This window comes from Biomphalaria glabrata, chromosome 1 (assembly GCF_947242115.1).
Source record: "Biomphalaria glabrata chromosome 1, xgBioGlab47.1, whole genome shotgun sequence".
In the NCBI taxonomy this organism is placed as follows: Eukaryota; Metazoa; Mollusca; class Gastropoda; family Planorbidae; genus Biomphalaria; species Biomphalaria glabrata.
This window is the reverse complement of record NC_074711.1, coordinates 77,707,803-77,838,026: the sequence shown is the minus strand read 5'-3', so window position 1 is coordinate 77,838,026 and position 130,224 is coordinate 77,707,803. Positions and strand designations below refer to the sequence as shown.

Below are 130,224 nucleotides of genomic sequence, written 5' to 3'. Positions count from 1 at the left end.
AATATATAAGGCTTGTCTTCGAGTCCGAAGATTAGTGTGGAATACAGTATTTCCCGTGGCTGCGCAGCCCCATCTGTGACCTACATATTTTGCCACATCCAGGGCAAGCATAACAATTGTCCGCAGGTGGTCGATTTAGATTTTCTTTTCGTCGTCTGCGTTTGTCCTCGGCAGCAGATTTTCTTTTGGTCTCAAATGTGTATCCCGCGGCCTTCGTGAGTGACCTCCAGCTGTCTCGTTCCGACGCCGCATGCAGCCAGGTGCTCTCTTCTATGTCAGCCAAGGAAAGTTGACGCCTAAGCTAGTCTTTGAAGCGTTTCCGTGGGGCGCCTCTGTTACGTCGACCATCTTTTAGCTCACCAAAAAAAAGACTGCCTTTGGCATACGTTCGTCTCCCATACGGGATACGTGCCCTGCCCGACGTAGCTGTCGGACCATAAGAAGTCCCTCTATACTGTCCATACCGGCATTCGCAAGGACATCGCTGTTTGTAGTGCAGTCCTGCCACCGTATGTCCATGATGGAGCGCAAGCATCTTTGGTGAAAGCGCTCAAGTAGTCTTAGTTGTTTTTTATATAGTGTCCATGTCTCAGAGCCATATAGAAGGGTTGAGAGAACCACCGCCTGGTAGACATTGATTTTTATAGACAGGCGGAGCTATTTGTTCTTCCAAACTCTCGCCTGAAGGCGTCCAAAAGCGCTACTAGCCCTGGCCAGACGGTTATCAACTTCCCTTTAAAGTGAGGCGTCATTTGACACTATACTACCTAGATATGTAAAGTGGTCTACTACGTTAAGGGGCTGTCGTTTACTGTGATCCTTGGGTCTGAGTATGTTTCATTGGGTGACTTCTGGAACATGACTTGTGTTTTCCCGAGGTTTATAGATAGACCATTCGACAGCTGCGCTGGGACGGACACCTATCCCGCATGGGAAACGACCGCATGTCAAAGGCAACCTTCTTTGGCGAGTTTAGAGTAGGATGGCATAACAGATGTGCCCCCCCCCCCCCCCCCCCGTAAGCGCTATGCAAATCTATTCAGGCGCGGCATTTAGTGAGCGTCCACGCCTTGACATAAGTCACTGTTGAGAGAGCGCACTTGTCTTGACACATATCATTGGGAAGTTTGTAGACTTCATACAAAATCGTAAGAAGTGATTTTTAAACATGACTTTCTGAATATCCAAAAAGGACTCGTTCAAAGACATGCTTTAAAATGTATTAGAATGTAAGTTTGCTATCGGGTCTTTATATCTAGAATCACTGCATTCGATTTCTCAATAACATTTTAGAAAGCCCTACATCTTCGACCAGTGCTATATAGGGAGGGGGAGGGGGAGACTTTTTTTTTTTAATATATAGGCCTATATATAAATATCTGTTGATAGTGCAACTTGCCCAAAAATAATAAATTATCAACTCATGTAATTTTTTATTTTTTACAATTTATTTTAATTGCTATTGTTAAATATTTTATTTAATGTGACGGGCCTGATTGAGCTATTCAGTGGGTAGGAGTTGGCCCGCAGGCAGTTGTTCGCTCATCAACGATGTACAACATTTGGCACCTTGTAGATTTGATCAGGCAGACCACTCTTCTGCCGTTATGTATCAGGCAGACCACTCTTCTGTCGTTATGTATCAGGCAGACCACTTTTCTGCCGTTATGTATCAGGCAGACCACTCTTCTGTCGTTATGTATAAGGCAGACCACTTTTCTGCCGTTATGTATCAGGCAGACCACTCTTCTGCCGTTATGTATCAGGCAGACCACTCTTCTGCCGTTATGTATCAGGCAGACCACTCTTCTGCCGTTATGTATCAGGCAGACCACTCTTCTGCCGTTATGTATCAGGCAGACCACTCTTCTGCCGTTAAGTATCAGGCAGACCACTCTTCTGCCGTTATGTATCAGGCAGACCACTCTTCTGCCGTTATGTATCAGGCAGACCACTCTTCTGCCGTTATGTATCAGGCAGACCACTCTTCTGCCGTTATGTATCAGGCAGACCACTCTTCTGCCGTTATGTATCAGGCAGACCACTCTTCTGCAGTTATGTATCAGGCAGACCACTCTTCTGCCGTTATGTATCAGGCAGACCACTCTTCTGCCGTTATGTATCAGGCAGACCACTCTTCTGCCGTTATGTATCAGGCAGACCACTCTTCTGCAGTTATGTATCAGGCAGACCACTCTTCTGCCGTTATGTATCAGGCAGACCACTCTTCTGCCGTTATGTATCAGGCAGACCACTCTTCTGCCGTTATGTATCAGGCAGACCACTCTTCTGCCGTTATGTATCAGGCAGACCAATCTTCTGCAGTTATGTATCAGGCAGACCACTCTTCTGCCGTTATGTATCAGGCAGACCACTCTTCTGCCGTTATGTATCAGGCAGACCACTCTTCTGCCGTTATGTATCAGGCAGACCACTCTTCTGCCGTTATGTATCAGGCAGACCACTCTTCTGTCGTTATGTATCAGGCAGACCACTCTTCTGCCGTTATGTATCAGGCAGACCACTCTTCTGCCGTTATGTATCAGGCAGACCACTCTTCTGCCGTTATGTATCAGGTAAACAAACTCTTCTGCCGTTATGTATCAGGTAAACAAACTCTTCTGCCGTTATGTATCAGGTAAACAAACTCTTCTGCAGTTATGTATCAGGTAAACAAACTCTTCTGCCGTTATGTATCAGGTAAACAACTCTTCTGCAGTTATATATCAGGTAAACAACTCTTCTGCAGTTATAAATCATGTACACAACTCTTCTGCAGTTATTTATCAGGTAAACAACTCTTCTGCAGTTATATATCATGTAAACAACTCTTCTGCAGTTATTTATCAGGTAAACAACTCTTCTGCCGTTATGTATCAGGTAAACAAACTCTTCTGCAGTTATGTATCAGGTAAACAACTCTTCTGCCGTTATGTATCAGGTAAACAACTCTTCTGCCGTTATGTATCAGGTAAACAACTCTTCTGCCGTTATGTATCAGGTAAACAAACTCTTCTGCAGTTATGTATCAGGCAGACCACTCTTCTGCCGTTATGTATCAGGTAAACAAACTCTTCTGCAGTTATGTATCAGGTAAACAACTCTTCTGCCGTTATGTATCAGGTAAACAACTCTTCTGCAGTTATGTATCAGGTAAACAACTCTTCTGCAGTTATGTATCAGGTAAACAAACTCTTCTGCCGTTATGTATCAGGTAAACAAACTCTTCTGCCGTTATGTATCAGGTAAACAAACTCTTCTGCCGTTATGTATCAGGTAGACCACTCTTCTGCCGTTATGTATCAGGTAAACAAACTCTTCTGCCGTTATGTATCAGGTAAACAAACTCTTCTGCCGTTATATATCAGGTAAACAAACTCTTCTGCCGTTATGTATCAGGTAAACAAACTCTTCTGCCGTTATGTATCAGGTAAACAAACTCTTCTGCAGTTATGTATCAGGTAAACAAACTCTTCTGCCGTTATGTATCAGGTAAACAAACTCTTCTGCAGTTATGTATCAGGTAAACAACTCTTCTGCAGTTATGTATCAGGTAAACAACTCTTCTGCAGTTATGTATCAGGTAAACAACTCTTCTGCAGTTATATATCATGTAAACAACTCTTCTGCAGTTATGTATCAGGTAAACAACTCTTCTGCCGTTATGTATCAGGTAAACAACTCTTCTGCAGTTATATATCATGTAAACAACTCTTCTGCAGTTATGTATCATGTAAACAACTCTTCTGCAGTTATGTATCAGGTAAACAACTCTTCTGCAGTTATGTATCAGGTAAACAACTCTTCTGCAGTTATGTATCAGGTAAACAACTCTTCTGCAGTTATGTATCAGGTAAACAACTCTTCTGCAGTTATATATCATGTAAACAACTCTTCTGCAGTTATGTATCAGGTAAACAACTCTTCTGCAGTTATGTATCAGGTAAACAACTCTTCTGCAGTTATATATCATGTAAACAACTCTTCTGCAGTTATGTATCAGGTAAACAACTCTTCTGCAGTTATGTATCAGGTAAACCACTCTTCTGCAGTTATATATCATGTAAACAACTCTTCTGCAGTTATGTATCAGGTAAACAACTCTTCTGCAGTTATGTATCAGGTAAACCACTCTTCTGCAGTTATATATCATGTAAACAACTCTTCTGCAGTTATGTATCAGGTAAACAACTCTTCTGCAGTTATGTATCATGTAAACAACTCTTCTGCAGTTATGTATCAGGCAGACAACTCTTCTGCAGTTATATATCAGGTAAACAACTCTTCTGCAGTTATGTATCATGTAAACAACTCTTCTGCAGTTATGTATCAGGTAAACAACTCTTCTGCAGTTATATATCATGTAAACAACTCTTCTGCAGTTATGTATCAGGTAAACAACTCTTCTGCAGTTATATATCAGGTAAACAAACTCTTCTGCCGTTATGTATCAGGTAAACAACTCTTCTGCAGTTATATATCATGTAAACAACTCTTCTGCAGTTATGTATCAGGTAAACAAACTCTTCTGCAGTTATATATCAGGTAAACAAACTCTTCTGCCGTTATGTATCAGGTAAACAACTCTTCTGCAGTTATGTATCAGGTAAACAACTCTTCTGCAGTTATGTATCAGGTAAACAACTCTTCTGCCGTTATGTATCAGGTAAACAACTCTTCTGCAGTTATATATCAGGTAAACAACTCTTCTGCAGTTATGTATCAGGTAAACAACTCTTCTGCAGTTATGTATCAGGTAAACAACTCTTCTGCAGTTATGTATCAGGTAAACAACTCTTCTGCAGTTATATATCAGGTAAACAAACTCTTCTGCCGTTATGTATCAGGTAAACAACTCTTCTGCAGTTATGTATCAGGTAAACAACTCTTCTGCTGTTTTGCTCGACTTTGCCCTTGAACTTAACCAAAGTAATATGTAGGAACAACTATTGGACAGATTAGATTGCTTGGATTCAATTATATTTTTGTAATGGAAAATGCACAAAACACCATGATTCACATTCTAATATTCTTCAGCTCGCATCTATCAGGCACTTATATTGTCGGCGCTTAGGAAGAGCCACATATTTCAGAAGACGCCTTTTGCCCCAATAAAAATCAGTTGTGGTGCGAATTGGTGTGTGCTTGAACTTTTGTTCACTAGTGCTAGATATTATTATCCAAAGGCAGGTAACTCCACTGAACAATTTACAAAAAGTGTTTTTCCTTTTAAATCCGATAGTGGTACTATGTTGCCGGTACAACAAGCTCACACGAATTTACTAAATAAATCTCGGTGTAACTTTAAGTATTAAAACTCCTTACATTGGATCAAACTAGAGAGGCCATATACAGTCATGGCAGTAAGTAGATTTTCCAGCAAAAGGAAAGTCCACGTTCCTCTTGATATGTCGGAGAAAAACAAAGAAACGTGCGGATTTTACAGGTAGTGTTTCATCATAGTTCATACTCTTGCATCATACTGTAACTGTAATGGGTATTTATTGTCGAGGTAGTGTTTCATCATAGTTCATACTCTTGCATCATACTGTAACTGTAATGGGTATTTATTGTCGAGGTAGTGTTTCATCATAGTTCATACTCTTGCATCATACTGTAACTGTAATGGGTATTTATTGTCGAGGTAGTGTTTCATCATAGTTCATAGCCTACTCTTGTGTTGTTGAGGTAGTGTTTCAATCATAGTTCATTCTCTTGCATCATACTGTAACCGTAATGGGTATTTGTTGTTGAGGTAGTGTTTCATCATAGTTCATACTCTTGCATCATAATGTAACTGTAATGGGTATTTGTTGTTGAGGTAGTGTTTCATCATAGTTCATTCTCTTGCATCATACTGTAACTGTAATGGGTATTTATTGTCGAGGTAGTGTTTCATCATAGTTCATACTCTTGCATCATACTGTAACTGTAATGGGTATTTGTTGTTGAGGTAGTGTTTCATCATAGTTCATTCTTTTGCATCATACTGTAACTGTAATGGGTATTTGTTGTTAGTATAAAGGGAAACTCCTGCACTCAATTGGTTTAATGATCATTTTCTAAATTCATATCTCGTTTAGAAACTGCATGAAGGCCAAAAAGGCCAAATCAGGCACATTGGTGACCTGCCAGCTCTTGACAACATTTTCAATTTCGTGGCGCCCTTTCTCCCAAACAAAATGACATAGATCATTTTTATATAGATCATTTTTACATAGATCATTTTTACAAAGCTTCTCTATACAGATCATTGCGCCTTTCTTGCTACACAATGAGCAGGAGCTTGAACTTGCTGTTTACGAATTTGCTGAAGATGCTTCGCCGTTTAGTCTGGCACCTCCTAGGGGACTGAAAAAAAACAAAACATCTACAATGTGTCATTTTATTGCATCTTAGTATTGCTTAACGGCATCTCCGAATCCCGAATCCGCATGTCTGTCTCTTCAAATAACATCGTGACACTGGCTATCAAACTCGAGAAAAAGGAGGTCATGTTCCTGTAGTCTCTCTACTGAACTAACTCAGTTCCACAAAACAATGTGAATGTCCAACCCCTTAATCATCAGTTAATGTGGCTGACCACTGTGTACTTTGGCAACACAGAGTCCGAGGCCCGTCACTGACTAGAGAAATAGCGCTTTTAGTCGCCTATAAATGCGAGTATGGCAGAGGAATATGTCTCTCAGTAACCCAAAAATCAGTGTCTATATGCTAGCAATGGTTCTGTATTGCTCAGAGACCTAGTTCTCTATAGAAGGCATCTAAGGCTTCTCGAAAGCTTCCATCAAAAGTGTGCCAATATTAGAAGATATTACGTCATTGTTTGTTGTTTATGTTTTATGCGAAAGCAAAGAATCAGACGGAAATAAAAAGTTAGTTACATATGTCTACCTTGATAAAGACAGTCTCGTTATTATCATTATTAATTAGTAACGTCTACAGTAATTTATTATTAATCTGTGACAACAGAACATGGTGTCAGAAGTGGTTTCAGATCTTGTGTCAGATCTGGTGTTAGATTAGGTGTCAAATCTAGTGTCACATTGCTTTAAAGTGCTGGTAACAGGTAGATTTAGATCTAGAGGTTTCTAAATTGCTAAAAGTACATTTTATTTGTGGTGTCGTTAGTTCATGTTGTTAGATCTAGATCTAGACATAGAATCTAGAATCTGTACGAATAATGGAATTATTCGATCCTCCTAAACCGTTGTCACTAGACGGTAATTTATCTGAAAGATGGAAAAAATGGAGACAAAGTTTTGAACTGTTTATGGTCGCCACTGAAAAGAATACGAAGCCCGAGCCAGTGAAGAAAGCTTTATTGTTACACCTGATCGGTGAACCCGCTCGAGACATCTACAATACTTTTCAAGTATGTGAAGATGAGACTGTAGACAAAGTAATTGAAAGGTTTCATAATCATTTTTTGCCTAAGTCCAACACTGTGTATGACAGATTTAAATTCTTCTCAATAAAGCAGAAAGACGGAGAAACGTTTGAACAGTTTTATACTGATTTAAAGAATTTGGTAAAAGAATGCAAGTTTGACAACCTTCGAGATGAACTCATCAGAGATCGATTGGCATGTGGCATACAGTCGGATCGAGTGAGAGAGAGACTTCTGAGAGATGTAGACTTAACTTTAGAGAAGGCAGCAATCATAATTCGTGCTGACGAGCATACCCAGAACCAAATGATAGATATGAAAGGACTACATGTGGATGCTACTAATAAATTAAATAAGACAGAAGATAGAAAGCCAGTCAAAACCTCACAGGAAAATATGGCAAAGAATCATGTCACAAGTTTCATTAGAGATTGCAGATCTTGTGGTGGATCTCATGGAAAATACAATTGCCCAGCATTCGGACAGACATGCCGCAAATGTAAAAAACGAAATCATTTCGCTGTAAAATGTCGTTCGAAACACTTCAAAGCTGTTGATTTACTGGAAGATGAAAGTCAGTCAAGCCAAGTAAATGAGTTGTGGTTTGAGGCAATTGGTACTGACAACAATGTCAAAGTTTGGATGGTTGATGTCAATATTATGGGGAAAATAGTCAAAATGAAGATTGACACAGGAGCACAAGCTAATGTGATATCAGAGTCAACGTGGAACAATTTAGAAACTGATACTCAGTTGAAGAATTCAAATACTACCATACGAGCATTGGGGGATGAAGTATTAGAACTGAAGGGAGTTGCATCGGTCACATTTAAAGTCGGCGATGTAGAAGTTAAAGATGATCTGTACGTGATCAAGAAAAGTATAAATCCTATATTAGGTCTGAAGACATCTATTGCTTTAAAACTAATTGAGGCAAAGAGAAATGTCGAAGTACACGATGTCAAGCAACAAAATGAAGTTCCACGAGTGTTGATGAAAAAATATAATCAAGTATTTGAAGGACTCGGTACATACAAAATGAAGTATGACATTAAACTGACGTCAGATGCAAAACCAGTTATTCAATGTGCGCGCAGAGTTGCACCATCACTCTATGAAGAATTAAAAAGAAAACTCACACAAATGCAACAAGATGGAGTGATCACAGAAGTTGATGAACCAACAGAATGGGTTCATAACTTGGTTATAGCAAAGAAGAAAGATAATTCTTTGAGGTTGTGTTTAGATCCCCGAGAACTGAACAAATATATAATGAGAGAACATTTCACTATACCAACATTTGATCAAATCAATAGTTCACTGGGAGCAGCAAAAGTGTTTAGTATACTTGATCAAAAGGATGCATATTGGCAAGTTGAGTGGGATGAACCAAGCTCTTATTTATGTACATTCAATACTCCGTTTGGAAGATACAGATTCTTGAGAATGCCTTTTGGTATATCCTCAGCTAGTGAAGTATTACAGAAACGTGCTTATCAAGTATTCGGAGACATCCCAGGTGTACATATCATGTCAGATGACATGCTGATTGCAGCAAAAGATGAAAAAGAACATGATCAAATTTTTGAAAAGGTTCTGGAGAGAGCTAGAAAGAACAATGTAAAGTTCAACAAGAACAAGATACAATATAAACTTTCTGGTGTTAATTATCTTGGAAGACAAATTGCAGCAGATGGTATTCGTCCAGATCCAGCTAAAATCAAAGCAATAATGGAGATGCCAGCACCAACAGATCCAACAGGAATTCAAAGACTGCTAGGGATGTTGAACTTTCTGTCAAGTTTCATTCCAAACATGTCAACAATTACCAGTCCATTGCGTGAATTGCTAAAGAAAGATGTATTGTGGCAGTGGAATGCAGAGCAAGAAAATGCTTTCCAACTAATAAAGAAAACACTTAGTGGAGCTCCAGTTCTGCAATTGTTTAACCCTGAAAAGCCAGTTACTATTCAGTGTGACGCTTCTTCTAAAGGGCTGGGAGGATGTTTAATGCAAGAAGACAAACCAGTTGCGTATACGTCAAGATCATTGACAGAAACAGAGTGTAGATATGCACAAATAGAAAAGGAAATGTTAGCTATAGTGTTTGCAGCCGAAAATTTTCACCATTATATTTTTGGAAGAACTGTGACGGTACAATCAGATCACAAACCTTTGCAAACTATTGTGACTAAGCCTTTACATAAGATTTCACCAAGACTTCAGTTGATGATGTTAAGACTGTTGAGATATCAATTAACAGTAACTTACACTCCAGGTTCAAAAATGCAAATAGCTGATATGTTATCGCGTGCGTACATCAATGGTCAAGAACAATCAAATTCAAATGATGACATGGTTATGAGAATTCATAGCGCAACAGCACAGTTTCCGGGAAGTGATCAGAAGATTATTGAAATTAGAAGGAAAACTGAATCTGATGCTAAATTAAAACTTGTAATTAATTATGTCAGAGAAGGTTGGCCAAAGATAAAAACTCAAGTTCATGAAACAGTGAAAGTGTATTGGTCATTTAAAGACAGTATTCATGAAGAGAATGGAATATTGTTTTATGAGAACATAATTATAATTCCTTCAAGTATGAGAAATGAAATTCTCAACAAGTTGCACATAGATCATTTTGGTCTTGAGAAAACCAGATCCAAGGCAAAACAGAGTGTGTTTTGGCCAGGATTGTCCAAAGATATTTTTTCGACAATAATGAAATGCGCAACATGTGCAACGTTCAAAAGAAATAATGTGAAGGAAAAATTGCTACCTCATGTTGTACCAGACAGACCATGGAAAAAGGTTGTGACAGATTTGTTTGAATGGCGAAACAATGACTATTTTCTTGTTGTGGACTATTTCTCTAAAGACCCTGAAATAAAACGACTGGAGAACAAAACAGCAGAATGTGTTATCATGGCAATGAAAGGTATTTTTGCTAGACATGGCATACCAGAAGAAATAGTGAGCGACAATATGCCATTCAATAGCTATCAATATAGAGAGTGCTTCTGAATGGGGTTTCAAGATAACAACATCAAGTCCCAGGTACCCTCAATCAAATGGACAAAGTGAGGTGTATGTTGGTATCGTAAAGCAGATATTTAACAAAGCATACAAACGTGGGAAAGATCCATATCTCGCTATGCTCGGGTATAGAATTACCCCGATAAGCGGACTGCTTTATTCACCATCACAACTGCTGATGAGTAGAAGACTCAGGGACATCATTCCAACTGATCCCAAACTATTGAAACCATCGGTAGCTGAAAATGCAGAGACATTACTCAACGAACGACAGAGGAAAAGCAAAGTAAAATACGATTCAAAAGCAAAGGTTACATAAAGACTACACTGTCGGGGAGAAGGTGAGAGTTCGTCTAGGACAAACATGGCAGAAAGCAGTCGTCATTAAGAAACATCCATCACCCAGATCTTACATCATAAAGACAAATGATGGGAAAACATACAGACGAAATCAACGGTTTTTAAACAAGAGCTACGAATAAGACATCTCTGGGTACTACGACACCGACGAAGACAATGAACAGCAAACTGTTAGAACAAACGGAACAGACAATTATAAACCAACATCTAGAGAACTTGATGTGCCGGTCAAGACAACCAGAAGTGGTCGAGTTGTCAAAATTCCTTGTAAATATAAGTATTAAGAACTTTAAAAGGAAGGATGTAATAATAGCTTCAAAAGGAAGGATGTGCTAATATTAGAAGATATTACGTCATTGTTGTTTATGTTTTATGCGAAAGCAAAGAATCGGACGAAAATAAAAAGTTAGTTACATATGTCTACCTTGATAAAGACAGTCTCGTTATTATCATTATTAATTAGTAACGTCTACAGTAATTTATTATTAATCTGTGACAACAGAACAAAAAGTGTCTGCGCTTATCGCTCGGCTGAAGCGCTGGCTCGTATCATGGGTGTAAAAAATAAGCAGAGAAGCACACGGCAAGGCTCAATCAAATTTCATCTTTAATCAAGTTAATCAAGTGACACATTACAAGACAAAATATCTAGATTTTGTGTGTCCGAAATCTGCTTTCAATTCCCGACTTTTCGTTGTTCTAGTGTGCGTTTCTATTCTATGGTATTTCCTTGACGTCTTGCGGGAGGTTTGGGCAAGAAGTAGGCTTAAATAATACTGAAGGAAAGTCAAACTTTGTACTTCACTATATTTTTTAAGGCTGGTGTTAAACTGTTATTTCATGGAAACATTTTCAAAATGTAAACATTTTTATTCTACTTTCTGCAAAGGTCTGTGATGTGGACAGGTCCACCTAACTATCTACCTGTGTACCCAGATTGGCAACAATATCGTCACGTGGCTTTCTTCCGTGACAATGGTTGTGGATGGTAAGGTGAAACTTAATAGCCCTGGAAATATTTCGCATCGAAAGCTAAAGTCGCATAATTCCCCTTTCAGACCATGCGATCTATAGGGCAGATGATGTTAAGGTCATCTGTTTCTGTTGCCCACGGTTTACTGAGAGTGCCATGTGGACAGCATAACCTACGGTTCGGAAGCCAAGCGCTTTACCACTCGGCCTACGCGCCTCCAAGTCACTTAGGCGGCTAATTTATTCGAAATGAAGTTCAATTTTCCCTTAACAAGGTTTTAGCAAATATTTTATTTAGACTATGAAACCATGAACACATTTTAAAAATATATATATATGAGCCGTTTGTTTCATTTAATGAAACTCCATCTTTTTTCCTTACCAATAAACTATTAAAACAATAACTAAGTTTTACTTAGATCAAGTCTTCTTTGGACTCATTATTTAGTCTATTTAAATTATTAGTATTGGTTTAAATATCCAATATTTTACATTTTGCGAATCTTTTTTAAGTTGTAAGCGTAGGAGTAACTTGAATAGCGTGTGTCTAAATCTACATTGTGGTTTCAGGATGGAATCTGAAGATGTGTGGACAGACTATGTGCGTCCCAAACACCAGGTCCAGTCGTTCATTGGTCACCCGGTCGGCACACAGCCTTCTGGCAAACCAGTGTTAATGCGCCAAGGCCATCAGAGAAATATTGAGGAAGTATGCTAAAAGTGATTTTACGAATTTTAAATGGATGTAACAGATTTAAAATTAATCTAACAAATTCTGGAGTGGTTTGGCGTATTTAAAAGGGATTTAACATATTTAAAAGTGGTTTAACATTGTATAGTGAGATAACAGCTTTTAACTAATTAACGTACATGTGCTGACACAGTAATCATAAAGTAAACATTGCCATATGTAATGACAGCGGGTGGGGCGATGAAGTTCTCTACAAACTTTTTTCTCTCTCGGCTTTCTTCCACACCATTCCTTATAGAAGGCCTGAACACTGACCTGCAACGTCACAACCTGTGGGCACTTTAGAGCAATAGCTCGTTGCCACGTCAAACAGACCTATGTCGTTGCAGGTCAGTGTTCAGGCCTAAAACGGTTGGTCTCGCTTTATTCCCATAGTTGAGCTTATTAAAATATTTTTTTTTCAAATCAAATAAGAAAATAAAACTAAAATGTTATTTAACCTTGGTTAGGCCAAGTATAGAATATGCAACCTTGGTTTGGGACACTTCAAATAAAAAACCATTAAGAAACTGGAACAGACACAAAATAGAACAGTGAGATTCATAACAAACGAATATTCACATTTGATTGGAGTAACATCTTTAGTAAAATCACTAAATTTAGAAAGCCTTCAGGACAGAAGGCTCAAAAGTAAAATAGCAATTAATTATACATAAAACACTGAACCCTAATCTTCAAACACAAAATCTAATAAAATACTCAGAAAGACACAAGGATACGGACACATTCCTCATTCTATACGCTAGGACAAATACTCCTTCTTACCTAGTGCTATTAGAGCATGGAATGGGTTGCCTGAGTCAGCCAGGAAAACCAATGATTTGGCAAAATTTAAATCATTGGTTAACATGCATGACTAGATTGATCTAGGAACACGCGTAGGACGTAATCATCTTCCTTTTTGAAGTAACGTCTGTATTTTATAAGATAAGATATTCGTTTTACTAGGACACCAAACTTTCAAATTTTATGTGAAGCTAATAGTGGACACTTTTATGTGAAATTACAACTACATGCATTATGTAAGCCTATTAAACTTCCATTAGGTATATATTAAAATGAATAAATGCTGCTTAAGTCCTGATTTGTAGTCTGAGCCTAAAACAAGGTTTCTATTGGTACATTTAGGATCCACCAATGTCTATGTATCTACATCCTTACAATGCACCTTGGCCAAAGAAAGACGCCAACATGACACCGGCTCGTTTTCCAAGGGGACAGTACTACACCTACTACCACGATGCATTCGAATCCAAGCGCAAACTAAACCAGAGACTGCAGCCTATCCACCATAGAATTCTTCCTTTGGACGTGCCTAATTCATGAGAGCCACACAACAAACACGTGAGAACCAATACACTCTATAAACCAATAGACATTGTTAAGTAAGGGCTGAAATTGGACCAGTATTGCTTTTGATCAGAATATAATATTAGCAATTCATTGGAACATAGGAAATAATACATATTGTGTTGTACACCAGAACTAAGGCCACGGGGAGTCAGGTTATAGTCAAATTTTAAGTCACGACTAGTAGTGGCTGTTAATAATTTAATATTTAGTATTCTAACCGGGATATAAGTAAAAGATGCGGTTTTTTTTTTAGCCTCAAAGTTGGCATCTCGATTAAAACACAGAAAGTCTAGTGGAGAAATGAAGCTTCGCCATAAAAGTTACCACTTAGTTAGTCAACGTGATATGGGAATGAGATGAAGACGCCAATAAGGCACCATAACTCTTTGTAATAGTGAATAGTCTATATCAACATGAATTAAATCATAGGAACAAAAGATCTAAACTTCCTCCTGACTTCGTCGGAGCCTCTCGGAGGGAAGTGAGACGTTGTAGAACTAACTCCCCAAAGTCCGTTTGTGTGTGTGTGTTGTGTGTGTGACCCTATGTGGTTTTAAAGTCTTTGTAGGTGTACGGAGAGCCACTTCCTCAGTCTCGGGCTGCGGAACAAATCATTTCATGAGTTCTTATATCCGTACTTTATGTTCTGTGAAAGTTAACGCTTACAGATATCTAAGAATAGAGCGAAACATATTTTAAACGATATTATTTTAAAGCTCATTTCTTTCATATTTAGAATAGGCCTACTTTTACTTTTTAAATGCCTACATTGAGTGTTTTTGTTCAAATATTATATTTGTATACTTTCAGAAGGAACTTCGTTTGTTATTAGCTGCCAACGCTCATAGCCATCACATCGAAATCAACGTGAAATAAAATATTACGCGTAATTATGAAAACAAAGTCAGCTTATATAAACCAATAAAGTTATTTAAAAAAATCAACTTTTGATTTAGGCCTATATAATATTTGAATTAATAATAATTGGTAATAAAACATGTAGGCCTACACATCTACCTGTTTATGTATATCTACAGTTTAAAAAAGTAAATCTAGTGTACCAATACCGGAATGTTGTTTAATTGTTTTTATTTTCTGTTTGGGACAACAGTTCATAGAACATTTAGCCTAGATCTATTTCCTATACTTTAAGAATTAAAATCTTGAAACTACATAAGATCCTGAATAATTTTTAATGTGCGACAATGCAAAATCTGCAAAACATATGGAATAACTTGTTGGCAAGGCAACATTTCATCTAAACTGTTGCGCCGCATCAAAAACCACACGCACAACACTACCACATACTTTTAACGAACATTTTGAACAAAAATGTCTCAGCACAATCGGGAAAATCTCAGAACACACCCGCTCTATCATAACTACGTCAAGTCGTTGCGTTGGACGTAATCATCTTTCTTGAAGTAACTTGCGTATTTTATAAGATAAGTGGGCGACTTCTGTCAATAAAGACTAGAACCAAACGGTACAAAAACTCGTTCATTCCTTACACGGTCAGACTGTGTCAGCGCTACACTGACCTGTATCAAGACTGGTGCCCTCATTCAAACAAAAACAGTAACCCACCACTAAAACCTTACAAAATAAATTACCAGACAAAAAAAACAACCCTGATGCGACCCCATAATCGAATCAGTAGCTTGAATCAGCCAGAAAATTAATAAGCAACGAGTCTAAATCTTGAATTGATTATAAAGACAATTCTAAAGGTAAGTCACGAGACTTCAAGACTGGTTGGTGCTAAAAAGACACACACACAAAATATGAATATAAATGCCAGTAGATAAATCAGCCCATATAGAAAACTTGTTCAAGGCCAAGAAAAAAGTCAATGGACGGCACTTCAAGTCTAATACTTCACCTGGCCTCAAACATAGCATCGTCCTCGCCCAAGACAAATACACAGCAGATGGTAGGTTTAAGTAATTTAAAGTGGTTTATATTAATGGTAAGGTCCGAAGATTAAGGATGAGTGCAGTGTTTCACATGGCAAACCCAGTTGCGACCTGCATACTTATTTCCACCACTGATGCAGACAACGCCGTTGTCCGGAGGGGGTCTATTAAGTTTTCCTTTCTTCTTCTGCACATGTCTTCTACACAGACACATATTTTAAAGAAAGAAAAAGTTTGCAACTTATCAAAAAAGAATGTTTAATACATAATATTGTCAACTATTTATTTAACATGAATATCATATACTGAACATTAAAAAAAATAGATGTATGCAATACTCTGACAGTCATACAGAGTATATATCTACGTTACCTAGCTGTAGTAACCATTATCAATATTAGTATTAAAAAAATGAATAACTATTTGTATATAAACACTCTTTATTAAAAAGGATAACGAATAGCCTACACTATATCACTATGATTTTTGGAAATAATGTTTCTCACTTACCTATATACCAAATGCATTAAATTGAATATTAAATTTTTGAAAAATTTCATTTAATCGCTTAACTAAGTCAGACATGCTAGATAGTCTTAATAAGAGTACATTTTATGTTGTAGGCCACTAACTAATGTGAACACAACATTTTTTTTTTAAGTTTTGAAATCACTATTTATAAAGAGTTTTATTGTTATTAGCAAATTTAGTAGAGTTTATTACTATTCTTGACTGTTGCTCAATATTTGTTTCATATAAAGAAAGCCTACTTTTTTAAAGCTCATCAAATTAGCTGTTTTTGAATTGAGATAAGACAATGGTGTGACTGAAATCAATCTAGGGATTTGTGCACATAAATAAATTCAAAAAGTCATCCATTTTTAAGAAAACTTAGCAGGATTTATAACAATCATTATTAAATTATATACAAGTAAAAAACTATTTATAAAAAAATTCTGAGAAAAATATATAAATACATGAAAGTAAATATTATTTATGCATGATCAGGCTGAGATTCTACTTGCCCACTGCCATCAAAATACAAAAGTTTTTGAAATGAGCAGATCTGAGTGTATATTTACATTTAAAATATAAGCATTACATGACTAGAAATCATCGAATATCACACATTAGTAGATAAAAACTCAATGTAAACATTATACATGTATGTAAAGCTTAAAAATATCATTGTTTTAAATAATACATAGACTATTATGTCAGTAAGAATAAAATACATACAAAATAATATAAAGTTTTTACTCTGAACACATCTTTCTGGATGATGCTGTTGTTAAATGAATTGTACCCCACAAATGAAATTGAATGAAATGTATCTGACCAAATTTGTATTAATGGACACTGTTAAAGTACCTCCCTTAAGACCATGTGATCTAGGGGGCAGATAATGTAAATGTCACCTGTTTCTATTGGCATACGTTTAACGACCAACCATCTTTACTTTCCCAACTAATGTTAGGTACTCGTTAGAGTTGGTGGACTCGGGGGGCGTCCTAAAAATCCTAAAATCCCAGTCTTCACAGAGATTCGAACCCATGACACCTCAGTTTGGAAGCCAAGCACTTTACTACTCAGCCATCAAGTACAGTGATCACTGTTAAGAATGTAAAAAAAATTATTGATGAAATGCTTGATTATCTTCAACATGGTTATGTTCAAACATCACCTTCACCTATTCCTTAGTCTGTTGGACTGTTGGGGCAACATACAAGAAGTGTCAACCATCATTCTCCTTTGTTCAAACATCAAGTATCTTATATCTTGTACAATCTATACAATTAGGATTAAATAGTTACTAGTACTAGTAGTGTGTCCTAATATTTTTTGTTTAAATATATACACCCAATGTGTACATTATTTTACATTATTATTATAATATACAATTAAACATCAAATTGAAAGCACCAATTAATTGGAAGAAAACCTATTTTGAGTAATGCATTTATTCTTAATAGAAGACTTTTACCAATGACTTGACTAAAGTGTGAGTCTAGTCTACTGTCGTCTTTTAAAGTAGACTATAATTGACATCATTTTACTTTGTAATGAGCAGTTTGAAGTATTTAATGATGTCTACATGGCCAAGAATGTGAGAACAATTTGAAATATTAAACATTGTTTCAGAATATACAAATCCATTTTAGTTATTTAGTATTTTAATATCAGACAATGGTAATAACATTTTAATATTATACAATAAAATATATGTCTTAACAGCTGACACAATTTTTTCTTGGCAGACACTTTTTTGTTTTTATCACATAACAATTAGTTATAAGAAATTCACAAACTTTGAGTTTTTACAATGATGGAGATATTAATCTTGTAACTCTTACAGGTTTTCATAACATTATGCCTTAAATTTGTCTTTGTGAGGTTATAAATTGTGTAGTTATAAAAATGATTCCTTTTTAAACTACTTAAAGTTCTGAATGATATGTAGATTTTACAATAATACATTAGGAAAAGGTTATTTTTAGGCATGATGAGAATTTTCAGGAAAAGCAGTTTGTGGAAGAAGTTGAAATGAAGAGAGCTGTTGGTCTTGGTGAAATCTATGAAATCCACCATGGAATGTGTTTCGTGAGTTCAAGCTATTCACATTGGCAGTCATGTAGGTTTTATTATATGGAAATGCATATCCTGACATTTCATGTTTGTAGTCATGAAGAGGGCTTAATTGTACACTAGATGCCAAGTGATGATCTGGACGATGCATAGCCAGACTTGAGGAAATACGATCGCTTTGACTAATTTGCATATCAGGAGAAGAATATGCCTCACTGGGCATATGAGTGTGGTGCAAATGAATACTGTTATTCAATGATATTTGGTTGGAAGTTAACGGTGACATACTATAGTGATTTCTTGTGATGCCATATGGCTGCATTAAATGGTCACTGTTTGAAATTGTAGACTGACTTTTTATTAGGGTGGAATTTTCATCAGAGAAACCCTTCCTGCTCTCAACCAAGTTTTTATTGGAAAACACAGTGGCTGAGCTTTCTAAATACTGTTTCTCTTCCAAAGATGTGTTGGGGCTCTGGGAGAAGGATTTTTTGTTGTAAGCATTACCAGGACTGACCATTGCACCCAGTGCATTGTTCATAAAATTCTTATTTTCATTAAACAAGTTTGCTTGGCTAACAGAGTAGTGTTTATCAGGGAACCCACTATGACTGGTCCTCTGATAATGTTTCTCTTGATACAAAAGGTTTGGAGTATCTACATATAATTTATCTGCATAAGAATTTGTAGAAATATTAGCGAAGTTTTTATCTTGATAGGTGCCTGTTTGCTGCTTTAAATATGAGTCATCTTTAAATGTGTTGTTTTGCACAGGCAATGAATGACTGGGATAGACTCGTGTTTCATACTTAGAGGTTGCTGTGTGAGGTTTAGTTTGGATATTATCACTGCCTTCATGATCAGTTTCAGTGTCTGAACCGCTGTCACTGTCTTGAAAACTGCTACCAGCGGGTTTAAGATTGTCAGAGTTCTCACTAGCAACATTTGTAATTTCGTGATTAACTGTATACATCATGAGACCATTACGCTTGTGTTCACTGATGTGTTCCAAAAGTGATTTGCGCAAGGTGAAGCTCTGAGCACACAAAATGCAGGTATATGGCCGCTCACCAGTATGTTCTCGCCTGTGCACAGCCAAATGATGCTTCTTACCGAAGGCTTTGCCACAGTCAGCGCACACAAACTCTCCACCATCTACTTCCTCAACATCCTCATCAGGTATCTGGTTTCTCCCTCGTGAATCCAATCCTCCACGCTCATGCCTTTTCATATGATTGTTTAGAAATACTTGGCCTTTAAACATCTTCCCACATAAGCCACAAAAAAGTGGTCCTTTAGTACCTGACAACTGAGTGCTTCCTGGTGATTCTCCTCCTACGTGGCTGGCAAAGTGAGTGGTCAGTGCCTCTTCATTTGGAAACACTTTCCCACAAATTTTACAAAGAAGAGGCAGCTGATTCGAGTGACATATCATATGCGCCTCAAGATGTGACACCCTGCCAAACTCTTTGCCACAGATGTGACAAATTCTTCCAGCCCTGTCCCTGTGTGCTGCCATGTGGCGATTTTTATTGTTTATGCTCTCAAACATTTTCCCACACTCTTCACACTGAAGATTTCCTTCTTCAAGATGCCCCATGTGATGCTTAAAAAATTCCATGACCTCTAGAAATACCTTGCCACACCGTTTACAGTCATACTTACCCTCTTTCCTGTGTGTCCTCATATGAACTTTCAATACAGAAGCCTGTGAAAAGTCCCTTTCACACAAGCCACATTTATAAGGTCTCTCCCCTGTATGAATCCTCAAATGCACAGACAAAACCGATGCAGAGCGAAAAAACCTCTCACAGAACTCACACTGAACCTGTTTGTGGACACGTTTATGTTTCTCCTTCTCATACTGTGTTGGGAAAATTTTCTCACACAGCCCACAGGGATACTGCACACCTTCAGCACCATGTGTTTTCATGTGCTGTTTGAAGGCTATCCATTCGCTGTACTGGCGACCACAGTCTGAACACTGCAAATTTTGGTCGTGTTTACTGGTCAGATTATGAACCATGACGTGGGTGTCCAATTTCTTTTTACTCTCAAACAACTTGCCACAAATATTACAGCAATGATTTTTGCCGATTTCATGGCTAGCCATGTGGTTTCTTAAACGTTGTCCTGTATGAAACTGCCTGCCACATAACTGAAAAAAAAACAACATTTAGTTAGAAATTATGTTAGCATTTGATCAATGAGACTGGTAAATAAAAAAAAAGCTAAATAGAATGTCATTTTCAAGAAATAAATTCCTACAGAACAAAAATGGTCACAGTTAAAGGAAAGGGAAGTGATTGGAGGAAGATGAGCAAGTTTTTCAGAGATAGCATCAGCTCATTTACACTGAGTCAAGAATACTGGCTAAATAAGGCCAATTTTCAAGGAAAGTTAAGGGATTAAAAGTAAATGAGAGTGATTGCAGAAGCAAAGTAGGGTATATAATTAAAATTCATAACAAAAAAAGAGCACATCCCTTAGAAACATCAGACAATGAACAATTATTACAACACTATGTCCCTGACTTACTAATCCTTTCCTTTTTATTAAACTAGAAATGAAATTAAGCCATTCAATGATATGTTGGAATAAATTACTAGGCACAGACATATTACTAATCTAAGAGTTGGTAAAAGTTACTTGTTAAAGCTAGTTATTGTTTTAACAAAGTAATTGTGTTTGTAACTTGTAATGAAAAACTTATCTTAGTATATATGTATTGATCTGTTAAGATGGCTATTACATATATAAAAGTCATGACTATAAGTCCAGCTGAGTTTTACTGACATAGAGGAGAACACTTGGTCACTAATGGCTTCATAAACCTAAAAAGGCAGCTGGAGAACTCTTACCAAGACAGATGACAAAGAAAAGATGACTTTTTAAACTAACCCCAGACAGACAAAGCTTGAGAAATCAAACATGGTGGCTATGGTAATGGAGATTAAGTGGAAAAAGTCCTTATATTTATGTTTTCAAATATTCATCAGAAATCTCTGAATATCTAGAATGTAGAATTAGAATCTCTGTGTGCATGAAAATGAATGTTTACTTGTTTACTCATTTTTTAATATTCAAATTTTCAAAGCCACACAGCACATGATGTCATTTTTTTATGCTAGAATTCATTGGTTTGAAAGGTAACCATTTAAACTGAAAATAATTTCCAAGTTAAGTGGGAGATTTATTTCTTAGTTTCTAAATCTAAACAATTATAAAAATGGTCATGTATTATACAAATGAAATCAAACTTTTTGCATTGGTTAGTTTATATTAGTAAGAATGATTCCTTCACAAGATGTTTGCCAGTTTGACATAACTTTTCATAGCCTATCATTTTAAACATCATTAAATCATTATAAAAATTTTACAAAAGAGTAATAGCTGAAAAGCTTTAAATTATTTATCTCACTTTATGTACATTACCTTTTCATTTTAAATATGTCCTTGAAAAGTCAGTTTTTTAACCTCTAGACCACAATTCGCAGAATTCATGCAAAAATATTTTTTCCCAGTGTTATGGAAATGAAACCACTTACATTGCAAGAAAATCTTTTCCCACCAGATTCGGTGTGTTTAGCTTTCAAATGATAAAGGTATGCACGCCAGTTAACACACATCTGAAATTTGAAAAATATATTACTTCAAAACATTCTAATTATAGAATCAAAAACAGAGCTCCATAAAGCAGAGCATCTCAAAGAAAGATAAAAATGTACAAAAGCAATGACAAGTTAGCCCAGGCTTCTATGAGTTAAATTACAACTAACATTAATACACATATATAATACTCAAACTTTTGCCAATTGTTAACTGAAGAATGTTAATAAAACTTAATGGTCAGAAAGTTTGAGATAGAAAACCTTAAATGGGCAATGAGCTGATCAATCCTTTAATACAATTAAGGTACAAACTTATTCCATAAAAATGTTAGAACAAAAGTGTACAGGTTCTTCTTCCCTAGTACTTTTAGATTATGAGACAGGTTGCCTGAATCAGCCAAGAATACAGATGACCTGGCAGAGTTTAAGTGACAGATTAACATGCTTTTTAAAGAACATCTGTAATTTGTAACAAATTTTTTTAAAAAGTGGATAACGAAACTTGTGGAGAATACACAAATTAATTCAAGCATTTAGTCATGCATTTCAAATCTGAGAAATATATAATATGGTTTTCATTCAAATAAATACTTAATATTAAGGAGAGATTAATGCAATTATAATCAAAGAAAGACATTAGTACACTTTTTAAATTGTCATGGATAAGTATTACCTTGCCACAACTTTCACAAGTAAAAGAAGCTTTGCGATCAGTATTGTGCACTGGCAGATGATGCTCAAGTTTGTCTTCTGTTGAGAACATTTTGCCACAAGTGTTACAGCAGAAAGGTTTTCCTTTGCTATGACCCAGCATGTGACTGTCATAACGACTTGGAACACGAAACACTTTACCACATATACCACAGGGATAACTTGGAGGAGGACGTGACAGTGACGCTCTGATGCTTGCTGCTGATCCTGCAGACAACCTTCTGTTACGTTTTGGAGTTGCCTGAGGCGTGGAGCAATTGTAGGAAGCACAACTAGATGCAAGGGATTCAGAATTTAAAGGTTGTGAAGAGCAAAGTTGTAAGTGTGCTCCTCGATATAGGCCTTGGGTGACATCGTTGAACAAGTCATCAATGTTTTGTGCACCATATTTAGATGTGTCACAATTTTCCTCTTTGGGGGCTATATGTTTGATCTGAGTTTTTGAGGGTTTTCTTTTTGATCTGTTCTTGCATCCATTGGGATCTTGAGAAGTCTGTGTATCAGTTGTGTCACCATCAGCAGAGTCTGGAGATCCTTCATCTACATCTACAGTCTCTTCCATAGCATCCATTGAAAAGAAACTCTGCTAACTGATTTGAAAATAAATGTTACATTGAAAAAGTAATATTATATAAGGCTTTAGATAATAGATTATAATTATTCACATTTCTATAGTAAAAATGCATATATCTAAGTTACGAAACAAGTTTTTAATTTAAAAAATGCATTATTTGAAATTCTATTTAAGAAAAAAAAGCCCAACTTTTTTATGGGACCTTATGAAGAGCATTATAATTATTGGTCGCTCTAAAATTGAGATAACTATTCAAATATATTACAACAAAAAAATAAAGTGAAGAATATTATAATATTATTACATATATCATATATATATTGATCTATATCTAGGACTAGATCTATACCCAACAGCTCTAAGGCTGGTAATTTCTCTGGCTATTTGGTGGTTTCTTAAGTTTTTACATGTTTGTTTGTTGTTTTTTTTTTTTTGTTGTTTTTACGTTTCTTCAGAAATAAAAATTGTTTTCAAGCCCAAACCTCCGTTACGATGGAAAGGCATGGAAGCGATTTGGTTTCGAACCTACATCGTAATAACATGCACTGTGATGCAGGTTTGGGGCTAACGCACATCGTCACATAATCTACTCATCTAGATTCTAAATCTTAGATTCTAGATGCTGGAACCACATGACCACGACCAGGCAGCCTGCATTTCTCTGGCTCTGGTCTGCCTATTTGAAATGTCTGAAGAATGAATGCACATCAAGACTAGATTTATGTAGTAGATCTATAATCTATGTTATATAATAGATTTAATAGATCTATATAGATTACTAAGTAAATATATTTGCAAGACATTTATTATTTGAGTACGATTTTGATCTAGTTTTTGGAGTATATATAGTCAAATTTATTTATACTCTAGAATCTAAATGTAAATTTTAAGATGATAAGATGCGCGTTAAATTATTAAAGTAATCGATAATAAACTAATACCATTTTTCACTGATTACGATTACTTGCATCACCAAACATCGCGCCAAGAACGATAAACCATGAAAAAAAAAAAAAGGAAGGAAGAAATCATATTCATCCAAGACTAGGGTAAGAGTTGCTTCACTCCAAATCTAGACTTAGGCTAAGACTAGAAATAGATTTTTTTTGAGTAAATTACAATTATGCATTAGAACAATTTAGATCTATCTAGATCTATGCAGTCTTTACTTCCACATGGCATCTTACCTTTATAATATTATATCCATTTCTTTCATGTTCTATTTTCCGTTTGGAAATCAAACATTTATTCATTTATATTATTGTTACTTATAATTTAGATTTAGCGTCCACCATATCCGTTTGCAAGTATGCGTTGGCGCGAGGGGGCGCTCCTGTGTGTACCAAAGTGTGTCAGTCTGCGTGTACCCATACAAGAGAAGAGTTGACTGTTATACCCATGCCCATAGCCATAAGAAAACAAAAACTAGGTCTAGATCTATATTTAGCTTCAATTTGAAACACATATAAATAAAAATAGTCTAATAGATTCTAGATCTAAATGGGTAAAAAAAAAATCTGCTTGCAATACTCTAGAATCTAGAGGTATAAATACTCAAATAGATCTAATAATAAACAAAATGAATACATGTACTATACTATACTACTATACTATAGATCTAGTAGCTATTTTTAACTATTCTTGAATTCACTATACTTATAGTTAACTTATACTATACACATTATTGTTGTAATCATACAAGTATACACTAAACTGAATGACTGTATTACATTTATCATTTACTCACCACTTAGATTAGTATCATTTTATAATTTTAGCAGACTAGGTCTATGTAGACTAGACTCAGATTTCAGATACTATGGTTAAGATCACTCATAGTACTCATACTACTGCAAGTGTTGTTTTATAATAATATAATATATCTATAGTATTCTATATCTGATTTTGTTCATATGTTGTTGTTTTTTAGGCTTTTGCAAGGATTTCTGAAAAAAAATGACTTCTGGTTTTTCATATGAAGAAATTAATGAACCCTATTACTTTGAGTCTGATCATGTTGCATTGAAGGAGAATCCAGATTACCACAATCTTCTTCATACAATAGCACTTCTGGAGGCACAAAGGCAGCAAGCAGCTCAAGACATTGAAGTCCTCTACAAAGTCCAGGAAGAGGCTTTAACTGACCCTCTGGCTTTTGTTCAACAGCTTCAGAAAGGCACAGAGTTGAATTGGCCTAAGATGCAACAAATTGCTTCTTTACCTGAGATACATTGGGATAAATATACATCCAGTGCCAATTTTTCTTCATTTGGTGCACGCCATATGACAAGAAATAAAAAAAATGCACCTGAAAATAATGGAGCTAGTAAGAAAAAATTTCCTAAACATTGTTAAACTTTGATATTTATGTATATAATTTGTTTAATTTTTTTTTTTTTAACCCTGCATCACCAGTCTGTGTATTGCCACATATTTCATCATCATCACTCCTTTGAGTTCCTCATGGAATATAGGGCCTCGACAAAAACACGCCACTCTCCACGGTCTCTTGCTAGTTTTTTTATGGTTTCCCAGCTCTTCTCAGTCTTCTCTGCTTCTTCAAGTACACTGCATCGCCATGTTCTATTTGGTCTTCCTCTGTGTCTCGTTCCCTGGGGGTTCCACTCTAAGGTCTGCCTAGCTCTGTTGCTGGTATCTTTTCTAAGGGTGTGACCAATCCATCTCCACTTCCTCTCTAGGATCTGCACTTCTATATTTTTCTGTCCACTCATCTCCCACAGTTTGGTGTTTTCCACATATTTACTACCAGTATATCTTGTCATTTACTAACACAATAAAAAAAGCTAGTTATTTCTATGCAAAAAAATTGAGAATCACAAAGGTAGTAGTACTTTAACTCAGTTTTATGGTTACTATAGGTTCAAATCCTGTTTTGGTTTACTTTTTTTTATTATCATTAATGACTTGAAATGTAAAATTCATGATTGAGTATAAACTTACAAATCTAAACTATTTATTAGATAAATGCAATTTTTAGGTTTATATACACATCTCATCTAATTAAAAAAATAGTATGATATGGAATATAGAACAGCATAAGAAGTACTCTTATGCTGTTCTATATTCCATATCATACTATTTTCAGATTAAGTCATCCCCCCCCCCCTTTTTTTTTTAGTGCACTAAATTAAAAATGTTGTTTCTTTCTCAACAAAAGTTATTTTAAATTTTACTCTGCTCAAATCTTGAATTTTCATAGCTGATCAAATGCAAAGTCTAAAGTCAAGGCTCATTCAGGGTATAACTGCCACAGCAACAAACAGTAATGATCGATCTGGGTCAGACAGTGAACTGGTTGTGGTAAGAGGCAGAACAAAAGACAGTTCTAAACCACAAACTTTCAATCAACTTTGGACTGAGGAAGAACAACAAAGGTAATGCATTTAAGTGCTTATTTTTTAACATTTGAAACACAATAATTAAAATAGATTTGCTAGTATTTTCCTGTTGTTGTTTTTTTATTAAATGCTTTTCAGACTAGAAAGTTTATTGATACAGTTCCCTCCTGAGGAAATTGAGTCTCGGCGGTGGGCAAAAATTGCTGAAGCTCTTGGTAATAGAACTCCTGTTCAAGTAGGCTGTTTTTACTATTTATAGATGTTTGTTTTAATGCACATTTTTCTCCATAAGAATTTTTTGCTTGATACTTTATGTTTTCATTATATTCAAAAGGTAGCAAGCAGAGTTCAAAAATATTTTGTAAGACTAGCTAAAGAAGGCTTGCCAGTACCTGGAAGGATGCCAAATCTAACAGCCTATAGTAAAAAAGTAAGTTATTACTGAATTCTTTTCAACATTAAAACATCATAAAATTATTACTAACACTGATATGTTTTCAAAAGTTTAATTTTCATTGTTATTTATCATACCTTGTTGGTTCAACTTTTATAATTAGGGGTCACATAGACATCATCGCTATAATCGAATGTACTACCCCAGCTCCACATTGATGAATTCACACATTCCACCTGTCTGGATGAAAGAAGATGGTGAAGATTGCAGTATATCAGTGTTTAACAGTTATAGTTTTGTGTCCAGCACCACTGAGAATTCTCAAACTTCTGAGACAAACAGCCAAAAAGATGATTCATCAGTGAGTATTAAACTTTACATTGTTTGAAAAAAAAAAAATTGAAATGAATTTGAAGCAGCTACAACTTATTTATACTCAATTTCATAATTATAACATCTTTGATTACCCTTAAAACTTGGGTAAGCTGATGATAATTTATAATGAACTTAAAAACAGCTTTGTGTGTAAATAGTAGAGCTTTTAAATAGGTCAGATATTTAGGGACATTTTAAGTTTTTTTTTTCCTCTACACAATCTTGTATGTTTAGACAGTAGGACAGTGCTAGTTCAGTAAATTAAACGTTTTACAATATCAAAAGCAGATATATTTGAAATTGGGTTTTAAGTATAAATTAAAAAAGAAAAGTTTAAATGAAGATGATAGCTATCTTACAAGCTGCATATGTTCATTGTGTATATATTTGATTTTATAAATAGGATGAAGAAATGTATCCAGGAGAAATTATCAACAGTCCTGAATATCAAGAGCTTCAAAGACTGAAACAGTTAAGGAAAGAAAAGTTGTTACTGATGAATTCTTCTGTGGCAAGACATATTGGTTTCAAAGTAGGATATTCATTAATTTTGTATATGAAGAATAGGGTTTCACTTTATTATTTTCTGTGAATAAAAGCTACCAGTTTTTAGAAACTGTTAACTTAGTTTGGGTGAGGTGAGTATAAATATATGACTGACAAATTAAGTGTTGTTATCCTGGGGAAACTGACATTGATTGGGGAAAATAATATGCTAGATGACATGAGATACATGATACATTCATATGGCTGAATTAGAAAGAAATTCTATTTTTTAATGAGAAAACAGTTAATATGGTCTGAACCCTTCAACTCAACAACTTAACCTAGCAGCAATAAAGCACAAAGTGAATGCAGTTCATGAGCATCTGGATTCTATGAAACAAATCTTTCTGATTGGTTGTACTCACCAATCCTGCACTTTGCTACCCAGAGGTCAACAGTCACAAGAACCATCTACACCCTGCCCACACACTTTAACCAACAATCTTAACAGAGCAGACACAAATGTAATGCAGCTGAGCTTTTCATTAGACAAAGGTCATGTTTTTAATTGTATAACTTTCAACGGAATAAAAAATGGACTAATATATAGGAGATTCACAAATTAAAAATTAATAGTGAATGGCTCTATCAGAAAAAAAAAACAAAATATATTTTATTCATGTTCAGTGAAAGTTATTTTATAGTTAAAATTGAAAACCTTAATGAAACTCAATTTATTTTATCTACTACAGTGCGACAATTGTGGCTGTGAACCTATTGTAGGCACCAGGTGGCATTGCATTGATTGCCCATCAGATCTTTCACTGGACTTTTGTGAAGATTGTAGTGGTGTGTAAGTACACTTTGTTAGACAATGCTATTAAGGCTTGGTTTCTCAAACTTGTGAGACCATATTGATAACCTCTATTTTGTAGTCTAGGTTATGTCCAAGAAATTGTTTCAGTAGACAAAGGCAATCACCCTTTTTTTTTTTAAATACTTCATTCACTTTTGTTCACAGATCCATTCAACAAGGCAAGCATGACTCTACTCATCGCTTACATCCTTTCAAACATGCTGTGTTAGACTCAGACTATATGAGTTACTCCAAGGCCCATTATAATTATTTAGATCCTAATTATATGCCAGCTAGTTAATGTTTATTTTGCCACTTTTTTAGTTATATGTTAAACTTGTACAATGTATGCTTATTAAATTGTCTTTGTTTTAGAAAGACCATGTAAATAAATGAAATATTTCTCGATTTACAAAGAAAAATCATTCTTTTGTTGTCTTTTAATTTTAAGAAAGTTGCGTATTGACTGTGTTCTAATAGCACACGAAAACTTTCAGTAACTAAGAAGCTACTGGGTCACAATGTGGATTTAGCCAACTGTTTTCCAAAACAAAAATGTCACCATAGTAAATATATATATATATATAGGGTTTCATGTCATCTGCTTGGTATGTAATTCCACTATTTGCTCCTCCAAATTCATTTTCCCAGGAACCCACCAGCCTGTTTCTATCCCACTGCAGGGAAAGAGAAAACATCTACACCCTAAACCTGACTTGTGGAATTCCTTAATGGCCATGAGTCTGGAAGCATTTTGCTCTTTTTCATTTTGAACATAATCCCAGGAATTTTGAAATGAATGCTAAACCTTTCACACCCTCAATACCTTATATAATAATCTTTATTGTCCGTAAGGAAATTTGTCTTACAATTTGTGCACGAAACAAAACATTGTAACTAGAAAAAAAAACAAAATGTACATTCACACCTGACTCACTCATAATTTACGTGTGAAAAGTTTATATCAAATTGTTTCTATTTAATGATTTGATTGTCAGGGGGAACAAAAGAGTGTTTGTCTTTGCTATCAGTGTCTTGTATCTCTTTTGTGATGATAAAATCACAAAATCCTGACCCAAAGGGTGATTTTTTATTTCTAGAATCTTTTTAGCTTTTTTAAGGATGTTTGTCTCAAACAGCTGCCCAAATGGGATTTGTTTTTTGCCAATTACTTTACCAGCAGCATTTAGGATTTGTTTAATTTCAGTTACCATCACTAATGATATACATCCAACTATACCAATCTGGCAGATATTAGAAAATCATATTTTTCCTGCCATTTAGAAGCACACAAAAAATAGAGACTATATACTTGTACATTCAAGATGCTAGAAAATATGACACTGTAGAAACTTTTTATCAGGAAAGAAAATAAATTCATAGAACTGCTATTACTGGAGCCATATGTGAATTTTTAATAAAGAGTAAGGATGAGAATTACTCAAACGAAACAAAACAAAAAAGTAAACACTTCTGAGTGCTTCAGTACCAATAGAAATAGTACCGGTAACTACAAAAGCCTGCAGTCAAAGAAATGCTTGATTGAATTGGCTGAACAAAAAAAAATCTTCATATTTGGGCTTGAAAGCAATTGTAAAAAAAAACACTATTCATACCAGTACTGGTACTTCAAGATTTATATTAAATGTAAAGTAGTTCAAGACACTTTTCCTACATATAAGACATTAACCAACCAGTCAATGACCTCTGGAATTTCATTAAAAACCATCTTAAAAGCATTATAGAAAATCATATACCAACTAAATACACATCAAACAAAATAAATAAATGCTGGTTTAATAATAGACTAAAGAAGCTTTGTAAACAGAAGAAAAACCTATATAGAAAATTTAAAGAAACTAATGCAGAAAGAGTTTATAAAAAGTATATAAAAATTAAACACTTAACCCAAAAAGTAAGCAGACAGCTGCAGAGTGAATACATAAACAATGTAATATCTAAAGATAACAATAAAAACCTATGGTCATACATTAAGTCTAAGAAAATGGAAACAACAAGCATAGCGCCATTAAAAGATGAACAAAACATAATACATAATGATAATGAAACTAAAGCAAACATCCTAAACAAATACTTTGCATCAGCATTCTCAGCCCCACGAGACAAAGACATATTACTTAATTTGAACCAAGTAAACAACATAGAAGATATAGTAGAACAAGAAAATGGAATTCAAAAACTATTAGCCAACACCAAACCAAATAAAGCTTCTGGACCTGATGGTATTCCAGCTAGATTACTCAAAGAACTAAGCTATGAGCTAGCCCCAGTGTTCAAAATACTCTTTCTGGCTTCACTTAAGCAGGGCAGAGTACCAAAGGAATGGAAAGAAGCTAATGTCACCCCCCTATTTAAAAAAGGAGAAAAATCTGACCCAGGAAACTACAGACCAGTATCACTTACCAGCATCACATGTAAAATCCTAGAACACATAATATGTAGCTGATTTTTTTTTTTTTTTATTTGAGGCACATCGGAACAATTTAGGCCATGTCGTGCCCATAAAATGTAGCAACATCATAAACCACTTAGACAAACATAATGTCCTCACACCATACCAACATGGCTTTAGGAAATATAGATCATGTGAAACACTACTAATAGGACTAATTGATGATTTTTCAAAAGGTTTAGATAATAGTGAGCAAATAGATGCTATCTTACTAGATTTTTCCAAGGCTTTTGACAAAGTTCACCACCATGGTTTGCTTAAAAAATTAAAATATTTTGGCATTGATGGTCCATTGCATCAGTGGATTAAAAATGTTCTGATATGGAGAGAACAAACTGTAATAATAAATGGCTTTAAATCAACACCAATAACAGTAAACTCAGGTGTACCTCAAGGAACAGTCTTGGGTCCACTACTATTTTTAATTTACATAAATGATTTACCAAATTGCATTACTTCAGGAACAAAAGTCAGATTATTTGCAGACGATTGCATAATATATAGAACAATAAAAACAACACAAGACACAGATATTTTACAAAGAGAATTAGATGAATTACAGAAATGGGAATCAAATTGGAGCATGTCTTTCCACCCAGAAAAATGTCAGTTGTTAAGAGTAACAAAAAAACTAAAACAAATTAATTCCACTTATCTTATTCATGGCAAACCAGTAACACAGACTAAAAACGCAAAATACCTAGGTGTTATAATAAATGAAAAACTGTCATGGAATCCACATATTGATGAAACTACAAAAAAATCAAACAAAGCATTAGGATTTATTAAAAAGAAATTTCTATAAATCAAATAAGAACATAAAACTAAAATGTTATTTAACCTTGGTTAGGCCAATAATAGAATATGCATCCTCCGTTTGGGACCCCTCAACTCAAGAAAACATTAAAAAACTGGAACAGACACAAAATAGAGCAGTGAGATTCATAACAAACGAATATTCCCATTTGACTAGAGTAACACCTTTAGTAAAATCACTAAATTTAGAAAGCCTTCAGGACAGAAGGCTCAAAAGTAAAGTAGCCATCATACATAAAACACTGAACCATAATCTTCAAATACAAAATTTAATAAAATACTCTGAAAGACACGAAGATAAAGGCACATTTCTTGTCCCATATGCTAGGACAAATTTGTACAAACACTCCTTCTTCCCTAGTGCTATTAGAGCATGGAATGGGTTGCCTGAGCTAGCCAGGAAAACCAGTGACTTGGCTGAATTTAAGTCATTGGTTAATATGCATGACTAAATGCATAATCATCTTCTTTTTTGAAGTAACGTCTGTATTATATAAGATAAGTACTGGTAATAAAATATTTGTATTAAATTGAAGGTATTTAAAAGAACTATTCATATATACCTTTACTTAAAGATCTGTGTGTAATTTAAGTACCCTTATTCCTTCTAATATGTATGCAAATTCAAACTTATATTTCTAAACTGATGAACAGGACACAATAATTTTTTATTGAATTTATTGATATCTACTAGCAATCAATGCCAATGAAAACATGGCTAGTTTTTAGCAACTGAGTGTAAGCTACTTCTAATTAGCAATAAGAAATAGACACAATTTACAATGAATTCATTAAAAACATTGTAGGCTTATTTTAATTTTTTGAGTGACAAAAATAGATTAAGACAAACACACAGAAAACTTTATTTTATTTAATTTACAAAGCTTCTGTTTTTTTTATTATTTAATGCAATAGTAAAATTTGAGTAAAATATTTTTTTTTTTTAAACTGTAACACAGTCCAATCAATTAAGCATTCACATATCATGCACAGTGGAAAGAAATATGGTTCAGATATATCTCATACATAATTTAATAACAATCAAGTACCTGTACTAAGTACAAATACCTGGAGATAGATCTAGATGCCATTAGACAAAGACTCTGAGTATTGAACATTGTCATGATAAAAAAAATAATTCAAGTTTAGGTGCATGCAGATCTTTAGAAATACAATAAATACAATTATTTATTAATCTTTTTAAAAAAAATAATTTAATGAATTGAAATAATATACTTTAAATATGATGTAATAAGTTGGCAACAAATATCTAAAAAAAAAGTTAAAAACCTTCTATCACAAGACTATAAAAACATATAAACAAATATAGCTTTTGATGTTTATACTTCAACAGCAATAACAGATGCATAGCATAAAAAAACATTTTTTGTTCTTTAATTCAACAATACAAAAACAATATTGTAATTATGAATACCAGTATACAGTATCAAAGGAAACAAAGGCAAATCACTAACATGCAATATATTTATTTATTAAACAATAATAACCAATTCTAGGCTTTAGCTGCAGCAGCTTGCTTTGTACCCTTCTTCAATAGCTCATCCAAGGCATCTTGCTGGTTTTGAAAGAACTCTTTGGCAGGGCCACAGGTTAGATTCACACAAGATGGACAACGCAATGCCAGCTGAGGTGAACAGGCCACACCTGTATCAATATGCTGCTTAACAATATCAGCTAATGCCTGGATAAAAATTTTGTTGTCATTTAGACTGGATGCTCTTCGAATATTTTTTACTCCCACTTGTGAAGCCAGCACTTGGGCATATTCATGATCTAGCTCAAACAATGTTTCAATGTGGTCAGAAGTGAATGCAATGGGTACAAGAAGAATATTTTTTCTTCCTCTTTCTACCAATCCTTTTATAGCTTCATCTGTTTGTGGGCTTAACCAGGGCAGGGGGCCTACTTTGGACTGCCAAACAAGACGATAAGCATGGCTGTGGCCAAGACCTTCCATTACTTTGTGTACTGTGGCAGCAACTTCTGCAGGATAAGGATCCCCTCTGTTTACTACTTTCATTGGAAGAGAATGGGCAGAAAAAAGGATGACAATGTCATCTTGATCTTCTGCTGGGAAACGTTTGATTTCTGCTTTAATATTGTCTACAAATGCTTGAACCAATCCAGAATGTATAGGCCATCGATCAATAACACTCCAGACCATATTTCCTGGATTGCCTTTCTTGTTGTAGTACCTAAAAATGGAATTAAGACTGCTACCTGTTGTTGAACAACTGTATTGTGGGTATTGTGTAAATGCTATGGCATGCTGAATTCCATCTTCAGCCATTTGTGCAATTGTATCTTCTGTTAAAGGGTGAGTATAGCGGAAACCAATGTAAAATTTATGTGGTGCAGACGATGGGCTAATTTTGTCCAAAATTTCAACCATACCCTGGCCTTGTAGTTCAGTCCATCGTTTTATGGGAGAACCACCACCAATCTTTGCATACTGAGCTTGGATTTTTGGAGTCCTTCGTTTTGCTATTAGTGGTGCTAACTTCCCCTGAGCTGGCAATGGAATGAGATCTTTATCTGAGAAGAGTCTCAGCAAGAAGTCATGAACTTCTTCTTGATTTTCAGGACCCCCTAAGTTCATCATCATGATTCCAGTTTTAGGAGGAGGTCCAGATGTGTTTGTCTTATAGCGTTGAGAAAAATTAGAAGCGCCAAGAACTTTCAAGGAGTTCAAATTTGATACCGACCCTGAAATAACACATAAAAAGGAAATTATAGGATGAAAAAAATTGATACTATGAATCTCCAGAGATGGTTAAAAGAAATAAGTAAAGTTCCCATTTCAGACTTTGCAATCTATTGGGCATCTGTTTCTGTAGCCCACGGTTACGATGGTGTTTTGCGGCAGCACAAAGACCAACCGCTTTTACTTTTTCCTAACTAATAACAGGTACTCATTAGAGCTTGGTGGACTCAGAGGCATCCTGAGGTTCCCAAAATTAAAATTACCAGGATTCAAACCTAGGACCCCCGTTCAGAAGCCAATTGTTTTACCACACAGTCACAGTGCCTCCAATTAAAAGGAATAGATTCTAGTAATTTTTAAGATGTTTCAATGAAATTCTGAAATTTCATGCATATAACATAAAAGATCTTTAAAAAGAAATTCTTTAGGTACAAAACTAGATCTAGATTTATTCTATATTAGGTATAGAATTAACATAATTAACTAGATCTACACCACAATACAATATTCGTATTCTGAAAAAATAAATTTTGTCATATATAATATATTATAATATAGATAGATCTAGACTACTCTAGAATATTAAATAACTAGATCTAGACTATAGAGAAGAATTATTTACAGACTACAATGATAAATATTCTCTTATGGTAGTAAAAGTGGTTAAAGTACAAAATTCATCTAATTATAGATCTAAAAAAAAATATCTCGATTTGATTTTTATCATTATCTCATTATGATTGATTATGAATGGATTTATGCCTGTCCTTACACTTATGCCTAAGACTATCATATCTAGATTCTAGACTTAGACTAGATCTATAAAAAATATTATAAAATTAAAATATAGAATCTAGAACAGAATGTTACACTAGTGAGTGACTAGTTACAGATTAAGATTCTAGAGTAGTAGTCTAGATTAGTAGTCAAGTAGATATAGAATATAGAGTATAGACATAGATCTAGACTACATCTAAATTAAATTTTATTATAAAAAAAATATTATTAATATAATTATAATAAATTCTATTTCATTATTATTAATTAGTCTAATAATTAGATGTAGAATAGATCTATAATAATAAATTATAATTTAATGAACAGCATAAGACATGGATAAGATTAAGAACTAAGATGCTCAGCATATTTGCTAAATCTACATTTCTAGATTTATCTAGGACAATCTAGGTCTAGTGACAGTCTAGTCCTAGATCTACCTAGATTAGTAAAATACTAAAATCAAAAATGCCACGTCCAAGCTCTTTCAGAGTGAGCAACACAAGGACGCAGCTGTGAGCAAGCTGCAAAGCTAAAACTTGTGAATATCTTTAGTCTAATTTATTTTTGTTTGTAAACTCTAGATCTAATCCTATAGAATGTAATATACACTTACGAAAAACTCTAATTAACGAGAGAGACATTTTTTATTTGAAAAAATAAAATAATAAGATGCAATCTAAGTCTACTCTACGTCTCTAGTCTGCTGTGTCAACAGCAGTCTTCTATCAGCCAGTTACACAAGAGCTGCCAACTACATAAGAGTTGTTTTTTTTTAATCCACGGATTAGTCATTTTAAAATAGTTTTTAATAGATCGAACAGCAAGCTAATTAAAATAGGGCCTATCTATCTATCCACGTTAATTAAATATTTTTTTTTAATTTGACATCTTCTTTTACGTTCTACATTCTAAAATATATCCAACAATCTAGGTCTATGTATCAGCGAATGTCATAGATATATATAGGCTATATAGGTCTATATATATATATATATATATATATATATATATATATATATATATATATATATATATATATATATATATATATATATACGCCGTTAATCAAATCATATAGATCTATACAGTATCTCATCAAGTTAATGGACTCGACGCCTCCAATGCTATACTAAATGCCTTATTGTTACAAAATATAGTACCTTACGTGGGTACTGGCAATAAAACTGGCAATCCGGTTTGTCAAAACCCAAAATGTCATGTTATAGAGCTTTTATGGAAATGGAGAGACTATTGAAATAGTGCAAACTTTTAAATACCTTGGCACTATCCTAGACAATAAACTAAATTTTACTGCAAATACTGATTATATCAGCAAAAAAATGGCAGCAAAGATTACGATTGCTGAGAAAACTGTCCTCTTTTAATGTGAGCGAAAAGGCCTTGGCTATGTTTTATCACGCTCACATCGGCAATATTTTAATATCACTGCCTGGTATGGCAATCTGAGCACTAAAAATAAAAATAAACTCCAGAGAATCCTAAATGCTGCGGGTAAAGAGATTGGCAAAAAACAAACCCCATTTGGGCAGCTGTTTGAGACAAACATCCTTTAAAAAGCTAAAAAGATTCTAGAAATAACAAATCACCATTTGGGTCAGGATTTTGTGACTTTACCATCACAAAAGAGATACAAGACACCGATAGCAAAGACAAACAGACACAAAAACTATTTTGTTCCCCTGGCAATCAAATCATTAAATAAGAACAATCTGGTATAAACTTTTCAAATGTAAATTATGAGTGAGTCTGGTGTGAATTTACACTTTGGTTTCTTATAGTTATAATGTTTTTTGTTTGGTGTAATGCACAAATTGTAAGACAAATTTCCATACGGACAATAAAGATTATTATTATTATTATTACATCAAGGTGTGTGGATAGCTATATGATACAAAAGAAAGCCAGTAATAATGAATACCGCTGAGAGCATGTAACATCAATTACTCAGACTTCCACACAAATGGGGAAAAAATGTAGATAATGTGTGTGGGACATGTATGTAGGCCTATGTAATGTATGTAACAGTATGTAGCCTATCATGTAATATGTTTATTGTGTTTTTGTTTGACTTTTTAGAAAATACAGAAAGTTGCACTTTTAATGGGAAACTACTCTATTTAAAAGAAGGGGGGGAACTCTTGCCAACCTTGTCAAACTCTTTACGTTTCTGAGTAAGTTACTGTAGCAGCTAAAGTCTGCTAAAGTAAGTTATAATATATCTACTATCTAAATCTAGATCTACACAGATCAAGATTTACACACGCGGTTTTAAATCTCGATCTATTTAATTAGATCTAGATAAATTTATATATCCCGAAAGCTGCAATGATTTTTTGAAGGTACTAGAATAGATCTTTGGTAGAGTCCGAGAGTCTAGAACTAGAAAACTCTAGATCAGTAGATATTATCTAGAATTTTTTAATCTAGAATGACAATAGTAGATTCTTATATTAGGCACACCGTATTCGGGAACTAGGTCAAATTTTTATTTTATTTTTTTATTTTGTGACGGTTTAACTTACTAAAAAACTGAAGCAGATTCTTATTCTGCAACTAAAGGACTATAAAAATAGCTGTGTTTCTTTGAATTACCACTCATAGTCAAGATATTTTATTTTAAAATAAATCAGGTCACTTCATGCTCCTATAATAAACGCAGTTTTTGTGCTTTCTCCTTTAGCGCACATCGAGCACCATTCAGAAACACCACTATGTTATTGCTAATAAATTATATCTGTGTTAATTAAAAATTATTTAGATTGTATTAAAAGAAGTAGATTCACTTCTGCAATATGTATTTATAGTATATTGCCTCTCTCTCTCTCTCTAGATATATATATATATATTATATATATATATATTATATATATATATATATAATCTATATTATAATCTATGTGTAGAAACAGAAATAAATCTATATAATTATAGATCTATAAATTAATTATTATAATTTAATAAACATGATATTTTCAACTAGGCTACATGTATTCTCTGTCTCTTTCTTTTAATTCCCATCCAAGAACCCTCTTCTTTTCATAATTTGGATGTTTGTTTTGTTCTTTTCATGACTCTCTCCCCCTTCCCTCCACTGCCTGTTGGATAGTTTGTGACACTACAAGCTTATTAGTGTATACCTCTTTTTACCACCAGCACTCGCCTGGCGTGATCACCTGCAGTGGGCATGGTCTCTGGCTTCAAATTAGCAGCCCACACTTTTTCTTCATTCATAAATTATATATTCTAGATATCTCGATCTAGGTCACATTTATTTATTGAAAAAAATCATAGATTTATTAATCTCAATAATATTTCTTATTACGATTTTGCCTTGTGCACTATAGGAGAATGTGTTTAATTCATTATTATTCATTGAAACACCTCCTTTTTTAATTTTATTTAACAGCTAACAGAATGAATGTGATTAGAATGTCTTTCTAAAGATGTTTGGAAGCTTATTTTGATAGATCCACCAGCCTACGATCAAACAGGCTCATAATATAGCCTTCATCCCTTATATGGGTATGAATTGCCGGGGGAGGTTAAAACAATAGCTTTACATACTTGGTTACCGAGAATCTAAAAAACTGCCATCTGCTTTGGAAAAGCGGAACAAAAATACAGGAACTTATCTAAAATTGGACATGCACTGTCCCGAAACGTCGTTTTTAGCTCCAAACATAAAAACAAATTAATTATAAACAAAAAAAGCGACATGTTTCTTAAAGGAGAATTCTATGAGCTGTGCCTAATATAAGAAGCTACTATATATCTAGATCTATGACTGTCTAGTACTAGTAGTAGATCGATGTATATAGATCTACTCATCTAGATCTATTCTATTCTTAAATGACTTAAGACTTAAGTTTTAATATTCTTATTTTATGGTCTAGTCTAGTCTAGAACTATGATTATGATGTACGATAATTATGAGTAATATGACTATGTCAATGTGACTATATAATTAGAAGAGTAGAATTTAACTTAATTAAGTTAACTGCAAAACCCTCTCTGGGCTGGTAGAGGGTTTTAATTCAAAACCCCTTTGGCCTTGGCTGTGCTGAGTCAAGTAATGGTTTAGTATTAAAATCTCAAATAAAAAAATAAAATCTAGCCTATATTAGTTTATATTGTTTGCATATGTGATATGATGACTAGACTCTGTATCTACTATTTCAGTTAGAACTTAAAGTAAAGTTAAAGATCTAGTAGCTGACTCCATTGAATATTCCATTCATGCTCACCAATTCAATTTAATTAAGTCACAAAGTGCTCTACTTACTTCTACATTAATAAATAGCCATAATCATAACATTAGACTCACTAGTTTTTTTTCTTCTTAATTTCAAACTACATCTAGAATCCTGTTGGCTGAGTCTTGTCCAAACATACTATAACATAGCTAAATTTAAGTAAGGTGCCACACCCTTTGGATACAGTGGCACCTTAGGTAATTCTGAATGAGTTCATGGGTCAGCCATCTTTGTTACTATTTGTTATTGTTTATGTTCCAAAGAAATCCCAAGATAGTGTCTTAAAAAATACCAACACACATTTCTTCTGTGTTTTCAAAGCAATGCTATTATCTTTTAATTTTTACTTGGTGTCAATACAATATATGTTTCTTGTCTATAATTAGAGCAATTACCAGCCAAATGTGTAGGCTACACCCCTCCAGGCCCTCCCTCACCTAAAATCTTTTTTGTTGTAACACTAAGAGTGACTACGCGTGGAAAGTCAGTAAATCATCTAGCTAGTGAGCCTAGTGACAGTGTCTAGATTTAGATCTAAGATAGATCTAGAGAGAAGATAATTCGCACCTAACCTGAAAACTCTGTGAACTTTAGTCAATTTATTGATCTAGATACATTTAATGTCTAGATTACTCTAGAAATAGAGTAAATCACTAGATCTAGAATCTAGAGAAGATAATTCTCTCACAGCCATGAAAAGTCCGCAAATTTTAGTGACATAGAATCTAGATTTACTGTAGATTTAATGAAAATATTTTGCACACAGCAGTGAAAAGTCCGTAAAAGTTATTTCGGTCGTAAAAGCCAAGGAAACTAGTTGAAAAAGAAATTGTGCTTAAAAAAAAACACTTGTAGGTCTAATAGCCCGCGCCCCCCCCCCCCCCCCCCCCATCCAAAAGCCATTATTTAGTAATCAAAAGTCAACTTACAGGCTCTGTTTATGAGGAGGATTTAAGCAAAGCTAATTAAAAAAGAACAACCCAAATCTGAGAGAAAACCCAAGATTTAAGATTACAGTCAAAACAATAACAAAGATGGCTGACCCGTGAACTCATTCAGAATTACCGCACCTCTTAGTCTTGGAGTTCTGTTTAACACTACTTTTTATTTTTTTTTATTTTGATAGAACAATCTTCAGGTGAAGACAACCTTGATTTTTTTCAATAAGCTATGGGTCCTTACTGGTGATATAAAAAAGACAGCAGATATAGGGTAGGAATGTCTTAAATATTTAATTCAACACATCAATTTTCATTTTAACTAAAAATTTCAAGTTGAATTTTATAAGTATGTATATATTAATCTTCTTTAATTCTTTCTTATTAAGGAACATTGGAACTCAACCTCAAACTCCAGCTTTGAATCTGTGTGTCTTCCCCAGATTGGACCAGGTCCTACACACAGTCACTCCAAAATACTATTGAATTGATATGCTTAAAAAAATTCAAAGCATAATTTACAAATTCAACCAGAGCCTCTTGAGAATGGCAGAAAATACACTAAACCTTACTTCTGTGAGATGAATTAAAACATTTTATTCATAACTTTTAACATAAGTATTGCAGACTCTGCAGAAAATCTTTTTATCATAAGTATAATTTTTGTAAAAAATGCAGATATCCAGACAACTGATATTCCTTAGTTTTGCCAGATAAGCAAATTTTTTGCTTTGTTCAATATATACATTCCAAATAATTTTTATGTGATATTTTAATTATACATTTCTTTGCTAGCACTCTTCCCCTCCAACTCATATATAAACTTTTGTATTCTCAGAAAAGGGCAACAGATCAAGCAGAAAACAACATTCCTAAGAAAAAAACTAAAAAGCAAATTGTAAGTACAATACAATAAACTGTCAAAACTTTATCTGCTTTGATAGTTAAATTAGTTATATGAGTTTTGTCTAATTTTCGGTCACTCTATATTTACCCATTAGTAGCTAATCCAAACCTGGTTGTTTGTATTTCTATTGTTAAAACATCAATTTTTGCCTGGGCTCAAAGCTCTTTCTTTAATGGGATATGTAGCTGAGTGACATATAAACTCATAAGCAATCTAGGAAGGCTCAAGCTCAAAACCTGACTTGAGGTGAAATGTGTCTGCTGAGCACTTAAAAGCAGCATGGAAATCTTCTCCAAGGTACACTCTCCCCCACTTGCCTGCAAAAGAAATAGATGCCAATTCTGAGCGTGCTTTGTGAAAACATTTAATAAAAAAAATAAAAAAAAAGCTGCAGCCCAATCAGTTTTGTTTGTGTCAATTTCTTATAAAATAAGATTGCTTTCTTGCTCCTAATTGGAAATTTGTTGTGATTACAAGAACTGTTTTCTCAAATTGTCTAAAAAATAAATCTGACTTGTGATTGATAAATCAGAAAATAAATTCTGTGGATCAAATCCTGTCTTACTTACTTGATAGCCCAAACTTTTTTTATTTCTAACATACTTTTATTTTCAATTGATTACTTCTATATCTGGTTCATGTAAATTTATTTTCCTTTTAGTGCTCTTTTCCTCTCTAAGATTTGAATTTTTTAAATCACTTCTTTAAAAAGCTGGTTATTTATAAATTTAAAAAATGTAACTATTTTTATAATTTTATGATTTTTAAGTGGCTAAATTATCTGTTTCATTGAAAAAAGGGCTCACTTGGACAATCTGAAGGATGTAGAAGAAAAATTGCTATGGTTGTAGCCTACAATGGCAAAGGTTATTTTGGCGTCCAGGTGTAAGTTTATAATTAAATGTTTTTAAAAAATTTAAATACCTATTAAGTTTTGGAATTACTTTCAACAATGAAATAAATGTACTACTTTATCTTTCAGCTTTAGCCAGAGAGAGCTATTTAAGTATCAATATGTGTTTTAATATGTGTATATTTTTTGATGTGACATTTTCTTTGCAGCAATCCTGGCTTTCAAACTATTGAAAGTGATATCTTACCAGCTTTATCTAAAATTGGGGCCATAACACAGGCAGAAGCAGAATGTCCTGCAAAAATGTGGTTCCAGCGGGGATCCCGTACAGATAAAAATGTCTCAGCAGCTGGTCAAATATTTAGCTTAAAGATAAGTTTATGTTTATAACTTATGTTTGCTAAGTTCAGTTGGTGTTCCTGGGTCACTGAATGTTCCAAAATATTATTGTCCTACAGTTTGTGGCAGATATTTTTTTATTTTATTAACAATATTACAGAATGTTGCAAGAGATAAAAATTTAATGGTTCACTTTCAACATTTATGTCTGTTCCAAGATAGTTTTAATATGAAATGAAAATACAAATCAGATTTCTAATTATTATTATTTTTTTTTTGCATGTACACAACTGCACCGAAGTTTAATATGGTGAATAAAATTCAACTAATAACTTAAAAAGTGTAAACTAAACTGTCTGACTCACACACTACTTTGTAATTTGCAATTTAATAATTAAGAAATTAATGGTATACTAGTAATTAAAATAAAGTAGGCAATACCATTATACTTGTGATTTCATTAAACATAAAAAAAAGGTGTTTTTGTAGTCCTATTGGAAATGGTAACCAAAACAGAGTTCTAGAATGCATTCCTCTAGTCGTGTTGAAATGTCATCAATAATTTCTTTTGAACTAGCTTAATTAAATTTAGTCATCACAAGAAATGTATTATTTGAATTTCTTTTTTTTTTAAGCTGTGCTGGTTCCAGATTTAATAATAAAATTAAATGAAGAACTGCCACCTCAGATTAGAGCTTTTGGTAAGTTTAAATAACAGTTTGTATCAGTTAGTTGTGACTGGGCTTGGGTAAGACAATTATTTAATATTAATTGTGACTGGGCTTGGAAAAAACTGATTCTATTTTTGAATGTAAATATTTAAAAAGTATTTAGAACTAAGTGGCAATAAAATTCATTCACCAAATGATTTTGTCAAGGTTTTGTTCGAACAACTAATGGTTTTGACTCCAAGAACTGGTGTGATAGTCGAACATACATGTATATGACACCAACTTTTGCTTTTGCACCTATAGAAAAGGTTAGTGTCTTAATGCAGTTTATAGTGTGAAGTGTCTGTTAACTTTGTGAGGAAACTTGTATTTTGAAGCTGTGGTAGTTGATAGTGGTAAAATTCAGCTTCTAAATAACAATCTTGAGTCTGAATTCTGTGTAAGATTGAAATTTTTTTTTTTTTCAGTGTTGGGGGAAAAGGGTATTTTCAATTCAATGCTTAAAAATGATTATTCATTATTTTAATGAGCACCTGACATTAGTTGGTATAGTTAAGGTGATCATTTTTTAGCCATATGATTTTACCGTTGTTTTCCATAAAAAGATTTCTTTTTTTTTTTTAAATGTATAAAATCATTGATATATATTTACTGTTTAACTGAATATAGTGACCTGAGCAAAAAAAAGTTACAAAATGAGAAGAAAATAAATTTGTAGATTGTCAAGTAGCATCAAATTTATTGAGAAATCATTTTTTATGCAACATTAATTGCAGTTAAAATTAGAGATGGGAAACGAACCGAACCCGAACCGAACGAACCGAACTCGAACCTCACTTATGACCGAACCAAACCGAACCCGAACTTTAAAACTGCTTGGTACGAACCGAACGAACCCTCCTTTTCTTAACCGAACTAATTTTGCAATTTTTGCATCCCTTTTTTATATTTTGTGTTTAAAAAAAATTATTACTTAAATATTTTATTTAAATTCTAATGATTAAATTATACTTTGAAAACTTGGGAGGGGGTGATGGTATTTTGAGAAAAAAAAAAGCGTCGCGCTTTGATTCCCATGGGTTTTTCCGTACGTGCCGACTCTCCCCCTAACCTTGAATTTTCGCGGGCTGTTTGCAATATTGGTTTTGAGTCGAATAGTCGCCCTCTAATTAGATCTAGATTCAAGATCCTAGTAAGTAGAAAGTCAACATTAAAATATTGTCACTTTTATTTGAGATGACTGTTAGTTGAGAGTAGAATATTTTTTGCCGATTAGAGAGTGTAGATATAAATAGGTTCATTTGTGTTCTAGTTTAAAATAAATTTTAATTATCTTCTATTAAGTGATTTATTTTTACAAAATTGTGAAGTATTCCATATTGGAATATTATCAGTGGCGTAGAAAGGGTGGGGGAGGAGGGGGAGAAATGTAAAATCCCCCCGAGCCCCCACTTGAGGGAGGCCCCAAATTAGTGTTTTTGTACAATAAATATTCAATATTACGCAAAATGCAGGGGCCCCCAAAGATGTCCAGCCCCTCCCGGGCCCCCAAATGTTGAAAAATTCCTATCTACGCCCCTGAATATTTTTATTATTATTCTGTTTTGCATTATTGATCATCAGTATTTTTAATGCAGAGTTTCTCAAACTTTGGGTCCTCTCCCGTGGGTGGGGATGGTTAGTACCTTGAATAGGGGGATGGGGAGACGCAACTTCTTGACAAAAAGGGGTGTCATAGAGTGTGTGTGTGTGTTTTCTGGTGGCGGTAAGAAGAGGTTAAGCGATTGATTGGTGTTTATGCATTAAAGATGTTGAAATTAGCGTAATGCAAATGTGAAACGGCTAACAATCTTGAGACATGAAAGAGTAAAGACGTTGTTTTGTGGTGACCTAGATTTTGTTTAAATATCAGTATATTTCATTAATATTACATCTCTATCTCAAATTAAATATGTGAATATTGTAATAACAGTTAGTGAGTTAGGCTATATTGAGTTGTTCACATAAGAACTTTATTTTAAAGTTTATTAAGTTTATATATTATTATAAGGCTTGTCTTCGAGTCGAAGATTAGTGAGGAATGCAGTTTTTCCCATGGCTGCGCTTGCCCAGCTGTGACCTACATATTTTGCCACATCCAGGGCAAGCATAACCACTGTTCGCAGGTGGTCGATTTAGATTTTCTTTTCGCGTCTGCGTTTGTCCTCGGCAGCGGATTTTCTTTTGGTCTAAAATGTGTATCCCGCGGCCTTCGGGAGTGAACTCCAACTGACTCGTTCTAAGGCCGCATGCAACCAGGTGCTCTCTTCTATGTCAGCTAAGCAAAGTTGACGCCTAAGCTGGTCTTTGAAGCGTTTTCGTGGGGCGCCTCTGTAACGTCGACCACCTTTTAGCTCACCAAAACAAAAAGACTGCCTTTGGCATACGTTTGTCTCCCATACGGGATACGTGCCCTGCCCAGCATAACTGTCGGACCATAAGAAGTCCATCTATACTGAGCTTACCGGTAAAAATATAAAACGCCTATATTGGTTCAATTGTACTAGCTGTTTGTAAGCGACAAACCAACAACCAACTAACAAAGAGAGAGGGCATCGAAAAAAAAGTTTTATTTTTAGTGTAACTTATCTGAATATTAGTATAATTACATGTTTAAAAATTAAAATATATTAAGTGGAGATGTCATTTTATCTTCTAATAAGTCCTTGTCAACTGAAGACTGCTTTTTGCTAGGCGCGTATATGGGTCAAAACGTTTTGAAGAAAACTTTTTAAAACATCTCCGCTAGTGTGATTCTTCTGCATTTTTTGTCTCAGAATAGTCGAATTTCTTCCGTATATTGCAATTTATAATAGTGACGACTTATGTGTGAAAAAAAAATCCTCGATAGAGACGTCTTTACGCGAAGAATATTTGTTTAAAAAGATCACGCCCATTATAGAAGTACGTGCGCAATATGTAGGCCTACCTAGAATGTCCCTTGCATAATTCTATTGGCCAGGTCTGCCTCTTTATTATTAGATTTAATATGGCCCTCGACTTTTTTTTATTATGATGAATAGTGCTTTCTGAAAGAAAGCACATCGATATTAGCCTTTTTAAAAAATTCGCTTAGCGCCGAGTCACGCCCTGAATTAAACCACTTGCCGACTTGAGCGAAAACCTGCCGCATTTTCATTTCTATCTCCATTAAGAAATTTTTACAACGCTTTAAATGTATTTAGGCAACATTATTTTGGAAAAAGTATTGCCCATAGGCCTATTATATATCGCAAAGTATTTGTTTCATGTAAAAATTCAAATAAAAAAGTTTTAACTAATAAATTGCATTAAACCTTATAACTTAATTTTGCTATTACATAATTTCATAGCTTCGAACCGAACCGAACCCGAACTTTAGACCTGACCGAACCGAACCGAACCCGAACTATACTCGTCATCGAACCGAACCGAACTCGAACTTAAATCTGACCGAACCGAACCCGAACTTTAAAAGTTGGGTTCGATTCCCATCTCTAGTTAAAATCTTGGGGGAAAAAAATATGCCATAATATTTAAACATCCATAGCATTTTCTTCTCTTTATGATACTCATTTTATTCATTTTAAAAGACATTTTATGATATTCTGTAGATTTAAGATTATTGAAAGGCTTTTCAATTTTGCAAGTTAAGATAAAATAAGATAATATTATTGGTCCAAACAAATAGAAATTCCATTTGACTACAATTGTCCACCTCAGCATAATAACAATATAGATGCAAATACAAACAACATCTACACACGAAACACATCAGCATTCTCAGCCCCAGGAGACAAAGACATATTACTTAAGGAAATCCAAAAACTATTAGCCAACATCAAACTGAATAAAGCATTTGACCTGATGGTATTCCAGCTAGATTACTCAAAGAACTAAGCTATAAGCTAGCACCAGTGTTCAAAATACTTTTTCAGACATCTCTTAACCAGGGTAGAGTACCAAGGGACTGGAAAGAAGCAATGTCACTTCCCTATTTAAAAAAGGAGAAAAATCTGACCCAGGAAACTACAGACCAGTATTACTTACCAGCATCACATGTAAAATCCTAGAACACATAATATGTAGCAACATCATAAACCACTTAGACAAACATAATGTCCTTACTCCATACCAACATGGCTTTAGGAAATATGATCATGTGAAACACAACTAATAGGACTAATTGATGATTTTTCAAAAGGTTTAGATAATAGTGAGCAAATAGATGCTATCTTACTAGATTTTTCCAAGGCTTTTGACAAAGTTCACCACCATGGTTTGCTTAAAAAATTAAAATATTTTGGCATTGATGGTCCATTGCATCAGTGGATTAAAAATGTTCTGATATGGAGAGAACAAACTGTAATAATAAATGGCTTTAAATCAACACCAATAACAGTAAACTCAGGTGTACCTCAAGGAACAGTCCACTACTAATTTTTATTTACATAAATGATTTACCAAATTGCATTAGTTCAGGTACAAAAGTCAGATTATTTGCAGAAGATTGCATAATATAAAGAACATTAAAAACAACACAAGGTACAGAAATTTTACAAAGAGAATTAGATGAATTACAGAAAGGGGAATCGAATTGGAGCATGTCTTTCCACCAAGAAAAATGTCAGTTATTAAGAGTAACAAAAAAACTAAAACAGATTAATTCCACTTATCTTATTCATGGTAAATCAGTCCAATAATAAATGAAAAACTGTCAAGGAATCCCCATATTGATGAAATTATAAAAAAATCAAACAAAGCATTAGGGTTTATTAAAAGAAATTTCTATAAATCAAATAAGAACATAAAACTAAAATGTTATTTCACCTTGGTAAGGCCAATAATAGAATATGCATCCTCTGTTTGGGACCCCTCAACTCAAGAAAACATTAAGAAACTGGAACAGACACAAAATAGAGCAGTGAGATTCATAACAAACGAATATTCACATTTGACTAGAGTAACACCTTTAGTAAAATCACTAATTTCAGGATAGAAGACTTAAAAGTAAAGTAGCAATTATACATAAAACACTGAACCATAATCTTCAAATACAAAACAAAATTTAATAAAATACTCAGAAAGACACAAAGATGAAGGCACATTCCTCGTTTCATATGCTAGGACAAATTTGTACAAATGCTCTTTCTTCCCTAGCGCTATTAGAGCATGGAATGGTTTGCCTGAGCTAGCCAGGAAGAGCAATGACTTGGTAGAATTTAGGTCATTGGTTAATATGCATGACTAAATGCATGACGCGTAGGACGTAATCATCATCTTTTTTGAAGTAACGTCTGTATCATATATGACAAGATACACACTTACACAAGTTGCGCTTTATGAAGAATCATAAGTTTCTCTGCTAGGGTCACTATATGACTATCATATCACATTGTATTCAAGATCTAATACTTGTTATGTTTACACCTATTTAATTAATGTATTTTTTAGAATTATACTATTGTTTTATTTGATTTCTTAAATATTTTTATTATTTATTTGTATAGTATAGTAGAATTGTAGTAATAGTATTGTAGTTTAACATAAATACTGTCACAATTACAATACTAGTATTTTTTTTTTAGTTTATAACAGATGATTACAGAACAACATGTAAGTATAAAAGCAATAGTTTCTCAATTTTAACTAGCACATTAGGAATATTTTGGCATGAATCTTATACCTTATAGAATATTTCTTTTAAAGAGCTTATAGATTTTGTCATTTAAAAGATAGCCATCATCATTTGTTTAACTCTTTCTCTTCTTTCTCAACAGCGGACATTCTAGAAAGAATAAGAGCAATTTTGAAAAAATTTGTCGGAACACACAAATTTCATAATTTTACTTCTGGAGTGTAAGTCAAATGTGTTTGTTTTTTAAAACATTTCTCTATCAGTGCACTATCATGATGTATAAAGTAAAATAGTCTTAGATCAATAGTCTTAAATCACCTTTTACTTAACTATAACACAATGACTGTGATTCAACCAATATAATTATTTTATTTTTTAGAAAATATGAGGAAGCTTGTGCCAAACGTTATATTATCAATTTTGAGGTAGGCTTTTACAATTTTATTCTGTATAAATTTATTATTCATTTTTTTTTTCTCTGTTATGTATTTTTGCTTAAGCAGTTAATAATATTTCACAATTGTATTGCTATCTATATGTTGTGAATCAATAGATCCTACATTTTACAATATATTTAGATAAATTAGTAGCTTTATACCAGCTATTCAGATAAGAGCTTTTTAAAATTGAAAAAGTTACTAGGTTTTAGAAATTATGGAACAATAACATAAATATTCAGTTTGCTACTTATCTCATTTTAACCTGAAGAGCAAGATTTCATTACAAAAAAATATTTAAAAATAGATCCTATTGACTATTTCATATTCCTTTCTTTTTCTAAGTGTTCAGATCCATATGTGAGGGATGGGATTGAGTTTATCACCATAAGAGTTAAAGGTCAAAGTTTTATGATGCACCAAATACGAAAAATGATTGGTAAGACCTTTTATCGTCAATGGTATTTACTAACATTACATTTTATTTAACGAAATGGTTTGTTAGAGGCATTGCTTGACAAATATATGTTTAAACACACCAAAAATCATTTTCTTCTGTCTTATTCTTCATACAGTTTTTTCACACTTAAAAGTCAAAGTAATTTAGCAAATTCTGAATTCTTAAGATATTATTTTGGATATTCTTATTTTTTGTCATAATTTGTAAAAAAATGTGCATTTTCACTCACATAAATTTTCAGTTTTAGAGGTTGTGTTTTCAAATTGGCTTCACTTTTTAAATTTTGTTTGACTATTAAATGTCAGTAGATATTAACAATACTAAATGCATACAGTAGACATTCTCTCTTAAAGTTTTCTCTATATATATTTCTATAGGTTTAACAATGGCTATTGTTAGAGGATACTGTCCTGAGTCAACTATTGAAGCTTCATGGGGCCCTGAAAAGGTATAGATATGTAAAATTTACCACATTGGCGAATATAGATTTACATATTCTTGTAATGTTTCTTTTGAAATTATTTACTTCAAATATTCATTTTAGTGCTATTGATAATGTTTTTTTAGCACGGTTGCCACAGGAATGCAAAACCAGGAGAAGTCTAGAAATTTAGATTAGGTAGAAAAAATCCAAGAAATAAAAAAAAAAATTTTTTTCTGAAAAAAAAAAAGATAACTGGAAATCAAAAATGAAAAATAATAATAATTTAAAAAAAGCTTATATTTAGTGTAATTGTATCAATTAATTTAGATCAGTCATGTAATGATATGTATTAGTGACCTAGACTAATAGATCTGTGTGATTAGAAATATTTTTACCAATAGTTTTTGTTTAGCTTTCTCAATACTTTATGATCTCATCTGGACCAGTTATGAAAGGAGGAGGGAAGAAGGGGGTATCTTGATGAATGTTTACATGATCGTTTTTTAAATGCTCAAGTGTCCTCAAGGAGACTAAGTCAACTTATACCACCATATCTGTCAAGTATAATTTTTTTCCCTTGCTCAAGATACCAAACAAAATAATTAATTTCCATTAGTTAATAAACTAAATGGTTAATTTTTTAAATTGCTTCCTGTGTTGTCAAGTAAAAGAAATAATTATGCAAAATTTCAGCTTAATCCGAGATTGGGTATGGGAGAAATTACGTGTACAAACTTTTTATCACACAGGCAGAGTTAGTTGATATAAGCTTTTTAAAAAGAATAATAGGAATGTCACATTTTTTGGAAGATAAAAACATTGTTTAATAACAATCATTAATTAGCAATCATAATTTCTACATCTTATTTTGTCCCACTTTCCCATTCATACTATACTTTTCAAGATTTATTTCCCTCTTCAGTTGACCAGCTTGTTCATTGCATCTTTTTTTTTTCTTCGGCGATCCCCTACCTTACCCATCTCTGCCTTCTCTATGATGCTTGCTGTCATTCTCCCCCCCCCCCCCCCAAACATGCAGGCTTTTAGCCTACATCCTCTTCTTCTGCATAGTTTGAATCACACAATTAGTTCTATTTCACTCCATCTCACCCCCCCCCCCTTTCCTATTTACATTTACATCTTCAAAACAAGTCAATACGTTTTTGCTAGTTCAGTGTGTTGGGCCTAATCTAAATCTATCATTTTGTTTTGAAATGTGATTGTTTAATCAACTTGATTAAAGATTAAAGATATTGTTTTTCATTTATTTCAAATAAAACTATTATAAGTGTGCTATACATTTCCACTTTAGACACAACATTATTATCTGTCTTGCTAATGAATATTTATAAAGAAAACTTTAAGTAAGTAAATCTAATTGAATTCTGGACAATGACAAAAACAACAAAAATCTGCTAAATACTTGGGAAAGGAAAATCTTCAGAAAAATGTATGGTGCCATATGGGATAAAACTGGGTGAAGGACGCATACCAACCAAGAGATACCAATATACCAGTTGTATTAAGATCCTCCCCCCTCATAGTGACAGAGATAGATAACAGATTACTTTGGGCAGGTCACCTCGAAAGAATGTCATAAAATAGTATACTGGCAAAAAACAAAAGGCACACATCCCAACCAGACCAGGAATATGATAGCTTGATGTAGAGGCAGATCTACAGCAGCTAAGAGTTGGGAGATGAAAAGCCCTCCATGGGCTGGATGGATGGAAATCTAATTTAATTAACATTACTCATGGGTTGCAGGGTATAATTACAATGTCATTTTCCCACATAGTAAAATGAATTCATTGTTTTTCCTTATATAAAATTTAAAAAATGGATTTTAGAAAAAGTAACCTTAAACCTTTAGTGTGGCAATCCTTTTTTTATGATCAGACATAAATTAATAATTCATTTTGACAGGTTGATGTACCGAAAGCATCTGGCCTTGGTTTGGTTCTGGAAGAGGCAAGTATTTTAGTTAAGAAATTTCTTCAACATTAACCTATGACAAAAATCTTATGATTTCTTAAAACAAAACATTGCCTAACTTGAAATATTTGTTACATATTTCAGTATATTAAAAATTATCTAGGTTTACACATTTTATATTTTTTAACTACTTCTAATATAATATTAGATCCAATGCTTAACCTTATGCATTATTAACATTATCAGCAAAACAAACAAAATCTGATGAAATCAATGTTTGTTTTCATATTTTTCAGCTCCACTTTTTGGGATATAACAAAAAGTTTGGTTGTGATGGCATCCATGAGCCTATTGATTGGTCAAAGCACAAAGTAGGTTTGATGTTGACATATGGAATGTTTGATTTTTGTCTACTTAATTTTAACAGCTGGGTGTATACAGTTTTTTAGTTGTCAAGTCTCCATAAATTCTAGGTTCTTGAAGAAGGGAAAGATTCTTCTGTTCTTATTACCCTCTTCTTTCTACACCCCTCCTCCCCCACTTCCCCTTGTGCCTTTTGTTTAATCATTTATATTTAAAAATAAAAAGCTTCAAAAATAATCAAAGTTAGCAAGGTGATTGTGTTCTTAGTAATACCTTACATACATTCTTTCTTGTTTTATTTACTCATATTCCATTGCTGATTAAAAGCTAAAAAAAAATAATAATTTTAAACATTCAAACGGTAATTACTGGAATTAACTTTTCAACTTGATGTGATTGAAAAGTTTTAAATTAAAAATGAGAGATTATTGGGTGGCTTTTCTTTTTCTATAGTTCATGATATTTTTGTGAATCAACCAAAAGTACTAAAACCTAAATTTTCAGTACATTAAAATGATACATATTGTAAGGACTTGGTACTGCACACTGCTATTGAAAGTGCATAAGGTGCACTTCATTTTCCCCACTATCCTGTACAGTACTAAAACACAATGATTTCAGTCCTAGAGGGCAAGAAATATGTTTAGTTTGTTGAGTGTCATCTCATCACTCTCATCCCCATTAGCTCCCTTTGCTTGCTCTCCTTGAACTTGGATTGCAAACTTGCAATAAAAATACATACTAAAAATCTTTGAATTATTAAGCTCCATATTGTTAGCAGGTCTGGCTTAGGAAAGCCAGTTGGTCATTGTGTGTGAGGGATACATATATATGGTATTGAAGATAAACTTTACTATTGAGCTGCAGATATTGAAATGAATTGAATTCATTTACATTAAAACATAAGATACTTATAAAATCCAATTAACTTCTTTGTTCTTCAGGAAGACATGGACAAGTTTAAAGAGGAACATATAATATCCAGCATAGTAGCTCAGGAGAAAGAAGAAAGAGTGTATCCTTCAAACTAGTTTTTTTTTTAAGTTTGTAACATAATTTTTTTACTATAATAACAGAACATAATTAGTGAAATAAATTGGACTTTGATTATCCTTCACCATTACTCAGCACATTCAATTGGTTAAGGACTTTACAGAATCATAATTTTGACCAAAATAGGCTGTATGGCCCAGAGCATCCTTGGTATTTTATGCACAAGAAATTGAAAAAAATGGTAAAGTTTTATTTCATTTTAATACATATTGGTCAATAAAATACTTATAATGGCATGTTAAATAAGTTTTTAAACAAAGGAAAGACAGCAGTTAAATTCTGATAATGTTTTGCTGTTTAATGTTACGCGATTACCAAGTTTATAGTCAGATTATTTTTTTTTGTTGAAAAGTAAACAAGTATTTTTTCCATTATGACCATATTATTTTTCCCATACATAGAACTAAGCCGTGTTTACTACCAAACTGTTTAGTGGGCCATCATTACACAATCAATGTTTCTTTCAGGCTTTGTTAAACATATTTCTACATATCTTTAATTATAATAATTTAAACATTTCTGCATGTGTCCTTTACCAAATAATGTTGACTTACATGTGACTATTAAAGAAGACCAAAACATTTCCTTTGGCCACATGGCAACCTGCATGCTTGAAACATAACTTAACTAGGACAAATTGAATAAAGCCTTGTGGGAAAGGTTCATCAATGTAGTCCTCCAAAGAATTTTTCAACTGTTCTAGGGACAAGATGTAATTTTGACTTGTTTTTCTATTGGGAACAAAAAAAAAGTCTTCATCTGGAGTGAATGCAATTAATATAAGCTAAATCATGCTTCAATTTCTACTGCTTATGTCTTTTCGTTCTTTGAAATCTGAATCAGTAGGGGCCATTTATCTTTAATGTCTTCCCATTGTTTTTTTCTCTTCCTACTTCCTGTATTACACACAATTCATTTTTGCAAGCTCCAAAGCAATGCCTTACCCAACCACACACTTTTTGGTCCTGGCATGGGCCACATTATAACATCTCCCATTATCCTTATTTTGCATTTTCTAATGTGGCAGCAGTCCTCCTACATGTACACACAAACCACACACACTTGTTCGCCCTTGAATTCTAGAAGTGCTTAAAGATGTATATTTAAAAGTATACTTCTATAATATGTTATAAAAACTATAATTTCAACTAGATCTACCTTACAATTAAATTGTATTGGATAGAACACAAGAGTAGTACTCTGTTATGGAGGAAGTAAAGTGGAAAACTTTCCTATAAATAATTGTATGGAATCAGTGAAGTCTTAACTTAATTAGTGAAGTTCAACTTTACTTAAGGGCATACATAAGATAAAAGTTGCTTTAGTTACTGGTGTTTGTTTTTTTTATGTATATATTTTATTTTACAAAACTATGAAATATTTCAGTCTCCAAAAGGAACAAATGAAAATGAAGCAGCATCAGTTGTACAACATTCTCAGGAGCCAGATCTTGAAAATCAACAAACAGACACATCTAGCCTGGTAGACCACAGTGAGAAATCTATAACTCTAGAACCTATTCTATGCTCTGAAAGAACATTTAATGTCTGTTCTAAAATGACAGACCCATCTAGTTCAGCATTTGATTGCCAGACATCACAAAGTTTAGAGTCAACTCAAAATTCTGAAAGAACTATAGAGATTTTCTCCAATGACACCGAAAATCATTTCAATAATGTCCATGATAAGGTTAAATTAGAGTCAGAGGAAACAAAGAACAACAGGCAAAGTCAAATAACCTCCAATTAATGTTATGTTAATGTAAATTGATTTTTATGTAATCCACCTGCTGTTTTAATTTTCTTTTAAATCAATGATCAGATCAATAAATTATACAGTAACTGCAGCGTCTGTATTTATTGTTTAAATATCTTTCTTGACTAAAATACAATAAAATAGATGCAATGATAAAAATGACCAAAATGGTGTCATTTATTAACTATTGGTTAATATCATTGATTTTTAGTCAATGTTCAGTAAAAGAGGACAACAGATTTTTACAAAACTGATGTTAATATGAAGTTAGTGTAAAAAGTGAAGTTTTGATAATTTTCCTATCATAATTTGATGGACTGGTCTGTTTTAGTGTTTGTTTACCTAAGTAGGTCTTACATTTATTGGTTTACTTATATTTTTTTTTTCACTTAATTCATTCCCAACTCTTAAAGAAAATTTACATTTGTGAGCTTAAGGCAGATGGTTCACCAACAATAGATTCAAAGACAACTGGCTCACTGACAAAAGTAAGCCGTAGTGACCCAGTCAACTTATAGGCTTTTCCCTTTGCTTAATTCAGTCCCTAAAATGCTCTCTTAAAGAAAGTTACATTTGTAAGCTAAAGGCAGATGGCAGTAGTAGATAGATAAGATAATGGAAATGGAAATTCATTTTGACTACAATTGGTAAAAGTATTTTCAATGTTTATTTTAGTCTATAAAGTCTTCATTAGCACAACAAACCTTATATGTAGCTTAATTGAAAAAAAATTACATTTATTACAGTACAGGGCACCTATTGGTGTATGTGTTTGTAATTGACTAATTTAAATACAGGAGGTACCATTCTAGCTCTTACTATTCTCATGTGTTGGTTCACTTTCAGCTATACACAACTATGGCTCACCTCATAGAGCTTGGATGACAGCCTGGGTATTGCCTAGGGTCAGAATGTTACTGTTTACACAGAAGCATCCCCCTTTTTTCATGTTACCCAAATGAATGACAAATAATTGATGGGTTAAGGGTTCAGCTACATAACAGGATCTGCCAATGTTGAACTTGTGCTGGATGCAAGCTGCCCAAAGGCTCCTTATTTTTCATAAGCCTTTCCCAAAAATGTTTAGCCACAGACAGCAGAGGTTTGTACAAAAATAGTTGTATGAATTATTTACATCATCATCACTTATCAGTGGGAATCTAATTAGTTATTACCAGAATGCTCTTTTGAAAATGCAAGTTAAAGACTAATTCTAAAACTTACACAGTAGTTCAGGTGTCACCATGTTAAGCAAAGGTTATAGACTGAGAAAAAAAGGCTTAGTGAAGGTGAACAATTTCCTGATCCATTGCATGCAGTAGTTTTTATTGTCAAGCATTTTCAACTCACATTTCTCAGAATATAGGAAAAGACCATGGTTAGAACAATTTATTAACTTTCAGATCTACCTTATTATACCCTGTACAAGTTTTGCAACAACCTGCATTAACTGATTAGATTGAAATGCAAGAAAATGAACTGTCAGAGGACTTGAATTCAACTGAAACTACCACCATAGTGGTAACAGTATTTTAATTTTACTTACCAGGTAACTAAAACTTTAGAAATGCTCTAAAAATGTGTAATTTACACTAAAACTAAGGTTCAATTTCATTTTAGTACCAGTATTGTGAGTTTCTGAGGGTTTTAACAATAATAGGCCTAATAAAAAAAAATGTCAGCTATATTTCTTTTCTCTCATGAGTGGTACTAGTACCAGGGTTAGTAGCACTTTTCCATGACAAAATTTTAGGAGGTTTTTTAAGGATGAAATGTATGATATGTGTGTGTGTTTCCTATCCGTTTGTGTGATACATAGTAAAACATACACAAATCTAAGCATTTATCAAATCAATTGTTGTTTGATTTTTAAAATAATAAATATCTTGCCAATATGCCACAGAAACAATGTTATCAGCTGTGGTATGTCCACAGAAAATGTAATGAAAGTTATCTTTTAATCTAGTAACAACTTGACTGTCATCCCAAAACCTCATACAACCATTTTTTTTCAAAGATTTATTTAAAAACATTACAAATGGTTACTTTTCAATTTTTTTTTAAAATAAGAAACATTCTTAGAGATGCCTTATTCATGATGTATATTCTCTGTGATGGAAATGTACATTTTTAGTTCCTATGTGTATCTTATAGATACTAGAGTCATGGTGTGCATTTGAGGTAATGTTTTATTCTTCTATTAGTTAACTTAAATCCTTTTCATAAACAGAGCCAGTAATATATAGGGCAATATTGGCCTATTTGAATGTTTAGTTGACATTTGCTTACTAAAAAATGGCTTTTGGATTGGGAAAGGGGGGGGGGGGGATTTAGACCTATTCGCGTTTTTTTTCCTAGCAGAATCATTTTCAACCATATAGTTTCCCTGGCTTTTTACGAGTGAAATAATTTTTACGGACTTTTCACAGCTGTATGAGAAATATTTTCGTTAAATCTACAGTAGATCTAGACTCTTGATCTAAGTCGCTAAAATTCGCGGACTTTTCACGGCTGTGAGAAAATTATCTTCACTGAATTTACAGTAGATCTAGACTCTTGATGTAAGTCACTAAAATTCGCGGACTTTTCAGGGATGTGAGAGAAATATCTTCACTATATATATTCTAGTGATTTAGCGTAAATCTAGAGTCTAGATCAAAGTCACGAAAAATTCGCGGACTTTTCACTGCTGTGTGAATATTATCTTCACTAAATTTACAGATCTAGACTCTAAAGCTAATTCGCTAAAATTCGCGGACTTTAACTAAATTTCACTAAATTTTGCGGACTTTTCATGGCTGTGTGAAAATTATCTTCACTAGATTCTAGTGATTTAGAGTAAATCTAGAGTCTAGATCTAAGTCACTAAAATTTGCGGACTTTTCGCGGCAGTATGCGAATTATCTTCACTGGATATACCGTAGATCTAGTCTAAATTTGCGGGCTTTTCACTTCTTTGTGCTAATTATCTTCACTAGACTCTGATTTAGCGTAAATCTAAAATCTAGCGTATTTCTAGAGTAATCTAGACATTAGATGTATCGAGATCATTAAATTGACAAAAATTCACGGAGTTTTCAGGTTAGGTGCGAATTATCTTCACTAGATCTAAATCTAAATCTAGATACTATTACAGTTACTAGATACTAGCTAGATCTAGAAGATTTACGGACTTTCCACGCGAAGTCTTACACTTACAAGAAGATTTTAGGTGAGGGAGGGCCCGGAGGAGTGTAGCCTACAAATTAGTCTTGTAATTGCTCTAATTATATGCAGTAGTCACTACAGACTAGAACTAGCGCGTCTTTAGTGGTAACAATAAATGACTTCAGAAAAATACTGCCAGGTGAAATGCTTGCTTGAGCCAAGGCCATCTTCAATCACGAGTTCGCGCTTCACAAGTGGGTGAAAGGCTGTGTAGACGCGTCACTGGTCAGCTCATTAACACAGCCAGCCCGTAAGGTCATGCGATCAGAATGCCTAGTTACGCTGTTGTTTTTCCCCTTACATTTTTAGCAGGAAATAAGCAAAATTATATTTTTAAAAAAAATATTGGGTAAAAATTTTAGGAGAGTGGACAAAATTTTAGGAGACTTTCGGCAATTTTTAGGAGAATTTTCATTTTTTAGGAGTTTTTAGGAGCGCTACGAACCCTGTTAAGTACATGCTATTTTGTAAATTAAAAAAAAGAAGCTATTAGTCAAATGTCTTAGAGTTAAAAGTAGAAAGACAAGTTAAGCACTTGTCTTAATTTAATAAATCACATTTACTGCATTTAAATTTCAACTATATATTTTTTAAGTTGTCACCCAAGATTCCATGTGCCACATTTCATTTGAGAGAAATCCAAAAGCCTTAGTCTTGTCTATGTTGACGCATCAGACATGACCGTGTAAAGATCTATTGCTCAATTGTGTTTTTAAAAACAGCTAGTCAACCTTAGTCATTTCATTAAAAAAACCACAAAGCAATTGTTTACAAAAAGTCATGTAATTTTATTAACAATTTTCTTGTGGAAGATAAAAGCAGAACAACTGACAATTCCCCACATTAAAAGCACATATTCAAAATGATTATGTTTCCCCTTTGCTTCTGTTACATGATGCCAATAAAATAAGAACAATTACAACAAAATTCTCTATTATGAATGGTATGAAGAGAAACAAAAAGTTTTAGTTCTGGGACATCTATAAAACACAAGAAAAAAAAAAGTCAGTACAAGTACAATAAAATAAGATGTTAAGAAACAAACTGTTGGGCATATGTGTGCAAAGAATTACTTAGATACTAGTAGGGTTTCTTCCACATTAGCTAAGTACTAACTAAAATCAACACTAAGTGAACCAGCACCCTCCCAGTATAAGGTTTGGTCTATGGTTACTCTTGAATTATGACAGCATACAATTTGACTCAAAGTCCCATGAAGATGCATAGTTTAACATTACACCTTTAAAGAACCATGCAATCAGGTATGCATAGGATAGTTTTCCCCTTTCAATGTGAGCATGGTTTGAACATTTTATTTTACAGAAAAAAAAATTAAACTTACTTTAACATGATACATTTGAGCATTTTTACCATCCTAATATTTATCTTGATAACTGAAAACTTAAAAAAAAAATCTTTTACAATAAAACAGTAACAATTTGTAGCAATAATAGTTTTTTATTTGTACGACTGTTCAATTTGAACATGTTTCCTCTGACTTTCTAAACTTGCATATTTGAGCTAAAAGCAATTCAATGATATAATGTGACAAAATCTTGATACTGTATGTATAATTTTGATAGTATGGGTAGCACACACACACAAATGGTGACATTACACTGAAATATATACAGTATGTACAACTGGACTGAATGAGCCAATAGAAACCCAATCACTATGTTCCACAAACCTGGTGTGTGCTAAAGGAGATTTCAAGGTAAGTCTAGACTGAAAAAGCAAATAGTGCACAATTTCTTAATTTGCACAACTTTTCTAACTTGCAGAGTAATATCAATCATCAATTCTAATTTACAGTACTACAACATGTGTTCAACAGAGGATCTTAAGACAACTAAGATGTTGGAAACAAAAAAGCCTCTTTTACTAATGACTAAGAATAGTACAACTAAATCTTTGTGGTCCAATCATACAATTAGCAATCATGAAACAGTTCCTTTTTAGATTTCAGTGCAGGGCATAGAAAAATGGCAATTTCAGTAATATAAAAATGTGGAGCCATATATAGATAGCTATATTTATTGTCAAAGATTGTTTCAACAGTCAACAAGAACACTAAATACTTGTCATTTGAACAACTCAGTTCACACTCCCACTATGTTTCCGTTTACACTTGGCTCAGGCACACACAACCTAAGCTGCAACACATTTGATCCTCATTTTAAGGGGGAAAAAATGGGACCATTATGATCAGTAAAACATGATTTATGTATTACAAACTATGTAATTGATTTTTTGGTAAAAATTAAAAAAAAACAAAAAAAACTGCAAGACCTGCTAACCCAAAAAAAGACAAAAGTTAACAGCTTATTTATATCTTGTGATAACAAAAGACATGAACAGTTTAACCTAATTAGTTTGATAGAGAAAAAGTTATTAAGTGAATAAACTACTGCTGATGAATTCAGATCTAAAAATCATGGCAGCATAAGATTTTTTAACATGAGTGATACTGAAAATCAGCACCTATCTTTATTTGAATAGCCAATTAAAATTCTTGAAGAAAAAAAGTTGCAATCTAAAAGCAAGTTACACATCCACACTTAAAAAAAAATGATACTGTTCTAACTTTCTAAAGCTGACAAGGTTCGAAGATTTTAACTCTGCCCATTGATGTTCACGAGTACTTGCTGCCTTCCACCCTTTTGTAGGTCCTGCCCTAGTGAACAGGACTTGGGTTCTCTGGTTTGGGCACAAGGTTTCCTGAATCTGGAGCAGTATGGGCAGTAGTCAAAATCGCGCCACCATGAGAAACAGCTGGATGGTCCGTTGTTGAGTGTATTGCAACTGCTGCAACCGAAGAGTATCCTGGATAACTAGCTGCACCGTTTATACTGTCAAATGGGCCTGCAGGGGGGAACGGATAACGCACAGAACCTGGGGATAATCCTTTAATCTTTATTCTTTACAATTTAGTTAAGTAAATGTTATTATGAAGCAGCTAAAGCTGCTATTTCTATTTCACAAGGACAAACTTGACCAGTCAGTAATTGTAAAAATTAATACCAACATTAACAGAATAAATTATGTAATTCATTGCTATTTTATATAGTTACCTTACAACTAGCCAAGTTAGTCTTGAGATAAAATCATGCATTTTTTTAATTCTTAACTTAAAAATGCTCATTTAAATGTAGGATGTAAAAAATGAAATTCAAAGGCTCTTACTTTACTTACTAGTGGTGGGAGTGAAATACTCTTTATTCACACAATTTCTTAAGCTATCAGGAATGCGCCCCAAGATTGCTCGCCGAACTTCTCCGGCCGCCATTTCTCTAAGTTCTGTTACACTTTGCTCACTATAGAATGCTGAATGCGGAGTGCAAATCAAGTTAGGACAATCTTTTAAGGGACCTGAAACATTCAAGTATATTTTACAAAATCAAAATGCCATTAAAATAGATATTCATGAAATCTCACTATTACTTTAAAACATTTATCCTAATTAACAGTCAAAAAATGAATGCTTCAAAATATGTTTTGGTCACTATCCAGACAAATCCTAATTTATTATTTGAATTACATCCTATTGTACTCCATGGATTTAATAACTAGTCCAGAGTCTGTGGTTACATAACTATCTTAAATACATTTACAGCTAGTGCAGAAAAGGTTTTTAAACGAAGACATTCATTCCTATCAGCCATATCCAGCTGCCACCAATTCAAGCTTATTATGCAGATGAGTAACAGTAAACTTATTGCTATCCAGCAACTTATATATAGCCAAAAACATGCTGGATTCATAGCTAAAAGGAGGCAAATGCAGCTTCCTCTAATAAGTCATTTTTAAATTTCATCATAAAACCGAGACAGTTTTACAAAACAAAGTCAAATTTTCTTCAAAATCACAAATGACTGTGCTGAAACTTTAAATTTAAACTTAAAACATTTTTTAATTTATTTTTAAGACCAAGATGATTTAGAAATTCTGTAGTCTGTAAAATGCATCTATCAAAGACTTGTACAAGATTTTTCTTTGGAGTCCAAAGATTAAGGAGTGCAAAATTTCACTTAAACTTTCACAATTTCAAGTAAACTAACAGAGTTATTAGTAATAGTACTAAGTTAATAGTTAAAAGAAAAATAGATTATTGGGTCATGGGTCATTAATAAATTTAAAAGATTTATGGGAAATGATCTAAAAGTGATATAGTCATCTGCTGAGATCAACATTAAATTAATTGTAGAAGAGCATATTTAAAATCAATCGTAATCTAGCATTATATATCATGCATAGTTGCATATCTTAATATAAACATCTAACCTGCAAAGGAATAATATTGATATGAATAAATTTCAATGTCAGATTTTTGTGGTGTTTATTCATTCTATTTCAAAAGCAGACATATGCATTGAATGCAAGTTAGAGACTCACAAGTAATATTTGTACATTAAAATCAAACAGTCACACTAATAATTATAAAGTTACATTAACTATTTCAGTATAATTCGTGTAAATAATAGATTTAAAAATTATTATTTTTTTTTGTTGATATTAAACTTGTATTAAAAAAATAAATTTTGTAACATACTGTTAGCAAATACAAGAGGTTCATTTTCTTGAACGTCAAGGGCTGCTGCTCTAATTCGCCCATCTTTCAAAGCTGCTGCTAAAGCATGTTCATCCACCAACCCTCCTCTAGCAGTATTGATAAGAAAAGCACCTGTAAATGTGAGGTTTTGAGTTAATATTGTACTAAACAAGTAAAAAAAAATGTTTAAATGTATAGCATCATAATTTGTACCTGGCCTCATCTGTTTGATTGTATAATCGTTTATTAAATGATGATTATGCTCGTTCAGGTTACAATGAAGCGAAACACAATCACTTTGAAACAAAAGCTCTTGCAAGGTGTATACTCTTGTAATACCTAATAAAACAAAAAACAAATTTTAGTAGATTTATTTTAAAACTAAGAAAAAGTTTTTAAAAACTATCATGCTGCAATGGATGGGAAGTTAAACAAATGTTACAGGGATGACAATTTTATAATTGCCTACAAGTTTCAAACAACCTTACCTAAAGATTTTTCAATGCCATCAGCCAGGTATGGATCATAAAAAATTACATTGAAACCAAATACTTTTGCTCTAATGGCCACCGCTGTTCCCACTCGACCTAAACAAAAAGTAATTATTTTTTAAGTCATATTTTAAGACATCTTTTAAAATTTTTAAGAATGATGGAATTTGAAATGTGCTAAGAATAATATAATTTGAAAATGTGCTAACTACCTAATCCAACAATGCCAAGAGTATCTCCACGAATTCTTGCTGAGCCTTGAGCAGCATCTCTGAGTTGTTCTGGACCATTGATTTTCTTCCCTTCTCTTACCATATTTGCCAACCAGTATGTGCGACGATATAAATTCAGAATGAGGCACAACGTTGAATCAGCAACTTCTTCCACACCATAGCCAGGAACATTACACACAGCAATTCCTGTTAACATTTTAAGAACACAAATCAGTTATAAAATTTAGCCAACAATCTATATTAAAAAAAAAAAAAAAAAAAAACTAACCCATCTCTCCAGCAGCTTTCACATCAACGTTGTCATAACCGCTACCTATCCTTATGATAACCCTCAAACTTTTAAACTTGTCCAGATCCTCTTTAGTTAATGTGATAGTATGCCACATAAGAGCTCCTACTGCTTCATTTAATACCTGCAATAAGTGTTTATAAACATACTTAAAAATAAGTTGGTGGAAATGAGTTTTAAAAAAGGCATCCTGTTTGTAAAAGTCAATGGAATGGAATGTACTTTTGCATGTACATAAACAGTTAAACCGAAATCACTAAAACAGTACTTTTCTTGACTTTGCTATCAGACATGCCATTGCATGCCCTTAAACATTTTTAATGCAAGTAAAACTAGGTTAAAATCGAAATATTCCTTCCATGGTCAGCTGGTCAAACACACCATCAGGTTTAATGATTAATGTTAAAGTTAGATCTATAATGTTTATTTTTAAAACCTACCTTTTCATGAATTTCTTGTGTAGACTGTGCATCACAAAATGCTACTGTTGCAACATCTTTCAAAATGGGCATTTCAATAGAACAATCTCGCCCATCAAGCAATGCAACTAAGGGACGAGGATGCATTGGACCATTTGGGATTGGACCACGTATAGACACTGTTGAGAAAAAGACATGGATTAATGCTACAAGCCTCAACAAATTATGCTTAAATGTAAACTTTAACTATTGGACTACTGGTAATGATATAAATAGACTACTGGTAATGATATAAATAGACTATCTTACTTGTGCTAGGCTCCAATCTAGCCTTCTTGGGAGCCGCCTGCATAAGAAAAGACAACTTAAACTATTTTAAAAATATACTGGATAGAACAATCCTCTGTTGCACACTTGACAATTCAAGAGCATAAGGGACAACAAGCCTGAAAATTAACACCAATTACAGTAGTAAGTCTAAACCATATATTCACATAACAAATGACAATACAGCATGCCTTGTATGTAAATTTGTATTAGAATCAAATCTATAAATGAAAATGAATTTATTAAAAACTTACAAGACTGGAATAGTTTGTATCCAAGATGGGTAAGTGAAACCCTGAAATGTTTAGCCTGTAGTCATAATGTTCTTTTCTTTATTTAACCAGCTTAATGCAATGAAGACAAATATATTTAATTAAAAAAAACTAATGTATGGTTTCAAATAAAGGGTACTTACTAAAAACAAAAGTTAAAAAAAAAATATTTAAAAAATTAGCTTGTAACTACTTTTGAAATGGTACTATTTAGTAACAAAGGAAAACATACCAACTACCAATTTTTATTTACACAAAAGCAGTTTCATTAACAATTATTCTCACCAAAGGTTTGACCAATTTAAGCAAAATTTAAAGTATCCCAAGTAGTAGAGTCATAAGTTGCTTTAAATTATAAACACAAAATGTTTTAGCTATTGAATAGCAGGATAGACATTTTAAGTATAAAAATAAGTTAACTGATAAATTTCATGCTTATTCTCAATGAATTTCTATTTTAAAAAAGGCTTGCAGTTAGGTTGAGATTTAAATGATTTCTTTGCTTTGATTAACAAAAATTCATGACATCGTTTTAACATATTTTAGACCAAAATAACACATGGCAGTTAAAATGTGCTGGAGAAAGAAAAAAAATGCCCATGCTCCCTCTTTTATATATTATTTGAAACAGTGATGTTCATCAATGATTCACAACATTATTAACTAACTAACCAAGTTCATTTAACCATTATCATGTAGTAATGATGAATGATGTGATGTAGATCTAGACCTAGTGATTCTAGATCTAGTGTGACTGACTCTTCAATAAGAATTTCATCTAAGAGACTAGAGACTGTCTAGATTAGTAGCATTAGTCAGATCTAGATCTATATAGATAGATTCTATCATCTAGAATGAAACTAGTCACCTAACTTCAGGGGTGCCACCCATGAGACCAAGTAAACCCTGAAACCCGAATTTCCAAATTTTACAAACCCTGAAATCATAAACCCCAAACTTTACCAACCCTGAAACATACCGCGTATACAATTTAAGCACCAAAATTTTACGAAAGAAGAACAGTATTAAATTACTACCTAGATCTATATCATAATATGCCCCCCATGTTTGAAATATGTAATTAGTAAGCCTATCATTATAATAAATAGAGTTTGTGTGTATTTATTGATAAAGTTTGTAATACAAGTTAAGAGGATTTAGTACAATTTTATATTAACAATGTTTGTACACCCCCCCCCAAACACACAGTTATTTTAAATGATGTTTCTCTCTTAACATTTTTTCCCTCATTATTCATTTGAAGCAGCCTACTTTAATCAACATTGATAAAACTGATTCGATCAATGTACATGCATGGACCTGTAAATCTATTGCAACAAGATAAAATTGATTCTGAGATTTAGTCCAGATCTACTCCAAAATGAACATTTAGATTTAGTTTCTAATATTTAAATGTAGACCTAGATGGCTAGAATGTGCTGGACTGCTTATACATAATTATAATTTATTTGTATAAATCTATTGACCAATCGATCTATTTTTTCTAGCCTCTAACTTCTAAGTCTTCTGGCGAAAGCAAACTTACTAATTTAATTCTTCAATCATTGATTCTAGTTCTGATCTAAAAATGATGTAAATATCCTAAATCTAGATCCTACTTCTAGAATACTCTAGACCAATATAGCTCTAGACTAGTCTAGACATAGGCTAAGGCTCTATGTCTATATGGAACCTATACAAATATTAAAATATAAAACACGGAAAGAAAAAAAAAATTTCTCACTCGTGAATTTTTTTTTTCTTTCTATTTCTAGATCTAGGACTAGCCGCTAGGTACGCGAGAAGATCTAGACTATATCTATACTAAATACAAGACTTTACAGTCTAGATCAGATCTAGATTGATCATAGAAATAGATCTGACTCCAAATCAAGTCGATTTGAGGCGCGTTCCGTAGATCTAAAAATTCTCTATAGATATCTAGATCGAGAATGTTTACACTTTTTTGTCACTTAAAAAATAATACTGTACCGGTAAATAAAGCTTAGTGCGCATGCAAAGTGAAAGTCTCGCGAATCGCGAGATATGAGACTGGTAGAATTTGTTTAAAAATGGCGGCTCGCGCGATCGGAACTAGCAAACTAAAATTAACGGGGGAAAATGACCAGAAATTTCGAAAAAATCTAAATCAACTAAAACCCTGGATTTTAACAAAATTGTAGAAGGCAAACCCGGTGGGGGGAAAATCGGACCCCTCAAAACCCGGATTTCCGGGTTATTCTGGAAAAGTGGCACCCCTGCCTAACTTTACTAAGTCACAGAGAAGTCTACTACTGTAGACTACACTGTGACTGTAGTACTGTACTGTCAGTACTTAAGTTTCAGTCACTGACTGACTGTATTTCTAGATTCTAGAGATAGGTCAATCTAGAATAGAATCTTAGTGAATCTAGAGGAGGTTCTTATATTTTAAACACTTCAACAAATTCTCCTCCTTTGAACGCGTCACTTTTTTGGTTTGTAATTCATTTGTTTTTATGTTTGGAGCAAAAAAAACACGATTCGGGACTGCACACGTCCAATTTTAGATAAGTTCCGCTAATTTTGTTCCATTTTTCCAAAGCAGATGGCAGTTTTTTAGATTCTTAGTAACCATGTATGTAAAGCTATTGTTTTAACCTCCCCCGGCAATTCATACCCATACAAGGGATGAAGGCTATATTATGAGCCTGTTTGATCGTAGGCTGATGGGCATATCAAAATAAGCTTCCAAACATCTTTAGAAAGAGATTCCAATCACATTTATACTGTTAGCTGTTATATAAAATTTAAAAAAGGGGGTGTCCAAACAAATAATAATGAATTCAGCTCACTCTCCTTCATTTGAACAAGCAAAATCGTAATAAGAAATATTATTGGGATTAATAAATACACGATTTTTTCAATGAATAAACATGACCTAGATCGAGATATTTAGTCTAGAATATGAGTGTTTCTCCAGTACTGGTTACAACTAGGTGTTGGTTCACTAAAAAGTCCGTATTTCATAAGATTGTTATTCAAATGTGACAATTTGCATTACATTGCATTAAGAAATGGTTAATCTATAAATTTTGATATTTTGAGCTCATAAGGTGCTAGGGAAATATTGAAATTGTAAAAAATGTGTGAAATTACTACCCAAAATGGCGGCTTTTGATGTAACACGGAACACCATAGTATGATTGAATTAATATCGTACTAAAACCAAGGGGCATAAAACTTCCATCTTTGTTGGGATATGTTAACAAGATCCTCATATTTCAATGTCATTATTTAGTTTTTCTCAAGGTTATCAAAATATTGATTAAACACGGCCACAAAAAGGCGTTTGAGGCGCATCGCGATGTGTCCCACTTTATACGGAATTACAATCCTCTATGAATTGTAAACAAGAAATAAATAATATGCTCAACATTGCATTTCTGTTACAACAAGCATTAAAGATTTCTTTTAAAGTATTTTTTTTTGTTAAAAGCTTTCTAAACATGCATAACGAGCTTAAAATAGGTCGAGGCGTCCCAGATGAAGCGCCTGTGCTGCGTGTGTTAAGAATGGGATTATTTTTCCCACGACACTACTTTTTATGAATGAGAGTTCTTTTGAGCATCACAGGTATTGTGTAGAACAAAAAAAGTGCCGCTTCCGCTGGAAATACTAGCGTAGTAATTAACAGGAGTACTTAAACAATAGCGTGTCCCACAATTAACCATTGATGCGCCCCAAGCGTCGACACGATCAATCGCCGGCAATCTTGTACAAACATCTCATTTAAACTGTTTTTTGTGATCTTTTGTGGAACAACAACCCATCAGGTACGTAGATATTTCATTATTCTACTGAAATTTAAGCTTATTACGAATTAGTTTGATTGCAATATCCTAATCGAAGTGCTTTTTTTAGAACGAGGTTACTAGATTTAGCCATTCAATCATGACGTCACGTGAAGCGTCTTGAATACAATTTAGTCTTAAATCGTAAAGTTAATCAATTTTAAAGCCTGTTACTAAACAAAAAGTTTATATTTCCTAAACAATTATGTTGATGTAATAGTAGACGTGTGAAAGAATTAAAAATAATCTACATTTTTTTATTTTGAGAAGTAAATTGGGTTAGGCATTGAGGCGTTCCATGGGACCCCGTGTTGGTGTTTTCCATGCATAAATTATGACGTCACGTGTAGCGTCTAGTACGAGTTCAGGGTATATTAAGTTTTCTTTATTCATGGAAAGTTTCAATCAAGATTAAATGATTTTTATGTATGTAATAAAATATTTTCATAATTAATAATTTTAAATGAACATTTTTTGATATATTTCAATATATATTTTTTTGAAATTTTACTTATCATCGTTTGGGGCGTTTCAGTGGACAACACTTCGTTTGTTTACAAATGGTGTCCTAGTTTGCGTCTGTTAAGTCCAAATAGATTTTAGTGATATTTTGTTAAAGATTTTACAGTATCAGATAATATTAGCTACATTAAATAAATAAAACGATAGTGTTTAAGAAATATTAAATAATTAAAAATTTGTACTTAATACTGTAAAGAATATTTAGATCTAATTGATTTTCCGTTTGAGGCGCATCTCGGACACTTGTCTTTAAAACTTAATCTAGTCTAGATCTAGACCTAATGATCTAGACCTAATTATGTAATTCATCATCTAGATTTACTCTAGACTAGACCTAGATCTAATTATGTAATTCATCATATAGATTTACTCTAGACTAGACCTAGATCTAATTATGTAATTCATCATCTAGATTTACTCTAGACTAGACCTAGATCTAATTATGTAATTCATCATCTAGATTTACTCTAGACTAGACCTAGATCTAATTATGTAATTCATTATCTAGATTATTCTAGATTTACTCTAGACCTAGATCTAATTATGTAATTCATTATCTAGATTATTCTAGATTTACTCTAAACCTAGATCTAATTATGTCTAATTATGTAATTCATTATCAAGATTTAGACTTTAGATCTAGACTAGATAGTGGAAATAAGTAGATTATTAGGGAATTAGATTAGATCTTATAATGAATCTAGACTCGTGACTCTAGACTAGGTCATTAATGACTAGATTTAGAATCTAATTATAGATAATAAATAATAGATTCTTTCTTTCAATAGACAAGTATCTCTAGAATAATCTAGATCTATAATTCTATATTATAGTATTTTTTATAGACCTATATTGAAATGTAGATTGTATCTAGAAAATTTTGGTTTAACCTTAACTTAATTTCCATTGTATTTTTTATACAGAATATTGTATTCAGTTCTTTTAGTCTACCACTGAATGATTGTAACTTAAGTTATATAATATGAATTAACTGTACTAGTCCTACACCATTGAGTCTATCCCTATAAAGCAATTATGGGCATTACTAGACTCGATTTAAATAATGCACCAATATATATTATAATATGTTTACGAGTGCTATTAGTACATAATAGATCTAATTATTTTGATACTAATAAATTTTTATCAATTACAGATTTCAGTAATGGAGCTATCTGTTAGAGTTTCAAAGCGTTTACAAGCCAAGAAAGACTCTCTAAATATACAAGCATCAGAGCCTGAGTCATTTCTAAATGTACTAGTACCAGAGCCTGTGTCGCTAAAAAATGTCACTCAAAATAATGTTTCTGGGTTGACACCTAGTGCTATAAGGTATAGAAGACACAGGGAAAAACTACAAGCTGATCCAGAAAAATTTGCTGCTTTCAAGGAAAAGGATAGAAAACGAAGTGTGCTTTACAGACAAAATATTACACCAGAAAAGAGAGAAAGAGCTCGACTTTTAAGTAATTTAAGAACACAAAAATGCAGACAAAAAAAGAAAGAACTAGGTCTCCCTCTTAATGAAAAAAAAGTAAAACCTGAAACACGTGCTGCTGTTTTAGAGCGAAGAGAAAAAGAGAGGTTGAGAAAAGCTGCATACAGGGCCAAGTTAAGCCCACATGAAAAAGCCTGGATAAACAGAAAACGCAAAGAAAGAAAACAGCAAGCTAATAGTCCCCTTTGTGTCAACTCTGCAGAGGTTGGCGAATCACTTGGTACTGGATTCCAGACTCCAGTGGCAAAAAGAATGGCTGTTTCAAGGGCTTTGATGAAATTACCTAGATCACCTAAGAAATATGCTGCAGTTGTTGAAGGTCTCTCACAAATACGCTCCCCAAGAAGAAGTAAAGCTCTCCAAGACATAGGCTTTCTGCGTCTACCTGAGAGAAGAAAGCTCATCTTTCTAAACAACATTAATGAAAGCATCAAAACCTATCTACACTCTACCAGCAAAAAAAGGAGTCAGATGTCTAATGCTCGCAGACAAGTACTCTGCAACATCCTTACTAAGTATAACAAATTCAGAGGTTGTGCTACTCATTTCAAACATTTTGGTTTTTCAAGAAGTTTTATGTCCAAGTGCAAATCACAAAACATAGCAAGAAAAAAACGAAGTGATTGCATTACACAAAATGCCTTGGAAACAATTCACAACTTTTACAGCAGAGAGGATGTCTCAAGAACTGATCCATCTCAATCATCTGTGAGTGCACGAACTGGAAAACCTAAACGCTTCATGCAGAAAACGCTGAAGGAGGCATATACTCAATTGAGTACTCATGCACCCACATTAAAGGTATCGTTCTCAAAGTTTGCTAAATTGAAACCATTTATGACAAAAGCTACTCAACATAATAAGATGCAGTCTTGCTTATGTGAGTTCTGTATGAAGATTTTTCTTTATATGGAGGGCATTAATAAGTTTCTAATCAAAAAAGGACACAGAGAGCTGACATTAAAAAATCCAGCTTCATCACTTGACTTAACTCTATGCCCAAGAACTAATGCCAATTGTTTTCATAAGCTGCAGTGCATTGAAAGATCATGTAGCAACTGTGGTGTGGATTTAATTAACAAGTATTTTGAGCCTTTAAAAAATTGCATGGATGAATTAGCAGAATGGAGCATCTGGTCAAAGATGACAGATGAGTATGTTCAGAGTGATGGTACACTGCGAAAGGTAATAAAGTGGCGACCAGTAAATAAAGAAGGCCCTTTCAATGACCTAGTAACATCAATGCAGAAAGATTTGGAAAAATTCAGCCTTCATCTTTTTACAGCTAACTGGCAACAGCAGCAGTTTGCAGATTTGAAACAAGATTTACCATGTGACTGGCTTTTGCTAGTTTCTGATTTTGGTCAAAATTTCACATGCCACCACCAGGATGAAATCCAAGGTGCACACTGGGCTCGAACAGAGGTCACTATTCACCCAGTAGTGAGCTACTACAGAGACAAAGATTTGATAGTCAAAGAAAGCATGTTTTTTTTATCAAATGACCTAAAACATGATGGCCATGCATCACAACACTTTCAAATGAAAGTGATTTATGAGTTAGCTAATCGTGGTCATGCTTTCACTAAAGTTATCAGTTTTAGTGATGGATGTGCAGCACAGTACAAAGGAAAATTAAATTTTGTAGACTTATCTTTCTCAAAGGAAGATACAAATGTGTCCATAGAGAGGCACTATTTCGGTAGTCGCCATGGAAAAGGGCCATGCGATGCTGAAATAGGTGTTGTTAAAAAAAATGCTACATTGGCCATTAAAAGAAGAATGGCCATTATTTCTGATGCAAAGGGGCTATTCCTTTGGGCAAAAGAATACATGACAAAGGCAGAGCCTACAAGTAAAAGAACATTTTTCCTTGTGGAACAAGGAGAAATCAATCGAGACAGGCCTGACAGGTCCAACGAAAAGATTCGAAGCCTTCAGGGATCGAGGTCAGTCCATGCAGTGAGAGGTATTACACCTTACAATATTGCCTACAGAAAAAGAAGCTGTTTCTGCTTTCCTTGCAGAAATTCAGATGGCAGTCAGTGCCTGCATGATGAAATATGTGGATCTTGGAATATGTTCAAACTTCAGAAACAGAATGGTAAGTACTGTACTTTTATTTATTTATTTATTTTTTAAATAGCCATTTTACAATTATCCGAGAAAACATATTATTCTTTTTAAAATTACTTAACTGATTTCTAAATGTAATTGTTTCTTTTTCTTCAGTGGTGCAATCTCAATCAAATCTTGAATCCTCTTTGGATGTCAGTCCCATATGCTCAAATTCAAAGGTAAAGAGCTTTTACATACAGTATAAGCATTTTAACATTTTTCATTGAATCTTATGTTACCTGTATTGTATAAGTTGTTTTTTTAATAATATACCCTGCTAAATAATTTTTGACTCATTTCAGTCGAATTTAAGTATTTCAGCCACATGTTGTTGTTGTTTTTTCAGGCCCAAACATTGTCCTCCACCATTCAAAAGTACATTGTAAATAGCTGTGTGATTGTCAAGTATGGGGAAATATTCTATCCAGGTATAATTTTTTTTGTACTGTGTACCTTTTACATTCAATAAACAAGTTCAAAGTATGTTTTAGATTGAAGTATTAACTTTTTCAACATTGCTGGTAATTTTTTCTAACAGGAGTTGTGACAGAAGTCCTGGATGATCAGCGCAGAATAAATTTTTTAAAAAGGCACAGAAATAAAAGAGATATATTTGTATACCCAGAAGTGCAGGACATACAATTAGTGTATGCAGACATGATTGTTACTGAAGTGATGTTGATACCAAATGGCAATAGTTTGAGAGAGTGGAGAGTGGAAGGTTTTGATTTCTGAATAAAATTTGTGTACAGTTTTATGCCTTTTTTCTTTCTTTTTTTTTTTTTAAACCTTTTTCTGTGTGTTAAAACTAACAAAACATATAAAATATATATTTGTCAATCATTAAAAATATTAATGACAATTTACTTGTGCACAGATAAAACAAAAATTTAAACTTTTAAACATTATTTTAAAAAATGGTGTCCCATGAAGCACCCGCAACATTTTGTGAAATTGAAGCAGCATTTTTACAAATGGGTACTTTATGACTAGAATAGTGAACTTAATAATAAGTCTAATGGATCACTCTAGTGCAAAAATAAAATAATTTCTATATTCTCACAGAATATCTTTTTAAAAAACTTTAACTTGTAGTGTCACAGGTGCTACGGTGTCCCAATTTTTGAATTGAGCTCAAATCCACTTTTTTTATGCAAAAGCATAAATTTCAGTATCTAAAGACTAGTAACAATAAAGACAGTTATATTATGCTAAAATACAATGAATTTATCAATTGGTAGTTCTTAAATTATCAAGTGGTGTCCCGGTGATGCACCTGTGACGCAAAAGGGGGTACCCCTTGATTAGACACTGCTGTCAAAATCTACATCTTGCAATTCATTTTCTATTGATAAATTCTTAAAGTGAACTGGTTGAAGAAGTGAATACAGTTGAAATGAAACCAAAAACTTCAACTTTAATTTTTAGCATAATGTGACACTTTTTGGCACCAGTACTGGAGAAACACTCATATATAATTTATGAGTGGGCTGCTTATTTGAAGCCAGAGACCATGCCCACTGCAAGTGATCACAACAAATGAGCTGGCGGTGTGGAGAGGTATACACTAAGCTTGTAGTGTCACAAACTATCAAACAAGCAGTGGAGGGAAGGGGGAGAGAGTCATGAAAAGAATTATAAGCATCTTTGGGAGGGATGGGGTTTTAAGGGGTAACAAAATGAACATCCAAATTATGAAAAGAAGAGGGTCCTTGGATGGTAATTAAAAGACAGAGAGAAAATACATGTCTAGTTGAAAATATCATGTTTATTAAATTATAACAATTAATTTATAGATCTATAATTATATAAATTTATTTGTCTGTTTCTACACAGATTATATAGGTATTTAAATAAATAAACTATAAACGATATATATATATATATATATATATATATATACTCATATACTCTCTCTCTATATATATAGATCTATATTAAATATATATATAATATAATATATAGATATAGAGAGAGAAAGAGAGAGAACATATGGATATGAGGAAATAAGACTATAAATACAAATACATATAATCTATAATGATGAGTATAATCTTTTAATACAATCTAAATAATTTTTAAGTAACACAGATATAATTTATTAGCAATTACATAAATAGTGGTTTCAATGACGGTGCTCATTGTCCAAATGAAGGAGAAAGCCCAAAAACTGCCTTCAATAGCAATATAGGAGCATGAACTGATGAAGTGACCCAATTTATTTTGAAATAAAATCTTGACTATGTCTATGGGTGGTAATACAAAGGAACACAACTATTTTTATTGTCCTTTAGTCTTTACCAAATCTTTAGTTGAAGAATAGGAATCTGCTTTCAGTTTTTATATTTTATGTAAGTTAAACCTTCACCAAATAAAAAAATTTGACCTAGATCTAGATCTAGTTCCCGAAATGTCCAGTTATAAGAATCTATCATAATCATAGATATTCCAGCTAGAGTGACTTAAGACTTAAGAGTCTAGATTTACTAAAAATTGAAAATTGAGGGGAAAAGTCTCCACTTTCACTTATCTTGACAGTAAATTGAGTAAAAACAGGAAGAGTACTCTACTATTAAAGTAAAAAGAACGAATCTAAGCGGGCTAGAATAATGATTTCTAAGAATTTCTTGCTTTAAAATTGTCGTAGGGCATGACTGAGGCATATTTTATTCAACTTCAAGACTAGTGTCACTGTCTAAAGTATGACTATGAATGATTACTATGAATTAAATGAATATGAATGGTGATTATTTTAAAGTAAAAAAGTTTGGCCTAGCCTGCGTGTTACTGTAGGGACATTTTAGAGAGAAAAAAATGAAGACTTTAACAACATACCTCATGCATTTAAAAAGACTCATAGGAATACAATAGAAGAATAGATTTGTCGAGGATCAGCTTAGAAAGCTACCTAGTCAATGAAATACCAAAAATATGATGTTCACTTTCTACCCAAGCGTGCGGGCTTCTCATTTGGAGGCGAATGGCGTTCAAAGTCTCGTACCTATCGCGTGATGAAGTAAATTTCAATTTTAAAAAATATAATTTCTTTCATAACTTTCTAATATTCATAAAACATTTAAAGAAATATTTAACTTTGTTTAATAAAAAGATTTTTTTTCAAATTAAAAAAAAAATAAACAGATTCAGTTAATTAAGTCTCTTACAAATGAGGCTCTGTTAAGGTACGATGCAAATAGTGCGAACTATGCATTCAAAAATATTTCTTTCCGCTGAACCCTAAATCTAGATTATATCTATTAGATTATATCTAGATGTAAATTTGTGGAAAGCTATATCTTAAAAATATATAGATCTAGTGTTTTTAATAAATGAAATAAGTATTTTTTATATTTTTTAGTCATTTCAATAGGTATGATTATGATAGTTGGTCGATAAGTTGTCTCAGTACTCAGTTGCGGTTTATTATTCTAGGGGAGACAATACATAACTTTATTTACGCTCACTTTTTCGACAAATCATCTTTCTTTGTATAGAAACCATCGTTTCTCAGCCTGTAGAGATAATGTGTTGATAAAGGGGTCATTTTTATAGGAAAAAGATTATGTTGTATTCATGGCCGGATTTAAGACATGGCTACAGCACCAAAAGAGGTTATAAAAGTATCAAAATTTAGACGTTTTATTAACTATTTTTCGAGCATGGTTTTTCTAACATCATTTAACCACAGTAAGCCTACTTAGGATTGACAACCATTGCTGCATAAGATTTTCCAATTTTTTTTTTTTCACTTCAGAGTCTAAATTTAGGCTGCTGGCAATAGTTGATCCAATCTAGGAAAATTCCTGCCTCACCGTAAGGTGTGATTTCCGATACTTACCACGGGTACTTCTTTGATGTATTGTGCCAGAATTTCCGTTTTGGCGAGTCTTGTTGTAAGATTGAGCTCTTGATATGCAGTTGCCAAAGCATTTACCTCCCTTTGTACTCCTTCTTGCCGCATCTTCAGCCAACAATCGAAGCTAAGGCTAAGTCGATAAAAGCCTTATAAAAAAAAAATCTTTTTTTTTTCTCCCTTCTCTGCTCTTCTCCTAAGCTGTAGCTGCAACAAGGAGAAAATCATATCTGTTATAATCTTTAGGCTCTAACTTAGTTCTGATAAGATCTGCAGACTGCAGCCGTTTTAGTAGGCCTAATAGGCCTATTCTTGACTCTTGCCTTTTCAAAAATGCTAAGCAGTGAGATACCTCTGTAATTGTTACAATCAGAGCGGTCGTCCTTTTTTTTCTTCATAAATTGTAACAATGTTTGCATCTTTTAGATCCAGGGAGACACAACACAGGCTCAGCAGTTCGTGGAGTGGCTTTAGCAAGTCATGCTTTTCAGAGTGGTTTCTGCAGGAATTCCAAATCCTCTGGCTGCTTTACAGCATGTAAGCTTGTCAATGGCTGCTTTTAATTCCATAACAAATGGCGTTTTATCTAGTTTATCTAAAACTGCAAGTGTTGAGTAGTTAGACAAAGCAGTTAGCAAAATAGAATTTACAATCTAGTAGAGTTTGCATTTTGCATAATCCTCTACCCATAGCTCTGTTTGCAGTGCACGATCACTGATGTTCATGCCATCTTTTGAATTGATTGGTGCACACTTGCTGGTCTGAGGTCCATAGGCTTTTTTTATTACTCTGATTTTTCTACAGTTAGCACAAGATTGTCAAAACTCTCTAAGCATGTCTGGGAAAATACCAAATTGAAAATGGCAAAAAATGTTAATCTACAACTCCTGTATAGTGAATAATCTTCTTTATTATAGCAAGAGCTAGTCAACATACATGCACCGAGAGCATCAATTAAACAGTTTTCACTTGCGCTGCATGTGCCTCATAATGTGTATCTCCTGGAGGGATCTCGTTTCTAATAAGAAAATTTCGAAACTGGCCATACACACAGCATCTATTCTCTTTTGACACAGAGAAGACTACATTGGCTTGGACTTGTCACCCGCATTCCAGAAGGAAGAATTCATTAGGACATCCTCAAAGCTGAGATTCACAAGAATAACCTACAGAGATGTTTGCCAGTGAGATCAGAGGACTACAGGCATCAAAGAAGGCATGTGGTAGGAAATCATGCAAGAGCGGATAATTTGGAGACAGACTGCGCATGCTGATACGAACTTCACAAGAGTAAAATAAATGAACCAGTCAAAGCCAAGAGAATGAGAAAGAAAGCTGCCCTATTTAATAGCCTTAAAACAGGAGCATCACATCTACTAAATGTGGCCAACTTTGCCGATCTAGAATCGGCTTGTTTAGTTACATCAGATTCGGACTCAAGAAGAAACTAAAACTAGTGATTCACCAGGGCGCATGAGGCATGATGCGCACCCATTGTCTTTAGAAACAGAAGAAACCATTTACGGATGGCAACTTTGTCGTTGTTAAGAAGTGTCCACTAATAGCGTGCTCGTAATGTATAAACGTTTTTTCGGATCTACGGCATCCATGGTCTTACTCTCCACAAATTCAAAAACATACAAAATATACTCTCTCTTTTTTTTTTTTTTTGGTACTTAAATTGCATATTGTACCTTTTTTAAAATTAGGAAAATTAGATGCAATTTAAAAGTTTATCTATTTATTTCTTCTAAAATATGGCTTGCTATTAGATATCAGTATCATTATTAAAAAATGGATTGTAATTAAAGCTTTTGAGCTATTGAAGTGTAGGGGTCTCAAAACAAAATTCTGTCCCGGGGCCTTCACATACATAAATCAGGCCCTGGTTTTTTGATAGTTTGTAGGCTATAGTTTCTGATATTAGTGCTGAAATGTCAAATGGACAGAAAAAATACCAGATCTGAAGTTCTTCAAAGAGCGAATCTGCAAAGCAATCTTTATGCAGTCCCAGCTGCGATGGGCAGGACACGTCTGCAGAATGGAAGACCGCCCCATCCCTAAATTTGACCCTAAACGACTCCTGTATGGAAGGAAAGCGCTCACAAGGTGGACAAAGAAAACGCTTTAGGGACACCCTCAAAGCTTCCCTGAAAGCGTTCAGCATTAACCCAGCCACCTGGGAGACAGACGCACATGACAAAGCATCATGGCGTCGCGCTGTGAAAACTGGCGCGCAGGTTGCTGATGAAAAGAGAACAAAGCTGGCAGAAGAAAAACGCTAGAGAAGAAAAGCAAGGCCAATGACACTAGCTCCAGCTGGAATAACCTGCCCATTGCAGTGTGCAGCCAAACGTTCCGGGCTCACATAGGTCTCACCAGCCACATGAGGAGGCAAAAAACCCCAGTGCAAAGCCCTCGGCCCCCAGGATGACAAAAGTGGTCATCATCGAACCACGATGGACGAACTATATATATATATTTGTGCTAAAAATATTCTTGCTTACCAAACTGATGACACATGGGTGGGCCCTTCAGGGACTCTTATAAGTACAAGTACATTTTTTTACGTGTTCTACCTAAGCATGCTTTAAATTGAATCTCTATAGTAACATCTTCTTGTGGCGATTTTCCCTATAATGCAAGATTCAAGAGATTTCTTTGCTCCCTTGAAATGAAGACAAAGTCAATTTCTTTATATGAAGCTTAATCGCGATCTATAATTTCTCATTCTATTTGTTTCTTGTTATTCTTCAATACAAGGAGACTTCCCAGTGATCTTTGCACAATTAAGTTCTTCTATTAACAACCAGCTAATGATGTCTAAATTGGACTTAATTATCTTCTTTCAACTGAATACAAATATACATCTGAGTGAAGTGCGGTAATTCCCGCTGAAGCCATGTTTTAAATAAAAAGACGCAAGCCAAATTTAATTTTAAGATGATATATAACCCTATTATATTTTGAAAAATTATAACCTTCAAACCAGAGTTTTTACCGAGTGATGGGCAATATATGGAAGTTATTATTATATTTTTTTTGCCAAACTTCTAGTGAAATCTTTTTCGAAATTCACGTCTATAGTGTCCACTGTCTAGCCATGAAGAGTTTTCACGTTAATAGGAGGAATAGTAAATTATAAATAAAACAAACATATTGTTTTTTGTTTTTTTCATTAGGCCTACTTATTTCTAACCAAATGTTTGAGAAGCCATATTTATCCCCACTTACGGTCTAAGATAAACTTCTAGGTGATCTCTGTATAATTCATGTATATTTTTATACACTCTTTATATTTTTAGTACACTCCAATAAAAATTGAGTTCAAAATTATAATGCATTTTTTAAAAATGATATTGGCCAAAGGTGATACAAACGAATTTTTAAGGGATTAGTCCGTGTTCCTGTGTTACTGTGTAGACCAAAATCTATATAGGGCCTATAGACAGATGATATCTAGAGACTGAGTTGACTTTTTTTTTATTGAGGTTTTACAATCATTCTTGATTGATTAGATCTATGCGAAAATGTAGATTAAGAAACTCGCGAGCCAACATCTTGTCTAACCGGTCACTCTAACTTATTTGATTTACCTAGATTCTAGATCTATAAAGTATAATAAAGCGGCTATCAGATATCGCTTCCAGAAATTTGTTAAAAATAGCCCAGAACCTATGAGAGGAAATGAACTAGCTCGGCCTATAACCTTTAAACTCAAATCTCAACGAAGTCATGGCTGACGTGAAGACACTTGAACACTCAACTCTTAAAGTAAATAAAACATTACTTAATGTTTTTGTAAACGAAAAACTTACAATGCAAAGCTAGACTACTTGTTGTTGTCTATTCCCAGCAATGTTTAACTTTATCTACACTTTGTTTAAAAAAAAATACATAAATGAAACTGTTGAAACTACGCTTTTTTCTTCTCTTGTCTTAGTAAAAGTACTAAATAAAAAAAGTTCCAGTGCAAGCCGAAAGAATGAATTGAATGAATGAAATGCTAATTTTTGCATTGATCTATGATAATTTAACTCTAGAATCTTGAATCATCAGTATGTGTGGTGGTATAGATCTAGCTAGATCTGTATTAGATCCATATAGATCTACTTATACTTGTACTACGTACCTACTACTTACTAGATTCTAGATCTAGATGTAATCTAATTTAGTAATTAGATAAATCTAAAATCTAATACTAGAGAGATATAGACCTAGATCTAGAATCTATACTAGATTATAAGTATAATTACTACATTCTACAATTAGTATAATTATAATTTTTATTGAAATTTGAAGTAACAGATCTAGTAACATCTGTAATTACTAATTTCCTAATCTATAATATAAATTCTGACAGCTCTGTACTTTTTAAAGAGTAAAATAGAATCCATCTAGTCAATCTAGATCTAGATCTTTAGACTTTTAATTAGATTTAATTTGAATTTAGTAGATCTATAAGTTGTATATATATGTAGATCTCTAGATGTAGATGTAAATCTATATGTAAATTATTTAGATTTAATTTTTTACTCTTAAAAAGTTATGGTTAGAAATTCTAGTAAATAAAATTGCTGTTCAGCATAACGCCTCCCAACCGCTTGAGTGTAGTTATTATAAGCCCAGGCACCAGACAGACATGTCTTCTCTAAGCTACTGCAGCCAGGATCAGCTAATGAATGTTTATTATTGATGTAGTTCAAAATCTCATGTGATATAGTCATAGCATTGCAAATGAATGATTCCATTTTGATGTTCAAGTAAAGCAGAGATATGAGTTTATACAAAGAAGTGAATGGCTCTTAAAAAGGGACTTAGACGTGGTTGATTGTTGTTTTTGAAGTGAGTGGAAATAAAATTATATATCCTTTGACATCTTGTTAATTCATCTGTGTTTCTACATCTATCTACATTGAAATTGAAAGCTGTTGTTTGTAAAAGTTGAGATTATTGTCTTTTTAAAGAAGTTTTGGAGCTATATTCAATAGTTTTGTTTTAAGTACATTAAGCCTACAAGTAATAGTTGGACTAGCTGTGTGTAACTACAATCTAGCGATGACTAAATTAACACATTTGCTATTCCTTACTTCTGTACATTTGTTATTGCCAGAAGTAGAAAGAAAATTTAGCACTCTAAATATAAAATGCAACCAAAGGCATGCTTTTCAAAAAGCTTCTGACAACCAATCAGATTCTTGGCCTTCACATGTGGCTCAGATATTGGGTTTGGCTGAACTGTTATTTTTATTTTATTTTTATTTTACTAAAAAAAAAAGGGGCAAAGGAGAGACACTGGCATCTAAACCAGTAAGCTTCAGGCAGGAAGGACTCATTAGGTTTAAGCTTAACTACACATACACACAAATATATATTGAGAATTTATGATCTGATTCTTGACCCTAATTTTTAGTTTGAACTCTGTTTAAGTGCTAATTTTACTTCATTGCAAGTGCACAGTTAAAAACATTAATATATGACTGATTTGTACATTTGCAATCTACCTTTAATTCAAAGACATTAAATGTGTTTTTTTTACATGTATTGAACATTTTTCTGATAGGTTCCATATGAATTACTAAACAAGCAGTTTCGGGCTTCTCAGAAGATAATTGACAGAGAAGCTTCCAAATTAAACAGCTCTGCTTCTGAACTAGAGAAAAAACTTCATGACCCTTCACTAACAATTGGAGATGTTACTAGTGCATTAACTACCATGGTAGACAATTTGTCAATGCTAAAACGAAAGGTATTTACAATTTATTTTAGGGTTAATTTTCACAACATAAATGTAAAACATTACAACTAACACAATCTCAGTATTGAAGCATTTCTCAAACTTTTCTTGTGAGTCTTGCCCACAACCACCCCCACAATATTATGTTAACACCCTCCATCACCTTAAATGGCTATGGCATCTGGAGAGTGCTATAAACCACACATTTTCCTGCATTCTGAGCTTTAGAAATTCACTCTCCTGGTGACTACAATTACTATTTATCCTAGTAAGGAAAGCACAGGTTGAATAAAGTTAAATTAAGAAGGGATGGAATTGGCTGTTACTGAAGTGTGAGAGATAATGGAGGCAGTAGAACATGTAAGTTTTGTAATGAGCCTGATCATCCTAATGTCATCCTCATGTTCAGCAAGCCTGTTTTGTTTATGTAAAAAATGTCCACTGAGATAATAAGAAATTTAACCTTTCTGATGTAAGAAAGACAGGTAGAATCGAATTTACGAACACATGAAATTAAAAGACAATATCTTGTTGCAAACGCCTCTCAAGAAAACAATAAGAAAGGTTCTACTTTAAAGAAGAAATGACAACTCTTAAATAATTACATTTTTAAACATTGGTAATAGTAGCTTCATGCTGTCTGCCTTTAGTGCTTCTGCCCATGCTGTTATGTGCTGTAGATTTGCCTTTCTTCAACTGCTTGATTGCACTGCAGCTCTTTTCCTTGGTGGTTGCACTGCACTTGATAGGCAGGTCTCTTACAGCTGGCAGTATCTCTGCAAGAGTAGGTCTGTTTAGTAGCACCTGGAAATGCTCGATCCACCTCTTCTTCTGTCCTTCTTCATCTGCTAATGTTTCTCCATTCTTGTCCTTTACTGGTCTGGCTTGGTAAATTTTCATGATTCTTATGCACTTTAATGCTGTTCTGATGGGCTGTTTCTTCTGTTTCTGTTTCCAGTGCTTCTATTTAGTTCTTCCTGTCTGTTCTGGTGCTCTGTTGATGTTTTGCTTCTGTATCTTCTAATGCTAATTAACACATTAGGCATTTACTCATTTACTGGAAGGAAAAATAGTTTTCAGTGCCAGGTTTTTTTAAAGTTCTTATGTCTTAGCACCAAAGACATCAGGGTTTGTTAATGTATTGCGTTGCTAGAACTTTATTTTCCTAAATGTCTTGATTTTAAAATCTTCATTGACGCCTGAGTAGCTATTAAAAGAACTTTGTAAACTCATTCCATTGTTCCCATTAGAATAAAACTCTCATGGCTTTGGGTTGCTGTTTCAGTGCACTAACCATTTGATGATCCGAAATCCTTAACAAAAGTTTAAGCATTATAAGACTCTTGGGGTGAATTTATTTTTTCATGGTTGAATAATCATATTTTATTTTTATGTGTAATAAAACTTTTATAAGCAGCAAAAAAAAAGAAGAAAAAAAAAGAAAGTCTTATTTCTATATCTTTTTTAGGCTGAAGAGAGTATTCAAGAAGAGTTGGGAGCATCACGTGTCATCAAGAGAAGATTGGCACATCTTCAAGAAAGAGATACACCTGGGATCAAAGAAACAATGCCGCCAACATGGTGGCAAAAAAATCGTCTTGACAGGATGTTGGTAGAATACTTCTTGAGAGCTGGCTACTATAATTCAGCACTGAAATTGGCCAAACATTCCAACATTGAGGTATGCTTTCAGTTTTGTTTTAAGCTCCAAAACAGTGGTGATCTTCATTATTGTGTCATTTTTGTTGATTTTAGTTTCCTCATATGGTTCAGAAACTTTATCTGTATGCTGACTACTGTTTCTGCTGTTTTTTTTTTTTAATAGAGACTTGTTCCCAGTGTTACTATTACTTTTTTGAATTTTTAAAATGATTATTTATCTAATATTGAATTGGAAATCAAAGAAAAGAGAGATTTTTTTTTCTTTGATATTTTATTAAAACTTTTTATATTTTAGGATTTGACCAATATTGATTTATTCATGATGTCCAAAGAGATAGAAGATTCATTGGCCAAATGTGATACAAAGCCATGCCTTAGTTGGTGTGTTGACAATCGCTCAAAGCTTCGGAAAATGAAAGTAAGAATTGTTAGAATACAAAAAAAAAAAATAAAGAAAAGAATTTATTACCAAAAAAAAATAAATTTTAAGGGTAAATTAAATCACATACACATAACCTAACAAAAAAATACAGAGAACATTATTTCATTCATTGCATACTGTCAAGAGCGGGGGTGTGTAAGATGTGAGATTGTGTGTGTGTTTGTTTATTTTAGTAGTTGAGTGGGTGAACTGATTTGGCACGGGGTTTTCAAGGGGGGACAATAAGGTTTCCTGTGGTCAGTCTAGGCAGTTGGAGAGCTGACCTGGTCTGAGTAGGGTGCTTGTGATTGTTTATCAGTAATTATGCCTAGCGTAAGGAGACGTTATATTATTATTCTTGCTATGTGTGTGTACTGAATATTTGGGGTAACGCTATGTTGTTACCCTTCAGTAAGCTATTACTGCATCTAATCTAGACACCCGGGAGTATTTAATTTGGGCACAGTTAGTACTGATAATGATGTATTCCATATTATATGTGTACCCATTTTTTTGCTGTAATTAAATACTAATTTCTACTCCTTCGTTGAGTGTACCTTTATAATATTTGTATTCTTGTAAGGATCTACAGTTGGGGCATTAATTTATGCCCTTCATAGAATCATACCCTTAGTGCATCGAGCCATTTGTCTATAGTAAGAACTAACCCAAAATTTCTGCGACGAGAGGTCCTGGCTTTCTTCACCATGAGCCCCCAAATGTAAAGAACCAAATTAATGCCCCAAGAAGCAAACTGAAGTTCTTATAAGTGTTTCTAATCCTGTGACATTCAGCAGCTTTCTAGGTCTTACTAGAATATTCAGAGTGGGTTGCTACATAGTGACATCTCTCATCTAGAAAGACAGTTATCTAGTACCGCAACATATTCTATTGTTAGTAGAAAATAAACATGTAGATAATGTACATTCTGATATCTTTAGTTAACCCTGTAAAACATACCCCTAACACTCAGTAGTCACAAAAACAAAAAGAAGGCTGCTTGGTTGTGTTATGTGCCAAGAACTGTCATCTCAATAGTGCCAGGTTTGAACTATGCCCTTCACCATCCTGCAGTCCTGTGGGAGGTTTGGGCTGTATTATTATTAATCTTCAGTTCTGAAGGAGAATCCAAAACATGTAAAACAAACATATGAAGCAAAAACAAAGATTCTTATTTTAGGACTCTCTGAGTTATTGGTATTACCCATTTATTAAACAAGAAATCCCATCTCACAATTTAATAAAAATAAATGTGGTGTCAGTGGGTTTAGTCTAGATCTTATGCACTGCTATAGGGTTACAAGATACCTGCAGGCCTACAGAAGGCTAAAAAGGAGGAATAAAATTAAATAAAAAATAAAAAAACTTACAATTTTATTGGTGAAATATGCCATGAAATCCTTATGCTGTAAAATAACTAGCTTTTTAAGTATCATATTTATATATTTATCAGTTGAAGCTACTTTTTTTTCCACAGTAGTTCAGCATTGACATACACATGAAAACCATTTTCTTCAGGTTGTAGGGCTATTGTATGAGAAGAATGCCTCTCACGAGTCAATGAAGAGTCCATTTTTCTTTCTTTGTCCACTTAGATATGACTCTGCATTATCAGTGAATTATTTCTTGAAATAAAAATTCACTAAGCTTGAGGCAATGTACAAGGTTACTTTTGAACATCCTTGAATGTACAAACACTACTACTCGTGAGACAGTTTGTTAAAATAAATATGTCCTGTTAAGGATTTCAAGTTGCAGTACGGGTCAAACTATTAAGAATCTTTCACATCAATACCCCATTCCTTTATTACTGTATACATTACAATACATCATTTTGTAAGTAAGTTTATCTGTTTAAATGAGAAGATATAAAGAATTTAATTCAATTGTTGATAATATACTATTGCAGTAATTAATACATTGAAAGCTGGATATTATTACACTTTAGAGCAATGGATGTAGTACACAGACTCAAAAAAGAGGTCCTCCTTTTGCTGGACCTCTGGTAACCCAATCCCTGTGAATGCATAATAAAGTAGCTAATTTATACACAATAAACAAAAAAAATTCATATAATAATATAAGAAAATACATGCTTTTGAATTGTGTGATATGTTTATATTCCAATGAATATTTAAGAACTATGTTTCATTCACTACTTAGTAGCTGTTTTAGTCATTGTGTAATGACTATATAAACTGTCTAAATGGTTGTTGCTTTGTTTCAGAGTACTTTGGAGTTTAATGTCAGAAAGCAAGAGTATGTTGAGTTAATTCGTGAAGAAAAGCCGCTTGAGGCCATCAGGTGAAAATTTATTTGTATTTATTCACTAATGTAAATCTGTCCAACTTCCATAGCAGCAATCATTTACTTTTAGAATGCATTGTTATTTGTGATGCACTATTGTAAAACAAATCTCCTCCTTCATTTTAAAGATTATTCTCATTATTATATTTCTGCTTTTTAAAAAACTCTCACTTTAATGGATGATGATAGTTGGTGCCTCCAGAAAATGAACTACTTTGAATTGCAGTAATACATTTGCCTTTGTAATGTAGCATTTTCTGTGAGTTTCAATCACATGTTCACCCTAAGAGAGGAAAAAATAAGAAAATTCCCTTTATTTCTATATAGTTTTACATTCAGATAATTTTATGCCACAATCAAATTTGGGCAGGTATGAAATGATGCTGTCATGTCACACAGTTTGTGGAGCTGTTTGTGTTGGATTGCTCTAGTTTACATTAGCATCCATTTTACCCCTAATATGTATTATTATTTATAAATGTTTTAACACACAGTTTAATTCCTAAATGTAATGCTAAATTATTTTTCCTTTATTAGCGCATTTTAAGAAATTTGTTTTTTTTAAATTAAAAGAAAACTATTTTTATAATTTTCAAAGTTTCCTGATAATATTTTCATTAGTAATTTATAGATGAACTATAATGTATACATAGTGTTTATAGTTCTTAATGTTTTTCACTTTCCTTCTTTTTTGTTGGTAATGCAGGTGCAAAATAAATAATATATGAGACCCAGCATTATAAATTTTAGTGATTTATAACTGAGACATTTACTAAAGCAGTACAGAAAATTGTGCCATTGCTGTTTAATGTAATAATTAATTTTTTTTTATCAGATTAATAAAATTTAATTTTACACCATGAATGTTAGAAAAGTTTTCTCAAAAACCTTGAATGTCTCTAAGAATTTACCTTATATATCTTGGAAATTTGTAAAAGAACTTACAAATCATATCTGTTGGTTAAATTATCCAGACATGCTCGAAAGTATCTGTCATCAGCTGAATCAGGACAGGTCTCGGAAGTGCAGAAACTTATGGGCATGCTTGCATTTAGTAGTAAAAACCCAGAAAATCCTTATGGTGTAAGTAATCATTAATAATCTTGTTTATATTACACACCATATGCTTAACAAATATGTAATTGTATTGAAAGCTCTCATGATTTCTTTTTAGAAAGAACGTTTTTTTTTTTAGGATGTTTTTGATATGAGTAACTGGCAGAAGTTAGTCTTACAGTTTAGACAGGAGAATTTCAAACTTCATCAGTTAAATAGCACATCTGTGTTTACTGCTACACTACAGGCTGGGCTGTCAGCACTCAAGACACTGTATCCACTCATTGTAGATGTTGTGTTTCCCTGTCAGTTACCCTAACTAACTTGTTCTTGTTGTGTGTGAACAAAAATTTAGTAAAAATCGTTTATAGTGTTAAATTCTTTCAGCTAATATTTACAACAGATATTATTGTTTTGTATCTGTCCTAACTTCACTCTGCTTCAATGATAATTGTTATTAGTTAAAAAAATATAGCAGTCATACAAACAAAAGCTTATTTTTAAAATAAAGTTGATAAATTATTACATTGTATGTTTTCAGAATGAGCTTTTTTTTTTTCCATTAATCTGTGGCACTACCTCTATGCCCTCCAGTGTAAAAATTCTGGCCTTTTATTTTATCATTTTTGTAATCTTTAGGCAGACACGAGGTGCTCATCTTCAGTCTCTATTGAATTAGTTGTTTATCAAAAGAACTTCATTAAGGGTTGTCATTGTTGTGTATACTGTAATTAGTCAGTTATGGTAATTAACAAAACATTTCTCATACACTTTGTATCTTCTATTTCAGTCTTGAGAAACAATTGAATCAACTAACACATTCCTACTCCCTACCTCCATCTTCTTAACTTCGTGTTCCCTGTCTCACAAAATCACCTTTACTTTTCTCTTGCATTGAATTATTTCATAGAATTATTTTCACTGTAAAGAAAATCATTGCTTTATTCCCTCTTTCAAATCCTTGGACTCACACTATTACTGTAAACAAAATCAGGACTCACACTATTACTGTAAACAAAATCATTGCTTTATTCCCTCTTTCAAATCCTTGGACTCACACTATTACTGTAAACAAAATCATTGCTTTATTCCCTCTTTCAAATCCTTGGACTCACACTATTACTGTAAACAAAATCATTGCTTTATTCCCTCTTTCAAATCCTTGGACTCACACTATTACCTTAAACAAAATCATTGCTTTATTCCCTCTTTCAAATCCTTGGACTCACACTATTACCTTAAACAAAATCATTGCTTTATTCCCTCTTTCAAATCCTTGGACTCACACTATTACCTTAAACAAAATCATTGCTTTATTCCCTCTTTCAAATCCTTGGACTCACACTATTACTGTAAACAAAATCATTGTTATTCCCTCTTTCAAATCCTTGGACTCACACTATTACTGTAAACAAAATCATTGCTTTATTCCCTCTTTCAAATCCTTGGACTCACACTATTACTGTAAACAAAATCATTGCTTTATTCCCTCTTTCAAATCCTTGGACTCGCACTATTAAATCACAACTGTCATCACTGAAACAACAACAACGTCAGATTGCTAGTTTCCTTAGCTAAATACTCAGTCATTGCTACAAAGATGATGCTAATTTGCGCCACCCGGACTGCCCAGTGTGTAGCACACATCTGAATGAGCTGGCCCAGCCCCTTCCCTTTGCACACTGCACTAACTCCAAATTGGTGTGCAGCATAACTGGCAGTGCCCTGAATGAGCATAATCCTCCAATGATGCTGCCCAATGGACGTATTTATGGCTTAAAAGTAAGTTGTTTGTTCATCCGATGCTATTAATAGACTTAAATTCAGCTTTGGAATATATTGCCTAATATTTGTTGTTTTTGCTATTTTATAGATAAATTTATTTTATATAGTGCATTTTTTAGCGCAATCTCTTTTGTGGACAGCTGGGGGGGAAGGGGAACTTATGAGTCGGGATTTGAAATCAAGCCCCCCCTTGTTTTGGCTTCTCAGCCACACATCCCATCGATCAAAAATATTTTATGCTAATATCTGTAACGTAAAATTAAACAATAGGATTATATGTAAGAAAAAAACTTGTTAGCACTTGAAATTATGATCAGAACTATGATGTTAAAGGTAGCACAACATAAAGCAGGAACATCCATATTTCATATATTGTACACACATTGTTTGTCTGTAAAATATCATAAAAATAATTTTTGTAGTAGATATCAGTAACTAATTTTATGCAATTTTAAATTTAAAACAACATTTCTTTTATGTTTGTATTTTGTTTACTTTCGTAAGGCATTAGAGAACATGGCTGCCGTGAATGATGGACGTGTTGTTTGCCCGAGAACCAGAGAGATCTATCATGTTGACAATATAGAGAAAGTTTTTGTCATGTGATTCCAACTGACAGCAAGGCCTCACAGAAAACGTCTCAGGTTGAATTTGATTTGGTGTGCTGAGTATAAATTGAGATGATGATGTTCTGTAGGTTAAGTTGACGCATTCATTAAGATTCATTTTACATTGCGTTACAGATCCACTTGTTGGTTACAAATAGTAGTTAGGCAAAGTGAGCCCTACACACAATGATTGTTTTAATTTTCCTTTATGAAGAAAAAACAACTTTGGCACATCTAAGTATGATTATTTTAACCTAGGTGTAATCTCATTTTAGAAAATGTTTACTAATTACCTTTTTACTGTCAATAGCTAAATGAGAAATATTTCATTGAACTACTTTATAAAAATAACTACTGTAACACTCTGCACAGTTTCAGCAGCACTGATCTAATGCTTGATCCAACATTTATATAAGTAATGCGTGTGTACATAGTGACTGAAAAAAAGAAACTAATTGATATTTTTCTTTACAACAGCCTCAAACCAATTTAATGTATTTCTTAAGAAACTAAGCATTTATTAATAGAATGAAACTATTCTGTCAAACAATTTAGAATTTTCTGAAAAGGAATATTAGTTGAAATCCACTAATACGACAAGAGAGAATAAATTTTGTTAATAATATTTTTTTTTTGTGTTAGAGTAACAGTGCTCTTATGCAAGATAATTTCTATTTTGTCCAATTTGATTTTGATTTTACGTTTTATAAAAATGTTTTTATTGAGAACAAAAGAACAAGACAAAATTAATAAAGAATTATTTTCAAGCTTGAAAATTAAGAAATGAATCAGAACTTTAGTTGACCATAAATATTTGTGACCAACTTATTTTGTCATAAAGGAGAAAAAAAATACAATTATATCTTCTTTGAGAGAGAGTTTCATATCAAACAACATTTTTCATGTGTTTTGTACTAGCATTGAGAAATCATTTTAAAAGATATTTCTTTTTTTTTTAATGAGGTGTAGTTGAAGCTTTTGATGTTTTTTTTTATTTCGTAGCAAAGCATGCAGTGCATAGTCAACACAAATGTTAATTTATTACATAAAGAATTCAATTAATGGACACTGATAAAATGAATATCACTATGTGACAAAAAAAAAAAAAAAAAAGATATTTTGTTACTTTTTCCCAAAATAATATACAAGACCATAATTTTAGAATATTTTTAAGTATTTGTACAAGCCAAATGAAAAATTAGTCAATTTGAGAAATCCAGAATTCAGGTTGAAAATTCTATAGACATTTATTTTTCATCAAATTACTGTTATTGACTAACTGGCAAATCACATTTCTGGTTGATACAAAATTTAGAAAATTAATTACTTTGCAACTAAAATTAGAAACTTTTTTTTCTTTGTATGTTTTACAAGTTGCATGTTTTTTCATGCTAAAAATAAATTACAGTTCTAGAAAATTTGACTAGAAAGTAAGACCCTTTATTTCTTTTATGATTAAAAAACCCCAGCTAAACTTAATTTTAAAACGTTATTAATCACAAATAATAAATCTATGTATAACTCTGTGTAATATGAAATTCTAAGTATTGTTTTATGATTCATTATATTGCATTGACCTTTTTTTAGCTCTTTAAACTTGGATTATGATAATTATACTTATTATGTAACATATTCTCGTCTTATTTATTTATTTATAAAAGTACCTGTGATTTGTAATCTGTGCAATTTGTTATGTATTTTGTTCTAAATATAAATTATAATAATTAACTAAATGATCTTCAATTTTTTCAAATCTTAAAATGAGATATTATTTATGCGAAGGTATTTTTAGATTTCTTTAGAAAAAGGTGAATCAAAGCAAAAACCTAAATATTTATAGTTTAATGGCTTCCAGTTGTTTTGAGTAAATAAAAATAAAATATTGCTTTTATAGAGATTATTGCAATCTTATTGACCAAACCAGATAATATTAATAATGATTTGGAATCTGAAACAATGATAATCCAGCTTATCATAAGGGCAATGTTGGTCAAAAATTAGTCCCCCCCCCCCTTTTTACAGTTTTGACTGACTCAAATAATAGTTCACCCTATGCCATATACCTCTAAAAACAGAATAGAACTTAATGCTTGCCTGAAATCATACTTTAGCCATTTTAGGCTTAATACCTAGGTTTGCTTGAATAATGAAACATTCATGAAAAGAAGAAAGTCATGAACATTTCAGTTTAGAAAGTTAGTTTCCCTGAGAGGATGTGACTGTGGTAAAATCTGGTCCATATCTGTTGAGAATGTTGGGCACATGGGGAAACTTTTTTCTGTTATACTGAGGATAGACTTTTGTGCTGCCATGGTAACAATACTTCCAAGGATTGTGGTCCAGGAAAGGTTCCTGAGACAGGGCCAGTAAACACAGAGGCGTTCTATAAGGGGAAGCACTCCATGTGGTTAGATGTTGTGTCTTCCAGTCTGCTGGCACCTGGCAAGAGTACATGGAAGATTTGTTTTTAAAATATGATTTCAATTACAACAGTTAAGTACATATTCATGACTCTTGGATCTTGTTGTCCCGAAAAATGTGCGCATTCTCTTTGATGTAAAAAATAATCCATATAATGGAGTGCCACAAAACACTGCATTTTATTATTTTGACAATGTTTAGATGTATTATGTATAAATGAAAAGATACAAATGTCTAGAAAGAATGTAATGCCATTTTATAAGATATATTTATCTTAAAAAAAAGAATAGATTCGACCAGTCATAAACCCAGCCATAGAAAACTAAATAAGTTCGGTATGTATATAGCTTTCCTCTTAAAATGTTTCATGAACCCTTAGGTCCCTGCCCATCTGGCTCTATACGCCGAGTTACCACTGCCAATACGTAAATTTACTAGATCCGTTGATGCAACTGAGGTTCAAAGTTCAGTTAAAATGGCAATTTTATGATGCTATAAAAAGTACCGCTCTACTCTCTATTTTTTTGTTTGTTTAAATAAGCCAAAGTTATTCATCTTAGGCCTTACTTTTGGTTCCTGATATATTTTCGGAAATCGTCTTCTGGTAGGAGCTTCTGTTGGTCCTGGATGTCGGAATGATGTCGCTGTTATTGGGTTGTAGTCAAACGGTGTCATATCTTTGGATCGGTGATGTAAAAATGAGTTCTCTGTGTGGTGCAGGCGTTTGTCGTGGGGATGCACTCTCCTGCCAAGACAGCGTGTGTCTTTGCCCTAGTGAAATGTCATTTGAACACATTACAGTACAGCTGTGCCAACAGTAACGTTCTAACTATTAAGTTCTTCATTGTTTTAACGCACCCTTCCATAGATGTCTTAGTTATAGAGATGTTCTTGATGAATGAGATGTGTAGTTATAGAGATGTTCTTGATGAATGAGATGTGTAGTTATAGAGATGTTCTTGATGAATGAGACATGGCTTGTATGTTTTGTTTTTCAATGACTTCTAGTTTTAGAACATGGATTACGCTCCGAAGTAAGTTTGGAAAGATTCAACAAATTGACGTTTTTGGAACTGGAGAACTTGGCTTTGCTTTTTTACAGCAATAGTGAAGACAACGCTTGTTGTATTATACAACTATGACAACTTGATACATTAGGAATAGTAGAATCGTAATTGACAATGTCAACACAACTTTTGAACTAACATTTAATGAGTGAGAAATAAAAGTGAAGAGCCACAGGAACTAAGTCTAAGAAACACTGTCTGTAGTAATACTAAATCATCAGGCTAGTCATCGCAATGAAAACTGTATAGGTCTAGATTTTAACTTTTATTTAGTCTATATTTTTTTAGACCTTAGAATATGCAATGTCAGTGGGCTCATGAATAGTACATGCACACATTTATATGCTAAAACCTATGAAATAGACAAAGGGTAAAAGATATACATACTTTAAAAAAATTCAAATGTAAATCTTTAGTCAAATTTCATTGCCAAGGCTACTATCATGGTCAATCGACATCATTAAAGCGACAACGCAAAAACACCTGCTTTTTATTAGACCTACATAAATCAAGACCTAATGGGGTTTTATTTTAGTGTCACACATCAACTGTATGCATACCATTCAATACACAACTACATAACTCCTCTTACATTTCCAAAGTACTCTCCTCTGTTTTGGAAAAAGTTTCTGTTGTCATGTTGTGTGAAGGGGTACTCCTGGTTGTGTAAGGACTGAAAACAGAAAACAATTAGCCTACAGTCAATGGATATAGATTATCTTCTTATGTTATATAATACAGACGTTATTTAAAAAAAAAAAGAAGATGATTACGCCCTAAGCGTCATGCATATTAACCAATGACCTAAATTCTGCTAAGTCACTGGTTTTCATGGCTAGCTCAGGCACCCATTCCATGCACTTATAGCACTAGGGAAAAAAGATAATTTGTACACATTTGTTCTAGCATATGGAACGAGGAATGTGCCTTTATCTTTATGTCTTTCTGAGTATTTTATTAGATTTTGTATTTGAAGATTAAGGTTCATAGTTTTATGTATAATGGCTACTTGAGTCTTCTATCCTGAAGGGTTTCTAAAGTTAGTGATTTTACTAAAGGTGTTACTCTAGTCAATTGTGAATATTCGTTTGTTATGAATCTCACTGCTCTATTTCCAGTTTCTTAATGTTATCTTAAGTAGAGGGGTACCAAACAGAGGATGCATATTATATTATTGGCCTAACCAAGTTCAATAACATTTTAATTTTATGTTTTTATTTGATTTATAGAAATGTCTTTTAATAAACCCTAGTGCTTAAAATAGATTTATATTTTCCTTAAGGAGTTGAAAACGAAAAGCTTCGTCTGTCACAGACTGTCTGTATCAGTGTGACACATAGCAGCTGGGTGTGATCCTAAATAGCAAGAAATACATAATTCTTTGGACTAGAAGATATTTGCCTTATTAATTATACTGTTGATTTGTTAATACCAAAACATTTCCAATGTGAAGCTGTACAAAACGTTTCGACGAAAAACGAGAAGGACTTTTTAGCGGCCCCCGAAAGGGGAAAAGACGCTATTAGTTTTGTGCGAAATATCTGTCCGTCCGTCCCGTTTAGATCTTGTAAACTAGAAAAGATATTGAAAATCCGACATCACAATATTTTAGACCATTTAAGGTTCTGATGCAACGGCTACTTTTTTTTTTCCTGAAAGCGAAAAATCTAATTTTTAAAATCAGTTATGCAAGCAGTTTTTTAAAGAGAAAAAGCTAATTAGTATGCATTATAAGTTAGACCTAATTTAAAACGAATATTAATCTTATAAACTTCATTTTCTTGAACATTTTTTTATGTTATATTTCTGAAGATTCAAATAAAAGATTGAGCATTAAAACAATTACATTATTTACATGACTAGCTAGACCAGGAGAGGCTCGGTAAAGCGCTTAGCTTCCGAACCGAGGGTCCCTGGTTCGAATCCTGGTGAAGACTGGGATTTTCAACTTCGGAATCCTTGGGCGCCTCTGAGTCTACCCAGCTCTAATAGGTACCTGACATTAGTTGGGGGAAAAGTAAAGGCGGTTGGTCGTTGTGCTGGCTACATGACACTCTCGTTAACCGTAGGCCACAAAAACAGATGAACTTTACATTATCTGCCCTATAGACCACAAGGTCTGAAAGGGGAACTAGTTAGGCCAGGTTCACATCTAACTTTGCATTCACTTGCACCTATCCTTTGATCTGCTGCACCATTGGGGCACTACACAAGATCTGTCAACCTTCTTTCTCCATTCTTATCTCTTATTTGTCTTTGATATAATTTCATTTGGATGTTCTTTCTGAAAATATCGAAGCCTGCATGGGTGGACCACTTCGGGGGCCGATTTTAAGTTTGTGTTTCCACACAAACTGTCTTTGTAACCTTTTTAAAAATAGAATCCTCATGAAACTTTGTTCATACAGGTTCTCGATCAGCAGTTTCTATTTCATAGGGATCAAACAATTACTCCTACAAAGCTTATTTCAAGTCTCTCTGTCCCTCTGCCTGGTACATATTTTGTACACTTTATTTCTCCCACTTCCCCATCTCGTATCAAGTTGAAATTTTGCACAATTATTTATTATCCTTGACAAAACACAAATCAATCAAAACATTAACCAGTTAGTTAATTAGTGATAATTAATGAACTTCGTTTTATATAGAACAAGGGAAATTTATCTTACAGTATTGAAAGATATGACTGTAAAGTGTAAATGTGCAGTTCATTCATTTGTATGAACTTTAGTTGTTTTTTTTTAAACATATTTTAAAAATATTTTGCTTGTTTTAAATATTAGGTCTATCACTGCGCATACATACCTCTTCCTTTTGTTTATATAACGTTGGTGGACTGGATGGTCTTACAGGGGCGGAGAACGGTGCCTCCAACATTTCTCTTGTGCTAGTAGAGAGACCCAACCTGGAATCGACATCTCTGGATTCTACTTGTCTGTGTCGATACTAGATAACAAATAAAATGGTAGACTTATCAAGATTAGTCCAGGAATGGCAAAGGGTAGGATTAGGATATCCAATGCAAAGAAACACATTTTATTTTACGTAAACTTTTCACTGATCGAAAAAAAGTTTTGTTTTTAGTTCAATAAATATTATACAGATAAAAGAAACAACGTAGCTTACGTTTCATGTGCCAAGTAAAATATTCTACGAAAAAATCTCTACATAGCTAGGATATATTGAAGTGCATATCTCTACTATATGAAAGTACTTATTAGTGCTATTTGGAATTACATATCTCTGCTATATGGAAGTGCATTTATCTGTTGTATAAGCCTATATAAGCAATACGCCTACAAATCGCTGCTATATGAATCTTTGTCAAAGATATTTACCCCCCCCCCGTGTGTTTAAAGAAAAAAAAATGCATGCTTTAAATTTCTTCTTTTAAATTTTAATAACATTATATGACGGATTTTCTTCTTTTTAATTTCGGGTTTAAACAAAAACACACAAAAAAAAATCTTTTAATGGGACGCTATATAATGAATGCTACACGTATTCTTATAATTCTTCAAACGAATTTTAACAGCTTAAAATATATAGAACCAGGCTCAGCAGCTAGAGGGTTTAATTCTAGAACACGGTTTAAGACACGATCAATACTGTAGGCCCTTGTCCCATGATCCGTTAAGCTGTTACCTGGCTACAAATTACGCTGGCCTGTTAACTCTAACAATAACCTGGGCATTATCTACACTCGAGTCTACTTTGACACAGGAACCAATTGTGCCAATAAATAAGGCAATGACTCGATACGTTCCATGAAATGAGTTTAAACATCGATGTGTTTATTACCAATCAGAAACAAAAATGTTGGCCCTCGTGACAATTTTTAAAAAAAGTTTCTTCGATAAAAAGATTTCATAAAATGTATGCTACTTGTAATAATTATTTTGAAATATATTCACATCTGTTAGGTGTGCACGTCTTTGAGATGGCAGTTAGGACTATGTTTATTTTGCGACATATATAAGGGTCAAGATGACTTACTGAACTATTTAGGGCAATAAGCTAGACCTTGTCGATATGTCACTAAAGGACTAAGTTAAACGGGTTGGCTTTTATCTCTCTAGTCCCCACCTCTCTTCTCCCACACACACAAACTTTTAAATAACTTCTCTTCCGGTTTTTCTTCCCCCCCCCCCTTTCCTCCTGTCTCATAGCGCTCTGGTCCTAAGTCTAGGTCTATAATAGGAGTAGTGTGTGTGTGTGTGTGGCTTAACTCCATTAATTGAGTAAATAAACATAGGAAACAAAACTCAGCTCAAGCTAAATCAATGCAATCTAGCATTAAAGATTCCTAATTATGGTTCAAACTGGTGTGACAGTTATATGGTTGAACAGGTTTATGTCACTTTGTCACACCCATCCATTTCCTTCAGAATTGAACATTATTATTTCTTAGCCTAGGGCTCGCAAAGACCGCCCTTCGGGGAACAGTACCAGGAAGAAGAAGAGAAGAGGAAGACAGAGAAAGCGATTGGAAGACAACATCAAAGAACAGACAGGCCTGTCAGTGAATGAAATTCTATCCAAGGCAAAGTATAGAAAGTAATGGAGAAAGACGGTTGACATTTCTTGTATGGTGCCCCTACGGTCCAACAAACTAAGGGATAGGTGAACGTGGAGACAAAACCCAAACCTCCCACAGGACAGCGCGGGATGACGGCAGCCAGGGTTAGAATGCAGGAGGACAGTTTAGAGCGTACACCACACGACCAGGTTGCCGGGTAAAACCGAACAAAAAATTTTTTGTTGCAGATATGTTCACAGTAATGAAGCATTCGAGCAGGAAAATAAAGCTGGTTTAAAGTAAGGTAAATCATATTTCAGTTTTCGTTCAAGTTTCCTTATCTTGTAACCTGTGTTTTTTTTTACGTCAGGTTTCGACCCATGCCAGAATTTTATTTTTTCAATCACAAAAAGAAAGAGTCACATGGGCCTAATCAGTGGGTAGCTAAGGATTTAGGGGACCCTGCTTTTTGACGTTCAACATTATGACATGAGACAATGGCGTAATATTTAATGTAAAAACAAATTTCGGACACTCATTTGGGGCCGCACCAACAAGTGGGTGCCAGGGGAATTTCAAATGTTGACACACACCCCTCCCCTACCTTAGCTACGCCGCTGGGCCTAATTCTGCTGGTGCTCAGAGTTTCTTTGAATACTGTTTATGTATGTGTAGGGCTATAGCTTTAACTCTAGTGTTCTAATCCCAATTTGAACAAAAAATTAACTTGATATTTATTCTTACTGTATCATTGTCAGACTGGATAGCTTACTGACTACATAAGTTGGGGAAAGTCGTAAGAAAGTCCGAAATCGCCGAACAACAAATACTGTTAACCACCTTGGTCTAGGAACTACAGCGTTGCCCAACGATTACGAAGTTTTTTTGTATATCCTTTGCATCTGGAGAGCTTTCCGACAGCCACAGAGCAGAAAGAGAAGCACGAGAACTAGCAGCTACCAGGCTAGTAAATCACACAAGTACCCCGAAACTCAAGCTTGTCTTCTTACCCGATGCAAAAACAGTCCCCCAAAGCTTGGAAAATTATGATTCCTCCCATGTGAAACAACTCAGGATAGCACTTATAAAGCTCAACAACAACAGCATTCAATGAAAACGAGCACATATTGAACTAGAAGGACATTAGAAGGCTGACACACTCGCAAAGTGTAGGAGAACAATTAACATTGCACTCTTTTCATAAGAAATGAAACAACTAATAGTGAATACAATAAATGAGAAATGAAGTGTCCTAGGATAACGCTGACCTCGTCCTTCAAAACTGCATTCTTTATCAAGAGGCCCGAACAAGACACTGGCCCCAAAACTTCACAATAGAAAGAAAACTATATGGAGAGCTCCCTGATTTGGAAACCACTGCGCAGTTCATCTCATTTATTGGTCTAGTCATATGAACGCTCCAACATAATAATGAGAAAGAGGAAGAAGAAGAAAGTTGTATGGTAACTGATATTAAAAGTAAATAAACTCGTTTGCAGGCAATGTTTTGTATTTTTTTTACTTACCCATTGAAAATTTCGTTCGTGTTAACATAGTTTGGCCAATATACGAGATGAACTTCGCAGTGGTTTCCAAATGGCCATATCACAAGTTCTTCGGGGCTCGCAAAGACCTTCCTTCAGGGAACAGTAGCCTACCAGGAAAAAGAAGAAGAGACAGACAGAGAAAGCGATGGGAAGACAGCATAAAAAAATTACGAGTGTGCCATTGAAAGAGGTTCTATCAAAGGCAAAGGACAGATATAAATTGAGAAATGCGGTCGACAGATATTGCATGGTACCCCAACGGTCCAACAGACTAAGGTATAGGTAAAGGTAAAAACATAGTTAGCCAGGTAGGCCTAGATCTGATGTTATATTAAACTAGACACATGCTTTATATTAAAAAACGTACCCAGAGTCCATCACTATCCGTAGCAGGCGTGAAATTTCGGCCTTTAGTCATAATTAGCTTTAAACGCAGGTAACCGTGTAAAAAAACAAGTTTAAATGTTTAAAGTCTGTATACTTCAAGGAAACATTATCCCGTTTGGCAGTGGGCCCTACAGCCAAGAAAATCTCCCTGTCGACGACTTCGACCGTTCACCAAAATCTTTCAATTAGTTTTCAATCAAACTACAGTTAACTCCCCGTGAACCTTTAACCACTAAGGGAGCCAACAACACCGCCGCGTTTTCTTTTTAATGCCATGACTGACAGAAGCAGTATGAATAAATTAATTGTCCGATCTGCGTGCCTATCGATCTTACTGAACTAATATTTTGAAAGGTATGAAGTCACGTCTTCTCTATGTAGACCTGGCTGTTGACTGATTCGTGTATGTGTGTGTGTGTATGCGTTGTTGATCTAAATGGATTGGCACACAGGCCTAACTATAATAATCAATGATTCTCAAACCAGTTAGCCTATACACTTGTACAGTTGTATCTAGCCTTGATTAATTATTTAACGAAAGTTTTACATTCCATTCCATAATTTATACAAATAGAAACAAAGAGTAAAAGCTGTGTGTGACAAGGGAGAGGCAAGTAGCATACATTATCACATGGGCGTAGCCAGGGGGGGGGTGTTCCCTACCAGGGGGGTTTTGTAGTTAACCCCCCCCCCCCCCCCAAAAAAAAAAAAAAAAAAAAAAAAAGATTTTGACGATGAAACTTCCCTTTCGATATAAAATCTAAAGCAAACTACAGTCACCTAATTCAAAGAGCGTAGCCAAGAGAGGTTACAAATTTCTACCAGTGACTGGGCTCCATTATTAAAGTGCAGTGAATAGTCATCTGCCGAAATAGAAAAACACTAAATGTGGCTCAACAAAGATGGCTAAGACGGATTTTAGGAGTCAGTTATAGAGATCGGGTCTCAGTCAAAGAAATCCTATGCCTAACTGGGAGTCGACCCCTTAGTAAGGTTGTGACAGAGCGTCGGATGAGGTTTGCGGGACATGTTCTCCGACAAAATGAATTACGCATTATAAGAGTTGCGATGACATGGAGGCCATTACGAGGAAAGCGCAAAGAGGGCCATCCTAGTAGGCCTACAGCTTCACGTCACACTTTCATGGAGGTCCTAAGAGCAGGTGGGAAGAGGTTTCAGACATTGCTAGTGACAGATTTTTATGGAAACCGCTTGCCGCCCAATACGCCGAAAGGCGCGGGAGGATCTAAGTCAGTAAGAATAGCACATTAGGTTTTCGAAATAAAACTTTTAATAGCAGGATAATGCACTATAGATACCTCAGAATATGCATTTTGTTGGCTTTCAATACGAGAAATAGTAGGCCTACTTGGCGTCGGAGCTTTGCCCCGCGATGGGGGAGCTCGCAGCGCTCCCTCAGACCCCTTGCTAGCAAGGGCGGGAGTCTACAATTCTGAATAAAATGAAAATTCATTATATATATACACACACATATATATTCATCCATATATATATATACATATATATATGACAATCCCCCCCCCCCCGAAAAAATCCTGGCTACGCCCATGCGTTATCAATCCAGGGTAAGAAGAATATTCTGCACTATTAATCATAAAAAGGAGTAATTTTATAATCAAATCCAGTAATGGCACATCACGAGAATGAAGCTTGCCAATAAAGCACTGCTGAGTAGGCTACGATTAGAAAGGGAGCTGGTTTCAAGAAAGTGCTTCAGTTTCAAGATTCACGCACATTTCAGATTAACACCTATTTCTAGATGTCAATTTAAGAGTCAATAAAATTAATTTATAGATTATATTCAATTTTTATCAGTGTTGAAGTTCTTTAAATTGGTTTAGAAGACTTCTTCGGGACTCAGAATATTTTCCCCCAAAAAAACGCTTCAAGTCGGGGGGGGGGGGGAGGGGTGTAATTTTTTTCCAGCTTAACGAATATCTCTGTCTAGACACTGTAAGAATAAAATTGGGTCTATGTCCTATTAAATCAAGATACACAATGAATATAGGCTATATAATGTACATTTCAATTAGTAACTTAGAATTAGAATAGTAACTTTTCAGAGTAGTCGTTTTTAAAACAAATTCGCTGACATTGGACTATGCCTGACATTGAACTTAGCAGGTGTGTATCAATCTGACCCCGACCCGATCAGATGACGTCAAAATGAGGAACAAAGCTTTACGAATGAGGACAAAAAAAAAAAAAAAAGACAAAAGTAAACTTTAAAAACTAGACTTATGAAATATTTCAGGAAATAAAAGTCTGTAAAACTAATAGATGATAAATCTGTTGTTCTCACTCCTCTCAGAAACAATTCACAGTAGTTTATTCTTTGTTTAAACCAGTACTGTAGATATGAAGGGTTGCTGGCTAATATGCCATGCAGTGAACAGTGTAAGCCGGACATTTTCAGGATTTAGGTCAATGTCTTAAAAAAAAAAAGTACCACTGCTTCTAGAGTCGTCACATGCTTTGTTTAAAATTTTGAGTACAGACTATACATATATAGTCTATGGATTTGAGATACTTGTTGATTAAGGAAATTTTATTTTGTCTTTGAGCTTTTCAAATTCTGATTCACTAAAATATTACATTTTGCTCGAGTTTCAGCACGAAAAATAAAAATAAACATCATAGAATCCTATATGCTGCTGGTAAAGTCATTGACAAAAAAAAAAACAAAAAAAAAAAAAACCATCTGTGCAGCTGTTTGAGACAAACATCCATAAAAAGGCTAAAAAGATCATAGAAAGTAAAAATCACCCTTCGGGTCAGGATTTTGCATGGAGTTTCAAGAGCCTTGGACTGAACTCTTTGGAAAATTGTTAGAAAGTTGTCAGGAACTAAACTAGACGACAGTCCAGTACAAATGTCATGACCTCGAGTTTATATGTAGATTTCGAGAGAGGGCCCACTGCATCCCTCATCGTTTTGCAAGCCATTTAAGGGTAGAACGCATTTGTTAAGATACGTCTGAAGCTTATCAAACAAAACGATTACGTTTTTATCTTTATAATCGTTCTTACAAAAAAGTTACCAGCTTCATTAAAGGAAGAACTGTCTTTTTTAAACAAACTTTTATGTTACTAGTTTTATGACTAGATGCATGACGCGTAGGACGTAATCGTCTTATTTTTTGAAGTAACGTCTGTATTATATAAGATAAGAATGTTATTATTAATAATAGATCTAATAATGTTATGTTAAAAACGAACGGGTTATGCGTTTCTTCCTTTAAAATAAGATCTCGCAAGCCGCGAGATTAAATTTTGTAAATCTAAAAAATGGATGATCCCTAGATAGTCAAAATAAACTTTAATCTACATGTAGATAGATCTCTAGATCTAGATTCCTACGTTGATTAACAACAACAAAAAAGTCTTCTAATTAGACTACATCATCCCTAGTCAAATGAAAGATCACGAAAAACTGCCATTTTATTAAGTAAGATAAGATCTAGGTCTATTTCTTAATTAAATGTCCAGTCTAGATAAGAATAGATACTATCATACTTGGTTGTTAATGATGGAAACTACGGACGCCATCGATCGACATGACTATCTGGTATCGCATAGAAAACAATGCATTAATTAATTAATATCTTTTACATAGATATACTTAATGTTTAAGGTTAAACAATTATTTTTGTTGTATTTAATATATAAATATATCTGTTCTAGATCAGTGTTACTGTGATTGTTGATTACACTGTGCTACAATGCAGCAATTCTTTTGAGTAATAATATTCAATGAATAGTAACAATGACTTTAATATAAAAAAAAGAATATTTAATATATTTCTAAAATATTCAGTGAAATACCCCATTTGTAAAATTAATATCTGTTTCATATATTATTAGATCTATAAATTCTACAAATTATCTAAATGTATTACCCTTCTTCTTCTTCAATATCATTTTTATGTTATCTGAGATGAACTGTGCAGTGGTTTTCAGATCAGGCAGTTCTCCTTACAGTTTTTCTTCTATAAAAGGGTTTCAGGGACAGTGTCTTGTTTAGGCCTCTTGATATGCAGCTTTGAAGGATATGGTAGGTGATGCTCCACAAGTGCAAGTTTTGCTAGTCATAACTTTTAGCTTCCATATGTTATCTGATTCTGTTGCATCTGGTTCTGAGGTGAATTTTGCATTGTTCATGTTGGGATAGCTTATTATCTTCGAGTTTTGGCCAGTAATTTTTACTTTCTGGTCTCTCCTTCTGGCTTCACAAGCTCAGATAGAAGAACCACCTGCTCGCTTTTGTAGGCTCATTCAAGGCAAAAAGCCTGACCTCCTACTTGCATGGTGGGATTCCACATGAAGGGCGACACCTTTATATGAGGCTGCTTGTCAATGTGTTATGTGCCAGGAGGCTAATTGACTCTGACTTCAGCCTGCTTTTCTTTCTGGGTGTGCTCCTATAGTCTTTGATCAGCCAAGATCATCTGCAAGGCAGCAGTTGTTTAATTTAAAAGTTTTCTCTCCTATATGAATTACTATCCCTAGCTAACAAGCTTCATCTACCTGGATTTAGAGTTAAAACGTAGAGTTAAAACTCCCTGTACTTTCTTTTTGCAATCATTTTCCTGGATTATTGTTTTAAGTAAATATTCTAACTACTAGAATATCACCTCATCCTCCATGACTGCAAACCAGGTCCACGGCTGTTTATTTGATATTCACAGCTAACCCTTATATAAGTTTTTTCCCCTATCTGCCTCATTAGGACACACTTGGTAGAAGATGGTAGTTCCCCAAAGACTGTATCATCTAATTAATAGGTCCATAATGTAATAGATAAAGCAGCTATGCTATGCATAGAACTACCTTCTAGTATTACCTTCTGGATAAATAGCTAGATCTATGCTGCTGTACATATATACAGAAGAGTCACTAGGGTTGATGTCACCCACTGCAATAAGTTCATAAAAAAATTGTGAGACCCCATTACTTCTTTGCAAAATAAATTTTTCCATTTGTTTGTCCATTTTTTATTGATATTTAGATAGTGTTTCTACCAATTCATTAAGTATTTATCTTCATTGTGACTACATTTCTTTACAAGATATTTTAAAAAATCTTTGAAAGATGTCCATTCATTTTTTTTACTTTTTTATGCTAGACATAGCAATAATTTTTCTATCAGTTTTTTAAAAATTGCTAATAGGACTGCCAGCATTTTCCATTTTTTTAAACTTTATAAGTGTTCTTCAAGTCTTAACACCATAGCACAAAATGATAAGGACTAGCCTAAATTATAAATTGAATATTTTAATTCCTAAAAAAAAAATTGCCTGCTTTTGCAAAAGTGCCTTTTGTTCTCACTTTGGTTTTACCCAGTGTGGTCCACACCTCTTGTGATTTCCTCATTAGACTGTGACATATATATATAAAAAAATGAAATTGACTTGTATTATCTGTACATAAATAGTTGTAAGTAATTTATACCTTTACAGGTTTGTAAAGATCTTAACACTATTTTATACTGTTCCTTGCAGGCAGCATAAAAACAAATTGCTTTTTAAGAAACAATCAAAAGAAACTTTTTTTTTCCTCAGCATTCTAGCTCCATTTCTCTAAACAGTAAAAATGTCATTGTTGTCAGAAGACGAGGCCCTTGCCCTACAGCAATATGCTCGAGTAGCTTCGGTTTACTTAGACAAACTTGAGCGCTATGACAGCCAAGAACTTTTATCTTCCAGCATGGCCCATTGGCTGCTCTCAAATGATATTTTCAGGATGCCCACAGAGCAACTCATGGGCTTGGTTTCTCAATTAAATCCTGTAAATGACACATCCATACTTCTGTTTCCTGTGGATGAAAGTATATCACCATTATGTTATAGGTTTGTATTATTGTTTTCAAAATAAGTTTCTAATACATCTGTAGAGATATTCCTTTTTGATATGTAAGAGCATTTCTTCAGTGCCTGAAAACAAACTTTTATATGCATTTATGATTTGATATTCACTACAACCCAGAATGATGGAAGAGGAGTATGCATGCTATCCAATGGGAAATTGCATTTCACAATTTGGCTTGCTCTCCATCACAAACTCAATAGTAGAGCTCACAATTAAACTAGAAGCCACCCTCAGTAATTCATTATATATTTCAGTAGAGCTAACATTCTGAGGTTAACAACTTAGGGTCATGGTGTCAACTGTATACTCTTCTGTCTTTACATTTCTCAGTAAATTCAGGTAGGGATACTCTTTAATACTGGGTAGACCTAAAGATAACTTAAAATCCCTGGTCTTATGCAAAGCCCTTTTTGCTTTGTTAATTTATATAATAGGTTTTATTGAAAGCCTAAATCAAATAGGTTTTTTTTTCATGTATATAGAAATGTATGTTTGCTATAGCAAAAAATTATTTAACATTTGTAAGCTTAATTCATCACATTTCTTGTGACCTTACAACTCAAAAAAAAAGATCCATTTAAAGAACAAGAACTTGCTATAAGCAATTTTCTTTATTAACATTAACACTGTATTAAAATGTGGGTTTAAATTTAAAAAAAACAACCAACAAAGATCTGTTGTGTTATTGTGGACTAGTCACTTTTAACCAAAATAATTATATAATTATATTTAGTATTTCTAAGCTGTCTATCGTTTTATTAGTTTCTGACAATACTTGATACTTTAAAATGTTAAGCACTGGTTTATCATAAATTTTTATTCAGTAAAAATTAACTTCAATTCTTATAATAGAAATACTGGTTTAAAAACAAAAAAACAACAACTTGTGTATGAATTATACAAAACTAATCAAATATATTTTTTACATTTTATTAATACATACAATAAATGTTACTTAGTATTTTTTTTACTTCGTTTTCATAAAACAGAGAAGTTCATAACATCATCAGAGAATTGACTTTAGGCATTTACATTTTCCATCAAACTCCTATGATTTCATTGGAGGCAAACTTTGACCAAGCTACTATCTGTCAGTTACCACCTGCTTACATTAACACTAAGATTGGCCAGCTTCTTATCTCAGTAGACTACATGATGAAAGCACTTTGGCATGGGGGATACTTTCCCAAAGAAAAGCGCACCAAGTTTGGAGAACGCTGGAGGACCAATCTTGATGTCAATTTATTGGGTGTAGCTGAAACTAAAAAAAATCTGCTTTCAGAATTTACCAGTGCTGGTGAGTGTGTATCTGTCTTTGTAGTTTGAGATAAACTTAAACTGATGTGACTTTGGAGATTATTCAAAAATTCAATTTATATTTGAACAAAAAAACATTAACTTAAAATAGTTATGCATTTAAAAAAAATAGTTTTTATAAATATTTTGCTGCAAAAACTTGTGTATGATTTATAAGAAGCTTAAAAGTAAGTAGTTCAAACAGTTGATTGCTTCCAGCATGGTCTGTGGTACATTCTGCAGACCTTGATGGTACCAAGTACAAACTTTACCCACTTTCATCCCACTGTCCTGCAGCAGTTTTTTATTAAAGTTCTCCCTTTCAGACCTTGTAGTCTATAAGGCAGATGATGTAAAGGTCATCTGTTTCTGTGGCCTATGGTTTACGAGGGTGTCATGTGGCCAGCACAATGACCAACCACCTTTACTTTTCCCTTATTAATGTCAGGTAACCATTAGAGCTGGGTGGACTCAGAGGTGCACAAAGATCCTGAAATTAAAAATCCCAGTCTTCACCAGAATTTTAAACCAGGACCCCCGGTTCGGAAGCCAAGCACTTTAATGCTCAGCCACCGCGCCTACAATTTTTTATTAGGACTTAATAAAAAATTGTTTCTGAAGGAACATCTGAAACTTAGAAAACAAAAAAAGCTTAACCAGTTTCTTTTTTTTTCTACATTGCATGTACCAGGATTTAATATGGAAAGTAAAATAATAAATGGTATAGGACATGTTGAGTGCATGAGGCTAGATGACAAGGTGGTACAATGTTGCCAAGTAGCACCCTCAGTAACTATTAGTCACAGATATAGTTGAGTAGCATACATACAGAGGCTTTTAGATAGCACATCTTTCATGCTTATAGCATGCTCAGTATGCTATGGCCTAATCTCTTTTGTGGACTAGTGGGAGGGGGGTCTGGGAGAAAGTTTCCTTGCTGTATTTAGGCATGCAGCAAACACCACTTGGGAGTCAGGATTCAAACTTTTGAGCCCCTTGTTAGGTGGCCAAACTGTAGGCCACGCATCCCACTTTCTCTCCACTTTGTATAATGTGTGCTATTTATTCTAAAGGGCTCATGGACATCACCAAAGACCCTGATTTTATCACAGCTTATGACAGCATGCCTGCAGAGGTTCCTGATGACTTAGAGACAATGGAAGATATTGAGTTCTTTATGAAACGTGTTGATGATATTAATATGAGGCTCACATTTACACAAGACAAAGTTTTTTTTAATCAAAACATTTTTATGATTGAGTGAGTATCTATACCTTCCAAAGAAATATAGTGGAAGTAAAATCTGCTTACTGAGGTTTTAATAAAAATCTCGTTTAACTGTTTGAATGCTCTGCAATATTATAATTCAATAACTGTAAAAATTATCATGTATAAATAACTTTATTTTGTTTATCAGTTCTTGATTAGTAATTGAGTCCTTCTTTGCTCCATTAATTGTAGCCCTTAAGAATAAATTACCTATACAATAAATTTGTTTATTTTTAGTGCTAAATATGATGTTTCAAGCATTATCAAAATTATGGACACAAACATTGACCTTACTGGTTACGAACGTCTCAAGTCAAGACTGCATATGCAGGAAGAAATCATTCAGGTGCACAATTTTTTAATGCTTTAAACTCATTCTCTTTATTCACTAATAAAACTAATTTTGTTAACATTTTATAAATCTAATGATTAAGAAATAATAAAGTGAAAATGAACATTGTACCCATCTCAGTAAGATTGCCCATGTGGATAATTCTGCAAAATAATCAGAGATTCAGTGTGTAAATCTTCCATTGCAAACCAGTAAAGGATTTTTAAAAATATTTCTTTCTGGAAATAAATAATTACTTGGGATGGGAGAAGAATGATGGGAGAAGGGCTGAAACTTCACACATCATTTAAAAATTCATACCAAGCATTAATGAGTATGAGTGTTTGATGATATTATTTAAAGTAAGTGTAGTTTATCACTGCGGTGGACAATCTTACCTTTGTATATTATTGTTCATAAAAACAGGTTATCTATCTACAACTAGCTAATTTACACCTGAAAAGTTCATTTATCTACTTAACATATTTTTCTTCAGCAAGTTTTTCTCAAATTCATTCTTTTTTTTTTTTTGCCTTAGACATTCTTAGGAGCCAAGCAGGAAACACGTAGACAGTTGGAGTTACTTAAAATCATCAGTTACCTTGTGCCTTTCTTACTGGGCATGCGAAAAAAGATGAGAATCCCTGACATCAACAGGCTAATGAGCCCATACAACAGTGAGTGAGCTTTATTTCTTTAAACTAGTACATTAGATAGTGTCCTTGACATTTCCTTTTAAATCTATGATGTTCAGTTAGGTGTGCTTAGTGTTTCAAAGAGAGAAGAGATAAAACCTAGAGGATCACCCTAAGGAAATGCATTTGTATTCATTCCTCATTTAAGTGATCCTGATGTTAAGAATTTATTTGCGAGACACTAATTTTCTAGTGTTACTCAAAATAAAAAGAAATTGAATAAATTGAAGTAAAATACTTTTGTTCTTGTATGTTTTCTTCACAGGTGATGAGTGTCGTACTGAGAGAGAGCTTCCACCTTTAATGGTTGGTCCTGATTTTAAATGTAAAAATTTTATGGCAGAAGATAGTTATTTTCATCTTCATGGAGGTAAGAGCAACTTGATTTTCAAACAGTGTTACCAGACATGTATTTAATTAAGATAATAATGGCACTTTAAGTAGGACCTAAAGATAACAAGTTTTAAATCTTCTTTTTCAGATATTGCTTTTTTTTTTTAGATCGAACAGCAGAAAAAATAACAAAACATCCATCAATAGCTCTATTAAGTTTTGTTTACAGTGTCATTTTAATGTCTTACATTCTATCAATTTGTTTTAGTCGAGCACACACAAAAGTTATCAATAACAAAGACCAAAAGTCTTTTCAATCTTTATGATCTTTGTCTTTATTAGATGAAAAGTTACCATTTAGATATGGAGGGAAAAAAATCCCTAAAACCTGAATAAAAATCTTGACCTCTGCAAGAATTTTGTTTAATGGAGAAGTGGGGACAGTAGAGTCCTAGAGTAATCTTTCTTGGTCTCCTCACCATTACTAAGGGAACTGTTAAATGTAAAAAAAAAAAAAACAAATGTTTTTATGTTAAAGGAATCAACTTTGACCTGGAAACAAATGTAATGCAACAAGGACCTGAGGAACTTGAGAAGGAATATGAAAACATCTGTGACATAGCCATGAAGGAATACCTAACCCACACTAGCTCTGAACAGCAGCGTGTCAGGGACCACTACAACATCCCTACAGTTAATGTCAATGGAAAATTGTAAGTTTCTTGATCTGAATAATTTTTTTTTGTTCACTTCAAAGTAGAATGAAGTGTTTGAATGAAAGCAATGTCCTTTCTTAATATGCATTTTATAAAAACTGCCATATACTTTTAATTTGTTTAACATACAATATTGATTGATTGATAAATCCCCTAAATGCCTCAGCTAGCCAGGAAAACCAGTGACTTGGCAGAATTTAAGTCATTGGTTAATATGCATGACTAAATGCATGACGTGTAGGATGTAATCATCTTCTTTTATGAAGTAACGTCTGTATTATATAAGATAAGATAAGATCCCTTCAGACCACTATTATAGGTGCAAATTAATTAGTGACTTTTTGCGATCATTTGTTCACTACATTTAAATTTCCTAATTACTTAAAAAGTCTCTATTTTTTTTTTAATTGATAATTCCTCATCTTTGACACAAAATCTATATCTTTCTGTGGTGTTTACAGAAGAAGAATCTATATGTGTCAAATCAATATTTTAAACATAATCACAAATCAAAGTTGTGTATGTTTCTGATGTTCTATCAGAAATGAACGTAATTATATCCCAGCTGAAGTTTCCTGCTTGACACATGATGCAAGTGGTCAAGTTTTGAATTCAGAAGCATCAATGCCACAGCTCAAAGCTCTTACATCAATTATTTATTTTTTAATCAATGCTTGTTGATGGATTTTTTTTTTACTAACTATTAAAAAATTTTGATTGTAAATATGAAACTTGTGCTTCATTATTTTTTGAATGAAAAAAAAATTCAAATCTTTTTTTTTTTATTTGTATCTGAATAGAAGATTATTACAGCAGGATGGCTGGGGTTGCAAAGGGCAGGGTTCAAACAAGGAACTATCAGTTTGTGAACCTTCTCTTATTACATTTGTCTTTCTTTAATTATAGCATGCATTAGGAATTGCTCTAGACATATTTTTCTTTTTGCAGGTACTATGCTATTGTGATAGAGTTTGAAGTATTTTATAGTGCAGCACCCCAGAAACCTTTATGGGTCAGAGCTTATTGTGAAGAAATGGACAAAATGAAGCCAAAAAGGCTCCCTGTGGCAGACCTTCAGATTCATGAGCAGTTCAAAAGACAGTTTGGATCAAAAAAAGCAATTAAGTATAAGGTGAGTTGCACAGCCTTTAGCTAGATAAAAACAGCAACTAATTAATATAGAAATTATTTGTTTTTAAAAAAGGACAAGAAAAGTCTGATTTTTAAAAAATGTGTTTTATAAGTTGACCTACAGGGTTAGTTAGGCACAAAAGCTAATCAGAAAATGGGGGCTTAAAGTTACGTGGCTAGAGTTTTAGTCATTTTATAGAGTGTTGAAAATGATAATGATTAGCAAGTTATAAGTATTTCAAAGAAGAAGCTGAATTTAATGAAGTTATGATTTCAGAAAAAATTAAGATTAGTAGAGTTTTTGAATTGTTCTACATAATACATTCTTATTATTTTTAATATAATACATAATACATACATCAATTTTTAATATAGTGTGTTACATTTGTAAAAAAAAATTAATAGTTTCAGATATTAATAAATATAATGTTCTCTATTTTGAACCAGACACCAATGGTTGGCTTAAAAATATGTGCACAGCAAGGTCTAATTGCTATGTTCAGTGCCTTGACTAGAAAGATCTCTGGCACCAGGATAGGTAAGCAGGATGAACAAGGGATGTCACTGATACATTATGCTGCCATATACAACAGACCTCAGATCATCACCTTGTTGATACTGCAGTCTGTTGATATTAATGTACGAAGAAATAACATTCTCTCAACAGGTAACACTTTGAGTTTGTTAACTTCCATTGTGTCTAATTATGATTAGCATTCCAACATCTTTACTATTAAGATATTAGGATCAATGGTGATACTTTAAGAGGTTACTGGATAGCGAAATTTATTTTTTTTATTTTTGCTTTAACTTAATAACTATTGTTATATTATATCATATGACAACTCAATAATAAAAAATATATATTGAATGTTGTCTAATGTTTCCGGGTTGCTATGGTAATGGCAGCCATCTTGAAAATAAACAAAAATTAGTTCATATAGGAAAATTCTAAAATTTTTCAAAATAGATAAATTTCAAAGCTAAAAATACTTACACCTTAAAGTATAAAGGTGGCTGGAAGGAGCTAGCTAGATTTTATACATTTTCCCTTAGTATTGTGCATTTTATGATTTTTTAAAAAAGGGTGATTTTTTTCCTGTAAAATGCATCCACATTTTTTTCCCCAAAAGATCATATTGTTATAAACCTGGTGGTGGCACAGATGGGGGTAGTGGTGTGTGTGTAGTCAGCCGACGCAAATCGCCCCAGGCCAGCGCTAGACGAGCGGTCAACCGTGACGAGTTATGACTGTCAGCCGAGTCGAGTGTCAACAGGACATTTCGGGAAGGATCGCAGCGTCACGATAGTTGTAGTCATCTGACCACCTAGAAACGTCGAGCGGCGTTTTATCCGGTTCTAGAAGGCCAGTAGGGACCCTATATAAAGAGCGGAGGTGTCGCAGTCAAGACGGTCGAGAAAAGGGGCTCAATACAGCAAGGTTCAGAAAGGAGGTTCACGACAAGAGTTCAGAACACGGTCGACTACAGCACAGTTCAGCGGTGTGGTTCTGTACGGAGCATTACGACGGTTCAGTGTGGAGTACTATCAAGTACAGTTGAGACGAACGGCGTCTTGATCTTGGTCTGTGATCGAGTCCGACACAACGAGCCTAGTGTGTGAAGTCAGTCCTGAACTGTTGAACCCAGTGCAAGGCCGGAACGAGACGGAGAGGCCAGTGCAAGAGTTGATACGGTGAAACGGTGTTATCGGAGAGATATTTGTACAGTGTACGTGTTGCCAATTGTACAGTATTGGCTGTTATTTACTCAACTATTAAAGTGTTACGTTACTTTGGAGCCCTGAGTTGTCAAGTTCTTTAAGTTGGTGGTGTAAGGTGCAGTTTGCAGAGAGCCTAGATAGTGAGATTCGTAACAATATATTAAAAACTTCTTCAGCTAAAGTCATTAAAACTAGATGATTCTCTGTATTATTTATCTCTGAATATGTGTACCAAATTTGACACATTTATCTCTATTAGTTCTAGAGATTTTAGAAATATGTTACAGGGGGGGGGTCACAAAAAATGCATTCACTCAAAAACAGTGAATTTGTATTAAGAAAAATATTGAAAATAGTGTTCACCACGCATCATTAAAATGCTTTTTTTCAATAAAAAATGCTATTTTTTAGAAAATTTTTGGTGCCAGTTTATAAAATACATGTCCACCTATTTAATTACACCAAAATTGAAAAATCGATTTTTTTACCCAAAATCGGATCCAGTAACCCCTTAAACACGTAAAACCTTGCCAACTTTTATGCATACTTTCTGCTTGGCCCAATTTATTTAATGTATATTATTGAGATGGAAAAACTACTAATATTTCTGAAAAAAAAAGTTTATAGGAAAAAAAAATTTTGTAATTTCATTCATTGACCATACCTTGTTTTCCATATGATCTTTTGGTTTTGTTTTCTATCTTGTGCATCTATTTATACTAGCCAAGTAAAACCAGTTTAAGCCACATGAACTACTCTTGTACTATAAAACAAATACTAATTTTTCATAGCCATCACAGCTGATTATATTTTAATTTAATCCCTGAACATGTAATAGTAAGAGATGAAGATATAGAAGAAACTATTTACTTGAAGAAATAGAATTTAGTAAGGATAAGCACAAAATTCCACAAATGACTTAAGCCTAGAATTAAATATGTGATATGGGATTTGTTTGTTTTTTGTACACATTATTTGTGTATTGTTGTTGTTTTTTTTATCCCAGTCTCACTAATATAAGGGTACAGGTACAAAGCGGATAAACAATACTTCAAAAACATTTACTTTAAATTACTTTTAGATTGCAAAGTCTGAAAGGGGTTTTTAATTTTTTTTTTTTCATCCCATTAGGCCCAACTGCACTTCACATGGCAGCTCGTTGTGGCTCTTTAGATGCTGCCTGTTGCCTTGTTTCCAACCATGCTAACATGACTGTCACTGACCAGAATGGATGGACTCCCATCCACTATGCAGCATTCTTTGATCACAAATCAATTCTTACAATGTTACTGCGCAAGAGTATAGAACTCCTTGAACTTACTACAGCTAATGAGTGAGCATGGTTTTATTTATACCAGCAAAGCAGTCACACTACTTAGTTGTATTTATGTTGTAGTTATATTTGTATTTATTGTCTGACTTTCAAAAGCCAACTTTAATTACTTTTAAAGCTTTCATTCAATGACCACTCCTTGATTTCCATATGATCTTGTGATTTTGTTTTCTATCATGTGACACATAATTGTTTGCATAAAAAAGAAGTATAATATAGTGTATGAAATAGCTAAGCAAATGTTTTATTTATAAAGCATGTTACTTTTTAAAAATTACATAGTAAAAGAAAATTTAAACTATTGTAAAGTTACAGTTTGTATTCAGTAGTTTTGCTCAACTGGGTGTCCTAAAACATAAAATGTTACTCTTTACACATTGTCTGCATAAAGGTTTGTTTCTGAATACTGATAGGACTTGAAATGTTATTGATAAACATTTTCCAATTATTACAGCAGTAAGAAAAGCCTTATAAGTTGATACATGTGGATATATTTCAATAAATGGGCTTGCTAATATTTTTTAAAATTCAAATACATTAATTTGATTTCTAATACATTAAATTGATTCATAGAATTTTTTTTCTCTAGGCTGCAGTCAACACCATTGCTTTTGGCTGCCAGCTCTGGGGCTCTGTCTGCTGTAAAATGCCTGATTGACCATGGTGCTGATATACAAGCTAGAGATACTGAAGGAAACAATGTTGTCATATTGGCAACTTTACGTTTTCACACTTCTGTGTTAGAGTACTTCATTAAGATTAATAATGAGGCTGTGCCAGTATGGCGCATTTTAGTTGGTATGATTAGATGCTAATATCTTACTTTACTTATTTTACATATTGATTGATAGTCAACTTTCACAGGACATGCCATGACCTAAATTGTACCGATGTGCCAAAACCACAAAATATCAACTTTCACATATGAATTTCATTGTTGAGAAATAATTTATTCATACTAAATTGTTTTACAATATTTTATTGTTCTAATTAATTGCTTTTTGTTGCTACCTTATTAATTAATTTTTTTTGCTTTTGATTTGCACATTAAGACTCTATCTTATGTTGAGTCGAATACTGATTCTCCAACAAGGCTTATACTTCATAATTTGTTATATTATTTATTTGTATATGTCTTATTTATTTGAAAAGAAACAAAAATGTGTCTACTGGGTCCTAAAGGCTGAAAGGTTTATGAATTTATTTCTTTTTAAATTCAGCCATAATTATCAAATATAAGCATTCATTATTGGTTTTAACATTGTAATTTTCTTTATTTGAAATTATGAGCTGGCTAATGTAACATCTTTTAGTCTTGAATTAAGCTACTGTTACTATAATTAATCAAAATTGGTTCCTATCTTATAAACCTGTTAAAAATCTCATTATATCAGAAATGCTTAATGATGATTCCATGGAAAAAAAAGACAGTGCTGTGAAATGCCTTGAAACTTTAACTACCAGCAATCCAAACTACTGGAAATGCATTTTAGATGCTGGTAAGGAAAGTATTTAGCACTAATTAGATGAACATGTATGTTAGCAACTGCATGTAAGGATTGGCTTATTGAGCTGTAATTATGTAAGTGATCTACTTCCAGATGGTGTGCCTGCTCTGGTGAAACTTCTCCAGATTGACAGTGATGATATGCAGTCAGTAGCAGCATCTGTCATCTGTAACATCTCTGAAAATGATCAAGTGAGATTGGCCCTGTCCAAAGCCAAAGCTGCTCCAGTTCTGATCATATTGCTCAGCTCCAATCTAGATGATATCCAGTCTCGAACAGCTATTATTCTTTCTGACATTGCTTGTGTTGAGAATAACCAGGTTAGACTCATGTCTTACAATTTTTTCTTTATTTTAAGAAAGTACATCTTTTTTATTTAAACTATTTTTTTAGCAGATTTATGAAACATTATTAATATAGAAAATGTAGATTTCTTTACAAATATTGTTAGAAATAAATTCACGAGCAAAGCATTAAAGCAATCAGCAAATTTTTTTTGAATGTTCTTTTATATGGCGTCTTTGAGCTAAGGCATTTTTCTATAAGTTTGGGCCTAAAAAATGGAACATTACTTATTGTAACTACTAATGTTCTCCTCAGACTTTGATTGCTGAATGTGGTGGAATTCCCCCTTTGGTCCAGTTACTGTATTCTGACTTAGAAGATGTGCTAGTGAATGCAGTCAACTGTATACGTGTGCTGTGCATCAATAACACCACCAACCAGAAAACTGTTGCAGAGTGTGGAGGTCTAGAGCACCTGGTGGAGTTTCTTGCCATTCCTTCAGGTGATGGTATTTATTTGTAACATTTATAGGAAAATGCAGAGTTGTTTACTCTGGAATGTCCATTAAGTTTAAAATAAAATATGAATGGCTTTTATGTAAGGAGTTTTCTTACATGCAGGTTTTCTTGGTTTATTTTTTTTTTAAAGTCTAATTGACTATAAATATTATCTGACATTTTGTTTCTCTTAGTATTTTAAATTGTTTTTTACATTTGTGGTCTAAGTTTGTAATTAAATTCATTAATTTGAAGATAAACACAACATTTTTCTTTAGTGACAATTTCTGATAAATAACAACTGAAACTTAATAAGTGTCGTCTTGAAACAAGTACTTGCTAACTTTACTTTGTTCTTCTAATTCTACCTTTAGAAAGATGAAGCAGTCAATATTTTGTTAGATGTGAGACAATTATTACTTTTACTGCAAATAATCACTTTTTTTTTATCCTGCCAGTAGCCATTAATCATGAGAATTTGATGGTGTATTCTCTAGGAGCTGGTCAAAAAAATTTTTTTTCATATCAGGAACCACTTTCTAGAAATAATATTTTAAATTTGATCTTTTCAAAACTTGTTGAAAAAGTGTTTTTGTAAACAAATCCTAGTCAACCCTCTTCTTCTTAAAACACTTACAAAATGAACAGAAAGAAGATTAAAAAAAAGAACCAAACAAGCTAAACAATAAACAAGCTAAATAATAAATGTTTTGTTTCATTATAGAGGATCTTCAAGCTGGGGCTGCTGCTGCTTTATCTGCTGCTTGTTCCAAAAACATAGAGAATCAAAATAGAGTCATCAGTGAGGGAGCTAGGTGAGTTCACTTTTTTTAAGCGTTAGTGTTTGGCAAGTAAAGTTGGGCAGTAGATGTCACATGGAAGGAAACTGCTTTATGTAGTAGATGAGGTTGGATATACATGAGATATGGTGGGAAGCGTGGTCGAGAGGCCAATTGCGCTTGAACTTGGCTTGGCTACCTAGAAGGGGGCTCGAGGTTCGACACCCGACTCGGGCAGAGTTGTGTTTACTGAGCGCCTAAAGGCAGCAAGGAAAACCAACTCCTAGATACCCTCTCCCCCCCACTGGTCCACAAATGAGATTGGACCAAAGCGCTCTGAGCATGCTATAAGCATGAAAGTAGCGCTACATAAAAGCTATAATAATAATAATAATGATTATGCCTAATCATGTAAAAAAAAAGCTTATCTCTAGAACTGTAAAATCTAATTAGGAAGACATTCAGTGTAACTTGAACCTTAGCCAATCATTTTTTTTTACTGACAAGATGATAGCAGTGCATTTCTTTGTCCCAAAATAAACAAATTTACATTCTTTGCAGATTCCTGCTATTGTCAAACGTATTTAATAATATAAATTTTATTATTATAACCATAAAATAGTGGGTACAAAATAGAAAAAAAGAGAAACTCAACTAAGGATTTTTTTATTTTTTTTACAAAATGTTTTTTTTAATGAGGCTTTGAATAAGAGATTGACCCTATACAAAACATTAGCTCAATAAGATAATCATTATATGAAATCAGTTAGGCCAGGTTCACATCTAACTTCACTTTCACTTATCCCTTGGTCTGCTGGACCATTGGGGCACCACACAAGATCTGTCAACCTTCTTTCTCCATTTTCTCTGTCATTTCATTCTGATATTCTTTCTGAAAATATTGTAACCTGCTTTTTTTACCTGCCTGGGTGGACCACTTTGGGGGCCGTTCTTTGTAACCTTGTTTTCTCTGTGTTGTTGGGTAACATTTCTGAAAATGGAATTTAATTTTACAAAAGATTCTGTTTACAATCTGTGTTGTTGGGTAACATTTCTGAAAAAGGAATTTAATTTTACAAAAGATTCTGTTTACAATCTTGCTTTTTCTATTCTAATATGTTGGTCACACTGACCAGTTACTACCACTCTACAAAGGCATCATTGCTTCATTAAATAAGAAGCCTTCCTCTCACCCCCCATCAATGACAAAATAAAATATTTTTATGACACTGTACATGATTAATTATTCTTTATTAACTAACATTAGACTGTGGAACCCATTGGAAAAGAAATTAATAAAAACAAATTTGCCTGAGATATTATGTTATAATAATTTTTCATATTGTTTGATGTATTACTTTTGAGTGCAGACCTTTGGTTGAACTCATCTCTGACACTCGCAGAGGGGACAATCGTAAAGGCCTTATTACAGTACAAGTGAAGGCAGCCAGTGCAATAGAAGCACTTGCCAGTCTTAACCCAGCCAGTCAGAAAAAGTTCCTGGAACTTGGTGCACCTAATGCACTGATGTTGCTCCTAAAGGTAATCATCTCAAATTAACATGAATAAAAAAAAATAACACATGAATATCTTAATTTAGATTTCTTTTTGAAGAATGCTTTATAAAAATACTTTTAAAATGTCAAAGCACCTATTATGTCAAGAACTAGTTAGGTGTTTTGAGCAGAAAATGGAAATCTAAGACTGCAGATCGATGTACCATATGTGACAAACTATTTATTTTAGCTCAGATGGTCTGTGAATTGAGGCAGATATTAAAAATGCATGATGTAAATAGCCTTGATCGAGGGGAGTTTAAAATAAAAGCATTAATAAATTGATAAATTGTTATTATAAGGAGGGTCATCTTTGAGTACAAAATATATATATAGGCCCCTACATATAATATATAGCAGAAAGTAAGGCAAGTGTATGTATACATGTAAATATGTCCCAAATAAAAAAACAAAACCGTTTGACCAATCTTGATTAAACATGGCATAGATGTTTTATATTGGATATGAATATTTGGCTGAATGGGTAAACCCATTTTCACACTCTACTTTTATTTTCGTGGCAAAATTAACAAATTATGAAGGGAACATTCTCCATGGTTGACATAGATCTAAATTCATTCCAGTAGATCAGTAATCCCAAACTAAGGCCCGTAGGCCACGGGTCATATCGAGCTAGAATATATATATATAATTATTAGATAGATTGATAGAGAGATGCACACACAAACAATTGATTTATGGAATACTAAAATACTCCCAATAATTAAAAAAAACACATTAAACATGAAGATGACATGATCTTACACACTAATATTTTTATAATTTTTTATTAAACAAAAACAATTAATAATAATGAAAAAAAAGATCTACATATTTTTTCTTAAAACTTTTTAGAACAAAAAAATAAATATAATAAATAAAAGGAAATGTCCTTGCTAATAATCCCTACAATGGTAACACTGAAATGTCCTTGCTAATAATCCCTACAATGCTAACACTGAAATGTCCTTGCTAATAATCCCTACAATGGTAACACTGAAATGTCCTTGCTAATAATCCCTACAATGGTAACACTGAAATGTCCTTGCTAATAATCCCTACAATGGTAACACTGAAATGTCCTTGCTAATAATCCCTACAATGGTAACACTGAAATGTCCTTGCTAATAATCCCTACAATGGTAACACTGAAATGTCCTTGCTAATAATCCCTACAATGGTAACACTGAAATGTCATTGCTAATAATCCCTACAATGGTAACACTGAAATGTCCTTGCTAATAATCCCTACAATGGTAACACTGAAATGTCCTTGCTAATAATCCCTACAATGGTAACACTGAAATGTCCTTGCTAATAATCCCTACAATGGTAACACTGAAATGTCATTGCTAATAATCCCTACAATGGTAACACTGAAATGTCCTTGCTAATAATCCCTACAATGGTAACACTGAAATGTCCTTGCTAATAATCCCTACAATGGTAACACTGAAATGTCCTTAGTTAAATTCACCATGGTACAGTAATGGCAGAACCAAAAAATTCTGCTTTGTAAATATGCTTAGAACAGAACATCTAAAGAAAAAGAGATCGTCATGAGAGGCTGTGATGAAAGTTGAAACAACTTTCTGTAGATGACTTTTTAAGTCTTGCATACTAATAGAAAGTGATTGCAATTACGTTTCATGCAAACAATTAATTATCCAAAATTAAATCTCAAATATTGTATTTGCAGTCCTCTAACCACTTGGTTGCTCTTGTGTTCTTTATAAAGGGGAACAAATTATTGAGGCCTTTTTTTTTAAGCCACAAAATTGACTAGAAATTCTATATAAATTTTCATCTTTTAGGATGGTTCTGTTGATGTGCGTGAACAAGGGGCTTGTGCTCTCTGGGCTCTAGCTGGCAACACAAAAACACAACAGAAAAACATTGCCGAGAGGATCACCATCACTCACATCATACAAATGTTGCTGGAGCCAACAGAGAAGCTTTTAAATGTTGGTAAGTTGTTTGTTTGTTTTGGGTTTGTTCTAATTCTAGGAAAGTACATTGTATTGCTGAAGTCAACAGTAAAGTTTTTATTTTCCAGTTTTGGGTCCTATAGTCATGACTATAAGTCTTGAAAATAATTAAAACTTTTTTACAGTTTGGAATTTAAAAGTTAATGATTTATTAATATTGACCTTACTATGGTGCTATTAGTGAATAAGATCCAATAATTGTTTTTTTTTCTTTAAAATTCCTAACTTTATGATGTATTTTGTGAATAGATAATATTTTATATTTTGATAATTAGCTTAATCAATCAAAACAAGAACTTGTTCGTACCTCATTCGGTCAGACTATATCAACGCCACTCGTTAATCAGGAAACATGAAAAGGACCAAGATGCCTGTGTGTAGTCGCTGAATGAACTATTTATGTTATGTCTGTTCTATTTATGTATATATTTTTTTTTGTGTTGTCTTTATATGAGAAGAGAGTGCTTGTAATTACAAAAAATTTCCATAAGGATCAATAAAGCAGTCTTAGTCTTAGTCTTAATTTATATGTATACGTTATTTAACATTTTTATTTATAAAGGTAAAATTACTATCAGTAATGTTTTTTTTATTGTATAATTTTTTTTATAAATAACATTTTGTTCCATTTTATGCATAAATTGTGATCTCTAAAGGTTGTATGATGGCCATTGCACTTGGTTCAGAGAACATTGCAAATCAAAATAAACTGGCTGCTGCTGGGGCCTTTTCACAGTTGGTTAGATTATTACGATCACCAAAAACCTCAATCAGAGTACTTCTAAAAGTGATTAAAGTTTTGGGAATATTATGTACAGGTAGGTTGGACAGAGTAGGAGCTTGTCTAACCATTTTCTTTTTATACTCCAAACGTTTATTTAGGATAAATTTTGGAGAAAAAATTAGGAAGTCAACTATTGAAACTAAAAGAAAACCTATTCAATAAGTGCAAAAACTTTTTCTTAGTAGTATATCATCTTTCTTAGTTTATTCAAACAAAATTAACTACTAATTAAAAAAATAAATTGAAAAGAACACAAATTTATTTAATATTATTTTTTAATTTTGTGTATGTGTGTTTAAATTTTAAGCCAAAAAAATTTCTATTGGTCAAATTGATGATTTCTTGTAACATGATTTATTAAGATAAAAGGATTTTCTGTTTCATCTATCATTGTCTTAGAAACATGATTATTTTATTTGATATCAGCAGCAGAGGTTTGCTTGAACATTTAAGTTGTTAATTTTATAAATATTGAAGCTGATCTTATTTCTTCCTATCATTGCAAGGTGTTGCCTACCAAAATAACAAAGTGACTCAAGGTAAGATTGCAGATGAAGGTGGTCTCCCTGTGTTGGTCAACTTGCTGGCCAAGCCACCTAATGATGAGATCCAAGTGGAAGTGGCCTTTACCCTTGGTACTGTTATCCTTAGCAACCACGAGAATCAGGAGAAACTGGCTGAGGAGGCAACCTTTAAGTTCGATACACTGTTGACAATGTTAAGATCTAAAGATGAAGTGAGTCCAATGATTGAGATATTTCTGAAACGAATGAAATTTAAAATCTATCATTTTCTATTTGTAAACTATAATATTATAATATTAAAGTAATAACATTTTACAATATTTAAACCTTTTAAACTTAATGAATCTATATTATATAGCATATATGCTTATGTATGATTTTTTAAAATTATAATTATCCCAATGGTAGGAAAAATGTTAAAATGTTAATACGTTTGGTACTCATGATGATTTAGCTAAATTTGACAGCTTCACATTTTTTGTTACAATTTTCCCAATGCATTTAGCTTTAGTGTGACATTCTAAATCTCTTGGATGCCCATGTGACTAGCTGATTTGGGGAAGGGGAGGCAAAGGTGGTAGTTTTTTTTATTTTTATTTCTCACACCAGTATTTTCACAAGCATTCATTGATATTGCTTAATTTTCTAACATATTTGGTTCTTTTGACATGTATTTGGATATGTTTTTGAATACCTCAGTAAGCCTTATATCCACACAGTCCTGATGCAGTCCCAGCTGCGATGGGAAGGACAAGTCTGCAGAATGGAAGACCGCAGCATCTCTAAACGACTCTTGTATGGCCAACTAAGCGAAGGAAAGCGCTTGCAAGGCGGTCAAAGAAAACACTTCTCTGAAGGTGCTCAGCATAGACCCAGCCACCTGGGAGACAGAGGCATATGACAGAGCATCTTGGCGTCACGCTGTGAAAACTGGCGCGCAGGTTGCTGATGAAAAGAGAACATCGCTGGCAAAAGAAAATGCCAGAGAAGAAAAGCAAGGCCAATGACACTAGCTCCAGCTGGAATAACCTGCCCAATGTGCAGCCGAACATTCCAGGCTCACATAGGTCTCACCAGCCACATGAGGAGGCACAAAACCACAGTGCAAAGCCCTCAGCCCCCTGGATGACAAATTCCATTTGATTGAGGGCTTGAGAGGTTCAAATCCTGTCTTTCAAAAGCCTAGAACAGAAACCCTGCTGTTTTGCAAATTGCATACAGGTCGAGAATTTGTGGCTACCTCAACCTGTCAAGATGATGATCAGCATGTCTAGGGCAGTCAAAAAGAAAATGAAACAAGATTTTCTTTTTGTCCCCACAGCGGGGGCACTGCAAGTCTAAGGTTGGCCTAAGCTGTGTGAAATATAAGCCAACGGAACATTGGCCTGTCCTGCACTGTGCTATAATAGCTTTTTTAGTATTCTAGTTACCTTTATACAAGCAAATGAATGTTACCAGAATTTGTTTTTTTCTTTTTTTTCAAAATATTTATAACCTTAAGTTATTATTTTCTATTCTAGGAAATCTGTTTAAGAGCTGGTATGGCTTTGACAATATTTGCTTTTAACAACACACCACAACAAATGAATATAAAACAAGCTGGAGGTATCAGCTATGATGTGTTTGACAAATTTATTCAGTCCAATGATGAGTTTTACCAGTGCTACGCATCTTTTCAGGTAAAGCTATATTTTACTAGGACATAGGAATTAATATATGTCATTTATTTTACCCTTCGACTTCCATCATAATTAAGCGAGTAAAGTTCCCTTTTCAGACTTTGCAGTCTATGGGGCTGATGATGCAAAGGTAGAAGTAGAAGTAATAACTAGAGTTAACTCATAAAAAGAGAGAACTTGGGATAGGGTTCAGTAAGACAATTTAACTTTGGCAAGAAAAAAAAAATTAAAATGATGTCATTGCTTTTATTTTCTTTCTTTTAACATTACCTTTTGTTATAGTTCATATAGAGGATGCTAAATAGAAAGTTTTTTCACTTCAAAATTTAATACTTGCTTATTACATTTAAATGTCTAGATTGTGGTTCTGGCTCGTGTAATTACGGACAAAGATCAAGTAAGCTTGACAGCTCAGGGTATCATGATGCTGGTGTCCAAACTGAGCTCAGCAGAAGAAAATGTTGTGGTGCTCTCCTGCAGTCTGCTGGCTGCCCTGTCTCATACACGAGCTGGTCTGACAGATGCTATGATTACCTGTGGTGCTCTGGACTTGTTGGTCCACAAATTAGACTCACCTAATGACTTAGTATGTAGTAATATAGTTAATTTTCAATGTTTTAAAAATCTAAATTATGACAACATATTACATTTAACTAGCAAATATCAAAGCAAAGAATGCATTATTTCAAACAGCATTGTCATAGCTATATGTAGGCAAGTTGGGCATCTTCTTTGTAGCATTAATGCTTTTTAACATTTTTATTCAAGTTTCTATTTTTATTATTCACTCCCCTTCAATCTCCTTACTTTCCTCATGTGCCTTTAGGACTGTTTTTGAAAGGCTGTTTAACCTCATTTCTTATCATCATTTTGGCTTTGAAAATCATTGTAAGGGTCACTAATATTGATGAATATAATCCTGTTAAACTATGAAGATCTATATTGCCAAATTAATAAAGAAGATTATAGTAGATCTTTGTGAAGGCACATTTAGTTTGCAGCACCTCTCACTGAGATAAATTTGCCTGAATGATTAGCATTTTTTTATGGTATTTAAAAAACTTCTTTTAATTTCACAATTAACTTTTTGATTTGTAATTTTCAAATATACCCTTGTCCAGGTTTTATTATTTCTAAACCTTATCTATTAAAAATAGTTATTGAATAGATTTTATTGAACAAACACAAATGGCCATACTTATGTAGATATATATTTCTTTTTCTATATTTCACTAAATACAGGTGAGAAATGGAGCTGCTGTGGCGTTAGGTTACCTTACATTCAATAAAACAGCTTATCGTCTCCTGTTTTCTTTATGTCGTAATGTACCAAATCTGTTTGATAAAATAATGAAGAACATTGGGGAAGAGCCCAAAATTAGTCAAGAATTTATTGAAGACTTTCAGCAAGCCACACGCATTGGTTTACCTACTCAGTGGTGAGTATTAACATTAAATAGTTCATTTTAAAATCAAGACTAAATTACTTGGTTACTGATAACATATTTTGGAAATTGCTAATCAAATGTATGTATAATCACAAACATTCTGAGATTTTTGTTATTTCTTCTTAAAATATGACATAGGAATTAATATATGTTTTAGGAATTAATATATGTTGTTCTTTTTTAACATAGCCTGGAAATCAATGGAGGACACTCTTTACAAAGGAATAAAACTTCTTCAAATAGTAAGACTTTTTTGTATTAAGATAATATGATTGAAAGAAAAACATGTTTTCATTTCTACTGAACTACAATCCCTTCCTTTTTTTTTCAAAAGATAATACAAATACACCACTTCAGCCTGCCAATAGTGTTATCATTTCTAAATTATTCACATAATAGAGTCATTTACATGAATTATATTTTTTAGTCTTTTTCATAATTCCAAAATGAACCAAGAAGAACTGACCTAACCAGTAGCATTTATTTGTTTGCAGGACGACCCAAGACTGGAACACTTCCATCAACTGCCAGATCAAATCCCAGTGAAAACAAGAACCGTGCTGTATCAGCGCCACCTATGTCCCTCAGACATAGAAGCAAGCATACACTTCCAGAGATTATTGAGCCTGTGTTTAAGAAGGTAAATCACAGGAAATTAAAAAATTGTATGATTTATGACCTTAATGTCACCATATTACCAATTTACATATTCTCTTGTTTCCAGGGAACATCAATAAGTATGAGATCAACCTCATCTTCAGTTGGGTTCTCCAGTGAAAACAGTAGTCTTGATATAAAGCCTGCTGACATCAATAAGTAATTTTTCTTGTTTATGACTTTTATGATTTATCTACACAATAGTATAACTTTGTTAAAGAAATATTTATTGATACTTTGTACATTGTGTTGTGCAGACTGTAAATCCTAGGCTCACTGCAGTGGTGACTTAAATTTAAAACATGACAAGCGTTAAAGGCTTAATAATTTAAAAAAGAAAATATTAACATTGAAAAGTATCCTAACAATAAATTAGGTGTACTGTAATAAAAAAAATCTAGTTGTTATTTTATTCCCAGCAATTGAAAGACCAATATTGATTTCCTAAAATCTAGTTGTTATTTTATTCTCAGTAATTTAGAGACCAATGTTGATTTTTTAAAATCTAGTTGTATTTTATTCCCAGTAATTGAGAGACCAATGTTGATTTCCTAAAATCGAGTTGTTATTTTATTCCCAGTAATTGAGAGACCAATGTTGATTTTTTAAAATCTAGTTATTTTATTTCCAGTAATTGAGAGACCAATGTTGATTTCCTAAAATCTAATTGTTATTTTATTCCCAGTAATTGAGAGACCAATGTTTATTTCCTAAAATCCATTATATTTTTTTTATCTCTATCTTGCCAAAGTATTGATTCATTGAAAAGAATTAAATACTTAATACTTTCAGTTTAGTAACAGTAGAAATATGACAGTGTACATATTGTTTTAATTGTATTATTCCATATCAAACTCCTTTTAAGGGCTTTAGAGGCTCAAAGTTTCTCTTTTAAAGGCCCTGAATTAAAGCCAATCACTTTTTTTTTAATGCAAACATAATACATGAGCTTCGTTGACTTCCTAAGCTAAGTCACTGCTAGACTAGACATAAAAAACATGAGACCTGGTTCTTTCCCACTGCAAAGGACAAGCATTTTTTTTATAGGTTCAAATTAGATAAGGTTCAGGCAAAGCTTTGACCCAGGGTGCCTTACCTTTATCTGAAATCCTCAACTACAGAATGGTTCTGTTCGGGTGCCATTTGGGTTCTCCTTTTCAGTTAGCTTTTGTAACTTGTCCCTCTACACCAGTTTCCCAAACTGTGTTTCCTGGGAACCCTAGTGTTCCACAAGGCCTGAATAGGTGTTCCACAAACTACTGGAATAACTAACTAGTAGGCCACCAAATGAATTAATCCCTCTAAGAAATAAGCAAAGTGTTCTGTTAAATGCTCAAAATGTGCAAAGTGTTCCGTTAAGGATAAACTTTGGGAAACACTGCTCTACACTAATCCATTTATCCTCATTCATTTTTAATATGATATGTACCAGTACATAAAGGTCTTGAACAAAAATAATTGTAGTTGTCATTGGTTACTTTAAATAGAATTTTGTTATCATCTTTTTTTTTTTATAGTTTTTAGGAGATTATATCTTTACTATCTTTGACAATTACTATATTACTTTACATCAAATGTAAATATTTAATTTAAGTGTGATTATGTTTTGCTTTTTTTTAAATCTCCCAAACAGCTGTGATATATTTGTTTCTTCAGTTTTTTCATAGGGCTGCACCATGTCTACATCTCTGATATTACTTCAAAATACTTTAGATACATGTACTTGCATTTTAAGTACAACTGTATTTTTAAATTTTATGTAAAGTGTTTTTTCTCCTGAAAATGGATGCATTGTAAAAACAGTATTTTAATATTATTTTAATGACAGCATTTTTAATTTGGTTTGAACATATTTTAACAAATTTGATGTAATTATAATTGTTTTTTTTTTTATTCTTAATAAATATATTTTTAAACATTGGTGTTTTCTAAGACTATTTTGGATTACTGTATTTGTTAACCAAATTAGAAATTAGAAACAAAATATTTATGCATAGTTTCAGATTAATACATTTTTGTATTTTTTCCCCCCTCAGACCCACTATTAAAAGAATTTATAATTCATTGGTACTGACTTTACAGCTGTGTTGTAATCAGGAAGTATTGGGTGACATGTTTAAGCAAAATCTTGAGATATTCCTGAAAAAGAATGTACTGGTAAATAAGGTTCTTTCTTTTATTATTATTATTTATCTCTTTTGTTTCCAAGCAAATTGAATCTTAATTAAGATTGGAGGCTCCACTAAAATAAGTACTCAGCTCTGCTTTCTTTTTTTTTTTTTTTGTCATGAGATGTGAGAAGACGCCATTCCAACTTTTTTGAAGAACAAAACATAATATAGGCAAGACATCAGTAACAACCTTATAGTTTAAACTAGATCTTGACATCCTTAGCAATGCTTGGGCTGTGTTTCCGTTAGTTGTTTATGTTTTTATAAAGCTATATATGGTGGATACCAGGGAAATAAAATACCCAGGGTGGATCAAAATCAAACTTGCTGCCTTGCAGGAAGTGGAGGGATCCACAAAGGCTAGGGCACCTTACCCGAAAATAAAGGAAGCTATCTAGAGAGCTGAAAGGGGCAGCCCCCCAAATGATTATGCACAGGGCTAACAACTTTGTCATATAAAAAATACTATTACGAAAGCTTCTACACACAAGAAAACCCGGACAGATCTCAACGGAAAAGGACCTAGGCCTGGAAAAGGACATGAGTTTTGTTTTGCGACATGGAAAGTGCTTAGCTTTTATAGAGCAGTGCGCTAGCTAAACTTACTGAAGTGTTAAAGAAATATAGGATACCCCTTGTAGCCCTACAGGAAATCAGGTGGAAAGACTCGGGCATTCTCAGAACCAAGGAGTATACTGTATTTTACAGTGGTGGAAGCACTAACAACTTAGGTACAGGTTTTGCTGTTAAAAAGGAAATGGTAGGTAGGCCCTAATGTCATTGGATTTAAATCTGTAAGTGATAGACTCTTCTCACTACAGGCCTGCTTTTTCTCTCAGCTTTTTGTTTGTTCGGCGCTCTTTCAGAAATCAAACACAAACCTCAGTTTTAATAGCAGCTTGATTGACTGTATA

The 130,224-nt window shown here is 33.4% G+C and overlaps 9 protein-coding genes across 31 annotated transcripts; 5 read left to right on the top strand and 4 right to left on the bottom strand.

Annotated features, from left to right (window-relative positions):
* Positions 1-16,047: 16,047 nt before the first annotated feature.
* Positions 16,048-24,584, bottom strand: LOC106073249 (zinc finger protein 665-like). 2 transcript variants are annotated; one of them, XM_013233753.2, is made up of 4 exons: positions 24,448-24,584; positions 22,649-23,276; positions 21,913-21,993; positions 16,048-20,522 (listed from the first exon to the last, which is right to left on the bottom strand). In XM_013233753.2, the coding sequence occupies exons 2-4, from the start codon at positions 23,255-23,257 to the stop codon at positions 18,273-18,275; spliced, it is 2,940 nt and encodes a 979-aa protein (XP_013089207.2). In that variant the 5' UTR covers positions 23,258-23,276; positions 24,448-24,584; the 3' UTR covers positions 16,048-18,272. The 2 variants fall into 2 exon arrangements, with proteins under 2 accessions (XP_013089207.2, XP_055872420.1); XM_056016445.1 differs by having other exon boundaries at positions 22,649-23,279; positions 24,448-24,569.
* Positions 24,164-29,152, top strand: LOC106073251 (ZZ-type zinc finger-containing protein 3-like). 5 transcript variants are annotated; one of them, XM_013233755.2, is made up of 9 exons: positions 24,164-24,309; positions 25,191-25,586; positions 26,481-26,655; positions 26,758-26,854; positions 26,954-27,049; positions 27,177-27,374; positions 27,792-27,920; positions 28,627-28,727; positions 28,896-29,152. In XM_013233755.2, the coding sequence occupies exons 2-9, from the start codon at positions 25,217-25,219 to the stop codon at positions 29,029-29,031; spliced, it is 1,302 nt and encodes a 433-aa protein (XP_013089209.2). In that variant the 5' UTR covers positions 24,164-24,309; positions 25,191-25,216; the 3' UTR covers positions 29,032-29,152. The 5 variants fall into 5 exon arrangements, with proteins under 5 accessions (XP_013089209.2, XP_055872455.1, XP_013089211.2 ...); XM_056016480.1 differs by lacking the exon at positions 24,164-24,309 and adding an exon at positions 24,349-24,370; XM_013233757.2 differs by lacking the exon at positions 24,164-24,309 and adding an exon at positions 24,592-24,689.
* Positions 29,153-32,680: 3,528 nt separating this feature from the next.
* Positions 32,681-36,292, bottom strand: LOC106073252 (ferrochelatase, mitochondrial-like). Its single transcript, XM_013233759.2, has 2 exons — positions 36,138-36,292; positions 32,681-34,746 (listed from the first exon to the last, which is right to left on the bottom strand). Exons 1-2 carry the CDS (start codon positions 36,163-36,165, stop codon positions 33,533-33,535), a joined length of 1,242 nt encoding a protein of 413 aa, XP_013089213.1. The 5' UTR covers positions 36,166-36,292; the 3' UTR covers positions 32,681-33,532.
* Positions 36,293-37,671: 1,379 nt separating this feature from the next.
* LOC106073253 (pseudouridylate synthase 1 homolog) lies at positions 37,672-55,680 on the top strand. Of its 6 annotated transcripts, none has more exons than XM_013233763.2 (18): positions 37,672-37,748; positions 40,925-41,010; positions 41,180-41,312; positions 41,575-41,634; positions 42,443-42,528; positions 42,706-42,868; positions 43,470-43,536; positions 43,714-43,814; positions 49,113-49,140; positions 49,305-49,383; positions 49,542-49,587; positions 49,945-50,038; positions 50,437-50,507; positions 52,410-52,454; positions 52,715-52,789; positions 53,726-53,796; positions 53,910-54,015; positions 55,221-55,680. In XM_013233763.2, the coding sequence occupies exons 3-18, from the start codon at positions 41,229-41,231 to the stop codon at positions 55,581-55,583; spliced, it is 1,539 nt and encodes a 512-aa protein (XP_013089217.2). In that variant the 5' UTR covers positions 37,672-37,748; positions 40,925-41,010; positions 41,180-41,228; the 3' UTR covers positions 55,584-55,680. The 6 variants fall into 6 exon arrangements, with proteins under 6 accessions (XP_013089217.2, XP_013089214.2, XP_055872322.1 ...); XM_013233760.2 differs by having other exon boundaries at positions 41,126-41,312; XM_056016340.1 differs by having other exon boundaries at positions 37,697-37,716; positions 41,126-41,312.
* Positions 55,681-59,560: 3,880 nt separating this feature from the next.
* LOC106073254 (C-terminal-binding protein-like) lies at positions 59,561-76,346 on the bottom strand. 10 transcript variants are annotated; one of them, XM_056016372.1, is made up of 10 exons: positions 76,186-76,346; positions 65,362-65,451; positions 65,090-65,226; positions 64,802-64,959; positions 64,341-64,485; positions 64,052-64,258; positions 63,837-63,935; positions 63,349-63,687; positions 61,992-62,168; positions 59,561-61,691 (listed from the first exon to the last, which is right to left on the bottom strand). In XM_056016372.1, exons 3-10 carry the CDS (start codon positions 65,130-65,132, stop codon positions 61,474-61,476), a joined length of 1,386 nt encoding a protein of 461 aa, XP_055872347.1. In that variant the 5' UTR covers positions 65,133-65,226; positions 65,362-65,451; positions 76,186-76,346; the 3' UTR covers positions 59,561-61,473. The 10 variants fall into 10 exon arrangements, with proteins under 10 accessions (XP_055872347.1, XP_055872362.1, XP_055872377.1 ...); XM_056016387.1 differs by having other exon boundaries at positions 65,090-65,126; XM_056016402.1 differs by lacking the exon at positions 65,362-65,451 and having other exon boundaries at positions 59,561-61,703; positions 63,349-63,480; positions 63,562-63,687; positions 65,090-65,126.
* LOC129923763 (uncharacterized) lies at positions 68,314-74,104 on the top strand. 3 transcript variants are annotated; one of them, XM_056016307.1, is made up of 5 exons: positions 68,314-69,194; positions 70,891-73,336; positions 73,465-73,529; positions 73,697-73,778; positions 73,889-74,104. In XM_056016307.1, the coding sequence occupies exons 2-5, from the start codon at positions 70,900-70,902 to the stop codon at positions 74,083-74,085; spliced, it is 2,781 nt and encodes a 926-aa protein (XP_055872282.1). In that variant the 5' UTR covers positions 68,314-69,194; positions 70,891-70,899; the 3' UTR covers positions 74,086-74,104. The 3 variants fall into 3 exon arrangements, with proteins under 3 accessions (XP_055872282.1, XP_055872289.1, XP_055872275.1); XM_056016314.1 differs by having other exon boundaries at positions 68,314-70,034; XM_056016300.1 differs by having other exon boundaries at positions 68,314-73,336.
* A 4,480-nt stretch (positions 76,347-80,826) lies between the features above and the next one.
* Positions 80,827-91,927, top strand: LOC106069660 (E3 ubiquitin-protein transferase MAEA-like). Its single transcript, XM_056016284.1, has 9 exons — positions 80,827-80,977; positions 82,767-82,952; positions 84,409-84,621; positions 84,898-85,020; positions 87,251-87,327; positions 88,305-88,413; positions 88,526-88,659; positions 89,973-90,168; positions 90,676-91,927. Exons 1-9 carry the CDS (start codon positions 80,939-80,941, stop codon positions 90,775-90,777), a joined length of 1,179 nt encoding a protein of 392 aa, XP_055872259.1. The 5' UTR covers positions 80,827-80,938; the 3' UTR covers positions 90,778-91,927.
* Positions 91,928-92,606: 679 nt separating this feature from the next.
* LOC106069667 (testis-expressed protein 36-like) lies at positions 92,607-101,003 on the bottom strand. Its single transcript, XM_013229370.2, has 5 exons — positions 100,701-101,003; positions 97,073-97,213; positions 94,860-94,940; positions 93,768-93,971; positions 92,607-93,218 (listed from the first exon to the last, which is right to left on the bottom strand). The coding sequence occupies exons 1-5, from the start codon at positions 100,749-100,751 to the stop codon at positions 92,976-92,978; spliced, it is 720 nt and encodes a 239-aa protein (XP_013084824.2). The 5' UTR covers positions 100,752-101,003; the 3' UTR covers positions 92,607-92,975.
* On the top strand, positions 98,959-129,059 carry LOC106069659 (ankyrin and armadillo repeat-containing protein-like). 2 transcript variants are annotated; one of them, XM_056016275.1, is made up of 26 exons: positions 98,959-99,090; positions 106,302-106,589; positions 107,598-107,905; positions 108,978-109,164; positions 109,411-109,519; positions 110,043-110,181; positions 110,465-110,569; positions 111,071-111,245; positions 112,197-112,380; positions 112,827-113,046; positions 115,233-115,434; positions 116,024-116,232; positions 116,829-116,933; positions 117,036-117,262; positions 117,543-117,729; positions 118,449-118,539; positions 119,874-120,045; positions 121,874-122,027; positions 122,704-122,865; positions 123,338-123,567; positions 124,876-125,034; positions 125,393-125,620; positions 126,277-126,473; positions 126,672-126,724; positions 126,977-127,122; positions 127,207-129,059. In XM_056016275.1, exons 2-26 carry the CDS (start codon positions 106,333-106,335, stop codon positions 127,300-127,302), a joined length of 4,302 nt encoding a protein of 1,433 aa, XP_055872250.1. In that variant the 5' UTR covers positions 98,959-99,090; positions 106,302-106,332; the 3' UTR covers positions 127,303-129,059. The 2 variants fall into 2 exon arrangements, with proteins under 2 accessions (XP_055872250.1, XP_055872246.1); XM_056016271.1 differs by lacking the exon at positions 98,959-99,090 and adding an exon at positions 104,014-104,188.
* The last annotated feature ends 1,165 nt before the right edge of the window (positions 129,060-130,224 follow it).

Coding starts and splice junctions, on each gene's coding strand:
- LOC106073251 (XM_013233755.2), top strand. CDS start 25,217: ATGACTTCTGGTTTTTCATATGAAGAAATTAATGAACCCTATTACTTT. Junction 26,656..26,757: donor ACTGAGGAAGAACAACAAAG/GTAATGCATTTA, acceptor AATGCTTTTCAG/ACTAGAAAGTTTATTGATAC. Junction 26,855..26,953: donor GTAATAGAACTCCTGTTCAA/GTAGGCTGTTTT, acceptor TATATTCAAAAG/GTAGCAAGCAGAGTTCAAAA.
- LOC106073252 (XM_013233759.2), bottom strand. CDS start 36,165: ATGTCTCTCTCGTTAATTAGAGTTTTTC. Junction 34,747..36,137: donor CTCGTTAATTAGAGTTTTTC/GTAAGTGTATAT, acceptor GTGTTATTTCAG/GGTCGGTATCAAATTTGAAC.
- LOC106073253 (XM_013233763.2), top strand. CDS start 41,229: ATGCTTAAAAAAATTCAAAGCATAATTTACAAATTCAACCAGAGCCTC. Junction 41,313..41,574: donor ATACACTAAACCTTACTTCT/GTGAGATGAATT, acceptor TTGTATTCTCAG/AAAAGGGCAACAGATCAAGC. Junction 41,635..42,442: donor AAAAAACTAAAAAGCAAATT/GTAAGTACAATA, acceptor CATTGAAAAAAG/GGCTCACTTGGACAATCTGA.
- LOC106073254 (XM_056016362.1), bottom strand. Junction 62,169..63,348: donor ACCTCTTGTATTTGCTAACA/GTATGTTACAAA, acceptor TGAATGTTTCAG/GTCCCTTAAAAGATTGTCCT. Junction 61,692..61,991: donor GTATTTCACTCCCACCACTA/GTAAGTAAAGTA, acceptor GATTATCCCCAG/GTTCTGTGCGTTATCCGTTC.
- LOC106069667 (XM_013229370.2), bottom strand. CDS start 100,751: ATGACTAAAGGCCGAAATTTCACGCCTGCTACGGATAGTGATGGACTC. Junction 97,214..100,700: donor CGGATAGTGATGGACTCTGG/GTACGTTTTTTA, acceptor TTTGTTATCTAG/TATCGACACAGACAAGTAGA. Junction 93,972..94,859: donor GAGGAGAGTACTTTGGAAAT/GTAAGAGGAGTT, acceptor ACATTTCACTAG/GGCAAAGACACACGCTGTCT.
- LOC106069660 (XM_056016284.1), top strand. CDS start 80,939: ATGGCTGACGTGAAGACACTTGAACACTCAACTCTTAAA. Junction 80,978..82,766: donor TTGAACACTCAACTCTTAAA/GTAAATAAAACA, acceptor TTTTTCTGATAG/GTTCCATATGAATTACTAAA. Junction 84,622..84,897: donor CCAAACATTCCAACATTGAG/GTATGCTTTCAG, acceptor TTTATATTTTAG/GATTTGACCAATATTGATTT.
- LOC129923763 (XM_056016307.1), top strand. CDS start 70,900: ATGGAGCTATCTGTTAGAGTTTCAAAGCGTTTACAAGCCAAGAAAGAC. Junction 73,337..73,464: donor CAAACTTCAGAAACAGAATG/GTAAGTACTGTA, acceptor CTTTTTCTTCAG/TGGTGCAATCTCAATCAAAT. Junction 73,530..73,696: donor CCATATGCTCAAATTCAAAG/GTAAAGAGCTTT, acceptor TTGTTTTTTCAG/GCCCAAACATTGTCCTCCAC.
- LOC106069659 (XM_056016275.1), top strand. CDS start 106,333: ATGTCATTGTTGTCAGAAGACGAGGCCCTTGCCCTACAGCAATATGCT. Junction 125,621..126,276: donor TAGACTCACCTAATGACTTA/GTATGTAGTAAT, acceptor CACTAAATACAG/GTGAGAAATGGAGCTGCTGT. Junction 126,474..126,671: donor ATTGGTTTACCTACTCAGTG/GTGAGTATTAAC, acceptor TTTTTAACATAG/CCTGGAAATCAATGGAGGAC.
- LOC106073249 (XM_013233753.2), bottom strand. CDS start 23,257: ATGGATGCTATGGAAGAGACTGTAGATGTAGATGAAGGATCTCCAGAC. Junction 21,994..22,648: donor CTTGTGAAAGTTGTGGCAAG/GTAATACTTATC, acceptor TTCAAATTTCAG/ATGTGTGTTAACTGGCGTGC. Junction 20,523..21,912: donor GGAAAAGATTTTCTTGCAAT/GTAAGTGGTTTC, acceptor TTTTTTTTTCAG/TTATGTGGCAGGCAGTTTCA.